Source organism: Marmota monax, unplaced genomic scaffold, assembly GCF_021218885.2.
Source record: "Marmota monax isolate L192 unplaced genomic scaffold, Marmota_monax_Labrador192_F-V1.1 WCK01_AAM20220418_F8-fsc00569, whole genome shotgun sequence".
Lineage (NCBI taxonomy): Eukaryota > Metazoa > Chordata > Mammalia > Rodentia > Sciuridae > Marmota > Marmota monax.
The window spans coordinates 1-140,310 of NW_026694722.1; the positions used below are offsets into that span (position 1 = coordinate 1).

The window sequence follows — 140,310 nt, forward strand, 5'->3', positions numbered from 1 at the left end:
TTAGGTCTTTTGGGTATAGTCCGAGAAGGAGAATAGCTGGGTCAAATGGTGGTTCCATTCCCAGCTTTCCAAGGAATCTCCATACTGCTTTCCAAATTGGCTGCACCAATTTGCAGTCCCACCAGCAATGTATGAGTGTACCTTACCCCCCCCCCCATCCTCCCCAGCACTTATTGTTGTTTGACTTCATAATGGCTGCCTCTCTGACTGGAGTGAGATGGTATCTTAGGGTGGTTTTGATTTGCATTTCTCTGATTGCTAGAGATGGTGAGCATTTTTTCATGTATTTGTTAATTGATGGTATGTCCTCTTCTGAGAAGTTTCTGTCCAAGTCCTTGGCCCATTTGTTGATTGGGTTATCTGCTTTTTTGTTGTTTAACTTTTTGAGTTCTTTGTACACTCTAGAGATTAGAGCTCTATCTGATGTTTGAGGGGTAAAAATTGGTTCCCAGGATGTAGGCTCCCTATTCACCTCGCATATTATTTCTCTTGCTGAGAAAAAACTTTTTCAGTTTGAATTCGTCCCATTTGTTGATTCTTGGTTTTAACTCTTGTGCTATAGGAGTCTTATTAAGGAATTTGGGGCCTGCCCCCACGAGATGAAGATGAGGACCAACTTTATCTTCTATTAGACGCAGAGTCTCTGGTCTGATTCCTCAGTCTGCCGTCTTGAAAGGTACCTAAACACGCTCCCCGAGGGAAGAAGCCCCTCATCCCTGGAGCCACCATCCCACCTGGGGTTTCTGACAGGAAGAAGCCCAGAGCCCCCACCTCTGCCAGCTGTCAGTAGTTTGGACACCTGGGATCTCCAGGTCCAGGGGTAGCTCCATTCCCACCATTGATAGCAGGCCCCCCAGCCTGGGCAGCCCAACCCACTCAGCCCTTGGTGCTGACAGACGTAGAAATCCCACCGTGGGGGCCCATGCCAGCACCCACACACATTCTGCTGGCAGCCAGGCTGCAAGTCCACTGGAGCAACTAGTCCATCAGCCTCTGCAGCTGCTACTCAGAGGCCAGGGACTGTGAACAGTGTTTGTCCCAAGAACAGGCAGCCCAGTCAGCATGGGACAACCAAGATTCATCCCCCTTAATGCTGCCAGTGTCAGTTGCCTCAATTGCAACTTGGAGGACAGATTTGTCCCCAGTTCTTCCATCTCCCATGGCAGAAATGGGCATCTGCTAAAAAAGTAGAGGGACCCCCCCAAACCAGAGAACACCATGGGGCAAGTTTGGGATAGAACAGCTCCAGGGCCTGCCCCTAGGCAGAGCACCACCATGAGGACCAAGGGAGAGAAGGCAAAATACAAACCAGGGTAAGCAACCACTGATGTTTGTGCAATTCATGCTGTCCCCCAAAGCCTGACCGTGCAGAACCCCTGAAGCTCTCCTGGGAGGAACCATCACCACCCTCAGAAAGGCCACCTTGACTTGTAAGTTTGTCCCCATGCAATCCAGGAACCTGGGAGCCCAAACTAGCTCCCGGATCTCATATCTGTCTTTGGGGTTCTGTTCATCTCCTCCCCAAGTGAAGGAAAGAGAAGCATGAGACAGCATTTACAGGGTAAATGGGGCTTCGACATATTCAGCGCCACTAACTAGACCATCCCTATAGTGGTCACTTTACAGGGGACAAAAACCAACTCTGTTCTTGGAGCCACGAGGGCCACTCCTTTAAGTGCCAAAAGGCGCCCCCTTACAGGAACCCTGAATTCCACCTCGGAGCATCAATACCTCCATGAACCAGGCTGCATATATTTACAGAGGGAATCATATCACCCATTTCCCTGGTGGTAAAGGTGAGGCTCTGGGAAAGGACATGAATTATGAGTTAGTCAAGGTCCTGCCTGGAAGAGCTGGGACTGGAATTCTGGAAATCTGGCTCCAGAGCCTCATGTGCAGAACCCTGCAGGGGAGGCCTGATGCCGGGAGCTTGGAAGGGGGGGACCCATCAAGTTGGGGTGGGGGGCTCAGAGAAGAATGAAGAGATGGGTGTGGCTGGGGAATTCGTCCAGAGGGGGAGACCAATAGGAGAGGGAGGGGATCGAGTGAGGGGACTGCATGAGCAAGGCCAGGCAGCGGGAGTGTGTGGGTCAGGCAGAGGAATGACCTGTGAGCAGCTGGGGGTGCAGGGACGGAGGGGGACAGGATTCAGAAGGAAAAGAAGGTTGGGCCACACCATGGAAAGAGCCAGGTCTGGCAGGGAGACACCACCCCTCCCTGCTCCATCCTCCAACTGTCTTTGAGTCTGTGCCTTGAACTTCCCCAAACCCTCCCTTCTCACCACCTCCACTGGCCCTATTCCACCCCTCCCAGCTCTCACCTCCTCCCTGCCTCGCCCATAACAAGACAAAAAGCTCAAAGCTGCTGGCCATTTCCATGTAGCTCTTTTCCCTGCACCTTGTCCCCACATCTGTCTTAACTTGAACTCCAGGTCGGCTCTGTAGGGGCAGTGGTGGGTGACACACAGGATCTCCCTGCTTTAGAGCTGGAGAAACTGAGGCCCAGAGAAGTAATTTCTACTTCTATTTCAGATCTTGAGCCATCACCCCCTTGAGGAAGCCCTCCCTGCACTCTCTACTACCCTGTCAGGCCTGGTTTTTGGTTATTTGTTCTCAGAGGACCAAGGATTTTTGCTGTAGAGAACTGGCCTCAGGTTGTCACTGTCTATTCATTCACATGGATTAGTTTATGTCTTTCTATGTCACTTGGCATGCAGGGGACACTGGAGAAACACTGAGCGACTGAATGACAGTTTGGGTTCTTGTGACAAGTAACAAGAAGAGGTGTTAGTAGAACATGGATGGGGCACCACATGGTCCCCACTTGGGGTATAAAAAGTCTAGGAAGCTTCTATAAGGGGGTGATGACCTGGTTGGAGCTTGAAACCTGAGTTGCTGGTAGCAGCTGGAACATGCAGGATGGTACCTGGCAGGAGGTGAGCCCCTGGCTCCTGTCACCTTCAGGAATCTGGGTTCAAGGTCCAGTGGTCTAGGTAGCTGGGAATGTGGGCCTGTGAAGGCCTCTGCCCCAGCTCCATACCCCAGGTGACCTTGAGGCAGGCAGGGTGGCACACCCTTCCTCTGCTCACTCCCCTTTGTCCAGTGGTAGCCAAGGGGCATCTGACTCACCTCCTCTTTGCCCCACTTCCCCACAGTGAGATTTATTTTAAAGTTACCTGAAAATCCCTCCAGCCTTCCTGATTCAGCCACCCTGTCCTCTGTGATTCTCTTGTGAAGGTCAACTGAGGGTCCCTGAAGGACTGCAGCCCATGCACCTCACTGGCTCAGCTCACCCACCCCACCCTGTGGCTCTCCACTCTCCCCCACCAGGTGGCAGAGGCTTCTGGAGGTCTTCCCACCAGGAGTCTAGAACAGGCTTATTTATGTAGAATAAAAAAATTACGTATTTCATCCCATTTTCCTGGTCTTTGACAAAACAATTCTATTTGCATAAGACTAATAATTCAGTGACCTCCTTAAAGGCCATTTTTCTCTTGATTCTGGCCCATACAGAGGCCATGCTCTGTTAGAGTGGGAAAATAATTTTTTCTTGGTCACAGATTTATAGCTATAAGCAGAGCACTCTGTGAAAATTCTTTCTAGTGAGTAGTCTGGGCTTAATATTTCCTATACTTACATATTATGAAGGAGACCTTCCAAACATTGTGGTTCCTCTGTGCACCTCATATCCCTTCTCATTATCTGGACCACAAGCCAATTTCAAATTTCCCCATCCAAGCAAATGGCCTAAGGACAGAGAACTCCCAGATGCTCAAACAACAAGGAAACCAGAGAGCCAGGACAGGGCCTCTGTAGTAGTGAGGAGCCTGACCAGAGAGCCAAGTAAAATGAAAGGCTCCTGCTACCCAACTCTGAGGGCAAAGCTGCCAGGAAGTGAGAGGGAAGGGGACATCATGTCTCTGAGCCTCCACTTTGCCCCAGGATCACAGAGGTCAGGGTGAGACCTGTGCTATGCATCTAAGCAGTCTGCCACCAGGTCCCATGTGGGAGAAGGTGGATGTCATCTTAGCAAAAGAGTTTTCTCTTGGACCCCACAGGAGTGGGTCCTGACCTGGAAGAGGATGGTCTGGTGGCTGGTCCAGCTGAGCTGCCAGGTTGAGAGGCCAGCACAGATGTGCACCTAGATGCAGCCTTGCTCATGGTGGTGCTGGTGCCCCGAGGCAAACTTGGGCATTTCTGCTTGGGCGGGCCCTTTGGGGATGGCACTGAAAGGAGGGGCCTAGGTGGCTCCAAGATCATGGTTGCTGTTTGTCCTGTGTAACTTGGTCACCATGGAAATACTCTGGTGGTGGGGGCCACAGAGAGTCAGGCCCAAGCTTGCCTCATAGGTCTGTCTGGTGCTCGAGGGTCCCTCCTCTTAGAAAGGAGATGCTCATTACCCACAGGCTGCTCCCAGGTTCTCTGCTCTCAGGTTCCACTGAGGACACTGCCAAGGGCATAGTCATGCAAGTTGGTCTTTCTGGGGTGGTGCTGGCCCCTCGATTTCTGCTTGGGTGGCCTTTGTGTCAAGCATTAAATGGAGGGGCATTGGTGACTCCCTGCTCATGTTTGCTGCTTGTCTTTTGTCCCTTGGTCACTGGAGGTATTCTGGTTAGAGGTGCTGCAGGTTTTCATGCTCCAGGCTTGCTGTCTGGGCTTGGAGTTTCTCTTCTTTTGGAGCAGATGCTCAGTGCTCCAAAGGCCAGTATCACATCTGGAGGGAGGTCTGTAGTCGTAGAAGCCAGTGATTCCACAGCATGGACTTTCAAGTGCAGGTGGCCTTTCTGGAAATGGTGTTGGTCCCCTGCATTGATCGTAGGGGTTTCTGCTTCGGATGACTTTGGAGATGGCAGTAAAATTAGAAGCACCCATAGCTAGGGTGTCTTAGCAGGTCCTAAGCTGGACCCATGGTGCCCAAGTCCTGGAAAGTCCCACAAAGGAGAATAAGCCAGGGCAGTCCCTGCCAGAACCTGGACTCTCCAGCCTTTGAACCCAAAGGTGCAGGATGCCAGCCTTGCCTGCCTTGAGTGTAGTAGTTGTCAAGTGCTTCACAGTCGTTGCCCAGGAGCATTGCTGGCACAGTCAGGCATTTCATTGAGATGAATCCAAACCAGGGGAACAGGTTTTTGAGCAGTATTGGATGTGGGAATATATAATGTGATTGGCTTTCTAGAAGGTAACCTCATCGCCATGGTTCCTGATGGGCACTGCTGAAAATACAGAACCATCCGGAGGACTGAAAATTTGATGAGTCATTCATTTATTTATTTTTATACCAGATATTGAACCTGGGTTTCTTAACCACTAAGACACATCCTCAGACTTTTTTTTTAAAATATGTTTATTTAGAGACAGAGTCTAGCTAAGTTGCTTCAGACCTCTCTAGCTTGCTGAGGCTAGTTTTGAACTCCATATTTTCCTGTCCCATCTTCCCCAATGCTTGGACTACGGGTGTGTGCCTCCAAGCCCTGCTGGGCCTTTCATTTTGGCCAGATCTGAGCCTCTTAGTACTTTTGTTAGGAAATGGCCAGGAGGAGGGAGAGTGGATCTTAAATGGATGGTTTGTTATTGTAAAGGGCTGGGGTAATTAATCTAACAGTCTTCTTAATATTGTCCTGAGCATTGAATTTACCCATATTGACCCTACCTCTCCCCCTGCCCAATGCCACTGTGGATCACTGAGGGTTCTCTATGGTCCGAGTTCAGCCACAACCCTTTTCTTGGTTACTTCTCATAATGACACACCCATGAACTGCATATCTTGACTGGTAACTAAAGCTTTCGTTGGTGGTGCTTTCAAATATGAAACTATAAATTTGTTATCAAGTGACTTGTCTAGAAATCATTTTCTTCCAAATTGTTCCAAAGAGGTCAGACTGGAAGAGGACCTAGTCACTTGCCAGGCTGACCTTCTTCAGGTGTTCCAGACCCTCAGTGATTTCCATCAGTTCCCCCTCTTTGTAAAATCATGCAACAGACTTGTGTTTGGGGAAGCAGCAGGCTTAGGATTGAAGCAGGAGTTCAATAGAGGTTTTCAGCAGGAGGCTATGATAGGAGTCCTCAGTGCTTCCCCAGTGAGCTTGCCTTTTAATAGCAGGTAACCCTGAGAATGGGACAGCTATCAACAACTAATAGATATCAGTACTCACATGAAACAGCTGATGTGCTGTGTTCACCAGCCTATTCTTTTTTTTTTTTTTTTTTGATATTGTTTTTTAGTTGTCAATGGACCTTTATTTTATTTATTTATATGTGGTGCTGACAATTGAGCCCAGTGCCTCACACATGCTAGGCAAGCACTCTACCACTGACCCAAACCCCAGCACCATCAGCCTATTCTTTAAGAAGAAAGGATGTTCATAACCTGTTAGTGTCAAGAAAGCCAAAGGAGCACATGTACTAGTCTCTGGGGAGTAGTAGCCTTCTAGGGCAGGCTCCCTGACTGTGTGTTAATTAAGTGTCCTGGTCCATGTGGGCAAGATGAAAGTCAACCTCAGTGTGAACTGGGAAGCGCAGAGCTGATGACCAAAGAGAGCTGTTCTTTGACATTGCATTTCCTTCATCTATCGTGTTTAGCATGAGGAAGATTTTTTTTTTCCTTGTGGAAATTGAGTTAATAGGTGGTAAATAAATATCTTAGTTGCTTCTGATGTGGCTGAGGAGCACTTTCAAGTGTTTAAAAAACTGGTTTCTGTATACCATTCTATAGCTAATTGCAATTCTTATGAAACCTTCTCATAGGCTGTTTCTGGTTTTATTGGGATTTTTTTCAGCTGCATTGTGAATTGGATGAAGGACATTTTCCCTTCTTATAAATGGTTTTGTGGAATTTTGAGATTTGGGTTTTTATTCACATTTGAAGGGAATAAATCAACCAGCCTTAAGAACATGACATCTTTCTGATGGATAGAAGCAATTCAAGGAAGAATAAGGATGATGTCTTTTAGAAATGCTATAGGAATATTTGTTTGGGGGTCAATAAATAACATGCTTAGAGTTTAATAAATATTTTGTTATGTCATCGTAGTTTCTACATTTTTGTATTCTAGTAGAATTTTATCTAGTTTTAATATTTGTTTTTGAGCAGACATCTTTATCTTGAGAGATATCATTTAGTGTTACTTTTCAAAATTTGCAGCTGTGTAAATCCAGATGCTTGGTGAAGCTGCTCTAGTGTGAGGAAAGCCTCTCCTGTTAGGCCAGGAGCCTGTAAGGCACCATCAGCACATATGAAACCTGCTATGTATTATAAGCAACAGGAAATAGCACAGAAGCTGCAAGTGCATTTAGGTCATTTGGAAGTTGAATTCTTGTCATATCTTTACTTTGCTTAACATATCTTCTCCCCTTTAGTTCTTTCTTATAGTAATTTGAAGCTGATGAATTTACTGGTATTTTCAGGAGAGCATATACAATTAAAATATTTTTCAATTCAGTATCAGTTCAAAGAACTTAGCATCACCTGCCTCTCACCTTTGGTGGGAAGGTAATGAGCAGCCACTTAGCTCTGTGTGCACAAGGATGATGGTCCTGAGTCTCCTGGGATGGCTAGCTAAATCTGGAAGTTCCTTAGGAGATGGAAAGACATCAGCTCCTCATGTTCCATTCAACAGTGAGCACAGGGCGCTCAGTGAACAAGCATTAGGTTTGTGAGTGTCCCCTGCAGGGACTGGTCTCCTATTCCCTTTCCAGACCTCAAAGCTGAATTGTCTGTCCTTCTCTCTGCTCCAGTAGCCTCAGCTATTGAGTACTATTGCCTCTGAGATGCTTCTTTGTTCATACTACTGGGATCTTGCCTCCAAAGTTTAGTTGGAAGAATAGGAGGAAACTGCTGCTTTAAACTGCACACAAAACAAAAGGAAGTGGCTTTGCCTTTCCCTAAAGACATGGAGATAGAGAAGTCCGTTTCCGTGGTCATGGCCATGCTATGGAACAAATTCTTGGCCATTCCACACCATCCTTGCTTCTTATATGTTTTGTGTATCAGTGAATTTTTTAGCCCTAGCATTTTCACCTATGGGAGGCGTGTAGAAATGGAGGCACAGAAATGCCACCTCCTTGCCATTTCATGGGGTCCTCAGGTCTCTGCCTGCTGCCCCACCAACTTTCCCCACAAACCTCTGGAATTTCAGCAGTGCCCTCTGCTGTGGGCCTGTGGAGCCAGACTAAGTTAGACTTCCCGTGACTCAAACTTGGAAGTGATATCCCATGAGGCTTGTTGATTTCTGTTTCTTAGAAACCAGATGCTGATGTGGATCCACTGAGAGAGGAGGGAGCTACAGGCTTTGGGCACAGGATGCTGTGGTGTTTGAAATCCCCTGTAGTGTACCCCATCATACGATCAGAAGAGACATTGGGGCAATTTGATTTCGCACAGGAATTAGAATTCTATGGCAAAGGGGAGGCTATCTCTGAAAATAACCCTCCAGTGGTGCAGAGTGGGGACCATGGCCAAGAGAGGAGCTGACTTTCCCTCTGTCACTGTGGGACTCAGGTCATGGTAAAGTTGGATGTCATCCTTTGTCCCTTAACTTCCTATGTCATGTTATCTGTATATTTGTGCATTAGAGACACATGACTCCTGGATTAGGGTTTCTCAGGGAGTCCATGTATGTGTGGGCACATGTCCCTGATGACAACCTCTAAAGCAGATGCTAGAATGACCCCTGGGAACATGTTGAGAAGCTATGGAGGCCCTGCAAGGCACAATGACTTCCTCAGGGCCACACACATACCCACAAGAAGGGGAAGGGTCTCAACCAAGCTCTGTCTCCCCAAACCAAGGGAGCTGGCTACACCCGGGCCTGTCTGAGGGCCTGATCCAGGGTGTGTTGGTGTAACTGGGTCCACCTGTGCCTATGTCATGGGAAGACTGCAGCCCAGTGGGCCATTGGAACCATCTTGTGTAAGAAAGGGACTCAGCAAAGGACTTCCTGAGACAGTGACCTCACTTCCTTGGCCATGGAACTCACAGAACTTGGAACCCTGGTAGCTAGGCACTCACAGTCCACAAACAGTCCCAGTCTGCTCACTGGTGTTGAGACAGCAAGCCCAGAGCCATGAGTTCTTGTTGTCTACAGATCTGTGGGTGCTTAAGCCTCAGGGCTTTTCCTGAGTGTGGAGGTGCTGGGTCAGCGCTGTGTCCCAACGACTCTGGCAATTTTTCCCAAGGAGACCAGAAGTGAGACAGGACAGGGCACCACAGGTGTCCATAGTTTAACCCACATTCAGATTCCCCTTTCAAAAGTGCCAGATCTCACCAGGTTAGTGTGTGTGTGTGTGTGTGTGTGTGTGTGTGTGTGTGTGTGTGATGTCTCCTGAGAATATGGAGGGAAAATATTTTGATTTCCCCTGACGTATGGCAGTGATTCCTTTTGCAAATGGCTACCGTTTTCCTGTTGAAATGTCCCTCTTTGATTGCCCATCCTAGGGAGAAGATGACCAAGGCTCATCAGTGGATGTGTCCTGTCTTGTGGAAACCCTCACATACTTCTCTGGGAGCTCGAGGATGGCCTGGTGCCTGCCCTGCAGCAGGGTAACACCCCCTATGTCCATGGGGTTTTGTATTTGTACCAGGATTTGGCCAGTACCCAGAAGGCTCTGGAGCTGCTGGGTAAAAGGTGTGTATGACCTCCAAGCCCTGGCCCATGGCCATCTCCTGGCCTGGTGTTGGGAATGCCGGGCATCACTCTGAACCTCCATCAGCTCTGAGGAAAGTAGGGTTTTTCAGAGGAGAACTCTGCCTGGGTGTTTAGAAATCCAAGTAGGATGAGCCCTAGGAGTGTTTGCCTCAGAGTGGTCCTGGGACACAGGCTGGCGATGGCTCTGGCCTTTCCCTGGGGGCCTGTCCCCTCCCTGAGAGGAAGTTCTCTGCCTCAGACCTCACTCTTCTGAGGCCTCAGGAAAAGCAGTTTCCACATTTGGGAAGGAGTCTGTGGGTTGCATCTGGGAGGGTTCCAACCTGCCTGTAGACAGAACAGGGACCCCTGGGGTCAACTGAGAGGGTCCTGGCCCTGAGGTAGCCAGGCAGCAGGTGGTTGGGTTCATTCATGGCTCAAATATATATGAAGCACCTACCTTTGGCAGGCACTTGGCCTGTCATTTAGGAATCAGTGCAGACAAACTCTCCCAGCCCTCCTGAGCTCCCATTATTGTCAGTAAGTTAGTCAAGTCCACCAGGCATCTCGACAGATGAGGGACACAGGATATTAGAGGTCACAGCCTCCTGGTATTCTCTAGGTATGGACGCCTCCAGCCATATGTTGAGGAGGAGTACCTTCAAGACAAGAAGTGAGTGGTCTTTGGGCCAAGAGGGAGGGCTGCTGTCTCGAGAGTGGTCACTTGGGGGGCTGTTGTAGAGGATGGCTGGGCAGACCTCAGGGTCTACCCTGTTGTTTCCCAGCAGAGGACAGAGGTCTGGGGCTTACTCTATAGAAGGAACAAAGCAAGCTGTGGTGGGATTCTGGGTACCCAAGGAAGAGAGGCGTGGCTGGAGCCTCAGAGCCAGGCCCTGTGAGGATCCCTCTCCAGCACAGCCAATCCCAGCCTGGATTGCCCATGCTTTTTTGTATAGAGACTGGACAGAAAGTGAGGGGAGAATCCTACCCACACATGTGCCTCACAGTTTTGCCCCCTTAGCTCTGCTGCATGTGACCTGCTTGGACACTCTCTGGGAAGCTCCCCATGCAGGGGGCCTTGGGAGGTTCCAGCTGAAGGAGAGGCCCTTTACATCATTATCTTCCAGTTGGTACAGGTGGTGACCCAAGCTGCCATCCCATTCTTTCAAAGTCAGCCATCTTCCCTGGCAGCTACATAAAATTCACACACACACAAATGCCAGAGGCAGGGGGTCAAGAAACGATTAGACCAGAAGCCTCCACTTCTCCTAGAATGTTTTCTCGCTGCCCTAGTTCTAAAGTCCTTGAGGGCACCTCCCGCGTGTGAGCACCTGCGCATTGTGCCAGATGCCCCACCACAGCTATCCGCCTCCTCCCACTAAAACTGTCTATTTTATTTTTTGTGATGGTGGTTTTTTTTAAATGTCTGGGATGGCATTGTAAGTATTTTAGTAGCAAACATTTATGTTGACACAATAGTGCTCAATCCATTCACCAGGCTGTGCCACCCCCAGCACTGAGTAGCTGAAGATGGAGCCCCCTTAGAGCACAGGGGTCCTGTGGGGCCCCTGTGCATGGAGCCGAGATGACTGCCTAAAGGGTGGTGAGGATTTCAGGGCATTTTATCCCCTACTGTGTTCTGTGACGTTAACTAGGTTAGATGTCATGTGACACTACAAACCCTGTTCATATAAGACAGCAAACTTAATATGTGTCTTCTTATTGCTCCACAGATCATGACTCACCTTCTTCTCATTCCCTAAGAAACAATTGCCGCAGTCTGGCTGGACACAATCAGGAGCCACTTGTCAAAAGAAACTAACTTTATTTTTAGAACCACACAGGCCAAACAAAACAGCCTCTCAGGAAAAACCCTCAGAGCCTCAACTGCCACCACCGGCTTTCCACAAGCCTCTCTCTCCCACACAAGCTTCTCTCCACCTCCCACAATCCTCCTGCTCTTGAGGCCGATTGGCTGGGTCACGTGGGCGGAGCCAAAAAAGTCCCCCAATGAGCAGCTCCGTGGTCTGAAAGGGCAGGGAAACAGTCCAATGAGCATCACCGCAGAGGAGCCAATCAGCTAGATGTTGCTGGGGCCGAGGAGCCAATCAGCTAGATGTTGCTGGGGCCGCTGTGAGCCAACCATCAGCCAGCAGCTGGAAGTTTGCTGGCAGCTGGAAGTTTGCTGGGGCCCCTTCGGCTGTGGCTCTCAACAAACAATATTGAAGTTAGACCAGTTAATTACTCTGTAATGGACTGAACAGTTGGAATAAAAGGAAGAGTTCCATGTTTTGCATTCCAAATAGAAAGCTGTGCCTTGGGCTGGGCTGTAGCTCAGTGGCAGAGTGCTTGCCTAGAATGTATGAGGCACTGAGTTCAATCCTTAGCACTACAAAAAAAAAAAAAAAAAAAAAAAAAAAAACTAAACAAAGAAAGGCATGCTGTTGATCTAAAACTATTAAAAAAAGAAAGAAAGAAAGAAGGAAAGAAAGGATAGAAAAAAAAAGCTGTGCCTCTTGAATAGTTAGTCCCAATGAGAATGCAAGGGAAATGTTCATAAAGAAAATTAAAGTGCTGCTCCAGGGCATATGTGAATGATAAGAAAGCAAAACAGCTGATAGGGATAAAGTTTTCATAGTCTGGAGAACAGATGAAACAAGCCACGTTCCCTTAAGCCAAAACCGCATCCAGATAAGGCCAAAACATTAGATTTTTCTGATGCCAAGAGAAGGGAGAAAGCTCCAGAAGAAGTCTGAAGGTGGCAGAATTTGGTTCATGATGTTGGAGGCAAGAGGCCCATCTCCATATAAGACAAGTGCAGGGTGAAGCAGCAAGTGCTGATGTAGAAGCTACAGCAAGTCATGAAGAAGATCTTGCTAAGCTATCTGATGAAGACGCGATATGGTTGAGTTTCTCGGTGTCCCCTAAAAGCTCATGGGTGAGACAATGCAAGAAGGTTTAGAGGGGAAATGATCCTGTTATGAGAGCCTAAAGCCAATTAGTGAATTAATCCCCTGGCAGGATGAACAGGTGGCACAGATAAAATGGGGTGCCCACACCCTCCCCAAGCCTGGAGGTGTAGGCGCCACCTGTGGAGGAGTCCAGTTGCAGGGTGGAAGCGAACAGCAGCCATCCTCAACGTTCCACATTAGGGTTCCACATTGGAGGTTCCCAGCAACCAGCGGCATCCCTCTGCGGGCAGGACATTCATCAGCGAGCCTAGGTGCCCTAAGGCCCTTTGGGGGGAGTCCAGTTGAATCGGTGGCTGCATGGAAATAGGTGTCCAAATAGGAGCATCCTCATCCATTGGCGGTGGCGGGAGTCTGCTTCCAGTGCAGTGGAGGTGTTGGCAGCATTACTGGTGGCCAGGTCGGGACTCCAGTGGCCACAGTGTGGAGCGCTGGCTGTGGCGACAGCGACAGCGTAGGGCAGCGGGCCTCAGAGTCAGAGGGCGACCAGAGGATGGGGTGCCCTGTGCTGTGGCTACCCCAGGCCACTTGTCTTGCTCCTGGCAGGGCCTGCCTGCTCAGGAAGCAGGACACGGCAGGCGGCGGTACCCACACAGCCTCTGAGGACCTTATGCTGCCCACGCAGGTGGCGCCTGGCACCGGCCCTGAGCCCCCCGGGTGGCAGCTCGCCCCACCCCGGGTTCGCCCTGCCCCTCCCTGGGTTGCGGCCTCTGCGGGAGGAGTAGGCCCGCTACCAGCCGGGGCAGCCTTTGGAGAGGACACCCACCCTCCCCAGCGACATCTCTCCTGGGCTGTGGCCACTGAGAGCAGAGGCAGTGGGGGGTGGGGCTACAAATCCTCCCCCTCAAAGCGCATCCCTGGGGCGGGACAAGGGTGGAGGGCATAGATGGCAGAGGGAACCCCAAGACCTGCCGTCCTTGGTCTTGGTCTTCTGCCACCCTTAGACAAAGAAATGTACTTAAAAAAAATTAATTAGCTCTAATTAGTTGTACATAACAGCAGAATTCACTTTGGTTCTTTGTACAGAAATGGAGCACAGCTTTTCATTTCTCTGGTAGAACACGATGTAGAGTTGCACCATATGTGCAGTCCTGCATGTACCTAGGGTAATGATATCCGTCTCATTCCACCCTCTTTCCTACCCCATGCCCGTCCCTCCTATCCTTCCCCTTTGCCCCAAGTTCCTCCATTCTTCCCTTGCCCCCCTCATTATGGATCAGCATCCACTTATCAGGGAGAACATTCAGCCTGTTGTTTTTGAGGATTAGCTTTTTTCACTTACATAATATTCTCCAACTCCATCCACTTACCTGCAAGTGTCATAATTTTATTCTCTTTTAAAGCTGATTCCATTGTGCACATATACCACATTTTCTTTATCGATTTAGCTCTTGAAGGACTTCTAGGTTGGTTCCACAGTTTACCTACTGTGACTTGAGCTGCTATAAACATTGATGTGGCTGCATCACTCTAGTATGCTGATGTTAAGTCTTTTGGGTATAGATTGAGGAGTGGAATTTCTGGGTCAAATGGAGGTTCCATTCCATGTTTTTTGAGGAAGCTCCATACTGCTTTCCAGAGTGGTTGCACCAATTTGCAATGCCACTAGCAATGTATGAGTATACCTTCCCCCCCCCCCCACATCCTCACCAACACTTATTGTTGCTTGTATTCTTGTTAACTGCCATTCTGGCTGGAGTAAGATGGTCTTAGAGTAGTTTTGATTTGCATTTCTCTAATTTCTGGTGAAGTTGAACATATTTTCATACATTTGTTGATCGACTGTGTATCTTCTTCTGTGAAGTGTCTGTCCATTTCCTTAGCCCATTTATTTATTGGGTTATTTATTCTTTGGGTGTTGAAGTTTTTGAGTTTTTAATATATCCTGGAAATTAGTGTTTTATCTAATGTGCGTGCAGTAAAGATGTTCTCCCACTCTGTGAGCTCTCTCTTCATATTATTGTTTCCTTTGCTGAGAAGAAGCTTTTAAGTTTGAATCCATCCCATTATTAATTCTTGATTTTATTTCTTAAGTACAGGGTCTCTGGTCTAATTCCTAGGTCCTTAATCTACTTTGAGTGTTTGTGCAAGGTGAGAGATCGTGGTTTAATTTCAGTCTGCTACATATGGATTTACAGTTTCCCCAGCACCATTGTTGAAGAGGCTATCGTTTAGCTAATGTATGTTTTCGGCACCTTTGTCAAGAATGAGATAACTACATTTATGTGGGTTTTTCTCTGTATCTTCTATTTTGGACCATTGGTCTACATGTGTATTTTGGTGCCAATAGCATGCCGTTTTTGTTACTACAGATCTGTAGTAGTTTAAGTTTTGATATTGTGATGTCTCCTACTTCACTCTTTTTGCTAAGGATTGCTTTGTCAATAAGGATTTCTCTGTGTCTATTTTTCCAAATGAATTTCATGATTACTTTTTCTATTTCTATGAGGAATGTTATTGGGATTTTAATTGGAATCACATTAAATCTGTATAAGGTTTATGATAGTGTGGCCATGAGGGAGGAATTGGAATCAGGTACCTGCTCAAAAGGGTAGGGATCCGATAGCCACGCCCACCTCAAAATGGCAAGGAATGCTTTCCAAGATGTAGTCGGTGTGATGTCAGGGGAACCGATGGCCTTGTGCTGTGGGGAGGTAGCAGCTGAGTGACCTGCGTGGGAGTGGAGCGAGTCTCAGCGGTCTGCAGATGTGTTGGTAGGTGGTTCTGCTAAGGCGCTGGCCAAGTCTTAAGTGAACTGCAACTTTGGCTTTGGGTCCTGCTCGGACACTGAGGCCCTGAGTCCTGCGTGAGGTCACAGCGCTGGTCATTTCTGTAGAGAGAAGCTGTACAGGGGCCTCTAACACTCTCAAGAGATGCAGAATTCCTACTAGGAGAGATCTGGATCACAGAGCAACACAGATGCTGCTTCCCTCTGGTCCACCATCTTTGAAAGTCTTTTCAATTTCTTTCTTTAGTTTTCATTGTATAGGTCTTTCATCTCTTTTGTTAAATTTATACCCAAATATTTCATTTTTGAGGCTATTGTGAATGGGATAGTTTTCCTAATTTCTCTTTCAGAGGGTTCATCACTAATAGATAGAAATGCATTTGATTTATGAATATTGATTTCATATCCTGTGACATTGCTGAATTTGTTAATATTAGAAGTTTTCTGGTGGAGTTTTTTTGGATCCTCTATGTGTAGAATCATGTCATCAGCAAATAGGGATAGTATGAGTTCTTCTTCCCCTATTCCTATCCCTTTAATTTCTTTCATCTACAGCTCTGTCATGTAGTCTAAGCTGTACTGGAGTTTAAACAGCAGTATAGTTTAAACTCTGGCTAGAGTATCAGGGACTATGTAGAGTAGAAGGTGAGAGAGGGCATCCTTGTCCTGTTCCAGTTCTGAGAGGAAATGCTTCCAATCAGAAATGCACTTTGAGGATGAAGAGGTCCTAGTTCCTCTGCTCCCTCCCCCCACAGCCCAGGTGGGATGTCTCTTAGGAAGGTGAGGGTCCTCTCCCAAGGCTGCCCCACCTGGCAGATGGCCTAGTTCCCCCGCAGAGGCCACATCGGGGATGGGGCGAGCAGCCACCCGGCGGGCTCATGGCCAGTGCCAGGCGAGGCAGGTGTGGGCAGCCTAAGGTCCTCAGCAGCTGCCTGGGTATTGCCACCCCCCTCGTGCTGCTTCCTGAACAGGCCGCTCAGCCAGGACCAAGACCCAGGGCCTGGAACAGCCACTGCAGAGGCCATTCCAGCCTCTCGTCGCCCTTCCACTCTGAGGCTCACTGCCCTGCGCCCTCGCTGCCGCCACCAGCCTGGAGCTCTTCACTGTAGCCACGGGACTCCCCACATGGTCGCCAGATGCCACTGCAGCAGTATTCCTGTTACCCCAGCAGGATGAAGATGCTCACCACTGGACGCCTCTGTGTCCTCAGCCCCGTTTCCAGACTCTACTGGTGCTGCCGCCACCGTGCAGCAACCAAACTCCCAAACCCCAGCTGGACTATGATGCTGCCCACCAAGGGCCCAACGTCAATGCCCTTCACCCCCCACCATGATGCCTGACTCCAGTGCCCCATGCCGGCTCCCGGATGAAGCTGCATGTTGCTGCTGCCACCACCAGACTCCATCATGGACGCAAGACAGCGATACTCAGCACTGGATGCCCACTTCACCCACTGCAGCCAGACTCCTGTGGCACTGCAGGACAGAAATGATCATGGCAACATCCCTCTGTTGTCACCACAGCAGCTTCTGGACTCTTCTGCTGCCACCGCCACAGTGAGTATGCAGCAAGGGATCTCCCAAACTGCAGCTGGATGCCAACACCTCAGCTGTTGCCACCCCCATGCCAACTCTCAACTCCGGACCTCCCTCGCCTGATGCCCTATGCCTGAAGCAGCTACATGTTGCTGCTGCTGCCACCAGATGCTACCACTCCATGAGGCCTCTTCAGTGATTCCATCCCAAAGATGCTGCTGTGCTGCCCAAGACCACAGAAGCTGGGAAGTTGGGCAGTCTCCATCCCAGTCGCCTCATCAGAGCCCACCGCTTGCCGCCTGCCTTTCCTCCCCCAGGACCACCCACCAGTCCTTCTGGGCCCTTGAGCAGGAGTTGTGCTGACTCAGGGAACTCATCCAAGGAAAACAAGTGAGTACTTTAAACAAAGGTTGCAGTCCTCACAGCAGGCAGTGGGCAGGGCTAGGTGGGTCCAGCCTGCTGGTGAGGGGGCAGAGGTGGAGCTACTGGCCTCCTCTGGACCTTGACCCTGTGGGGCAAGCTGGAGAGGGATCTCTGGCTGCTCTGGGAGTCCAGCCTGGAAGCAGCTTCCTAACTCACCCTCACACTCCTCTCTGAAGGGGACTCTGGATTCCAGAGAAAGCCATCTGGGCTCTTGGGCTCTGGGCAGTGGTATGAGCCAGACTGGACAGACTCCACCCACCTGGACTTGGGGAAAAGCCCCCTCTTGGGAAAATACCCTCCTAGAACTACCAAACTTAGTCTGACATTGGCTTCTTCCATGAGATTATCAAGAAAGGAAAAATATGTTACCTAGTTTTGTCTTGCAAAGGGTAGTGTGGGGAGAGGCAAAGGCATCAGAGTTGGTAGAGCTGAATTCACATCCCTTTTAACTAGGTGACCTTGTCCAGGGTCCAGAACTAGGTACAACCTTGGTTTTGCATCTGGTAAAACAAAGATGGTGAGGATGATAAGCTATCACCATCTGTCATAGCTGGAGACCTAATGCGTGGTTCATAAATCTGACTATTCCAATAACTTAAGAAAATGACAAAGAAGGCACACAACCACACAGAAGTACCTTTTCAATAATCCGGGGATGGCTCTGTGAACCTAAGGGCCCATGGAAAGACATAGAGCCACTGGAATTCTTTATTGTTACATAGGAGACACACACAAGGGGAGTTTCCATAGAACATTTTATCCCAAAAAGGGCAAAGGGGTCGGAATACAAGGGAACAGATGAGTGTAACTCAACCCCAGTGGGTGATGCCTACACCTGGAGCCATGCCTTGTTATCTGAGCTGGGGTGACGCCCACATTACTGCAACCTGGCACTGCCCTGCCAGACTGAATGCAATAATTGTTCAGAACCCGGTGCATCAGGGCTTAAAGGCGTCTGCATCCAAGGCAGCTCCCGACAATAAGCCATGGGCAAATCAAGTTGTTCTGCACTACCTCACCTTGGGAGCCAGGTAGGCATTCAGCAATATTTCCATGCAGAAATATATTCTCAGACTAAAGGTGACACACCTAGAAGTGCACCTTTGGATGACAACTGACCTGTGAGGTAGGGAGTTGAAATTTACATCATGTTTTTAGAGGAAATAATAATATATGGAAGGTCATAAACCAAAGCATGAAATGTTGGGTCAGGCTCATGGAATTAAAAGCTGTTTTCAAATTTGTTTAAAGTTACATTGAGATAAATCTATGTAGTTCAAACCTTCCAGGATATCCCCCACCTCTGCCGCACACACAGGGAGCAGTGTCCACAACTTTTTTACTCCTCTTTACAGTATCACCAAATGTATGTGTGTGTGTGTACACACACACACACACACACACACACACACATATATATACTCACACACATATACATAGTGTATTATGTAATATTTTGTTCTTTTTGGTTTGTTTTTAGACTGTCTGTAATAGAATCTCATGTACATTCTTTTGCTCCCCTTCAGCTGACCATCAGGAAGAAGGAAACACCAGAGAAGCTTGAGGATCAGAAGGACACTAGCCCTGCTCTGGTCACCCTGGAAGCTAGCTAGCCTGCACACACCAAAGCTTGAGGAAACAGCAGCCCTGCTTCAGCCACTTGAGGGCTGGCTGATCAATGCAAGGAGGAAAATAAACTAGGCAACAGGACAAATGGACTGTTTCATCCTGTAAGAGGGCTCTCATACTGTGGTGCATTGCCACCCCTTACTTCTGTCATATGCACAGTCCTTTCCTTGGTCTTTACTACAGGACTGACAACAACCAAACACACAGCTAACCCATAATGGGGGGCGGGGCAAGGGAAGATGGGAGGGACTTTGGATTGGGCAGAGGGGAGTGTGGGAGGGGAGGGGATATGGGAGTGGGAAGGATGGTGGAATGAGGTGGATTGTATTAATCTATGTACATGTATGATTGCAGGAATGGGGTGACTGTGCACTGTGTCTAACCAGAGAAATGAAAAGTTGCCTCCATTTGTGTTTAATAGTCAAAATGCATTCTGCTGTTATATATAACTAATTGAAAAAAATTCATAAAGGACTAAGGCTTAAAAGGAAGTCTGGACACTTTAATGGTCATAAAAATATGTATACTTTTCTTATATAAAATTTAAACTTATTAATTAAATTGAAAAAAAAAAACAACAACAACTAGCACATGTACTAGTTCAAACCTGAAAGGGCATTAAGGCTTGGGAACCAAGCTCACTCTTTGGAGGATGGTTTTTCTATTCTTGGTGGATTCAAAAGTTTAATTGACATAGAATGGATTATGCTATTGTTTATTGCTTTCATGTTTGTCTCCCTTTTACAATGAAACATTGGGTCAACTACAGAAGCAGCTATTGGGGTGGGGAGGGAGTAACAGAGAGAGAAATTAAGATTACGGCATTATATAAAATGTTAAGCCTAGAAGATAATGATGTTTTTTGACTTAAAGGGTTAAATAATGAGCATAGAGGGGGTAACGATGTACCACAAATACTCCAAATGATGTAGTGTCCAAAAGATCCCCACCTTAATTGTAATATATAAGCCTTTCTCCTAGTAAACAAGATATTTTTAAAAAGTCAACAGGATTTCTAGAGAGCTCATTGTGGTTTAGCTCCTCTTTATTGTAAAGGTCATGTTTCTCTTTCTGCAGGGCTGGGGTTGTGGCTCAGTGGTAGAACACTTACCTAGCAGGTGTGAGGCACTGGGTTTGATTCTTACACCACATAAAAATAAAATAAGGTATTGTGCCCATCTACAACTTAAAAAAAAAAAAAAAGTTATGTCTGCAATCAAGCTTGTTGATGTACAAAAGTTACTCTTTCTCTTTTTTTGGTAAAATCACAGTCACAACTTCACATCCTTAGTTTTGTTCTCTTTCATCTTGGACTTTAGCATAAGAATATTACTTTACCAAAATACTTTCTCATCCAGAAACATTAATTTTCCGTATATTTTCATACCTGTAACTTTCTTTTATCTTTTCCAGTTTTTGATCCTTATTTAAATTCATATTCTGAAACAGTTCTTGAGAATGTTATCTGTATGTTTAATTTACACAACAAATTTCATCCCAGAAGAGAATTGGACAAAACAGCATATACAAAAACTATGCCTTAGTCTTTCTTTCTCCCCAGTTGCATTCAAGGGGTTGGAGCACAGGCTATTTTTGAGGCTGACCTGTCTGCCTTATCATTATCATGATGCCATCGACTTTAAGTGAGTTCCCGACTGTCAGTAGTACCCAGAGGCTATTTGGGGCTCTTTTTCTAATACTAAGCATCCCTTTGCAGAGGCTGCCTTCAAAACACAGGTTGGCCTTTTCTTTTTTCGATGTAGTTATTTATTCTACCAGTTTCCCCAGGCATCTAGTTTGATGGGATACTATTACAGCAAGAATTGCTCTGCCCCAGTGAGGAATATCCCCTGGCCAAATGGGATGTCCTGTCAGATCTTTAAGTAGAGACTATTCCTGTCCCTAGGTCATATACTGACAATGCTGGAACCTACTGCCACATTCTTTGTGGCCAGAAGACTCCATCCCCACCCCCACCCCCGCCACACACACACACACACACACACATACAGGGCACAAGGGGCTGGAAGGCAGGGCAGAGTCCAGGTTCTCTTTGGCCATTTTTCTATAGCCCAGAAGCTTTTCTGGGATCCCCACCCCCAGTTTAGGGCTTGTGTCTTTGACCTCAGTGAGATGATCTGTGGCTGTCTGGGGCCAGGCTGAGAAACAGTGCCAGGAATGCCAGCACTGGGTTTAAAGTATTTAAATCTTTTTTAACCCTTTCTTCTCATGTTCTGCTATCCTTGCACACCAAAGGCAGTGACTTTTGGCACCTTCAAGTTAGTTCCTGATGATTCAAATTCCTTATCACGCAACTGCATAAATGCCTGAACATACAGAATCTCTTTCATATGTTTTACCCCTCACAGACCAACTCCAACTACAAGATTGTATAATAATCCAGAAAGCTATTCAAAAGCCAGATTATTACAGTAAAACATTATGTTAGACAGGCTTATACCTATATTGGTGGTCTTTTCTTCAACTCATTTCACCTTTGGCAGACCAACTGCAATTGCAAGACTGTACAAAAAAGAAGCACTCAGAGACAAGCAGAGAGGAGCCCCGAAACCATGGCCAAAACTAACAACCAAAGGGAATTCCTAAGTCTAAGGCCAATGAACAGATGGAACCTAGAACAAATCAAAAGGGAGTTCATATCCTTAGGCTCTTTTTAGGGAAGGGGGAGGGTATCAGGGATTGAACTCAGGGCACTCAACCACTGAGCCAGATCCCCAGCCCTATTTTGTATTTTATTTAGAGACAGGGTCTCATGGAGTTGTTTAGCACCTTGCTTTTGCTGAGGCTGGCTTTGAACTCATGATCCTCCTGCCTCAGCCTCCCGAGCTGCTGGGATTACAGGCATGCGCCACAGCACCCAGCCCTAGGTTGGTTCTTGAGTCCCACTTAACCATGACTCCTACACCAGTGGCACCACGGATGTCTGCAGAAAGAGAAACCAGATGTTCTCCAAAAAAGGAACCAGATGTGTGGAATCAAGGGTCTTGGTGTTCACACCAGGGGACTTACAAATGGTCATGAGTGTTGCGACTTTCCTGAGTTCAGTTTCCTTCTTCTCAAAGTGGACCATGATGGAGCAACCTGTACTGTTCAGGGAGAGAAGGCAAGGGTTCCCTGAAGCAAAAGAGCTTCGGCAGCTGCTGGGATCATCCCTCAGTTCCTCCCTTTACTCACAGGAACAGCTCCTCCGGTTTAACACAAGGCAACTCTCCTAACTCTTCAGCAGTTGGCTCTCAGCAGTTCACCTTACATCCTCAGCATGGAAGTGGGGTTCCTTAGAAAGCCAGGACTACCCCCAGGTGGAGAGCTTTCTTGGCCAAATTTTCTGCCAAAAGCTCCATCTGTTGCCAAAAGCTTGGTGCTTATCCCCGATGCCAATCCAGTAACAAGGATATGGTTTTGGGGGGAAAAAAAGAAAAGAAAAAGAAGGTTTATTGCTTTACTAGCAAAGAAGAAACACAAGGGACTCCTGTTCCAAAAGCTGTGATTCTGCCCATCCACAGGAGGTAGGTGGGGCTTTAAAGAGGTAATTCAGAGAAAATTAGATTAGAGAGATCAGAAAGGAGAAGTTTATGGAAAATATTAGAAAAAAAATTTTTTTTAAATGTAAGTTTCAAAGCCACAAGTGATATAGTCAAAGCATCAAGTGAACCCATTACAGGTCCTTGTCCCCAATGTCAATCCAATAATGAGGACATGGTTTTGAGAAAAAAGGAAAAAGAAGGTTTACTGCTTTGCTAGCAAAGAAGAAACACAGGGGACTCCTGTCCCAAAGGTTATGATTCTGTCCATCAGCAGGAACAGGAAGCTTTTAAAGAGATGATTCAAAGGCTACATTCCATTGTCTGGAGTTGTAACTCACTTGTTAATTTGGGAGTCATTTCTGAAATCTTCTGGTACCATCCCCAAGTCAGGATGACTTCATTCCTATGGTGGATGCTATTCAGAAAAGATAAATCCACCTGAAATAGAGAAGAAAAGTAATCCTGTTTCCCCTGACATTAGGGAGGGGGAGACATTAGGGAGAGAGGAAGAGAAAGAAACATGTCCATTTAAAAAATAAGTTGCAGTAGCAGAACAGCAAGGGCTATATTCAAAGCATAAAGTGAACCATTATTGTAACTGGGCACGGTGGCGTACACCCATAATCCCAACAGCTCAGGAAGCTGAGGCAGGAGGATCAAATGTTCAAGGCCAGCCTCAGCAACTAAGCAGGACCCTGTCTCAAAATTAAAAAAAAAAAAAAAAAAACAGGGCTGTGGATGTGGCTCAGTGGTTAAGTCCCTCTGGGTTCAATCCCTGATACTATTAATTAACTAATTAATTAAGCTGAAAGATAAAATACAATAAAAGCAAAAAGTGAAATAAAATAATCAGTTTAAAATAATTCTGTACCAAAAAGGCAGATTTGGGAATAGCATATTCTATTCTCCTACAGTATAAACGAATAATAACAGGAAAAAAAGTTTTGATGTTTCTAACTCAATATACCAATTAGGAGTCCTAAAACCCAGCAAACACTTTGTTTTACCTAATATTGAGATGGATCTCAGCTATACAAATTTGGGAGTAGAGATGGAGTGGAGCTGAATTGATTGGAAAAATCTGAAGGATGAAAGTTAAAGATATGGTATGGGCGTAGTGGTTCATGCCTGATATCCCAGATGCTTTGCTTGGGAGGCTGAGGCAGGAGGATCGTGAGTTCAAAGCCAGCCTCAGCAAATTAGCAAGGTACTAAGCAACACAACTCAGTGAGACCCTGCCTCTAAATAAAATACAAAATAGGGCTGTGGATGTGGCTCAGTGGTCGAGTGCCCCCAAGTTCAATCCCTGTACCCAAAGAAAAAGTTAAAGTTCTGGGGCTGGGATTGTGGCTCAGCACTAGAACGCTTTTCTAGCAAGGTTTATCCTCTGGGAGTTTGATCCTCAGCCCTGGGTTTGATCCTCAGCATCACATAAAAATTAAAAAAAATAAATAAAATAAAGGTATTGTGTCCAACTACTTCTAAAAAATAAATGTTTAAAAAAAGTTAAAATTCTGGAATTGGAAGGAGCTGAAAGAGGAAAGTCAAAATTGGTGATGATTTTAACCTCGAAAATTATAATTCTTTATAATTTTAAGGCTTAGGTGTTTGAAAGACTTTGTTTTTAATGGCAGTTTCCCATCCCCCCCAATTTTTAAGAACCTCAAATTTGTGTCTGAGAATATATACTGCATAGGGCACTATTTTATCAATAAAAGTGAGTGCTTAAAATTGGAAAAAAAAAGTTATAATTCTTAGCTGAGCATGGTGGTGCAAGCCTATAATCCCAGCATTCAGGAGGCTAAGGCACAAGGATCCCAAGTTCAAAGTCAGCCTTAGCCATTTAGCAAGGCCCTAAGAAATTTAGCAAGACCCTGCCTCAAAACAAAAAAAAAATAAAATAAAAAGGGCTGGGGATGTGGCTCAGTGGTTAAACACTCCTGGCTTCAATACCCTGTACCAAAATTATAACTCCTGCAAGACCAGCATTTTGTTTGTTCTTAACCAAATAACAAGTCAAGTGAAATAGTTTCTGAATTATTTTATAAGGCACACAAAAATTGAACGAGGGCTGGGGATATAGCTCAGTTGGTAGAGTGTTTGCCTTGCATGTACAAGGCCCTGGGTTCAATCCAATTCCCAACACCACAAGAACAAGAAAAAAAATGAGCAAAAAATAAGCAAAAAGAATATAAAAAAATAGACAGAAATGAGTAAAAGGTCATTTATTGAGCACAAAATATAAGCAATGAACCAAATATCATGTGTAAACAGAAGTTGTCCAAATGGTCCAGGAGACCCACCCCATCAGTGGGTTCAGAATGCTGTCAAGTTGAATTAAGCAAAGGAATTTTCACTTGGACAGAGTGTCTGGTGGCGGTTGCCATCTCAGAGTGAGTACTCACAGAATGCAGTCCCAGTGAGATGAATTTCAGGTGACAGTCTAAAGTCCCAGGTGTATTATCTCTGCATCCAGAAGTTACCCTTGGACACACGATGGTCAATGAGACTATCAGTCAGTCACTTGGCTCAGTTACAACTTGTGTTGTAAGAGAAAGCTCAAAATGGAGTTTGTGCTGTCAAAGCATAGTCACATTAATCATAATTAAAATATCAATTTACTTGGGTTCACAAGAATCTTGTTACCAGACCCAAGCTCATCTGCTCTCCCCTCAAAAGCCAATACTTGGACGATGAGAGTTGGTGGGAAGGACAGCAGGGTTATTAAAGGGCTGACCTTGAGAAGATGAAGGGGGCTATCATACAGCACCAACTTGGGGACTCAGGTACGTGAAATGGCTTTTATAGAGGTGAAAAAGCAGTACAGCAGGTCAGCGGATGGGTCTTGATCATTCAAGGTATATATCCTCCTCCCCCATCCAAAACATCAACATCAACCCTGATCTCCTGGGACTGCTTCCTAGGATTCTTTAGATGACTATATTACTTTTCTGCAAGTACACAGAAGTGTACAATAAGGAGGGGAAGGAATCAGAATGTATGACACCCAAAAAGACACATGGAGGTTCTGAGAGCATGGTGTACCCAAGAAGTCACCAGATATTCTGGGTACTATAAAGGAAAGATTATTTAGTAGTTAACATATTAATCATTTAGGTGCAGCTTTTCTTGAGAATTTAAAATTCTAAGCAAAATGAAGGGAAGTGAAAGTAACTCTACCAAGAATGACTCCCAAAGGAAAGGCCACTGCAAAATAACACAGCAAAACGTGTATCACAAGAGGTATGTTGATGGGGGAGGGGGGCGCTGTAAATGTCCTCCTTACCTCCTTCAGAGATCACTGAGTAAAACTGACATGTTCACTCACCATGTATGTTGGGTGAGTGGACTCTGGACTCTACCACTGAGCTCCACTCAAAGACTTGCTAAGCTGCCAAAACTGGCCTTGAACTTGTGAGTCTCCAGCTTCAGACTTCCTTAGTAACTAGGATTATGGGTGAGCACCATAGTACCTGGCTTCCACTTACCTTTTAATGAAACTGAATTCTCTGGGGAGAATTGAAGAGATACCTCATGGCACATACTGGTTGGCCCAGCACAAAGCAGAGGGAGAGCCAAAGAAGTTGACATCTTCATAAAACATCCACATAAACATACAGAAGCATATCAAAATGGTCCTGGTCCCCAGACACGGTGGCACATACCTATAATTCCAGGTGCTTGGGAGGCAGAGACAGGAGGATCCCAAGTTCAATGCCAGCCTCAGCAAAAAAAAAAAAAAAAAAAAAAGTGCTAAGCAACTTAGTGAGATCTGTCTCTAAATAAAATACAAATAGGGCTGGGGATGTGGCTCAGTGGTTGAGTGCCCCTGAGTTCAATTCCTGGGACCAAAAAAAAAGAATGGATGGATCCTGGTCACCTCTGGATGGTGACAGATTTAACAGGTGACACATTTGTTGTTCTTCTTACATTTGTACTTTTTAAATGTTTATGCAATAAGCATTGGGATACTGCAATATAATAGGAAAATGTATTTTATCTTCACTCCAGTTCCTGGCATAGATCTCCTAATGTAATACAATAAACATTTGGTTTTGCCAATTCCCAAAATAGCTTTGGAGCAATGAAGATAAAAGGAACATCTTTTGTTATTCCTAACAAGCCCTTTTGTTTGTTTGGGGGTTTTTTGTTTGTTTGTTTTCTTGGTTTTTTTTTTTTTGTTTGTTTGTTTGTTTTGTTTTGGTGCTGGGGATCAAACCCAGGGCCTTGTGTATGCAAGGCAAGCACTCTTCCAACTGAGCTATATCCCCAGCCCCCTCTTAACAAGCCCTTTGCAGCCACATCTGAATTTGTGTCAGTGAGGTGACTTTTAGAAAGTCCCAGAAGACTGGGAGAGGAGCCTGATTTCCAGGAAAGCCAATCATGTGATTTGAGGGTTGGAACCTTCTGATCTCTGGGAAGCACAGAGGTAGAGATTGAGTTCAATTACCAATGACCAATGATTTCATTAAATATGTCTACAAAATATCACCCTCATAAACATCGCAAAGGACACAATGGAGTCCTGAAAGGGTGATGTATCCAGAGAGGACACAGAAGATCCTCAGAACCCATCCAGCATTGCCCATGCACCTCTTCCATCTGGCTCTACTTGAGTTATATCCTTTTATAATAAACCAGTAATCTGCTAAGTAAATTGTATTTCCTGAGTTCTGTGAGCCATTCTAGCAAATTACCAAACCCAAGGAAAGGTCTGTAGAAACCCCTAATTAACAATTTGTTGGTCAGAGTGTGTGAGGCCTGTACTTGCAATTGGCATCTAAAGTGGGGGTGATTTCATGGGATTGTGGAGTCTGGTGCTGACTCCAGGAAGACTGTCAGAATTGAATTGAATTATAGTACACCCATTTGGCATCCAGATTGTTGGAGAACTGAAATTTGGGGCATGGGGGAAAAACATACACACATTTGATGTCATAAGAATGTACTGAGACTTTGGTTTGTGCAGAGAGGAGTGAGGGGAGGGGTGGGGCTGAGGGGATGGGAAGGATGGTAGAATGAGACAGACATTATTACCCTATATACATGTATGATTACACTACTGGAGTGACTCTGCACCATGTACAGCCAGAGGAATGAGAAGTTGTGCTCCATCTGTGTACAATATGTTAAAATGTATTCTACTGTAAAATAAGTAAATAAATAATGAAGTGCACCCAAAAAATAAATATTTTTTATACATTTTTTTGAGAGAGAGAGAGAGAATTTTTAAAGTATTTATTTTGAAAGAGAGAGAATTTTTTTAATATTTATTTTTTAGTTTTCGGCGGACACAACATCTTTGTTTGTATGTGGTGCTGAGGATCAAACCCGGGCCGCACGCATGCCAGGCGAGCGCGCTACCGCTTGAGCCACATCCCCAGCCCAATAATAAATATTTTTTTAAAGAATAATTTTAAAAAAGAGAGAATGTACTGAGAGAATAGATTATATTGAACAACAGTTTGTGCGTGCGGCCCAGGTTCGATCCTCAGCACCACATACAAACAAAAGATGTTGTGTCCGCGGGAAACTAAAAAATAAATAAATATTAAAATTCTCTCTCTCTCTCTCTCTCTCTCTCTCTAAAAAAAAAAGAAGTTGAACAACAGTTTGGTTTTTCTAAAACACATATTATTTTTATTTTTATAACAGGGTACATATAATTATAATGGGCTAAGCAGATAACAATAACTCTAAATAAAGCAATGATGCTGAAAGAATTGAGTTCACTTAAGGACCATGAGGCCACTGTGTCATCCTTGAAAAAAAGGAAAAGAGTAAAACACCATGTCCCTTAAACAGTCCTCTCTGTTCCCAAGAACCTAGCCACATTAAGAGAACAATGAGAGCAAGTCTGAACCAGAATGTCCAGATAAATATTATCTTGAAGGACACCGGCTTTCTCTCATGTATGTTGAGAATTAGGGCGAGTTAGTGCTATCTGTGGAAAGCTGCTCCTTGCATACCTGCCTTGGGGTGCTGGTCCTACAAAGGGAAGAAGCAAGCTAAGCTGAGATGTCACTGCTCCTGTAACCTGGTAACGGAACTGTAAAACCTCCCTCCCTGTGGTAACTGGTGCAGATCAGAACACCATGGAGAGGAAGTGCTCCTCCACCGCCACCTCTGATCAAAGTGTGATGGGGGTGGAGATGCTATTTCCTGGTGAAGCACCAGAGGCATGGTGAGAAACAGAGGTACACCTATCCGGTCCACCACTACCCGATCTTCCCTGTTAGCATTTTGCAATAAACATTATGTCTCACATCCCATTTCCAGGTGTCTTCTTTGGTCTCTCAGCAACCTATCCCACTCTCTGCCCTAGCACAGCTGGGCTCTGCATGATAGACAGACAAAGACAAAGATGCTGACCTTGGACTAGAGTTGTGTTTCTTGCCTAGTATGCATGAGGCTCTGGGTTCAATCCCCAATACCACAAAAAAGGAAAAAAAAAAAAAAAAACTCTCTCCATCATCCAATTCTAGTCAGGCTCCTCTACCTCCCCTTTCTGACTATGCCCCGACCTTGGGCTCTATCTCAGCTCACTTGCTCCAGTTTTAGCAAGAATTCTGCTGAGTTGCCAGATAGGGGTGCATGCCTGGGGTCCCAGCTACTCAGGAGGCCAAGGTGGTTGAACCACTTGAGCTCAACATAGAGAGATCCCATCTCGAGAAATAAATAAATAAAAAGAAAAAAGGAAGGAAAAAAGAAATCTGTTGATTCAGTCTAACAAAACCCCCATCTTATCACCCTGGTCTGCCTTTAGAAAGAATCCTGTTTGCAAAGAATCACCCTACTTCTTAGTAATTTTCCATCCACCAGTCCCTCGCCATGCTCCCTAGATACAAAGTTCTCCTTTTCCTTATCGTAGCCAGAGTCAAGCCTAAATCTCTCCCCTACCACAAAATCCCACTGCAGTTGCTCCCCGTGGAAAAGTCTTCCTTGCCATCTTTTTTTTTTTTTGAGGGGGGGGGGGCGGTGCTGGGGAATGAACCCAGGGCCTTGTGCATGTGAGGCAAGCACTTTACCAACTGAGCTATATCCCCAGCCCCTTTCCATCTTGAACAAGAGTCATGAACACACTCACGCAGAGCTTAACACCGAGGACATATTCAGAGAAAGGCATCTTTAGGCAAGACTGTCATTATGCACACACTATAAAGGACACTTACACAACAAAGACACCTCCAGTATCACCAGGTGAGATAATCTTATGGGATCACAGTCATGTACGTGGCCCATCATTATGTAGCACAGTAATTTTTTTCTTTAATACCACATTGCCCTGGGCAGGGAATCTAGTGCCTTCCTGGAGCTCTAGGCAGTGAAATCATCTATGACTGCTGGGGTGAGTGCATGGGGTGCTGGGCCAGGGAAAGAGCCCTTTTGAAATTAAGGGCACAGGCTCTGGGTTAGAATTCCAGCCCTGCAACTTTCTTGCTGTGATCTTGTGAAAATAATCCCATCTCTCTGTGATATGGTGTCCTCATCTGTAAAATAACAATTCCTTCCTCATGAGGTGTCGGGAGGAGTCAACAAGATTGATAAATACAATGCGTGCAATAGTGCCTGGCACTTGAGAAGCACATAATAAATAACTCTACAATGAGCCACAAACACCCTATAAGCAAACCAAGGTATCACCAGGCCCCCTGGAGCAGCCTCTGTTTCTACTCCAGGCCAATCTTGAAGCAGAACTCAAAACTTCACCCTGTACCCAAAAGAAAATTCTCCCTCCCACAAAACTACTGACAAATCAATATTTTATTAATGATTGCACAGAAGCATGCAGATGGGGCAGAGATAATACTGTGGACAGGACTTTCCTCCCCGAAGCCATGGAGAGCTATTGCTTCTCCCAGCCTCTCTCCATCTGTCCAGAGAGTGGGATTCACCTTCACCTCTCAATGTCTTCCCTGAGGTCTCCATCCTCTGCTAAGCATCCTAGCTCTATCCAGGCTCCTCTCTTGGCCAACTAAGACCACTCCAGGCACCTTGAGCCACTCTCCTTATAAATAGTAAATCCAGGGATTTTTCCCCCGGCTCACACAGGGAAAGACAGCGAGGCTCAGAAGATTGCTCAAGGGGCTGGGGTTGTGGCTCAGTGGTAGAGTGCTTGCCTAGCATGCATGAGGCACTGGGTTCGATACTCAGCACCACATAAAAATAAAATAAAGATATTGTGTCCATCTACAACTAAAAAAACAATAAATATTAAAAAAAAGATTGCTTGAATTGTCTGAGGGTGTTCAGCAAACAAGTAGCAGGACAGCATCTCAAACAGGTCTCATACCTCAAAGCCCCATTCACACCAGTAGGGCCTCCTTGTGGGCTCTTATGGAGACGGGGATCATTCCCCCTGCCTGGGCTAAAGAGCAGGAAGCTCTCAGATGCCCAGAAGCATCTGGGAAGGAAGAAAGGAGTGCACACACATGCCTATGTTCACACTCACTCAGACATGCAGATGCACATGTTCACAACACACACCAGGGCCCTGTCTCTGGTCCCTCCAGGCCTACCGGTCTCCCCTGCGCAGGCCACTCTGATCATGCCTACACTCAGTCCATCTCCCTGATAGTATCTGAGCTGATAGTATCTCCCTGATAGTATCTCCCTGATAGTACCTGTTTATCACAGCACCTGCCAGTGGGCCTCAGTCATTGTTTGTTTGAATAAACAAATCGGAAGTCAAATTTTTTTCCAAATCCTATGCTTTGGATTGCAATGGCTTCCCTGTCTACAGCAACACTGGCTCCCAGACTCACTCTTCAGATGTCTGTCCCACACCCCAGCTCTGGAGAGAACAGGGCACAGTCCCAAACACTGGCCCCCACTGAGATAGTGATGAGCCCTAGGGCGCTCAGTGGCAGAGTGTTTGCCTAGCATGAGCAAGGCCCTGGGTTCCATCCCCAGCACTGCAAACACACACCCACAAGAAAATGGAGGGCCCACCTGCAAAGGCAGAATCATCCTACAGCCTCCTCACTCTCAAAGGAACCTGGCCCTTTTTGGGTAGCAGGGAAGCCCAGCAGGAAGAGGCCCGTTGCTACCACAACCATGTTTCTTGTCTACAAAAAGACTATGACCTTCCAAAAGACAATGCAAAACTCTCAGCAGAGTACCTAGCACATCATGGTTAGCACAAGTTTTCAAAAATGAAAAAAAAAAAAAACATACTGTCTAGAATCCTTTCAGGAAGAGTCCTAATTATGGGTAGAGGATGCATTTGTTAAGTTTTGGAACACAGGATAAGATCATCACCCCCACCATCTCAATGCATGCTCAGATGGCAGTCTGTATCCACTGGCTGGCAAGAGGGTTGGATTGCAGGAGTGAAAAGCAGGAGAACATCACCTCTGGTTCAGGAAAGAACACGGTTTGGGTGGGTGATACTCATAAGCCACTGGAGAGAGAAAAGATCCTTCCACGCCCTGGCCAGCTTCTGTGCCATATGACCATCACTGGGAGCCAGAAGCGATCAGCTCAAAGGGCTTCATTTGTTGTTGGTGGTGTTGTTGTTAGATACACATGACCATAGATATTTTGACCTATTATCCATACATGGAGCACAACCCATTCCAATTAGGATCCCATTCGTGTCGTACATAACGTGGAGTCACACTGGTCATGTATTCATATATGAGCAAAGTTATGTCCAATTCATTCTACTGTCTTTCCTATTCCTATCCCCCATCCCTTCCCTTCATTCTAATTCAGTGAACTTCTATTCTTCCCCTCCCTAACCTCCCTTGTTGTGGGTTAGCTTCCACACGTCTAACAGAATATTCGGCCTTTGGTTTTTTGGAAGTGGCTTATTTCACTTAGCATGATATTCTCCAGTTCCATCCATTTCATCCATTTCAAATGCCATAATTTCATTCTTCTTTATGAAAATACTTCATTGTGAATAAATACCCCATTTTCTTTACCCATTTATCTATCAAAGGGCACGTAGGTTGGTTCCATAGCTTGGCTATTGTGAATTAAGCAAGCTGCTATATGCTATAAACATTTATGTGGTCCTGTCACTATAGTAGGGTGATTTTAAGTCCTTTGGGTATATACTGAGGAGTGGGATAAGTGGGTCAAATGGTGGTTTCATTCCAAGTTTTCTGAGGAATCTCCATACTGCTTACCAGAGTGGTTGTACCAATTTTCAGTCCCACCAGCATGAATGCATAATCCTTTCCCCCACATCCTCAAAGGGCTTAATTTTTTGTGGGGGGTGGGGGGGACTGAACTCAGGGGCACTCAACCACTGAGCCACATCCCCAGCCCTATTCTGCATTTTATTTAGAGACAGGATCTCACTGAGTTGCTTAGCACCTCATAGTTGCTGAGGCTGGCTTTGAACTTGCTATCCTCCTGCCTCAGCCTCCCAAGCCACTGGGATTACAGGTGTGCGCCCATTGGGCTTCACTTTTGCTTCAAGAAATATGTAAGCTCCTAGCAGAGCCAAACTACTTGGGAGGACAGAGGTTGGAGGAGGCAGCAGGAGATAAGGAACTGCAATGGTATTGGCCAAAGTGTAGGCTGGGGACAGCTCATATATGCCCATGATCAGGGTTTTGCCAGGCACTATGCCAAGGGACTCTCTAGTCTAGAATTGTCTTGAACAACATTGCCCCAGGAGAAATGTAATGCATGTCACATATGCAAGGCAGAATCTCCTAATGGTCACACTTTTTTAGAGTTAAAAGAAGGGCTGAGGATGAACCTTAATGATAGAGTACTTGCCTAGCATGTGCAAGGCCCTAGGTTCAAGCACCACCACCACTACCAAAAAGAAAAAAGAAAAAAAAAAGCTAAAGGTGGAAAAAAAAAGAAAGAAAGAAAGAAAAAGATGTGCTGGGCATGGTTGGAATTCTAGAGGCTGATGCAGGAGGATCACAAGTTCAGGCCAGCCTGGGCAACTTAGTGAGACCCTATCTCAAAAAAAAAATTTTTTTTTTAACTCAGGGGCACTTAACTCCTAAGCCACTTCCCTAGACCTTTTTCCTATTTTGAGACAGGGTCTCCTAAGTTGCTTAGGTCTTTCCTAAGTTTCTGAGGCTGGCCTTGAAGTTGCAATCTTCCTGTCTCAGCCTCCTGAGTTGCTGGGATTAAAGGCATGTGTCACTACACCCACCTATAATTTTGTTTATGTTTACTCTTCCAAACCCTGTATTTTAGACTTACAAAGCATCCCTGTTGAACTAGACCCATTTCTAGAGCTCAGTAGTACTGTCAGGACTCTGGCTGCCCCAGCCCTTTAGAAGGTGGATTTGAGGAAGACAGGTGAGTGCAGGAAGAATACAGGCAGCCCCCACAGTTAGGCTGACACAGGATTGAGAGCTGGGAGGCAGGTGCAAAGGTGTGGGTGTAGAGGGAACCAATCAGCAGCTGGATAGGAGTGGGGCGCCATCATGCAATGTCCACCCTGTTTCCTCCCTCCTCTCACAGCCAGCAGGAGCTCCTTCACAGTCAGGGGAAAGTGCTGAGAGCCACTGCCAAGTCTGTATGGCCCCTGGCATTTTGCCAACGGTATTGATTGACAGGCGAGGCATTACTATCCGCCTCTGCCACAACTTTTGAGTTCTCGCACTATTCTGGAGTTCTCATGGGGATTTCTGGGGATTCCCCGAGAGTTCCCATTGGTTGGGGAAGTGCAGGAGGAGGGATTTTCGGGAGAGATATTTCTGGCTGGGGGTTCCTGGACAAGCCGCGGGGGCGTTCAGGAGGATTCCCCGGGAGCTGTGTGAAGTGTTTTCCTGCAGTTCAAAAATAAAGTTTGTTCCTGCTTCAGTGGCTCCTGATTTGTGCCCAGCCACACTGCAGCAATTGGCGGCCCATGCGGGGAATGTCTGAAGCTTCTGGGTAAGTGAAATTGCTTGCCCCTAAGGGAAGGCGAGAGAATGGGTGACCATTTTAAAAAACAATGTGTTCTTGTTTTGATTTGTTTTGTGTTTGTTTCAAGCTGCCTATCCCTAGAATTTTCTCAGGCAGATTGGGAAAAATGGTTGGCTCAAGGTTTGAAGTTGTTCGCCCCTGAGGAAGAGATAGAAATAGACCACAAATGCACATGTCAAGAAAATAGGAAAATTGATACAACGATTTTTTGTTCCATTTTTGTTTCATTCTGTTTCGGTTTTGTTTTGTGTTATCTTATTGGGTTGCGTTATCTTTATAACAGATTAGAAATTAGTAAAAAACAAACTGAAAGAGTGTTAAGTAAATTGTTAGAGGTTCAGACCATGGAGAAAGACATTTTAGATCAAGCAAAAGAGAAGGTCTCTCAAGCTAGTCAGACAGAGGAAGAAAATTTAAAGGAAGAAAGCTTAGAGGAGAAACAGCTATTAGGGAAAAAGCTACAACAGGAGGCTGCTACTAACACCGTTCTATCACCAGAGGGCGTAATTCAACCAACAGCTCCACCTATGGAGATAGCTGAGTGGCCCTCAACCCCCGTAGTTGATAGATGGGATCCTGAGACAGGACCTCAAAGATTAGCATGCCCTGTACTTGAGCAGGCAGGAGGGCAGCGAATTCACCATGCTTTAGATTTCAAAACAGTGAAGCAGTTAAAGGAGGCTGTAACAACCTATGGTCCTCAAGCACCGTTCACTGTAAGCATAGTCGAATCCATTACCAACTTGGACATGACGCCAGCATATTGGGCTAGTATGTGTAAATCTGTGCCAAATGGAGGACAATATTTGTTATGGAAGGTTGCCAATGAGGAATTTTGCAGGGAGACAGCTAGGCAAAATGCAGCAGCCGGTTACCCTCAAAGAAATCTAGATATGTTGTTAGGAAAAGGACCTTATGAGGGTCAATGGCAACAAATTGAATATGATCCTGGCATATATGCACAAATTGCTGTAGATGCGGTTAGGACATGGAAAACTTTACAGGGGCATGGAGATTTACAAGGTCAATTATCTAAGGTAATACAAGGAGCTAATGAACCTTACGCTGAATTTGTAGATAGGCTTATTCAAGCAGCTTCCAGAATTTTTGGGGATACAGAACAAGCAATGCCATTTATAAAACAACTGGCTTATGACCAAGCAAATCGTTGCTGCAGAGAGGTCATTAGACCATGGAGACATGAAGATTTAAACACATATATTAAATTATGTAGAGACATTAATGAACAAGCAGCAGTACTTGGCAATGTACTTGGCAGCAGTACAACAGGCTTTAGATGCCAGGCCAAAAACATGCTACAATTGTGAACAAACAGGACATTTTAAAAGGAGTTGCCCCATAGGAGGAGGGTTTAACAAAGCTAAGTATCAAAAGAATAGAATACAGGGTATTTGTCCACAATGCCGTAGAGGGAGACATTGGGCTAGTGAATGCCGTTCTCAAACCACCATAGAGGGTACTCCGTTATCAAAAAATGGACAAGGACCAGGTGTTTACCCACGATATCATGGAGAAAGGCATCGGGCTCCATTGCCAAAAAACGGACAGGGGGGCCCAATGCTCCGGGGCCCACGACCACAAATGTACGGGGCACTGGAGGAACCCAGAAACACCATGGAGGAACCCAGCAACACCATCAGGGTAGTGCCCAGGACACATTATCCATCAGATCTCTCATCAGACGAACCAGAGGGAGCGCAGGGTTGGATATCTGCGCCTCCGCCAGAGCAGTACTAACTCCAGAGATGGGAGTTCAAATAATTCCCACAGGAGTAAAAGGACCTCTTCCCCAAGGAACAGTAGGCTTATTGTTAGGACACAGTTCTTCTACGCTAAAAGGACTTATGATAAGTCCCGGGGTAATTGATCCCGATTATGAAGGTGAAATAAAAATTATAGCCAGTTCTCCAAAGGGTATATCAGTAATTTCACCAGGAGATAGAATAGCACAGTTATTAATAATACCCAGCCTACATGATAAATTTTCTAGTAGTAGTATAGAAAGAGGTTCCAGGGGATTAGGCTCCACAGGTGTAGATTGGGCTATGCTGTCTTTGAATTTAGATGCTCGCCCAATGCTAAAACTAAATATTCAAGGACATGAATTTAATGGGCTACTGGATACAGGTGCAGACCTTAGCATCATATCTTGTCAAGAATGGCCAAAACATTGGCCATTACAACAAGCCACTCAAAAGCTTCGAGGCCTAGGAGTGGCAACTAATCCCCATAGAAGTGCACTGGTATTAGATTGGAAGGATCCTGAAGGATGTGAAGGAACTATACAGCCATATGTATTGGATCATCTTCCTATACATTTATGGGGACGAGATGTCCTAGATCAATTAGGTTTGACATTAACAAATAACATCAATCCAAATGCACCCACTATTAGGGCTAGACAAGGTTTCAGGAAAGAAAAAAGATTAGGAGAACAAGGCATAGCAGCACCAATTCAAATAGATCAAGGAATAAATAGACATGGACTGGGTTTTCAGAAGGGGTCACTGAGGCAATAAAAATTACTTGGAAATCAGGTAGACCAGTATGGGTTTCTCAGTGGCCCCTGACTAAAGAAAAGATACAAGCAGCCCATGACCTGGTCAAACAACAATTAGTGGAGGGACATATACAACCTTCCATATCTCCTTACAATACTCCCATTTTTGTCATTAAAAAGAAATCTGGTAAATGGAGATTATTGCAAGATTTAAGAGCCATTAATAATGAGATGGTTATTATGGGACCTGCTCAATCGGGGATTCCTCAATTGTCTGCTTTGCCAAAAACCTGGTATGTTTTAGCTATAGATATTAAAGATTGTTTTTTTTCAATTCCAATTCATCCTGAGGATAGTCCACATTTTGCATTTACTATCCCTGCACTGAATCATGAAGGTCCTGATCAAAGATATGAATGGAAAATACTCCCTCAAGGGATGGCTAACAGCCCAACTATGTGTCAAATTTATGTTAACAAAGCAATCCAGCCACTTAGAAATCAAAATCCTGAACTACAAATATTTCACTATATAGATGATGTATTGTTAGCACACAAAGATAAAAACACATTGCTAGAATGTTATGCCACACTTACAAATTTATTAAAAAATTATAATCTAGAGATAGCAATAGATAAAGTACAATTAAATTTTCCAATTAATTATTTAGGAGTTCTATTATCCTCAACCGTGGTCCGTCCACCAAAAATTCAAATACGAGTAGATCAACTCAAATCACTTAATGACTTTCAAAAGTTATTAGGAGACATAAATTGGATAAGGCCTTATCTAGGCATACCAACAGGAGAGTTGGGACCTTTATTTGATATCCTAAAAGGTCCATCAGATCCAAATTCACCCCGCATGTTAACTCCTGAAGCAAGAAAGGCATTAAAAATTATTGAAACATATGGAAAATATGCATTTGGATAGAATTGATATAACTTTGCCTTTATTATTTATTGTAATACCAACAAAAAATATTCCTACAGGAATATTTTGGCAAGAAGGTCCATTATTGTGGATACATTTATCTTATTCTCCTAACACTATTCTTACTAGGTATCCTGAGGCTGTAGGACAATTAATACTCAAAGGAATAAAAGCAGCAAAGGGAGTGTTTGGAATTTCTCCCAATAAAATTATTACTCCATATACTATGGATCAAATTGATGAGTTAGCTAATGAGTTAAATACTTGGGCAATAATCATGTGTAAATCTAATGTTTCATTTGATAATCACTTACCATCTAATCCTTTGTTGTCTTTTTGGTCTTCGCATCCTGTAGTTTTTCCAAAAATGACAAGAAAAACCCCTATCATGAATGCTCCAAATGTATTCACTGATGGGTCAAATAATGGTACAGCAGCAGTAGTTACCCCTGATCAAACTTTTATATTTTTAGTACCCAAACAATCAGCTCAAAAGGTAGAGCTTAATGCAGTTTTACAAGCTTTTGTAATGTTTAAAGATTCTGTATTTAATTTATTTTCTGATAGTCAGTATATAGTTAATGCTATAGTATCCCTTGAAGATGCTGGTAGGATTTCCCCTTCCTCTACTGTTTTCTCTTTGTTTTCTGCTATACAAAGTGTAATCTGGGACAGAAAAGATCCATTCTTTATAGGACATATCAGAGCACATACAGGATTGCCTGGAGCCCTTAGTTTGGGCAACGATTTAGCAGATAAAACTACACATGACATACATATTTTCTCTACACTAGAAGAAGCTACACATTTTCATAAAAGGTTCCATGTCAATGCTAATACTTTACAAAAGCGTTTTAAAATAACTAAGGAAAGGCTAGACAAATAATAAAACAATGTTAAAATTGTGTGACCTTTTTACCACAAGTTAATCTTGGAGTCAATCCTAGAGGACTGATACCTAACCATATTTGGCAGATGGATGTCACACACTTGCCAGAATTTGGAAAATTAAAATATTTGCATGTTACAGTTGATACTTCTTCCAGATTTTTGATGGGCTCCCTTCATTCCAGAGAAAAAACTAAAGATGTTATAGCTCATTGCTTACAAAATTTTGCCACTGTGGGCGTTCCAAAACAGTTAAAAACAGATAATGGTCCTGGTTATACTTCTACCTCTTTTAAACAATTTTGCTCATCATTTGGCATTACTCACATAACAGGAATCCCATACAATCCTCAGGGACAAGGCATAGTTGAAAGAGCTCATCAAACTATTAAAATGTACTTATTAAAGCAAAAAGAGGGAATTGGAAAGGGGTATATATCACCCAAAGATAAACTTAAAATAACCCTTTTTACTCTAAACTTTTTAAATTTGGATTCATCAGGGCTTAGTGCTACAGAAAGGCATATGTGTCCAAAAAATGTACATAAGCCTAAGGTACTTTGGAAGGATATTCTAACAGGACAATGGAAAGGTCCTGACCCAGTGATTGTCTGGAGTCAGGGTTCTGTTTGTGTGTTTCCACAGGGAGAACAGCAGCTGATTTGGATTCCAGAGAGATTAACTAAGGTCCTGACCCAGTGATTGTCTGGAGTCGGGGTTCTGTTTGTGTGTTTCCACAGGGAGAACAACAGCCAATTTGGATTCCAGAGAAACTAACCAAAACGAATTCTACGGACCAAAAAAAAAAAGGTGATTTGACTCAAATCCATAACAGCTGATATCCAGAGCTCCAGTTTGGCTATTCTGACATCTGTGACAGTGATTAACCAGGATGCTTTTTTCAATATTTATTTTATTATTTGCCTTTTCCCACATCATAAAGTTCTATTTTATTTTTGAGCTCATACAGACCTAGGTTAATGTTTTTCTGATCAGTTTTATTTTTTGACTGTGGAGTTTTTAAACATTGCAATGGAGATTTCACCTAGGTAAAGCTACAAGGCCTTTACTATTGTCTTATGTGTTGTATGTTATGTGTGCACACTTCTGTTTTGTGATGTATGACTGTATGTGTGTATGTCCATATATCATATATGAGGAGCGCTCATGAATAAATGGATCCAAATTTTTTTTTATTCACGTGATTTTAATGGTTTCATTTAGATTGGGTAAACAGCTGCTGAAAATTGTTTTAATATGTGAACAAATAAGGAGGTTAACAGATCTGTTTGTTTACTTTCACCTTTCCTTTTCATTATATTTAATAATTCTGTTCAGGATAATGTAAATTGTTCAAAAAATTATTTTCTTATTGCCTGTTGGAATGTTACATAATTTTTTTCTTAGCATCATTGCCAGAATTCCTATCTTCATCCCAGTGCCGGTGAAGACAAAGATAAAACCAAACTACAGCTTCTTCGATAGTTATCACAACAAACTGTATAAACTGATGCATCAATGAATAATAACTCAACAAGTAATGCTCAATCAAGGACTCGATTTACTTTGGGAGGAAAAGGACATATTGACAGATTCCTCTGCTTTGAACTGCTTGCAGAACTTGCCTGGACTATGTATCACTTGTATGCATTGTGAACTATCTGTTGGTGCAGCAAATTGTGGTAGTGCTGGAGTATTTTTGCTGATGGTGTCACCGGTGGTACAATTTTTCAAAGGAGCCCTCAATTGGCTTAGTGTCATGGCATTTTGCATCCTCCTCCCTTCTACTAGTGATGGTCTAAAATTTGGGGGCCAACAGAGGTGAGGCAAAGAACCTCACCCTCCCACTGGTGCAAAGGCCTATCCACAAGTATGGCTGTATGCTGGACCGGTAGTCAGTGACGGGTATGATCCAATTGCAGTGGTACCAACCTAAGATAGGAGGCTGACGCCTAGAGGTCAGTTCATCCGATGACGGGTAAGGACCATATGTTGAATTGGACTACCTAACAGGCATGGTCCCTAAGCCACATTGCTTGTTGTTTAATTAAACAAAAAGGAGGAGATGCTGAGAGCCACTGCCAAGTCTGTATGGCCCCTGGCATTTTGCCAACGGTATTGATTGACAGGCGAGGCATTACTATCCGCCTCTGCCACAACTTTTGAGTTCTCGCACTATTCTGGAGTTCTCATGGGGATTTCTGGGGATTCCCCGAGAGTTCCCATTGGTTGGGGAAGTGCAGGAGGAGGGATTTTCGGGAGAGATATTTCTGGCTGGGGGTTCCTGGACAAGCCGCGGGGGCGTTCAGGAGGATTCCCCGGGAGCTGTGTGAAGTGTTTTCCTGCAGTTCAAAAATAAAGTTTGTTCCTGCTTCAGTGGCTCCCGATTTGTGCCCAGCCAGACTGCAGCAGGAAAGGACTCCAGGAGTTGCAATTGGGTAAACACAGTAGCCTTCCCTTAAGATGGCCCTTCCTTGAGTTCCAGTAGTTTTAAAAACCAAAAGTAAAATTTCAAGGCACCATGGTCTCAGTCCCAGGCAGAATGCTCCACCCAAACACTTCTGTGAGGCTCTTGTAGAAGGGGCACCAGTCTGATTTTTATAAAACCTGCCAGATGCTCTGCATTCCATCTGGAGTGTTCACCAGCCCTGGATGCAGGACTTTTTCCAATGCAGAACACCAGTGCCTGGTGCCTCCTCCTGGTGCTGGAGTAGCATCTGAACGCATGTAGGCTGCGGTCCAGATTGCAGGCCTGGCCACCTCCCCCAGCAAGCCCAGGCTGCACTTCCACCCTCAGCACCCAAGTCTGCAGTTTGGCCACCCAGGTGGCCCTCTCCAGGGAAAAGGAACCAAGAGCTCTGGCCTTTATTTCCCTTCCTAAGAGAGGCTCCCGGCCCCCATCCCATCCACAGGGGCTCCTGGAGGAGGAAGGAGAGGGGGAAGGCAGATGCTCTGTCGGCAAAGAGGCAAAGAGGAACTGAGCTGAGTTCCCAAGTGGGTGGACACAGTGAGTTATTGATAAGCGTGGAAAAGTGAGAACAAGAGGAGAGCCTGGCCGGGTTGCAGGGGGAGAGGGAGGGGAAGCAAAATATAAGAAACATACATAGGGAACACACTCAGCCTTAGGGTAGAGTTTGATGAGCTTTTACCACCTGGATCTAGAAGGAGATCATTTCTAGCACCCACTAAATTTCTTTCATGTCTTCCTAGAGTCTGTTTGAAGAGGTAATATACTGTCAGCAAAACCCCAGTGATGCCTGACATGCACCTTTCACAGTGACCCCATTTGGGTCTTGCTGATCTGGGTCAGAGCTACAGCAGGTGGGGATTTCCCTCCTTCTCTTTCCCTCCTTCTCCCTCCTGCCCCTTTTCCAAGTGGTAAGAACAGCAGCCTTCATTCACTGGGACCTTCTCTATCCATGGGGGGTAGCTATTTCAGTCATTTCCACATGTAGGTAGTAGGTCCCAAATAAGGAATGCAAGAAACATCACAATAATTGGATATTTTTTTAAGTCACGTAAAATCCTTGCTGATTAGCATGTCATCAGGCTGCTCAGAAACCCAATCTTGGATATGACAGGAGCCCCAGCCCTCCTCAGGATTCCTTCAGTCACAAGGTTTTCTATAGTACTGGAGGTTGGGGAGGTCCTTAGGACAATATCATCCATCTATCCTGGTTACTATGGAGACACTTATTTCCCCAGAGGATGCCATCCCTTCCTGGAAGGAGATTCTGCTGTTTCTGTGCCACATTTGGGGCCCTAGGAAATCTCATCCAGGCTGAGGGTTCCAGAGTGTCTCACACAGCCATGCCTTTGTCACATACCAAGGAGATCACCATGGAGCAAAGCCTACTTCTGCCCCATGCCATTCTGAGGAGGTCTCCCCTGTCCCCTGTTGTTCTCTCCACTGGAAAACTGGCAGAATCTACTTAGTGATTTTATAAGTCTACATTTTTTTTATCCCCATGCCTACATTCTCCTCCTTAAATCCCTTCAACTGCCTAAGGGAAGGGTGTTACTGTCCCTATAATGCAGAGGAAAAAATGAAGACTGAGAGAGGCACGTGGCCCAGGAAGGAAGAGGTGGAACGGATGCTGAGATTTGGATACTCCAGAGTCTGTGCTACATGCCCTGCCTTTGGCTTCCCAGGTGACACAACCTCAGAACTAAAAGCAGTCATTAAAAAGCAAGCATTAACAGCAGGCAAAGCAGTCACTTTCCGAACAATTAGTCTGGATCTATGAAGATACTATAGGCTCCCAGAGACAAGACAAGCTCCCAGCTGGAAGGTGAACTCTAATAGACCCTTCAAGGGAATGCTGCTGCCAAGCTGGGAGATGGGGCTGCAGACCTGGGAAGGAATCACCCAGTCCTTCTCTGGGGGATAGAACTGGAGCTCTGACAGGTGAACCACGTCATCAAGAACTGGGCCTCCTGCTTCCCCAGCCACTTGCCAAGCCTGCACTCTCACCTGCATCCCACCTGGGTCAAAGTGTGTGTGTGTGTGTTGTGGCAATAACTATTTACAGCGCACTGAGGTCAGGTCTGGCACCATGCACCAGGCATGCACGCCAGGTCAGGCTAAGTGCAGACAGGAGGGATTGGGCAAAGCTGCTTAGCTAGGGCACCTCCCCTGCCCTGTGCCAGGAGGCCAGGTCCAGTATCTCCCTTTGGAGCTCAGAATCAGACCTCTGAAAAGGGATTTGCCTCACTCCTCTGCTCCTCCTAAAGGGGGGCAGAGGTTACAGCCAGGGTTGGCCACTCTTGGTAGCTGATTATCTATAATGAATGCCCACATGTTCATCTGCCTCCCTTGGGAATAGAGCAGATAGGCATGTACCCTGTTCTTTAAGCTTACAGCCTAGCAGGGAAGACAAGTAAGGGAAGATGAAGGGCCAGATTCCAGGGCATGTGACCTGTGCAAGTCACATAACACCCCACAATTAGAGGACACTTGCCTTTAGGCTCTGCTATCACTGCCTTGAAATTTCTAACCATTTTGAAAAAAAAAAAAAAAAAAAGATCTCATGTGTTCATTTTAATACTGAGCCTAGGAAACTATGTAACTAGTCTAAGAAACATGAATGCAAAAAAGCAGCACAATAAATGTCAAAGTAGGGAACCTTGCATAGAGCAAGGCTCCCAGCCCAGTCTTCTCAGAAGAAGGGTGATGCCACCTGAGCCTGGAAGGATGGGTGGGCAATGTGGACAGAAGGACATACTCCAAGTAAGAGAGAAGCAGGCACAAACAGCCTGATCAGAGCTTGTCATGTTTCGTAGAGTTGCTGGAACACAGGGAACTAGGACCAAACAATAAATAGCCTAGAGCATTCTAAGGAAAAACAAGAATGGGGCACACATCCTATTGGACATCGAGACATTTCATAACCCTCCTGTAATGAGAGTATGGCTCAGGGATCAACAGATCAGGGGAAAAGAACCTACATGAACAGACACAATTATGACAGAGAAGACATGACCAGTTGGTGGGGAAAGGATACATCATTCAATAATCGTTGTTGGAATATCTGGTTATCCAGAGTGGGGAAATGAGACCCTGGTCTCTCACCATACACAAAAATACATGCCAGGTAGCTTAAAGACCTAGATGTGAAAAGCAAAGCTTTAAAACTTTCAAAATGCAGCAGGGGAAGTGGTGCACGCCTGCAATCCCAGAGCCTCTAGAGGCTTGAGGCAGAAGGATGATAAGCTCGACGCCAGGCTCTGCAACCTAATGAGACCCTGTCTCAAAATAAAAAAAAATAAGGACCAGGGAAATAGCTCAATGGCAAAAGTAACCCTGGGTTCAATCACCAAAAAGAAAAAAAGAAACTTTCAAAATACAAAATCTTGATAACTTGGGGGCAGAAAAAGATCTTCTTTAACGACATAAAAAGAATCTTTTCCACCACATGCAGTGTCATATGCCTATAATTCCAGTGACTTAGGTAGCTGAGGCAGGAGGATCAGAGTTCAAAGCCAGCCTCAGCAACTTATCGAGGTCCAAGCAACTCAGGGAGACCCTGTCTATAAATAAAATACTAAAAATGGCTGGGGATGTGGTAAAGCACCTCTAGGGTCAGTCCCTAGTACCAAAATAAAAGAAAATAAAATAAAAAAACAATCTTTTTCTAAATGGAAAAATTGATAAATTAGACCACTGTTTTATTCAGCTTATTCACTGCTGTGATCAAAAGACCTGCCAAGAACAATTTGACAGGAGAAAAAGGTTATTTGGCATTCAGTTTCAGAGGTCTCAGTCTGCAGATGGCCGGTTCCATGGACTCAAAGTGAGGTAGAACATCATGGCCGAAGGGTGTGAAGGAGGAAAGCAGCTCTGGAAAGAACAATCAGGAAGTAGAGAAAGCTGTTCCTCAACAGGGACAAAATATGTACCCCAAAGGCACACCCCCAGTGACCCACTTCCTCCAGCCACACCATACCTGCCCCCAGTTACCACCCAGTGAATCCCTATCAATGGACTGATGCACTGATTACATCTCTCATAACCCAGTCATTTCACCTCGTAATGTTCTAGTATTGTCTCATCCATGAGCTTTTGAGGGACACCTCATATTTAAACCATAACAACCACATCATGATTTTCAAATTTTACAATACAAAATATTATGTACACACTAGTAAGGACACCTGACTCATTCACAATCCCCCAAACCCTTTCCAGCAGAGCCATATCCCTGAGTGGAGAGGTCCCCAGGATGGCAGGCTGGGCCCTTGACTTTTCAAACCCAGATGACCATGTGATTGGGATGTCCATGATTTACAGCCATGGCTCTCCTTTCCAATGTCAAGGAAGCCATAGTATTAATCAAAAGATTATTAGTAAAATAGAATCAAAACAAATTGTCAAGTATAGCTAGTTTTTCCTCCCTCAAAGCTTTTGAGTCTGTGAGGGTTCCTTCTCTGCTCCACAGTGGACTCCTTCCCACCCTCAAAGTGCTGCCCAAAGCTCGGTCCTTGTCCCCAATGCCAATCTAATAACGAGGACAGGGTTTTGAGAAAAAGGAAAAAGAAGGTTTATTGCTTTGCTAGCAAAGGAGAAACAAAGGGGACTACTGTCCCAAAGGCTGTGATCCTGCCCATCAGCAGGAACAGGGGGGTTTTAAAGAGAAAATGAGATTTATTTATTTTTATTTTTTATTTTATTTTCTTTTAAAATGAGATTAGAAAGGATAAATCAGGAAGAATAAGATCAGGGAGGAGAAGGTTAGGGAAAAGAAGATCAGGGAGGAGAAGGTCAGGGAGAAGAAGGTTGGGAAAAAGAAAACATGTAATTTTCAAAGCCACAAGGGATATAGTCAAAGCATCAAGTGAACCCCTGGTACAAAAGTGCTAGTTCAGAGGTCTCCTCCTCACAGGACTTTCTCTGATCACGCCTTCTGAAGAAGAAACCTGGCCCTGTCACTCTGTCACATCACCCCATTTACCCTTTGGGGCACCTCTCACAATTTGTCACTATGTTTTTGTTTATTTTATCTCTCTCCCACTAACCTTCACCTCCAGGAGGGCAGTGACCCTGACAGGGGCAAAAACTGACTGTCCACAAGGCCAGCACACATTTGGGGAGGGGAAGGCAGGGTTGGCTTTCACTTTTTCCAAATATTCAACTTATTGTCAATATTTAAAAATTAAAGAGAGACTATACGGGTGTGGTGGTGCACACCTGTAATCCCAGTAGCTCAGGAGGCTGAGGCAGGAGGATTCAAGTTGAACGCCAGCCTCAGCAACCTAAGAAGAAGGACCTAAGCAACTTAGCAAGACTCTTGTCTCTAAATAAAATATAAAAAGGGCTGGGGATGTCGCTCAGTGGTTAAGCACCCCTGGGTTCAATCCCCAGTACCATTAAAAATAATAATAATTTTTTTTTAAAAAAATTTTTTAAAAATAAGTTCTTGGATTTCCAGATACTGCACTCCAGTTCTCACCCAGCCCCCACCTGCACCCCTTTACATAACCCTTGGCTTTGTCTTTCCTTTATCTGACCTGCCTCACTCCTGGAGTTCTCTGGGTCTAAAATCCCTGATCTTTTGACACCACTCACTCAACAACTGAGAGTGTTTCAATAAATAGAGCAAGAAAGGTTAACTGTTTTGAAGGAAACATTCCATCTAAGTTTTGGATAGACTGTACTCCAGACAGCTTGTATGACACAAGGGACACCCTCTGGTGCCTAACCTCTGGTGGGTGGGGAAGGGGGGGTGCTAGTGAAGAACCAGTTACGACCCCCTGAACTCACACTAGTGAGCTGGGCATACTGCTTAGGTAGATTAATCTAATCTGAATGAGAATTCTGGATGGTGTTAACCCATTTTTAGAATAGATTAATCAAATGATAATCTAAAGTTTCGATTATAGTATGTTATGTTGACTAAATAATCCAAGTGCTACCCTAATCTCTTTTTCGGTCATCTTTTTATGACCGAATGGGTAGACCGCTAAGTATATAGGTGAGTAACACATACCGTTGCATTTGGGAGGCTCAGTATCAAAAACCCCTCTAAGGAGAGCCAATCTCACCCCACGAAAACCCATCAGAGCAGGAAGGGCCGCAACTGGGTCAGGAAGGCGGAACGTGCCAATGCCATAGTGCGCAGGCGCGCTCGAATCCTCAGCCAGTTTCTCCGCAGCCCAGACAGACTTCCACCCGCACGGCGCAGGCGCCAAGGCAAACCAAGCTCTCTCTCTCCCTCCCACATCTCCCGGAGTCTTCGGGACGCCCTCCCGCAGCAAAGTTCCTGCGCAGGCGCCGTACCGCGTCCCCGCCCCCGGAAGGGAACGGGGAAGCAGTGGCTCCCGGACGCTTGGGAGCACGACGCCGTGGGTGGGGCCGGGACGTGAGAGCAGCGCGCTGGCGTCACAGGGGCGGCTATATAAGTGAATACAGGCACCGCCCCTCCGCCCCAGTCACTGAGCCGCCGCCGAGGACTCAGCAGCCTCCCCCTCGAGCCCCCTCGCTTCCCGACGCTCCGTCCCCCCCGCCCGCCTTCTCCCGCAGCCGCCTTCCGCAGGCCGTTTCCACCGAGGAAAAGGAATCGTATCGTATGTCCGCTATCCAGAACCTCCACTCTTTCGGTAAGCCAGGGGAAGGTCGCGGGGCGTTCCGGGCCCCGGAATCTGCTAAACGCTCTGGGCCTTCGTAACTCGGACGGGAGTAAGGTGTCCAGGCTCTTGGAGTAACAGGGCCGATGGTTTGGACTCTGGGATCGGACCCTGAATACGACCGGAAGGAGCGGGCAGGAGGTCAGCCCTTGGGCGGGCCCAGCGTTTCGGGTGGCGCATTTACTAATGGCTTCTGGTCCTCCTCGGGCCACACCCGCCCCCTCCCGCCACCCATGCGTCACGTCCGATACGTCATCGCCGTTGTCACGGAGCCGGGATGGAAAGGCGGTGCCAGCCCTAAGTGACAAACGTGCTCACCAATGGGGGTGGGAGGCTTGGCCCCGCCTCGGGAGCTCGGGTTCCGGCCAGTTGCATCAGCCGGGTGGGGCGCTGCCTGCCAGCCGGAGCTCCCCGGCACGTGATCTGCCGAGGCAGGGCGGGCCTAGGGCGAGAGGCCCAGGCTTTCTCTGGTTCCTGGGAGAGCCAGCCGTCCTGGACTGACCTGTTTGGGGAGGGCCAACAGAGGACGCATATCCAACCTGACCCAAGTTGCCCTAACGATTTCACTACCGGTTTCTCACGTGCAAAAGATAAGTGGGAAGGTGGCAGCTGAACCATCACAGCACTGAATAAGTTTAATCTTTTCTTCCCAGACCCCTTTGCTGATGCAAGTAAGGGTGATGACCTGCTTCCTGCTGGCACTGAGGATTATATCCATATAAGAATTCAACAGAGAAACGGCAGGAAGACCCTTACTACTGTCCAAGGGATCGCTGATGATTACGATAAAAAGAAACTAGTGAAGGCGTTTAAGAAGGTGGGTCTAAAAAGATAGTCCATTGAAGTTATCCACTAGGGCATACAAACTAGAAAGGCATTATTAAATGCGTTGGTGCAGTTGCTTGGCCTAATTTGTTTTGCTCCTTTTGTGCTTGCAGAAATTTGCCTGCAATGGTACTGTAATTGAGCATCCAGAATATGGAGAAGTAATTCAGCTACAGGGTGACCAGCGCAAGAACATATGCCAGTTCCTGGTAGAGGTGAGTTCAGGCATGTATTGATTCTATTTGTGCCTCTTTGTTGGCAAATATTAAGTCCTTCATGGTGGGCTCAATTTTTGTTGCAGACAGAAGGCTAAGGAAAGAAAGAGTTGAGTTTTTAAGTGCATGGATAAAACCCCATATTCTAAAGACTGAAGGGACTTGTCTACTTTCCTGATGCTTTTTTAAATTTCATACAAAGTCATGCTATATCATTTTTTGATGTAATGGTTGGTCCCCATCCTCACACTCTAGTTTCTTGAGGCAAGGATGTTCAAGAAGGTAGTTAAACTAAACACCCCCAGTTGAACCATTGTGCTTGGCAGAGATTGACATGTGCACACTGGCTGCTGGGTTCCTTTTGCCAGGTAAAGTAGCTGGAAGACCTATTATTGCCATCAGAAGTAAAGTTATTTTGTGGGTGTTTTTTGTTTTAGGATTTTAGCTCCCTTTCCGCCCTTAAAACTTTGCCCTTTTCTCTTTGCAGATTGGACTGGCTAAGGACGATCAGCTGAAGGTTCATGGGTTTTAAGTGCTTGTGGCTCACTGAAGCTTAAGTGAGGATTTCCTTGCAATGAGTAGAATTCCCCTTCTGTCCCTTGTCACAAGTTTAAAAACCTCACAGCTTGTATAATGTAACCATTTGGGGTCCGCTTTTAACTTGGACTAGTGTAACTCCTTCATGCAATAAACTGAAAAGAGCCATGCTGTCTAGTCTTGAAGTCCCTCATTTAAACAGAGGTCAAGCAGTAGGTGCCTGGCAGTGTCCACCCTGAAACAAAGCAATAACGTGATGTTTCAGCAAAGCCCAGAGCCCCAAGATCAGATGGCTGTGTCTGACCAGAAGCTTCTCAACTCTCCCTCAGCTGAGGCCCCTGCCCTGAGTGTCATGACCTGATCAGGAGGAAATGGGGTAAGGCAGCTGTACCACTAGAAGGGGGCCTTTGGTAGTTTTGGGGTTTTTTTTGTTTCATTTTGTTTTTTAAAAAGAATCCCTGGTGTCTAACGTGACCAGGTGGGCAGAACTCAGAGGCCATCTTCCTTCCAGTGAGGGGATGTGACATCTGGCTTGCCACCAAGGTCTTCTTTTTGACTAGACATATTCTAGCTAAGGCGTATCCAAAACAACAGAATGTGAGGCCAGCTTAATATCAGTTAAACTTTTGACAAGGGAACAAATTCCAAAGTGATGTTATCAGTCCCTGTAGCTAGCTGTAGAGCTTTGCAACTCACTAGCAACAGCTGCCCAGTGCCATGTGAAGTGATAAACTGGTTTTTGGTTTTCTTTTTCCCTTCCAGTTTTAATGTTATGTAATGTATTTAAACCCTTATTTAAATAAAACTTGTTTTCAGAAATAACTGACTTGTAGATTCTACTTTATCCATAGTCAATCTTGTGTATATGGATGAACCACAGAAATAGGCAGAGGAGGACATCACAGCTTAACAACTGAACTTGGCCTAGCAAGCCTTTTGCGAACTTGTTCCTTGTGGGTCAGCTGTTTTGCAATCATTTAGCTAGAGTTATGCTGTCCCATTAATCAGTGTCCTGGAAGAATGCTGCATGGCTGACAGGGTTAGCCAGCCTGAGTGATGCACTGGTCACTGGGCTGTCCCTCTTTCAGAGCTGTGGAGAGACTTGAATGGTTGGAAATTCTTGAAGTTCCTCAATGGTCTTCATTTAAGCCCTAACAAAAGGACAGTCATGATATAACCTTAATCAAAGATCCACTAACTAGAAAAAGTGTGCAGCATTGTACTAAGCAATGGGTGTGTAGTATTGAGAAGCTGGAATTTAATGTTGGGAGTTCACTCCTGAGAGGAAATGTCAAGGTCTGTCCTTGGGTCCATAAATTTGTCGATGGCTCATTTTGTAGGTAAAGGTCACTTGGGTGAGTAGGGATAGAGGCCAGATCGGGAAGATACTAGAACCAGGTAAAATATGGAGGGGGCTGGTAAAAAGTTGGAGTGACAACTGTCCTGAAATGTAAATAAATCCCCAAAGTAAGGGCTTGACTAGAACAAATTTCTTCCTGCAAAACTGATAATATTTAATATAAGTAGAACTTACCACCTGACTCCAAGGCTCCAAACATAGTAGCCCTTTACAAAGAATTTGAGACCTTTTTTAAAACCAGGTATGGTTTCACATCCATGTGATCCCAACACCTCAGGAGGTTGAGGCAGGAGGATCATGAGTTCAAAGCCAGCCTCAGCAACTTAACAAGACCTAGTCTCAAGATATAAAATGGGCTGGAGTGCAGCTCAGTGGTTAAGCACCCCTGGGTTCAATCCCCAGTACCAAAAAAAATTTTGACACGTGGTAGGATTTGATAGCAAAAGGGTTCTTACAGAAAACTTAGCAATCCTAGAGGTCAAACCTGTAGAAGATTACCATCAAATATGTGAGACAAGAGAATTCCTCCCTCTGCTATAGGTTGATGTGAAATAGCAGCTAGATTCTTTATTTGGATGTGGCTTTTTGTGGAAGGAGCTGTATTTCCCTAGGATAAAATTAAAAGAGTTCAGCTAGCAACAGTTATCTATGAAAGTGTTACTGTGAGGAAGTTTGTGAACACCCAAATCCAATTGTGACTTGGGTGAATCTCTGGACTAAAGTAAGGAAGCACAGTTCATTCAGTGGTTAAGAAAACTTCAGATGTGATAAGTTCCCAAGGTTAGTAAGTAGAAAAGCCTCTAGATCTCAGGACTTCCTGTGTACTGTTCTTTGTATATTCACAAATCAGAACCACAAGATCACAGGATTGAGAACTTCCTCACTCCTGTCCTCAGAGAATGGGGCCAGGAGAACTTCATGAAGGAGGTGCCACGTGAAGCAGGACATTCCAGGCAGAGCGAAGAAGTCGGGCACCTAGGGGCAATATAAGGATCCTGGCAGGACCAGTTTGTGTATACAGCAGGAATGATAACAGTACTGTCTCTCACTACTGCCAGGCCTGCATACATGGACATTTACCAGAAGCTCTAGGGAGGACATGATGAGGCAAGTAGGTAGGAAAAAGGGAATAGAGGAAGATGGGGGCTGGAAAGTCCATGTGAGCTGAGGAGCCAGGTGTTAATATGCAAAAGAACCATAGTAAAAGACTGATTATGATGAAGAATGTCTCCCAGTTCTCTACTTAGTCCTTGCCCTCCAACCCCAGACCCCAGACATCTTGCCCTCCATGGGTAAACAGCATGGAGGGATCTTCAAAGACAAAACATTTCTTAAAATGGTGAAGGGCTGGAGTTGTGGCTCAGTGGTAGCACAGTCATCTGGCATGTGTGAGGCACTAGGTTAAATCCTCAGCACCACATAAAAATAAAGTATTGTGTCTAAAAAAAAATAATAATGGTGTAATGAAAACAAAAACCAGTCAAGTAAAACCGTACAAGAATCTACAAAAACCCATCCAAAGTGCTGTAAATTCGTGAATAACTTGAAACACCATTTTTTCCGAGAGAATTGACCCCTTCCTTGTTTACCTACCTCAGTGGTACCCCCTTGTGGCATTAGTTGTAAACAGTGCTTTGCCCATTAAGAGCTTGGCTTTTTTTTTTTTTTTTTTTTTTTTTCTTTTCTTTTTCCATTTGGATTTCACTATGTTGCCCAAGCTGGCCTGGAACTTGTAAACTCAAGTGATCCTATTGCTTCAACCTAGAGTAGCTGTGTATACAGATACATGCTACCACACCCAGATTAATTTTTAACCTTGTAGGACATATACGTTATTTAAAACTTTAGCACTTAATGTGAGATTAGAATAATTTCTTTTAATTCCTCCCAGCTCAAAAATTCATGATGCACATTTTCTTAGGAGATCTTGTTAAAAAGATATTGAGATTGAGATTCTAGGCTCTGCTTAGGATGGTTTAACTCTGTTGGGTATTAGCTGAACAATGCCCAGGTCTCCCTGGCTTTTCAAGGACCTATGTCTATGAACTGAGCCAGGTATGGTGACTCATCCCTGTAATCCCAGAAACTTGGGAAGCTGAGGCAGGAGGATTGCAATTTGAGGCCAACTGGACAACTTAGCAGGACCCTGTCTCAAAAATAGTAAAAATGGGCCAAGCATGGTGGCACACGTTTGTAATCTCAGCAGCTGGGGAGGCTGAGGCAGGAGGATCAGGAATTCAAAGCCAGACTCAGCAACACTGAGGTGCTAAGCAATTCAGTGAGATCCTGTCTCTAAATAAAATGCAAAATAGGGCTGGGGTTGTGGCTCAGTGATTGAGTGCCCCTGAGTTCAATACCTAGTACCAAAAAAAAGTAAAAATGGGCTAGAGATATAGCTCAATGTAGAGCACCCCTGGGTTCCATCCTTACTACCCAAAATACGTAAGTAAATGAAAATAAAATGTCTAAGAACTGAAAGGAAGTTTTATTTCAAATTTGACCCCAAAATCACAAAATCAAAATAAATAAATGCTTAATGCTATAAAACATAACCTTGACAATAACTGCATATAAGTCTTATATGGCTGTATGTAAATCTAATAAAAGTTTTAGAGAAAATATTTTTTAAAGATGTTGATAAACCTTTATTTTATTCATTTATTTATATGCGTTTTCTGAGACTCAAACCCAGTGCCTCACACATGTTAAGAACTCTACCACTGAGCCACAACCCCAGCCCCAGGAAAAAATTTTTTGGGGGTACTGGGGACTGAACTCAGTAGCACTCAGCCTAGGATTATAGTCATGCGCCACCACACCCAGTGAGAAAATATTCTTAACAAAACTGAAGTTTGCAAAACTTATAAACATTTTTTTCAGTAAATTCTACAGATTCAGTCACCAATACCAGGGGGAAATTTTACAGACTATGTATGCTGCTTTGGCCTTTGGGTTCATTTTATTCATTTGATATGAGGCTCTGAAGGGCTAAAAGATCTAGGAAGTAGCCCTGCCTGTGTAACCCTCGTTCCTGATTCAGAAGCTCTTAACTGGGGCCCAGAAATCTGCATTTTATCCAACATTAACCAGTTCCTCAGGGGCAGCCCATGAATCACACTTGGGGAAGCTCTGCTTTGGATAAAGGGGAACTGTTGAGGAAACTTAGAGAGGAGGGGAATATCATCAGAGCTCAACTTGAAAAGTAATCAAGAATGTTATATTGAAGATGGTTTAGATAGAGTGGCCCAGATCTTTGTTGGGCTGGAGATGTAGCTCAGTAATAGAATACTTATCTAGGATGTGCAAGGCCCTGGGTTCAATCCCCCAGGTACCCCCAAAAGGGTAGGGGGACAACCCTTGAAATCTGCATGTAATGCACCTTGTGTATTTTGTGGGGAGACCACCTATAGCTTTTATTAGATTCTTAAAAGGACCCACAACCCAAAATACCTTCCATGTTTCCTATCCAGAAGTTTACCAGGTCCCAGATTAACAAAGGTTTTCAGGAATACCATTAAGTGTCTCCTTAAAACTGTGTGTTTTGCAAGAGGAGCATGCACAGTAGCCAACACTCCACAGTGCTCAGACACCTGGGCATTGACTTCTTATCTCCACAGCCACCGTCACCAGCCGTCACCAAGACACAGCAGCCCAGATCATTGCACAGTTTAAATTGTCATCTTTTAAGGTTATTTTATACCCACCATGGACAATTGGCTAAAAACAGGAAGCATGGAACACAGGTTGAAAAATAAGTTAACATGAAGCATAAACACAACAGTCCCTCTGTGGGTGTCAAGTCATTGATTGTCCATTTCTGTGAAACAGGAAGAGACGAGCACAAGGGGGAAATTAGGTGCAATGAGGTTATGATTTACGTAGGTTCCCTGGTCCATCGTAGAGACAGAACTAAAGACTTTTGCTGCTCAACATGACCTGGGAACTAGTTAGACGAGCAGGATTTCAAGTCCCTGCCAGATCTACTGCATCAATCTTCATCTTATCGACCTTCATTGAGTAGTTTGGGACACGCTGTTTAGACAATGAAATTAGCAGACCTCCTGTTGTGATCTGCAAACTGGTTAGAAAAAGACTAGCTGGGCATGGTGGTGCACGCCCATAATCCCAGCTACTTGGGAGACTGAGGTGGTAGGAACTCTGAGGCCCAGGAGTTTGGGGCCAACCTGGGCAACACAATGAGACTCCTGTCCCTTGGAGAAAAAAAAAAAAAAAAAGTTAACATTGTTTTCATAAGAGTAGATTTGCTGGAGTTTTAGATCTGCATTGAAACAAACAAACAAAAAAAATGGACATCTGAAAGTCAAGCAACAGGTATGAGCTGAATACAGATTATCCCTGCACTAAATGGGAGGTGTTGATACCTGACTGCCGGGAGCTCAGGCCAGAATCACTGGGAGTGGCGCAGGAGTGATAGTTGATCTACCCATACACCTCCATCAACCTGCAGGTCAACCAATTAAGAAGTCTCCCAGATGCCAAAAACAATGTTGACAAGCCAGGAGTGGTGACACATATGCCTATAATCCCCGAAACTCAGGAAACTGAGGCAAAAGGATGGCAAATCCAAGGCCATCCTCAGCAATTTAGCAAGACCTTGTCTGAAATTTTTTAAAAATTTGAAGTATTGGAGATGTGGCCCAGGTTTAAGGTACCCTGACTTCAATCCCCAGTACTACAATGTCAACAGAAAATTCAGTGATGGCTTATCTGATTTGGCTTTTCATTTATTGGGACCAAAGATAGACCACATCTCATTATTTGCAAACTGTTTACATGTGACTATCTTGAAACTCTCTTGCATGATGCTCTAGGAAAAAAAAAATACAAATGTTATATGTCAAAATTTTAGTATTATAGGCTGGGGATATAGCTCAGTTGGTAGAGTGCTTGCCTCACATGCACAAGGCCCTGGGTTCAATTCCCAGCACCACAAAAAAAGGAAGAAAAAAATAGTATTACAAATTTAAAGAGGTCCCAATGAATGTTAAAACATACACTCAATGAAACCTAAACCTGTATTAAATATGTATTTGTTCTTATAGACAAACTGATATATCACTTTTTAACTTGTTCAAAGTCATGCTTTTGCATTTAATTAAAATTACACAGAATTTTGTCTCTTTTTAAATGTAAAAGATCAAAATTGGTCTTCATTAAGATTACCACAGGTTATGTTTTAAGTTAATGAACCTATCATAATTTACCAATCCCAAATATCTTAAATTTAATGTTCAAAATTTCATAGCATATGCATGGCATATAATGAAAATATTTAAAATTTCTACATTGGTCCTTTAATTTTGAGTTTTGTTTGTTTGTATTGTTTTATTTTGTTTTGCTTTTGTTTGTTTGAGATGGACTCTTCCTGGGTTGCACAATCTGGCTCCAGACTCCTGAGATCAAATAATGCTCCTACCTCAACCTCTTGAGTGCTGAGACTCTAGTCCCATGCCCGTGCACCGAGGCAGAAAGACTTTTAAGTGCTTCTGGAATCAAGCTTCCTGGGTTCAAATATTACCTGTGTGTCTGATGAGCTCTGCGTCCTGGTCCAATCACTGGGTTGAGTTTTAGATTTGATTTTGTCCTGCTTGCAGTTAATAAGTTATCCTACTACTGTCCATCAATTCTGGCAGAAGATACAAGACTCCTGGATCAGAGGCAAGTCACTGTTACCCATCACACAGCCAGCAGCATGATTTGCCTTCCACATCCCTCAAGAGTGACACAACATGGACCCAGATGAATGCCATGCAGGCAGTAGTTGCCTCACAGCTGAGGAATACGGAGCTTGGGGATCTGTAGCTTTCACAGTAAGCAGTAAGCAAGCCTACTCTTTGTCCCTAAGGGAGACATTACTCATCCCTCAAGTTGCTCACTTTAAACACAACCGTAAGAAATGGCCCAGCTAGAGGCAGGAGTAGTGGTGCCTGTCTGGAATCCAGGGGCCTAGGAGGCTGAGGCAGGAGGATCACAAGTTCCAAGCCAGCCTCAGCAGCTTGGTGAGGCCCTAAGTAACTTAGGAAGATCCTGTCTCAAAATAAAACATAAAAAGGGCTGGGGATGTGGCTCAGTGGTTAAACACCCCTGGGTTCAATCCCGAGTCCCCAGTACTAAAATAAAAAGGGTCCAGCTGAAAAGCGGACCTGGCCTTGCAGCATATTCAGCAAGAACATGCGGAAGACTCGGGGGCCTTGGGTGGATGGCTTCTTTGCCTCCCTCAGCAATCACTAACCTCTCTGTGCCTCCGTTTCCTCAGCTATAAACTTGGGGCAATAATATTACCTCCCAGGAGATTGTGGTAAGGTTTAAAAGACATAATGCCTCTAAAGTGCTTAGTTAGCAAGCAAGCCTGGTCACCAAAGTGCTCCCTAAATTTTAGTCACTATTTTTGTGGGAAGAGGGAAGTGAAAATTCATTATAGTCATCAGAAGGCTTTCAGGGAAGAGCAAGTCCCCTCCAGGAAAAAAGGAACAAAGGAAAACTTGTTCAACATTGTGGGGGGGGGGGGGGGCGGGGCAGCCCAGCGCCTAGTAAAGATGGGCTCTTAGAAAATTTTCATTGACTAAATCGACAAATGGGTGAATGAACAAATGAAGGAAAAAGTGAAAGCATGTGGTCTCTAAGTGGGCAGGAGTGTCAGGATTGAGGGTCCTGGAGAATCAGTTGACCTTGAACCAGGTGAGTACTCTCCAGTGATGGAGGAAAGGAAACAAAGGACAGAAGTTGGATTCAGACAATTGTGTTCTTGGTGCTGAGATGGGGGGAAGGGGAGACCTGCGTCAAATGACCTTGGAAGTGAAGGAGAGATGATTCACCAGGGTTGCCAAGCAACAACCCAATTGCGGGATATTAATTTGCAATTGAATTCACTGGTTACTTTCGGGAAACATCCTCTCTGTTTTCTCTGAGAGAGGGAGTCAGAACTAAGGAAGGGATGGTGGTAGCCTCTGCCTGGAACTGGGGACCAACCTGCAGATTGTCCCCATATAATTGAAATGACAAACCTTGGTATCCAAGCTGGGGAAGGAGGAAAGTGAGACCAGGTGGGGTGAGGACCCCATGGGTGGAGGAGACAAAAGGTAAAATAAGCAGAAACTGGGCTCCTGCAGAGAGTGTGGGATGGGGGCTGTGGGCTGAGGGGAGGCAGCAGTGGAAGGAGCCCAAGAAGGTTCACGGCTCAGCTTCCGGCTCCCTGGCCCGGCTAGGCTCCCTGTGGGGACTAAACCTGGCTGAGCCTCTCTGCCTCATCTCTGAAATACACCTGAACAAGACTCCTCCAACACAGGAACCTTCAGAATTATTTTTCCCATTTAAAACCACTATTTTAAATTGCCAAACAAAATTTTTCTCAATATTTTATTTAAAAAAATGTTCAAATACACCCAGAATGATGGTGCACACCCATAATCCCAGCTACCCAGGAAGATGAGGCAGGAGGATTGCAAATTCGAGGCCAGGGTCAGCAACTTAGTCAAGCCCAGTCTCAAAATAAAATGGGACACATCTGCAGATCTAGCTCAACAATGGAGCACTTACCTAGCATGTGAAAGGTCCTGGGTACAATCCTTAGTACTGAAAAAAAATTTTTTTTAAATACACAGAAAAGTAAAAGAATTTTAATGTGAATACTTACACCCAGCACATTGATTCTGTCATTTATATTTTATTATTCTTTCTTTTTTATTTTTATTTTGTACCAGGGATTGAACCCAGGGGTGCTTAACCACTGAGTCACATCCCTAGCCCTTTTTAATATTTTATATAGAGACAGGGTCTCAATAAGTTACTTGGGGCCTCAATAAATTGCTAAGGCTGGCTTTCAGCTCATGATCCTCCTGTCTCAGCCTCCCAAGCTGCTGGGGTTAAAGGCATGCACCACCATGCCCATCTGTATTTTATTATTCTTGTGTATGTATGTGTGTGTGTGTGCTATCTGGGATTAAACTCAGAACTTCAGGCACAACGTGCAAGCATTCTGCCATTGAGCTACATTTCCAACCCTTATTAATTTTTGATTTTGAGACAGGGTCTTGCTAAATTGCCTAGGCTAACCTCAGACTTGCAGCCCTCCTGCCTCAGCATCCTGAGTGGCTGAGATTACATGTGTGCATCACCTAGTTCAGCATATATTTTATTATTGTTAATGACATATCTGTCCATCTTTTTACGAACTTTAAAATAAACTGAAGTGTGCACAGCACACTTCACTCTAAACTCTTCATTAACTAGAGTTCCTCAATTTTTTACAGTTTGTGTTTTGGATAAAATTTCTATTAATGGGATACATAAATCCTAAGTGTGCATTTAGTGGGTTTGGATTTTTGGCTCAGTGATCTGAACTCAAAGCCTGGGCTGAGAACCACCCCTTCAAAGACACAGATGGACATCAGATGAGGGGGTGGGGGTCAGGAGTGCTGACAGAGGGGTGTCCTGTTGTCTCTGGGCATTAGGCCTGGGTCCCTGAGATTGGGTGGGCCTCTCTAGCTCAGTCTGGGAGCAGCATCAGGCTGCCCTGGTAGCCCTGCCACCTTATCACACCGTAGAGCAGGTGAGGCCAGAAATCACGAACCCATTTCCCCCTGCCAATCCCCTGCCCCAGGAGGGACCATGTATGCCCATGTTGACACGAATACCTCCCAGGTGTCACTGTTTGTCCCCTGCACGTACCCTGACATCCTCCAGGCCCTTGTTGCCTGGTACAGGGTGACTGAGTCATCACCAATCTCTCCCTTTTCCACTATCAAGAACCACTTAGGGCTGGGCAGGGTGGTGCACCCTGTAATCCCAGCAACTAGGGAGGCTGAGGCAGGAGGATCACAAGTTCAAGGTCAGCCTCAGCAATTTAGCAAGACCCCATCTCAAAAAAAAAAAAAAAGTCCCTTTCCAACTAAAAAGTGCTGTGTCTCTAGATTCGTGGTAGAGGACTCTTGGAATCAGTTCCCATTAGTGCGTGCACACACACACACAAACACACACCCACACAAAGAACCAATTAGGAGGCCAGGGGTTGTGGATTTAGCTCAGTGGCAGAGCTCTTCCCTAGCTATGCCCAAGGCCCTGAGTTCAGTCCCTGAAAAAAAAAAAAAACAAGATAACAGGAAGCAGAGCAGCTGCCTCCCTGACAGCAATGTACAGCTAATCAAGGGCGATCTCGAAGCCGCATTGTGGGCAGAGCACACCTGGGTGTGCGGGGCTGTGGCCCTCCATAGGGTGTTCTTGGTATCTTGGTGATGTTTTTGTGCCCCTAGAATCTAAACCCCACCAAAGCAATAGTAGTGCCCACTGATATTCACCTCTTATCCCAGACAGGGCTCCTCTTGACTCTGGCTCCCAGCAGGTGCTCAGTAACTGAAACTCATTTGAAATATTTAAAAGATCAAAATACTTTAAAGAACATCTCCTTTGGGCTGGAGTTGTGGCTCAGCGGTAGAATGCTCGCCTAGCAGGTGCAAGGTGCTGGGTTCAACCCTCAGATAAAAATAAATAAATGAAATAAAGGTATTGTATCCAACTACAACTTAAAAAAAAAAAATCTCCTTTGGGCTGGAGATATAGCTCATTGGTAGAGTGCTTGCCTCACATGCACAAGACCCTGGGTTCAATCCCCAGCACCACACAAAAAAGAACGTCTCCTTTTGTCTGTCTTTGAAAAATCACATGCAAATTCCTGAAGGATTTGTTGTTACTGACAGAAGCCTTCAGAAGGCTGTAATTCTTGTATTCTTTTGGGGGTGTGGGGGCTGCAGTTACTGAGGATTGAACCTAGAGACAGTTTACCACTGAACAGCATCCCCAGCTCTTTTTATTTTTTATTTAGAGACAAGGTCTTACTAAGTTGCTGAGGGTGACCTTGAGCTTGCCTCCTGCCTTAACCTCCTGAGTTGCTGGGATTACAAGCATGCAACACCGCTTCATTTTCTATTGTTGCAAAAATAAATTACCATAACTCGGAAGTTTATAACCACACAGATTTATTCTCTTGCAGTTCTAGAGGCAGAAGTCCAGGTAAACTGTGGCTCCCTGGTTCTGACAAGGCCCAAATCAAGGGGTGGGGAAGATGGAGTCCTTTTGGAGGCGCCAGGGGTAAATCTATTTCCAAGCTCATCCAGATTGTTGGCCGAATTCAGTTCTTGGTGTTTGTGGGCCTGACTTTCCAGTTCCTTGCTGGCTGTCTGCAGAGGGCCTCTCTGAGCTCCCTAAGGCCACCTGAGTGTCCTGCCACTACGTTCTAATCAGCAACTGCACGGGAGTCCTTCTCATAACTTAAGATCTTTCTGATTGTCCTTCAGTGACATCAGTCATTTTATTGTTGTTTTTGGGGTGCTGGAGATTGAACCCATGACCTCACATGTGCTATGGCCACATCTCTTCCATCTGTAGCTGGGGAAATTTCTCTGCTTTTTATGACTGCATGATTAAATTGGGCCCAGTCAGATAATCCAGAATGATCTCTCTATTTTAAAACACGTAACCTTAATTATATCTGCAAAGTCCCTCTGCCATGGAATGTCACATATTCACAAGTTCCAGGAATTGGGATGTGGACATGGGAAGACCATCATTCTGCCTGGACACACCTCACACAGCCCTGGATTTCAGGCCCAGCTCTCCTTTTCGGTGTGTGAACTCAGAATGGGGATTGCTTCGCCTGTCTGACCCTCAGTTTCTTCGTCTGTAGAAAGGAGTCACACAAGCCCATATACCCCAGGACCATGGTGAAGAGGAACTGCATTCATTCATGCAGAGGGCTGGTCACTGACTCACATGCGACCTTGTCATTGTGATGACTGGGGCAGGTTGACAGGGAGGATGTGGGATTGGGGCCTAGGATTTGGCACCTGATCTTCAATTTAGAGAGAGAAAGTGGATTTTGTGAGTGGGTATCTCTGAGACCCCAACAGGGCAAGGGGTCTTGATGATGCCAAATGAATGAAATTCCCAAGATGTTCTGGACACTGAGTTGAGGGCTTTATGTACATCACAAGACCCATCCCAAATCATTCCCCTCATTTCCTGGAGGAGAAAACAGCTCAGCGGAGAGATTTATCCAAAGCTCAACAAGCTGGAAAAGGGAAGGACAAGGAGACCCTTTCCCTTCCATCAGACCAGGTGCCCCTGTGAGGAGAACACGCAGTTTCCATGACTGTGGGCTCCTGGGATGAGGGCCGTCTCTCACCTCTCTGAAGATGACCCCACTCCTGCAAGCCTGACAGTGCCCACGGTGACACCCGGCATGAATGGGTGCCGAATGGGAGACAGGCATCTCATCTATTCGGGGAACTTGCCGACCTCCTGTAAGTACCTGGGGAAGAACAACCCAGGGGGCCGTAACCCTGTCCACCAGCAGAAACCAGCCTGGACAACCTGGGCTGTACTGAACGCTGGTAATTTCCTGTTACCACGGCAACACCGTCTCCATCCCCTCAGGATATAAACAGAGCGGCTCCCGCTCTACCCTTTCCCCCAAACCCTCTCAAAGTACTTCCATCTCTGAGATTCTGTGATTCAATTAATTATCACGAATGCCTGTGCTGTTTTTTGTCATTTTTCATTTATTCCCTCTGCTGAGTCACCGTGTCCTGCTCTGAATTAGAGTGGTTATTCACTAGAACATTTGGCCACTGGTTGCCATGGACACCTCACAGCCTGCATCCTTCATTACCCATTAATTCTCAACAAGGCTGGCTGCGAGTGTGGGTACCACTGCCCTTATCCAAGACCCGAGGCACATCAGAACTCCCCCTCAGAAGTGGAGGGGGGGATGCTGATGACGCATGAACAAGAGCAAATGTCTGGTTCCAACTATGGAAAAATAAAATAATAGCCTAGAGCTCGCTACATCCATCCAAACCATGTCCAGGTAGCAACTGACCAAATAAGTCAACAAGTGTGCCATTTTGTGTTTTGGGACATCTTTGGCAAATGCCTTAGTCTGTTTGCTAATCTTTTTTTTGGGGGAGGGGGTACCAGGGATTAAACTCAGGGGCACTCAACCATTGAGCCACATCCCTAGTGCAATTTTGTATTTTATTAGAGACAGGATCTCACTGAGTTGCTTAGTGCCTCACTGTTGCTGAGGTTGGCTTTGAACTCCAATCCTCCTGTCTCGGCCTCCCAAGCAGTGTGCCACTGCACCTGGCCCTGTTTGCTAATCTTTTAAGATTTTTTTTTTTTTTGAAGGAGGGGTTCTGTAATTGAACCCAGGGATGCTTTACCACTGAGCCACATCCCCAGCCCTTTTTATTTTTTAAGTCAGGGTCTTCCTGAATTACTGAGGATCTCACTAAATTGCTGAGGCTGGCCTTGGGAGCCTTCTACCTCAGCCTCCTAAGTCACTGGGATTGCAGGCATGCCCCACTGGTCCAGTTTTGAGGTGTGTTTTTACATTGCAAAGCTGTGAATGCTTCATGCAGATTACTATCTCCCTGTAAAAGCAAAACCAGGGGGGCTTGAAATGAAGGACCCTCCTCGGACTCTGGGTAGAGGGTTTGCAAGAGGCTGGAGCTGGGGAGTGGTTCTAGGGAAGTAGATGGCGTAAGGGGAAGAGAGATGCTGGGTTTTCCCTGGTCAGGGGAGGATGAAAGGTTTCAGAGGCAACCAGGACGTAAGCCACTCTGCAGAAGGAGCGAGGCCATCAACCCACGGCCCATTGCTCCTGATAACTACAACACGTCCTGTTTGCAGAGGCTGGTGGAGGGGACAGGGATCGATATACCACTCCTCACTCACACACTCCCTGGCCATCAAACATCAGTATATGGAGAAATAGGCTTCCTCTGAACCTAAGGTCACAGGGTTCATTCCCCTTGCCTACCCCCACCCAAGGAATATAGTGTAAGAGAAGAGTACCAGGTCTCTGACCCCAAGGATATGGTGGGAGCCACCACTCCTGACCTGGGGAGCATGTCCCTGTCACTTGCCTGCCCCATGTGCCCAGCTAAAGAGCTTCCCCCCCTTCCGTTCCCCAAACCCCAGATGACTGACTAAGACTTCGTGACAGGGTGGGGCAGAGGTGGCAGGTTCCCCATGCCCATTTCTCTTGCTGTGGGGAGGCTGGCCTCATGCCAGAGGAGGGTTTGGGAGGGACTTTGAGGGCTTTATAAGGCAGGCCTGGAGCATCAAGAAGAGCAGAGAGCTGACCCGGCTACTGCACCACCCGCCTCCCAGCTCTGCAGGTGAGAAAACCCCGAGGGGAGGGGAGAGTGGGAGACAGTGTTGACAAGTCCCTCACCATCAAGGTACCAGGCCACTGGCCAGAGCCTGGGGCTCACACCTTGGTGTCTCCAGGATGGGACCCAACCCTTAGCCCAGAAAATAATTAGGTCTCAGCTCTAGGACAACCCTGGCATTCCCAGCCTTTGTCTTCCACCTGCCTTTGTGCTCCAGCCAGGACCCTGCTGGCCCTCTTTCCTGACACTCTTCCCAGCACAGGGAGGTGAGGAGGACAAGGGCTACTCTCCTGTCATTCAGATGAGGAAACCGAGGCCTGGGAGGGAAATCTGACTTGCTCAAAGTCCTTCAAATGATTAGGCAGGACTGGAACTGGAACTCCTCACTCCTGGATCCCATCTCTACCTCTCTCCTAGACCAGCACTGCCCCAAAGAACTTTCCATGATGATGGAAATGTTCTGCATCAGCACTGCTTTGGACTGCCATATTGATGGCAGCCATGAGCCACGTGTGCTCTTAACATGTGGCTAGTTTGAGGGAGGAATAGTTTTGTTTTTTTAGCCCGGCTGGTCTCAAACTCAGGGGCTCAAGCAGCCCTCCTAGCTCAGCCTCCTCAGTATCTGGGACTGCAGGCATGCTCCCACATACTCTGCTAAGGGAGGGATTTTTCTATAAAGTGCATTTAAATTTAATTATATTATTGTTATGTATTATTTTATTTTGTTATTATGTATTATTTTATTTTGTTATTATGTATTATTTTATTTTGTTAATTAATTGTGGCTAGCAGCTACCGATTGGTTAAATGTGCCGCTTCCATTGGACAGTGTAGCTCTAGGTCACCGATTCTTCAACTTCTCTTTCTGTAGCAGCCAATTCTTTTTTCTCCCAAAGGAAACCTAACCAGAGAACCTCATTATGAAAAAACATTGAAAGTAGCATTTTAGCCAGGCATGGGGGCACATGTTGATGATCTCAGTGACTCAGGAGGTTGAGGAAAGGCGGATTGCAAGTTCAAAACCAGCCTTAACAACATAGCAGGTCCCTAAGCAACTTAGCAAGATAACCAATCTCAAAAATAAATAAATAAATAAAAAACAGCTGGGGATGTAGCTTAGTAAATAAAGCACCCTGGGATCAATCCCCAGTAACAAAGAGGGGGAAAAGATGTATCTTATTAATACAATGGGGTTTTTTTAAAATATTTATTCTTAAATTTTTTAGGTAGATACAATATCTTTATTTTACATCTATGTGGTGCTGAGGATCAAACCCAGTGCCTCATGCATGCCGGGCGAGCGCTCTACCACTGAGCCACAACCCCAGCCCACAAAGGTTTTTCTTCACAGGAGAAAGTTTCTATCATTTACTTTGATAGAGCCAATCAGAATAACGGGGACGAAAGAACACAAAAATACTGAATGCAGAGAACTGATGAGCCTTTGGCTCTTGTGTTCGGGGCATCCCATTTAGTTCTGTATTAAGGTTTCCCCAAACTTGATCCGCCATGGAACTTAGTTGCAAGTGGTAACAGCTTAATTTTCCCCAAGCACTTTAGTACAGTCACAGGATATTCCTCAGCTAATCAAACAAGGTAGCAGGCCCCTTGCTCCAAGGGCCACACAAACACAGTGAGACCTGCCCACCATCCTGGTGATCTCCAAAGTGACTGCATGTGGTAAGACTCCTGAGTGTGTATGCTCCTTGGTATTACTATTTAAAAGTTTACTTTAAATTACAAAATTTAAACATCTACACAGCCATGAACAGGGCCTCGGATCCCACAGAGCAGTCTGGGAACCACTGCTCTAGGGCCTGAATTTCTCTGAGGGAAGCAGGTAAGGAGGAAAGGCCAGGCCTGGGGTGCTGGGCAGAGCTGGCAGGAACTGGAGAGAGGAACCCGAGATACAGCTGCAACCCACAGGGAGTCACAGGCCTGCGGCAGGTGGGAGCCCTAACCTGGAGCCCATGTGATCTGACTTCCTGTTGCTGGGCCTGAGAAGGGACACCCTGAAACCTGGACCTTCTCCCCTTTGCAGACAAGATGCAGCGACTGTGTGTATATGCGCTGGTTTTGGTGCTGGCTCTGGCTGCCTTCTCTGAAGCTTCTTGGAAGCCCCGCTCCCAGCTGCAGGATGCGCCCTTGGGTCCAGTGACCAATAAAGGCCTGGAGCCACAGTGGCTGGACCGAAGGCAGCTAGGGCCCCGGGGGCCCCCACACCTTGTGGCAGGTAAGAGCTGCCGACCAAAGTGACTGTAAGGTCCCCCCATACTAGCCCTGACCTCAGTTCCTGGAAGATAGGTGTCTTTCCCTCATTTTCACCTCCTATTGCTTCCTCAGACCTGTCCAAGAAGCAGGGGCCATGGATGGAGGAAGAAGAAGCAGCATATGGGTGGATGGACTTCGGCCGCCGCAGTGCTGAGGAAGGGGACCAGCGTCCCTAGAACCAAGCTTCAGAGCTCTGCCACCTCCCGCCCCACCATAGCCCCATCCTCTAAAAAGCAAATCAGAATAAACTAGCTTCAAATGGATACTGGATTGTGTCAAATGATGTGAGGCTGGGAAGGGGGACTCAGCTGGGGACAGCATTGAGGCATCAAGGAGAGTTAAGCTCTGCCTAGGAACAGGGACACCGAGCAACCCCTAGGACAATGGACCAAGGCTAACTCTTCTCCCAGAGCACAGCACTGAACAAGAATCTATCTGGGTGGCCGGGCTGGGCTTGTGGCTCAGTGGTAGAGCACTTACCTAGCCTGTGAGGCACTGGGTTCGATTCTAAGCACCACATAAAAATAAACAAAGTTTCATCCACAACTAAAAATATATATATATATATATTAAAAAAATAATAATAATAATCTATCTGGGTGGGTAAGAGAGTAAGTGGTGAGGTTTTCAGCCAGAGTAATGTTTTCAAGAGATAAATCAAATTCAGAAGCCTGAGGCAGAAAGTTTGCAAGTTCAAGTTCAGCCTGGGAAACTTAGTGAGATCCTGTCACAATATTCAAATTTTTTAAAAAGGGCTGGGGAGGTAGCTCAGTGGAAGAGTGCCCCTGGTTTCAATCCTCAGTACTGCAAAAAATAAAGATAAATCCAATTGTGTCACTCTCAGTTTTAATCTTCTAAGCCTGCCTTTGCACCTAGAATGGAATCTAAACTCTTTTTTTTAAATATTTTTTAGTTGTCAATAGACTTTTATTTTGTTTATTTATATGCGGTGCTGAGAATCAAACCCCATGCCTCACACATGCTAGGCAAACGCTCTCCACTGAGCCACAACCCCAGCCCTGAAACCTCAACTTTTGTTGAAGCTCTAAGAAATACTCCTACCACCCCGCTCCCCCTGCGGATGCCTGTGTCTTCCTCACCTTACTCAAACACACCATGCTCCTTCCTCTGACCTATGCTTGGAATGTTCTACCCCAGACACACATACAGCAGGTTCCCCTCTTCTCCTTGAATCCTTGGTTGAAATGCCTCTTCCTGAGAGACCTGCTCCTTCTGCTCCTCACCCTTTGTTACTCCATCACAACAGAACACTTTTTTTTTTTTTTGGTACTAGGGATTGAACCCAGGGGTGCTTAAACACTGAGCCACATCCACAGCCCTTTTTATTTTATTTTGAGGATAAATAAATAAGAAAAGTTCCCTGGCACCCCGCACCCTCCATCTGCCTAAAAGCAGGACATACACTCTCTTTGAGAGACAGTCTTGCTAAGTTACTTAGGGCCTTGCTAAATTGCTGAGGCTGACTTTGAATTTGCAATCCTCCTGCTTCATCCTCTTGAGCTTCTGGGATTACAGGTGTGTGCCACCATGCTCAGCTCACAACATAACATTTTCTTGAGACCATATGTCACAATCTGCAGTTGGTGTTTTATCAGTTTATCATCTGCCTCCTCAGCTAGGCAGAAAATTTGGAGAATGGCGACCACGTGTGTCTCTTCTTTGCTGTATTCCTAGTGCTGAAAATAGAGGAAGAGCAGGGTGTGATGATGCGTGCCTGTCATCACAGGGCAGCTGAGGCAGGAGGATCGATAGTTCAAGGCCAGCCTGGGACTCTTACTGAGACCCTGTCTCAAAATAAAAAAATAAAATGGGCTGGGGATATAGCTCAATGGTAGGGCACTCCTGGGTTCAATCCCCAGTGCCACACATACACACAAAAGGAAAAAGAACAAGGAAAGAAAAGAAAGGAAGGAAGAGATAAAAAGAGAAAGAAAGTAAGAAAAGAAGAAAAATTTTTAAATGAATAAAACCTAGGGGAACCAAATAAATATTTGCCAGATTGACAGGTGAGTGACTGGCACACCTGATCATCCCTCACCTGCTGTCTCCACTGTTCTAATGCTTATCAGCCGCATCCCACCACAGGCACAGCTACTCTCCTGAGGACTGGAGGGGAAGGAAACAAAGCCCTCTATCCACAATAGTCACGGCTGGACTCTAATTAAAAAAAATTACACAAGAAAAGAAAGCAAATTTATTGGGGCTGGGGTTATGGCTCAGTGGTAGAGTGCTTGCCTAGCATGTATGAGGCACTGGGTTCAATCCCCAGGACCACATGAAAATAAACAAATAAAATAAAGGTATTGTGTCCATCCACAACTAAAAAAAATTTTTTTAAAAAAAGAAAGAAAATTTACCAGCAGGTGTATTGCACACTTAACACATGGAGTATCCAGAGATGAGTAACTCAAAAACGTGGCTCAGAATTTGGGTCCGTATGACATCTTCAACAAAAAACATTCGGTCTGTCAAGAAATGCCAAGATAAAGGAAAGTGTTTGGGGGCTTCCAAGAGTAGCAAGCTGTGGAGGGAAAGCAAATAGATAGGAAACGAATGGTAGATAAAGGTTAGACAAGCTTGTTCTGCAGATCATTCTGGTGCCATCTCCAGGTTGAAAAGGGTCTAAATTGTCTCCAGCTATTAACTTTTGCCCTTCTTGGTAGAGTGGGAAGAAGAGACATCTTTGAAAGTTTATGTCCTGCTTTTAGGCAGATGGAGGGGGACGGGGTGCCAGCCGTGCCACTTTTCTTATAGCTGCTGCTTCTCAAATGCCTTGAACTTCTTGAACTTCTCAATTGCCTTCAGCTCAAAATAACCCTTATGCCGATGAGGCATATCTTGGGTGTATACTCCAGTTTCCTTCAGAGCTTACTCTCAGTCCAAGCGCAAGACAGGTTGAAAATGATGAGGAATTAAATTTTCCATGAACACTTCTCAGGTAATGTCAGATGAGAGTTATAGGGTGACTACTCCAGTTCCCCAAGTCCCTGGATGGGAAAAGTATATTCCACTCTGTCTCCCAGGGTTTCCCAACAAGATGAGCCCCAGTTACCCAGAGCAGTAACTTGTTCAGTGATATCCTTCATTGCCTTCCTTCCTTCCCTGTCTCGCATCATTGTGTTCCCACTGGTGTTCCCTGGAACGCACCCAAACAAATGGCATTCACTCGACTCCTTGTCTCCAAGTCTGCTTCTGGGGAAACTTGTCCTAAGACAGTTGGTACCAGAAGGGATTTTAGGAGTTGTAGGAGGTAGACCCTCATAATGGGACTGTGAAATTGATTCTTCAACTGCCAACCCCCATTGTTGGTATGAAATGAGGTGCTGATAATCCTTGGAATACTGGAATATCACTATTTGTATGTGCGGGTAATGTTGGGGATCTAACCCAGGGCTTCATGAATGCTAGGCAAGCACTTACCATTGAGCTATAACCCCTCATTAGGAACGGGATGCAGGTAGAAAGGGAAGCGCAAACATAGGTGATTTCTCCAGCAATTGAGAGATAGGAGCCGAGACCATTACAACCTAAACTCTGGAGCTGGTTGGCTATTGTTAACCATCAGAGAATCCCTTGAGGAAGAAACCATGTCAGCCACTATCAACTCAAGATATGTTGTGAAAGTCCAATGGTTTCCACGGTAGCAAAGAGAAGACAAGACTGAAAAACAAGCCCAAGATCTGATTGTAAGAATGCAAAGTAATAAATGAGGCTTAAATAAGAATCCCAGCAAGTCTCCTCTGCTAAAGAACAAAAGAAATGGGACCATGAGACCTTGGGTGGGATATTTTAGGAGATATCCTCCACAACCTTGAACTCCCAGATTTTTCTGAACCCTCAGGACTAGAAGAAAAGCCTGTACTTCACCAAGGGAGAACAGCTTCCCCTTCACTGGAGACCATGCAAAAGCCTCCCAGAAGTAGATACTTCATAAGATGATGCATCTCTTCAAGATCTGACCCTGTGACAGGTACAGTGAAGCATGCTTGTAATCTCAGAGGCTCCGGAGGCTAAGGCAGGAAGATCGAAAGTTCAAAACCAGCCTCAGCATTTTAGTGAAGCCCAAAGCAACTTAGCAGGACACTGCCTCAAAATAAAAAATATAAAAGGGCTGGGGATGTGGTTCAGTGGTTAAGCACCCCTGGGTTAAATCTCTGGTACAAGAAAAAAAAATCTGACCCTGCTTCTTTTGGAGCTTCTAAACCAAAAAATCTAGGGTCTTAGCATGTGCATAATGAGAAAAACATAAAGCATTAGAGAATATTAATTTGTCCTGTATTATTATTATTTTTTTTTTGCAGGGGGGAGTACTGTGGATTGAACTCAGGGGCACTCAACCACTCGATCACTGAGCCACATCCCAACCCTGTTTTGTATTTTATTTAGAGACAGGGTCTCACTGAGTTGCTTAGTGCCTTGCTTTTGCTGAGGCTGGCTTTTAATTCATGATCCTCCTGTCTCAGCCGCCTGAGTTGCTGGGATTATAGGCATGTGCCACTGTACCCGGCCATACTGTATTAATTTGCTAGAACTGTGCCATAAAAGACCACAAATTGTGTGGCTTAAAAACAAAACCTTGGGCTGGGAATGTAGCTCAGTGGCAGAGCACTTGCCTTTCATATGTATGGCCCTGGGTTCAATCACCAGTACCACAAAAAATAAGTGACTAAACCAGACACTTGGCTGGGCGCAGTGGTCCACACATGTAATCACAGCTACTCTGGAGGCTGAGACAAGAGAATCTCAAGTCCCAGGCTAGCTTCAGCAACTGAGCCAGACCCTGTTCCAAAATAAAAAAGGGCCGAGAATGTAACTCAGTGGTAGAGTGTCCCTGGGTTCAATTCCCAGTACCATAAGAAATAACATGCCTATAATCCTAGTGACTAAGGAGGCTGAGACAAGAGGATTAGGAGTTCACAGCCAGCCTCAGCAAAAAGCAAGGCACTGAGCAACTCATTGAGACCCTGTCTCTAAATAAAATACAAAATAGGTTGGGGATGTGGCTCAATGATTTAGTGCCCCTGAGTTTAATCCCTGGTACCAAAAAAAAAAAAAAAAAAGAATTGTGGCCACAGCAGCTGTGGCAATGGTGGCATCTCCACTAGAACAGATAAGCACAAACTTGATACATGGTATGACCTGATGAAAATCTATTTTCAATTCTTATTAGGAAGAAAGGAGCTCTCATTTAGTTGGAAGAGACAACAGTACATATTCAAGGTCTTGCCTGAATTCATGTTCACCTTCCTAACTCTCTGTCATAATATAGTCCCAAAGAACTTTGATCATCTAAACATCTGCAGAGTCTTACAGCAGTTCACAAATTGATGTCACCATGTTTATCATACCTAGTGAACAGGAAGTGGCAAGTACCCTGGTGACCCTGGTAAGACACATGTATACCAAAAGTAGGAGCATAAACTCTGTTACTATTCAGGAATCTTGGTGACGTTTCTATGGACTCAGTGGTCTAGGGCAAACTTGTAGCTTCTACTGCTAAGAAAGAGGCCTAGTACTGGGGATTGCACTCGGGGGCACTTGTCCACTGAGCCACATCCCCCGCCCTATTTTGTATTTTATTTAGAGACAGGGTCTAACTGAGTTGCTTAACACCTTACTTTTTCTGAGGCTGGCTTTGAACTTGTAATCCTCCTGTCTCAGACTCCCTAGCCACTGGGATTACAGGCGTATGCCACCGTGCCCGGCCAGGCACCATCTTAAAGAAGCAATGCCAGGCCACAGTAAAGTCCACATGGAGCTCAAGTTCACATAGTGATAAAAGAACTGGACTGTAGCAGACACTGTCAGTGCCCACACCCTGGCTGGGCACTCCCCATTGCAGCACACGCTGGCCAGGTCCTCCTACGCACCAGGCACTCCCTGCCAAGAGCTCTTCCCTCACGGCTGCAGGAGCACAGCCAGTGGCAATGCTAATGCCGCAGGGGCAGCCCTTGACCAGTGATGAGTGGGAGCTGAAGGAGGCATGTCCCCGTTATCCTCAGTGGGATAACAGATGGACTCTACATCTGTGTGTCCCAAATGCCAACAGCTAACAAGCACAGCCTTATTTATTTATTTATTTATTTAAGACAGGGTCTCACTAAATTGCTGAGAGCTTCAGTAAGTGGCCAAGTGCTGAGGCTGGCCTTGCAATCCTCTTTCGACTATTCCTGACAAGATTCTGCATTTGACATAAACTGGTTCACATGTCTCAATTTTGAATTGTGAAAGGTCATACTTCCTCCTCAAGTTCCAGGGAGTCCCGAATGTCGTTGCCTATATAACCCCCTTTCATTCGTTTCCTCCTATTCTCACTTCCCTGCTCCCCCAAAGAGTACTTCCTGGGATCATCTTCCAAATGAGCTACTTATTTGGTTCTCCAGGTCCGCTTCTGGGGGACCTCAGCCTAAAACAGAAAGTGACTCACCCACTTTACCTAGCCAGGGTACAAGGGCAAAGTCCCTGGATCAGAAAGGACCAGAGAAGGTGGTCAACCCCAGCACATCATCAGCTGTTTAGACCCTGGCTTGGGAGGTCACCGAACTTGCGTAGGCCTCAGTTTCACCAATTGACAAATGTTTATCACATCCCCCCATGCCACCTGGGTTGTTGGTATGTCATTGTATTTAATGAAAGTCCTGGGCATGTCACTCAGTGTTAGAGTTCATCCTCTCTCCACAATTTACTCCTTCAAATGGTGCACACGTGCTCGCGCGCACACACACAGATGCACACATACACACGCATACCACGCTCCCTGACAAAGAAGACAGGAGGCTGGTCAGGTAGCACACAGGTCCTTTATTTCCTGCACCGGCACGAACACAGGCTGACAAGCAACGAGACTGAGAAGCGCTGTGGGAGGCGGGGCAGGCACTCACAGGGGTCCTGAGCCCCAGACCCCAGCTGTTTACGAGCAAAGGGGTGGGAAAGGGCAGAACAACTAGAACGAAGAAACAAGGGGCACTGGGGGAGGACGGCAGGAGGGAGGCACTGGGCCTTGGGCAGGGAGTCTGGACACTCACAGGCTACACAGGTGGTGGCGGGGCAGGGGTGACACATCACTGGGTAGAGGGACCCCTCACCCACCCACACACAGGCACACTTCCGGTTACACACAGTAATAAAGACGGAGAAGAAAGGATGAAGAACAGGGGAAGAGAGCCAGGTCCCTAAAAGTCAATAAGAACTGGGGGCCACCTTTAATTCGGGGGTCAAAGGATTTAGAGCAACCTGTTAGGAGGGTGCTCTCACAACTGGGATCCGAGCCCCCCACTCCAACTCAGTCCCACCTATCTCAGAGCTGGGTCTGGCAGGGGGCCGGCCTCCCTCTGGTCTTCCTTCACCCCTGGGGCCACCATATGATCCAGGCCCAGCTTTTGTGGCTTTTGTACCAGCCACAGAACAAGGGCTGGGGTTCCTTCAGCCTGTCCCAGAACAAGGCTCCGTAGGCTGGTGACAGACATGGAATCCCATTTTGAAAGGGGAAGGAGGGCCTGGGGTGGGTGGGACTTGGCCAGGAAATGGAAGGAGGGGCCTCTGCAGGCTGCTGGGAAAGAGCAAAGCCTGGGAGAGAAGGGAGAGAATGTGACCCGAGGGCCTGACCCCCACCGGCCTGGCATGGGCAGCAGGTAGGGGCTGGCCGGCTGTATCAGAAGAAGACAGAAAGCCACCACAGATAGTTACACAGTCACAGAAGTCATGATTCAGTTTACAAGCTGCATGACTCTACACAGTGGCCCTGCTGAGGCCAATCCTATTCTGCCTACTGGTGACCAAAGGGCCATCAGAGGGGTGACAGACCAGATAGAAGGAAGTCTGCCAACAAGTTATAAACTGGGTTGACCCACCTGGCCAAGTGGGGCACCAGGACCTCCTCTATGGGGAGGGATGGACCAGGAATGATGCTGTATATAGTGAAGTTAGCTCAGATCCCCGATGCCCACAGTAGGGAGCAGGCTCAGATTGACTCCTAGCTGCATGACCTTGAACAAGTGACTTTAGTTCTCTGAACCTCAGTTTCCTCACCTAACAAATGAGAGGCAATAAGACCTGCCTACAGGGGTGTGAGGATTGAAGGAGCTAACGCAGGGTCCCATGTGCTGAGTGTCACATGCCACCTTTCATCTCTCTGAAAACTCCTTACAGGAGGGCCCAGAAGCCCCTCGCTCAGCAGGTCCAGCTCCCCAAATGTGGGGTTTCTAGCTGGGGAGAGGAGACCCTGACTCACCCACCACCCTGCAGGTAAACTAGTCCACCTCCAGACTCACCCAGGGGACTTCTCCAATTGTGGCCCTGGCTACTGAAGGCCTTCATATCAATGGCCTGCCTCAGTGGCCCCAAAGGCCCCTTTTCCTCCCAGCCCCTGGGAGGGTGGCTGGCCCTGTCCTCCTCCAGCCTCCAGTCCTGGGTGGGCAACCGGGGCTACTGCTGCAGGGTTGGGGAGCCCTGGGGACAAAGTGGGTAGGGCCGAGGGTTGGGGAGGGGTGGGCAGATAGGAAGCTGAGGAGCACTGGGGGACACAGTCCCAGCCCTGACCCCCAGTCCAGCCCGCAGGAGAAAAGTGGGTGGAAAGCTGGACTTCTAAGCAGATTCCACAAAACGAGCATCGGGACCACAGTTCCCCTTGAGGGGGACCTGAGGTACCTATGCAAATGATATGCAGAGTCCATGCAAATCAGCACGCTGGGTGGGGTCAGGATGGGGTAAGTGAGCACTTGGAGGCTCGCCTACCCTCCCCTCTCATCGGCTGGATGATCTGCAGCTGGTCCGGCTGGTCGGAGGGAGGCCGTCGCGGGAGAGCTCCTCTTTCTGGCGCATCTTCTGCCTCAGCTGCCGCCTGTAATGGGCATCTTGCCAGTTGGCTAGTTGCTGGAGGACATACTTCATGTCCAGGCGAGAAGGGCCCAGGCCACTGGCCTCCAGGGCTGAGGTCACCACATTCATCCGTGTGGCCTCATCCACCTCAGGCTCCACCTCCTCCCAGGCCTCAGTGTCCTCAGACACTAACTCAGCATCTTCTGACAGTCCTTCCTCAGCTGGTCCCACCTCCTCTGTGGCCCCCAGCTCCTCTTCAGGCACCAACTCCTCTGCAGGCTCAAAATCTTCAGGTGGCATGAGATTCTCCGCAGGCATCAAGCCCTGTTCAGCCTCGAATTCCTGCTCCTGCTTTCGCTCTTCCCTGTAGCGGGGGTCATATCTGGGCAGGGAGACAGTGACATAGTTCCATATGCCACTGGCCTCTCCTCCACTCCCCCCGGACTCTCCCACCGAAGGGGCCGAGGAGCAAAGTCCAACCAGCAGGACCACCCCGCTCCTCTACGAGCTCTCCTGACCCTGCCCTGGCCTGCACAGAAACTGAGGGTCCCTCCCAAGGTCTGTCCCAGCCAGAGAAGAGGGGAGCTGGGAACTAGCTTCAAGGATTCACACACCCAGCCCTTGCCCCAGAAGAAAAGCCGCCAACTCTGCATTGGTCCCAACTTCTCCTATATCCCCTATCCTGCTGCAAGGAAGTGACCAGCAGGGATATTCACAGCCCACCCCCCAGCTAGTTGCCATAGGAACAAATCCATTGTAGAAAGGCTCAGACAGGTCAAGTAACTTGCCCAAGGACTCATGGTAAAAAGACTGAGTCCCCAATGGTTCTATCCCAGGTCATTTGCCTCTCAGTTCCTGGTCAGATGAAGGGAAGGCCTTGGTCCCCACTTAGAGCAGCCTTAAGTAGCGCACACCTGTAATCTCAGGAAACTGAGGCAGGAGGATTGCAAGTTCAAGCCACCTAAGGGACAAGACTTGAAAGAAAAGGGAGCAACTCCTTCCCAGAACAACTCTCAGTCCAGTGGGCCCAGAGAACAGGGCCTTCCCTAGAGTCCTAGGGTCACAGAAGCAGCTGCATGTGGCTACCTGGCTGCTGACTGACAGGTAAGATGATGGGAGATGGCCAGCTTACCCCAGGTTGGACGTTTCCCGTGCTGGCATCCCATAATTCCTTAACAGAGAAAAGGACCTTCAGCATACTGAGGCAATGGAGCTGAAACTGCAAAGTCCCTGGGGCCCAATCACGCCAAAAAATCCCAGGGACAAATGATGCATCTCAGACTATGTCAACAGAGGAGGGGGCTGGGTGGCACAGGGAGGCAGGGGGCACCATGGGAAGTATGCCAGGGCAGAGCGTGCGGGCCAACCCCTCCCAATACAGGAAAGTTCACCCACTGGGTAAGCAGGATGAGCACGGCCAGGCCAGGGTCCAGGGTCCCAGCAACACACCTGCCCATAAAATACGCAGGGTCCGAAATGATCCTCCTTAGAGATGTTCTGAGCTCCTCAGCCAGGGTCTGTGGGAGATTTGGAATTGCCCCCTACAGTGGAGACAAGGTACATTGGCAGGAGACAACCCCCAGGGCCCCTATCCACACTCAGACACAGAAAGGGACTGAGAGCAGAGACACAGGGCACATGGAGGTAGTCGGATACAGAGTCGAGAAGGGTCCTCACCAGAGGCACAGTGTACGCATAGTGGGTGACAGAGCCAGGGGGTGCCACAGCATGTTGGCGGAGGGTCTTCACCTCCTCCGGGCGCTCAAACAGTACGCCCCCGCAGTCTGCATACTTCTCCCGCAGGTCCTGCAGTTGGGAGCCCAACCAGAGGCTGTGTTGGGACTCTAAGGCCAAGAGGCATGAGGCCTAGGTTCCAGACCCAAAAAGCAGCACACAGGGTGACCCTGGGCAGGTCCTTGCACCCTGCTCCACCCAGACCTCAAGTGACCTGCCAGTTGGGTCAGAAAGGAAGGGAGCAGAAAATGACAAGACCCGGTCCCTGTCTGAAAGCTGCTGGTCTTCTTAGGAGAGCCTGGCAGCTGCCAAGGGCTTCAGGTCTCTGCTTAAGGCCAGGGGCTCTCAAGGGTAGGCAAGAGAATGGGGCACCTCACCTCTTCCTGGGGGTGCACATGGACTCCCTTCTCTGAGGCCAGCTGATGCTGCAGCTTCTCAGTCTCAGCCCCATACTGCAAGAACCCAGAGCCTGTGAGCCCCACCAAGGTCTCCCCATGCCAGGCACATGCACCCCACCCCACTCTACCAGGCACATCAGGGAGGGTTTGGCAGCCCTTGACATATAAGGTAGGGGACTCATGCGGCCTGGGAGAGTCTCTGAGAGGGCCGTGATCCCCTCCTTGGACAGTGAGTGGGCATGATGAGCAGTTCTCTGGCATCTCCACCAACACCCACACAGAGATGTTGGGCCTGGTGGAGGCCATGAGGCGGGCGCAGGGAGAAGGAGGCTAGGGTCCCACGGCCTGGACAGGTTGGGGAGATCCCCACACTCCAACCCACCGACTGGCAGCGCTGCTGCAGCTTCGCAATCTGGGCCTGCAGCTGGGTAATCTCCTTCTGCTGCCGTTCATAGTTCTCCAGTCTGAGCACCAGCACCTCTGACAGCTCGGCCATCTGCTGGCTGGCCTCGGCTAGGGACGGGGTTCAGGTCAGCCCCAGCTCCCTTGTGCCTGTCTGTCCCCGCCCCTCAACCCCCCTGGAGGGCCAAAGGGTCCTACAGGGCTTGGTGTTCCTCACTCAGGTCTTGTCAATAAATGTTTATGACAGTGACAGGGACACCAGGGTACATGGTCGACAAGATCTGGTCCCAGCCCACACTGAGCTCAAGTCTATTGGGGAGACAGTTGGGGAAAAGAACTCATAATAATGCATAATAGGGGCTACAACAGAGGCAATGTCAAGGGCACATGGGAGAGGGCTTAGCTGTGCACCCCACCGAGCCTTGCAAGGTCTGGGAAAGGTTCTGGGAAGAAAGAACCACTCTTAGACCACAGGGCAGGTAGGGCTCCACCAGGAAAAGAAAAGAAGAAACAAGTCCAAGTGGAAAGTGGAAAGGCTCAGAACCAATCATCAGACAGTGGAGGGGTGTGTTCAGGGCAGTGGGGCTATCCTTTGTCCAGTAGGAAGCTTTTTGGGGGTTTTAGGCAGAGGGCTGATGTGGTCAGATTTTAGAAAACTCATTTGGGCCAGCTCAGGAAACTGAGGCAGGAGGACTGCAAGTTCAAAGCCAACCTCAGCAGTTGAGCGAGGCCCTAAGCAACTTAGCAAGACCCTGTCTCAAAATAATAATAATAATAATAATAATAATAGTAGTAGTAGTAGTAGTAATAGGCCTCATTGGTTAAGCACCCCTGGGTTCAATCCCTGAAACTCAAGAAAACTCATTTGGACTGTATGCAGAAGGGCCTAGAAGGGCACGAGTGTCCTGGGATAGCTATAACCAGAATCTCAGGGAGGAAAGAGACTTGAGATTCATAGGGAGGTAAAAGCAACAAAACTTGGGGACCCAAGGGGCTACTCGGGAAGTTGTGAAACCCTGAGAGAAGGAAGGCCAGGCTTGGGGTGAGAGGACAGCATGAGCTCAGGTATTGTCTTTATATCTCAGGGACCAGACTTGAGCTCCTCGGGAACAAACACTGGGCCTGCTCATCTGCATAAATATAGTACATAGAATGACACCAGCATGCCACCCACCCACCCACCCACCCACACATGACTCTGAACTAGCTCAGCCCTGGGTGCCTGGCCTCTGGCAGCTCCTGGCTCCCTCCCTGCTCCCCTAAATAACAAAGGAAACAGGCTTCAAGTAGCCGTGTAGCTTTGGTACACTCTACAATTTGCACAAAGCACATCCTCAGGTGTTGCTTTCTTGATTTTCATAAACCCTGGGGAGATCAGCCTGGGCAGTGGGATGGAATCATTAATCCCCATTCTAAAGATGAAGGTTCTGAGAGATCAAGGAACTTGTCCAAGCTTACACAGCTACGAAGTCCCAGAACTAGGATTTGAACTCAGGTCTCCACACTCCAAATCCCAGCTTCTTCCCTCCACTCCTTAAGACAGCCCCCTACCGGAGTTACAAAATCACGTACAAAACTGCTCCACACATTCCAGGATGAGCATCTGCTCCTCATCCTCCAGGGTGTCCAGTTGAGAGGCCTGGAGGGAGGGAGAGAGGAAGGGGCAGGGCCATCATCACCCACTGCCCAGGGCCTGCCCTCCTCCCAGGTCTTCACCTCCTCTCTCAGCTGGTCGTTCTCCTCCTCCAGCATCCTCAGCTTCTTCTGCAGGGCTTCTAGCTGTGGGCAGTGGTGCCGGGACTCCTCCTGAGGGGTCCTGGGAGGAGAGCAATGGGAGTCAGGACACAAAGGAGTGGAGTTCCCAGTTTCCATCTCATCCAGGGCTTTACACACCAGGGCTAAGAATGTGGTCTCAGTAATCCCAGCAACCCCGCTAGCAGATACGCTGCCTGTGATCCCCTTTACCAAGGAACCAAGAGGCTCAGAAAAGGGAAGGAACGCCCAGGTGCAAGGGCGAGATGCTCACGGCTTGCGGGCATCATAGGGATGATCATGCTTTCGCTCTTCCTCTCCTTCATGTTCCTCTTCTTCATTCTCTTCTTCCTCCTCCTCTTCTTCATCCTCATCCTCATCCTCAGAGTCTGAATAGAGCTGAAGGAGGTCATCCCGCAAGTTCACCTGGTGTCTGAGGTGTAAAATCTGGCAGGAGGACAGGAGCCAAGGGTCAGGGAATAGAAAGGCACACACAGAAGCAGGTGCTGACATGAGAAGGGTGTAGAACAACCCCCACTCCCTCCTCCCCTGCCAGTTACCTCCTCCCTGGCTGAGCCCAGCATGGCTTCCAGCTTGCTGTTCTCCTCCATCAAAACACTGTTCTGTTTCACCAGAGACTGGCCAATGCGAGCTGCCGTATTCAGGTCCCGCTCTCTCTGCAGAGGGACCACCACCCATAGGGTATACCTTCCCAGTTTCTGGGCCCTCCCAGAAGACAGTTGGAAGAAGTTAGGGGTACAAAGGGATCAGCAGGAGGCTAGGCCACTAGGAGAAACCATCCCCATCCCCTAGTTCTCCAGGTACCAAACCAGAGAGTACCGTTAATCTCCTGTGGGGCCTCAGTTTTTCCTTATGAAAAAAAGAGGCCCAAGCTACATGCCTTCCAGGAGAGGGACCTTCAGCTTGACCGTCCCCCAAGGGTGGGCAGGCAGGAAACAGACAAGACCCAGAACCATACCACACACAGGGTAAAATTAAAATGGGCACCAGGCTAAGGTCTGGAGCTGGCTTTGGGTGGGGAAAGTGGTACCCACCTCCTCCAGCAAATATAACATCACTTTGATATCTTCTTGGGTGATCTTCTTGACTGGAGGTAGGTTAGGACAGAGCGCTGCAAAAGGTGGGGATGGGGCGAGAAAGCCCCACCATGTCAGGAATGTAGCATATGCTACCCACAGCTCACTGCTCCCCTCAACACCCAGGGTCATGGAGTGAGAAGATGGAGCTCCCTTCCTGCCCCCAAAAGACTGATTCATCACCCCTTACCCAGCAGGCAGCTTAGCCAGCTCACCAGAGCCTCCTGGGTCATAAAAATACTCAGTCACCCACCCCACACCTGTTGCGTGTGCAGAAGAGAGGATGAGGAGACTTCTCCAGCACCGATTCAGAGGCACCTAAGCCTCTAGAACCAATGCAGACGGCTGCCCTAGCCCAGAAAAAGGTGGGAGAAAGAGGAGGAGCAGAAGCCCAAGGCCCCGCCCACTCCCCCCGGCGGAGGAAGGCGCAACCAGGACCCTGGCAGCCTAGAAGTGGCCGAAGCTCCAGCTCCGCTCCGCCCGCCCACCTCTCCACCCCCGGAGAGCCCCGCGGGCCAGCGCAAGCTCAGAGCGCGCCCGGCAGCGCCCTCCCGCAGCCCCCGCCCCTCTGCTGGCACTGCGGTAGACGCGGAGGGGGCACTGAGAGTGCGCAGATCTGCCGCAGCAACAGGCGCGAAGAGGGGGCGGGGAAGAGCGCTGGCCCTGGACCTGACGCACTGACAAAAACCAGAGACCCACAGAGATGGGAGATGGCGAAGGGGCGACCAGACAGGCATCGAAGAAAGTGACATCGCGGGGATGATGGAGGGATGAGACAGTACCAGAGAGGTACCGACAGAACCCCCTCCTCCCTGGAGCTGTCCTAGTCCCACCCGCTCCGGGATCTCAGGGACCCAGGTTACCTTCTTCCAGTTCTCGAATGAATGCGGCGCGCGCAGGGCCGGACACCCCAGGACGCCTGCCAATGTAGGCGGCAGGTGTCTTCCAGATGCTCGCCGCCTTTCCAGTCCCCAGGCCAGTGGCCTTGGGACCATAGGGCCCTTGGAATATAAAGCGGGTCCACGGCGCATCCGAGTTGTCAGGCACGGACTGGCCAGATGGGCGCTGGGCTCCCGTCTTGGCTCCAGCCTGGGAGGCCGGGCGAGATCCGGATTGGGATCCTGAGGCTGCTCGGGAACCTGTCCCCTGTCCAGTCGCCGGTGCCTGCGTGGGGGCGGGCTCGGGCTCTGGAGTAGGACTGGCTACCGGCGGGGGAGCCGGGGTAACTGTTGCTGGGTCCCCGGAACCGGACCCCGGCCCATCCCCGGCGCATCCCTGTCCCTGCTCTTTGGGGCGCATCTTGAGTCCGCAGTCCGCTGCCGCAGCCGAGCCTTTATAACCTGTGCCCGGAGCGGGCGCCCCCGGGCTGTACCACGATTGGAGGAGGGGGTAGCCAAGGAGCAACTAGTGGTGCCCGGGACTCCGAACCGCGCAGGAAACAAACAAGTGGTGGAGAAATAGAGGGATTGCGTAAAGAAAGAGAGAGGGAAAGAGTTGGGTGTGTTTCCCTCGGGTTCCGCTGGTTTGGGTTCATAGTGAAGGATTTCTCCTCCCCTTTCCATCTCCGGAGAATGGTTCCGCCCAAAGCCGCCGCTTCGCAGAGACTAGGGTACCCGGACTTGCGGGTCCCTGTTACGAGCACCCCCTCCCCTCGCCTTCATCACCGGAGGAGCTTCCGGCTGCCTTCCCTGGTGTCGCACCAGCTAACCCAACGTTGTAAATACGGGCCAGGGTGACCTGTGCGTTAGCGCAGTAGGTATCACATCTTCCCGGGTTGACCGGGCTATAAATTCGAACTCCAGTACCAATTTCAACGTGCTACCCGACCTGGCGCGTCACACACTGATCCTGTCGCTCACACCCCCTTGTTTGCACTCGGCATCTTCCATCTTATTGCGCTTCCTCTTTCTTTACCTCCAACCCTTATTCTCTTTGCCCACCCCTCGCCATCCTGACAAACACCTGTTCTTCTCGGGAGAACCCGCTAAAATGACTTGCTGTGACAGCTCCTCCAACCCCCTCCACCCCCATCCCAGAGCATCCCTTATCCGGTGGCCTGTACTGATTGATGTTTGTCTTCAAGACCAGACCATGTGCCTGTGAGCACAGCGCAGAACCTAAGGTCGCCGGAAGTCGGTAATGAACTTGGGGGTGTGGTGGTAAGGAACGCAGTGGCTATTCCTGCAGGAACCTACAAGATAAAAAGAAATGGCTACTGCAGATTCTTTTCAAGTCTTGAAATCATCCTTGGGGGCCCCATTTCCTTCTCAATGCCAAATCAATCGCCGGGCTCTGTTGAATTTATCTTTTTAATTATTTCTCAAATGTTGGTCTCCTAAAAGGTCTGCCCTTTTCCCAGATGAGGATTTATTCTCTTTTCTCAGATTATCTTAGTACCTGCACTCACACGCCCACCTTGCCCTAGATCCAGATGTGTTGTTCCAACCTTGGCCCATCCCTCACACCTATACTCCTATCTAAGCTAGGGAATGCCAGGTGCCCCCTCCCAGTAGCTACCAGTCTGAGCCTGAGCCTCAAACAAGGACTGTTGCTAAAGGTCTACACTTAAGACAGAGGCTTCTAGTGTCTTTAGGGCCAGGTTTCCTGGACACAGCCTGTGTTTTAGTCACCTTTTTCGCTGCTGTGACTAAAAGATCTGACCAGAGCAATTGTAGGGGAGGAAAAGTTTATTTGGGGGCTCACAGTTTCAGAAGTATCAGTCCATAGAAGACCAGCTCCATTCCTTGGGGCTCCAAGTGAGGCAGAACATCATGGTAGAAGAGTGTGGTGGAGGGAAGTAGCTCATATGATGATCAGGAAGCAGAGAGACTCAACTCACTAGATACAAAATATATATACCCCCCAATCCACACCCCCACTGCCACCTCCTCCAGCCACACTCTACCCATCTTCAGTTTCCACTCAGTTAATCCCTATCAGGGGGCTAATTCATTGACTGTCTTAAGGCTTTCATAACCCAATCATTTGTCCTCTGAACCTTCTTGCATTGTCTCACATGTAATTTTTTGAGGGACACCTCACATCCAAATCATAACAACCCGGAAAAAGAAAGACAGGAAGAAAAGAAACCCAGGAAGGATCAGAGTTCCATACCCACCAGCCTCCAACAAGTAACATTAGCATCAAAATGTTTCCTTCTTGCTGGATTATATGGCACATGCCTGTAATCCCAGCAGCTCAGGAGGCTGAGACAGGAGGATCCAGAGTTCACAGCCAGCCTCAGCAATAATGAGGCACTAAGTAACTCAGTGAGACCCTGTCTCTAAATAAAATACAAAATAGGGCTGGGGATGTGGCTCAGTGGTTGAGTGCCCCTGAGTTCAATCCCCAGCACTCCCCCTCCTCCAAAAAAAGTTTCCTTCTATCTGGGTTCATTCATTTGACAAACATGTATTGAATGCCCACTACATATGTCAGCCACTGTGCTAGACTGGCTAGAGCAGGGACTGAGAGAAACCAGATCTTTGCTCTCCTGGAGTTTAGAGTCTGATAAACAAGAAAAGAAAAAGATAATTACATATTTCAGTACATTCTCTGAACCATACAAACAGGGAGCTATGACTGAGAAAACCAGAAAGTACCTACTCTGACAGGTTGGAGAAAATCATTAACCACATAATCCTTTTCATCTCAGCCCACATCTGGGATGTCAGTCTACACAGCCTACTCAGATGCCCCTCCCTCTGACACAATAGCCTCCCTCCAGAGGAGCCAGCGTTTCTCGTTCCTGGTTGGTAGCTGAATCTTGGGCAATTCACCTCTTTATCCCCACATCCCTCACACGCAGGGATTCATCTGCCCACTTATCAAAGTGCAGTCCTATCTAATTTTGTTGGCTATGAATCCAGCCCCTACATTAGCAGGGGAATAATAAAGAACTGGTACCCCAGCCAAACTTGGACCCCTGCTAACCCCTGACCACATGGTGTCCACTCCATCTTCCCCTCCTTTCCCTGGGACACTTCTGCCACATTGTTGAAAATATCTTGTGAGCCCAGAGTCCTTGGAGAAAATAATGGGGCACTTGAGATCACATTGTATTTTATTAGGGGTAGAATCTTTAGTAACTTTTGTTGGTTTTGTGTCTTCTTTAGTCTCGTTTCTTTTTATCCTCCTAAATCATTATTCATTCCTCCAACATACGTTTATCAAACACCTGATGCCAGACATTGTGTCTGGATTTGACACACATCAGGAAGGGACAGCTACCAGCAATAAACAAAGAAATAATGAAAGAGAAGCCAAGTGTGTGTGTGTGGGGGGAGGGGTGTTGCACGTTGAAAAGAAGCTGTCAGCAAAGGAGAAGGAGACAGTTGAGTCCTGAGCTGGGGGCAGGAGAGAGCATGGCAGGCTATTCTTGAAAAGAGATAAGAGGCTACAGCAAATGAAGACCTGAGCCCAAGTGGCTGCATTGGAATGAGCAAAGGGGATTGCAGGATGGGTCAGGAAGGGAGCAGCAGGGCCATGGATGGGACCTGCCCAAGGCAGTGGAGAGCTATTCATCCCAGGGTGACATGATCTGTCTTAAGTTTCAATAGGAAGGCTCTGTCTGAACGTTGTCAGTGAGAGACAAAGGTAGAAGTCGTGTGGCTATTAAAAGGGCTACAACCTGTATATACAGTTGTCCTTGCTATCTTTGGGGATTCCAGCACCCACCACACACACCAAAAGCCTCAGATATTCAAACCCTTCTATAAAAGGGCATAGGTAGTGCCGGGCACAGTGGTGCACACCTGTAATCCCAGTGGCTAGGGTGCTGAGGCAGGAGGATTGCAAGTTCAAAGCCAGTGTCAGCAACTTAGCAAGGCCCTAAGCAACTTAACAAGACCTTGTCTCAAAAAGAGTTTGGGAGCTGGGGTTGTAGCTCAGTGGTAGAGTGCTTGCCTAGCATGTGTGAGGCACTGGGTTTGAGTCTCAGCACTGCATGTAAATAAAATAGACATCCATCGACAACTAAAAAAATAATGGTGGATGATTCAGCGGTTAAGTGCCCCTGGTTTCAATCCCTGGTACAAAAAAAAAAAAAGGTGGGGGCATAGGCAATATTTGCAAATAACTTTTGAGCATCCTCCTACAGGATTTAAGTCATCTCTAGATTACCTAATATAGCCAGATGTGGTGTTGCACACCTGTAATCCCATTGATTTAGGAGGCTGAGGCAGAATAATCACAAATTTAAGGCCAGCCTCAGATATTTAGTGAGATTTTAAGCAACTGGAGACCCTGTCTCAAAGTAAAAAAGTCTGGAGAATAACTCAGTGGTAAAACATCCCTGGGTTCAACCCCCAGTACCTAAATAAATGAATAATAGAACCTAATACAATGTAAATGCTGTATAAATAGCTGTTCGTTGTATTCTTTAAGAAATAATGACAGCAGAGCATGGTGGCACACACCTGCAATCCCAGCATCTCGGAAAGCTGAGGCAGGAGGATCACAAGTTCAAAGCCAGCCTCAGCAACTTAGCAAAGTACTAAGCAACTCAGTGAGACCCTGTCTCTAAATAAAATACAAAGTAGGGCTGGTGATGTGGCTCAGTGGGTGAGTGAGTGAGTGCCCCCGAATTCAATCCCTGGTATCCCCCCCAACAAAGTAATAAGGGCAAGGAAAAAAGTCTAATGTTCAGTACAAACATGATTTTTTTTCTAATATTTTCAATCTACAGTTGGTCGAATCCATGGACACAAAATAGATGGAGGCCTCTGTGAATGATTTTGCATTGGAATCACCTCTGTGCATATTTTAGACATTTTGCATAAACTTACCTTATCTATACATGCCCTCGTATGTAGATATCAAAATCCTTGTTATTTTTTAAATCAAGGTAAAATTTACATGCAGGGAGTCAGGCATGGTGGTACACTCCTGTAATCCCACTCAGGAGGCTGAGGCTGGAGGATCGCAAATTCAAAAACAGCCTCAGCAACTTAGAGAGACGCTGTCTCAAAAACATGTTTATAAAAGGGCTGGGAATATAGCTCAGTGATAAAGTGCCCTTAGGATCGATTCCTAGCACCAGAAAAGAAAAAAAAAAAAGAAAAGGAAGAATGGAAGGAGAGAAGAAGGGAAGGAAGGAAGGGAGGGAGGGAAGGAGGGAGGGGCAAACAGGCTGGGGATGTAGCTCAATGGTAAAGCACCCAGGGTTCAATTCCCAGAATCAAAACAAAAACAAAAATTTACATGCAGTGAAATGCTCAGACCTTAAAGGAAACATTGAAGCTGTAATCAGTTTTGACTGAATGTGAATCAAAAACACAAATTATTTCCATCAACCTTCTTAACTCTTTCCCAGTCAATCCCTATCCCAAGAATCTAGGACTCATCTGGTTTCTTACCTACCTATTCAACATGAAATAAATGAAATCATACAGTATGATTTTTTGTGTGTCGGGCTCACTCAATATCATATTAACCCTTTTGAATGCATCAGAAGGCCGTTCCTTCATATCACTAACTATTCCTTGAGCACAGTCAGTGCATTCTCCTATCCATGGGTACCCGGGTTGTCTCCAGGTGAACTATTACAAATAAAGCCACTATGAATGTTCTTATGGAAGCCTTTTAATGTACATACCTCTTGACTTTTCTTTAATGAATACCTAGGAGTGAAATTGCTGGGTCACAGAATAGACATATATTTAATTCTCTCAAAAACGGACCACATGGTGGCCCACACCTGTAATCCCAGCAGTTAGGGAGGCTGAAGCAGGAGGATTACAAATTCAAAGCCAGCCTCAGCAACTTAGTGAGGCCCTAGGCAGAGCAGTGAGACCCTGGCTCTAAATCAAATATATATATATATATATATATATATATATATAAAAAAGAGTTGGAGATATGGCTCAGAGGGTAACTGCCCCTGGGTTCAATCTCCAGTACAAAAAAAAAAAAAAAAAAAAAACCCTGCCAGATGATTTTCCCAGCAACATATGAGAGTTCTACTTGCTTTCATCCTCACCAAAATTCAGTGTCAACAATTTTATTTATTTATTTATTTATTTATTTGTGGTGCTGGGGATGGAGCCCCAAGCTTCACACATACTGCGCAAGTGCTCTACCTCTGAGCTGCATCCTAGCCCCAATAAACGTATTAATGTTATCCAATCTAGTGGTTAGGTAGTGGTGTCTCTTTGTGGGCTTATTTTACACTTCCTTGATACTTAGTGATATTGGAATTTGTGAACATCCCTTGGTAGAAGTGTTTGTTCAAGTTTTTAGTCCATTTGGGGGAAAGGGGAAGTTGATGGTCTTGTTCTTATCAAGTTTCAAGAGTTCTTCATGTATTTTTTTTTTATTTGTACTGGGGATTGAACTCAGGGGCACTCAACCACTGAGCCACATCCCCAGCCCTATTTTGTATTTGATTAAGAGACAGGGTCTCACTGAGTTGCTTAGCCCCTCACTTTTGCTGTGGCTGGCTTTGAACTTGTGATCCTCCTGCCTCAGCCTTCCGAGTTCCTGGGATTACAGGTGTGCGCCACCATGCCCCACTTCTTTAGGTATTTTCAACACATGTGCTAGTATTTTCTCCTAAGTACTGTGGCAGCCAGCCTCCAAGATATCCCATAGTGCTTCTATCTCATGCTTGTATGGCCTCTCTCAACTAAAGGCAGGACTGACCTGTGGGAGCAATAGAAGGCGACAGGAGTGACTTTTTTTTTTTTTTTTGTGCCAGGGATCAAAACCAGGATTGCTTAACCACTGAGCCACATCCCTAGCCCTTTTTTATATTTTATTTAGAGACAGGGTCTCACTGAGTTGCTTGGGGACTCACTAAGTTGCTGAGGCTGGCTTTGAACTTGCGATCCTCCCATCTTGGTCTCCTGAGCTGCTGGGATTACAGGCTGCTCCCAGCTAGGAGTGACTTCTGAAATGAAGAAGCCATGTCAAGAGAAACCAAAACACCAGCTCTGTGAGGAAGCCACCTGGAGATGGTCCTCCAGCCCAGTCAAACCTTCAGAGGGCCACAGCTGACCACAGCCAATAGCCGACCACATCCTCAGGAGACACCCTAAGCCAGAACAAGCCACCCCCAAATTTCTGACCTACAGAAGCCATGAGAGATAACAACTAGTGCTCTTTTTAAAAAAAAAAAAAACACATTTTTAAAATTTTTAGTTGTAGATGGACAATACCTTTATTTTACTTATTTATGTGGTGCTGAGGATTGAACCCAGTGCCCTACGTGTGCAAGGCAAGCGCTCTACCACAGAGCCTCAACCCCAGCCCACTAGTGTTCTTTTTAAACTGGTAAGTTTTAGGATGATCTCTAAAATGATTACACCATGGCTTGCCCGTTTATTTTCTTGATGACATTTTTTTTTGATAACCAGAAGTTTTTAATTTTGATGATGACCGATTTATGAGGTTCTTCTCCCTCCCCTCCCCCCCCCTCTTTTTCATTTTGAATGTTCCCTTTTCTGACCAGTAGCACTAATATGTTGCCATGGAAAGGCCAATATTTGAGGACCCACATAGGTCTAGATTGAATACTGCCCTGACCTCCTAATAGGCTTGGCCTCGGCTTGCACATCTATAAGATGAGCCTAATAATTCAGTTTGCCAAGTGCAATGCCCGGCCCAGAGTTAGTGCTAAACAAACACGAGCCTCCTACAAGAATCCAAGTGCTAAAGCTCATGGTGGGCATGTCCAGCAGCTCAGGCAGCCATCACAAGGTACCACAGACTGGGTGGTTTCAATGACAGAGATTTATTTTCTCTCAGTTCTGGAGGTCAGAAGTCCAAGATCAAGGTGCCTTGCTGGCACCTTTCTTTTTTTGGGGGTGCTGGGGATTGAATCCAGGGCCTTGTGCATGTGAGGAAAGCACTCCACCAGCTGAGCTGTATCCCCAGTCCACTGGCACCTTTCTGATAAGGCTTCTCTCCTCAGTTTGCCAACGTCCCTGTTTCTATGGTTTTTTTGTCAGCAAAAAAATCTGAAGGAGACACCACGCCAGGGTTTGCTGTGGACAGTGAGGTTGAAGGACATGAGGAAATTCTGTATGGGGCACCAGCCCTGCCCAGACTTCTCGAGGCTGCTGCTCTGCAGGCTCTGCCCTGTGGCTCCCCCAGCGGCCTCTGGACAGTCTCTGTGCACCCTGGGCATCTCTGCAGCCCAACACCAAGCACTGAATAGGGCATACAGTAAGAGCTCATTAAATAGACATTTAATGAATAGACATTTGCTGAGATGTTTCTGGTTCATAAAGAAGCAGCCCTGAGGCCCCTGGGAAGTCTAGGATGAAGAAGAAGGAAGTGGAGCCAGGAGCTGTGGTAATCCCAGTGACTAGGGAGGCTGAGGCAGGAGGGCCGCAAGTTTGAGTCCACACTTGGTGAGTTACAGAGACCCTGTCTCAAAATTAAAAATAAAAAGGCTGGAGATGTATCTCAGTGGCTACAGTAGGTTCAATCTCCAGTACTCCCTCCCCTCCCCCCAAAAAAAAGGAAAAAGAAGAAGGGGGCAGAGAGAGGAGGTGAAACGCTGATGGAGTTGGAATCCCTGCAGACTATTGGAGCTCGGCAACTCTGGATGAAGACACCAGAGGGCAGTGTAGGCCCACATACCACCCCTCCAACTTCCTCACCCCAGGAGGCTAAGAGGGGACGGTGACTTCATTTTACAGATGGAAAAACCAGGCTCAGACCTCCCTAAGTAATGTTGCCCGGCTGATTAATATCTGCCTCTCCACGGACTAGGGCTACCCAGGAGACCCAGGGGGCGGGGAGAGGGGCCTCTGAGCGGAGCCTCTGAGCGGTGTCCTGTCTGCTGAGCCCTCCCTTTCCTTGGGCTGCTCTGGTGGAAGACGTCTTCAGAGCAAAGACCCTAGGCCTCCGGGATCAGGGAGGGAAGACTGGCCAGGCCGTAAAGCCGGGCACCTAATTAATATCCCTCTCATAAACTTGGGGCACAGTCGCTCTGATGCCCAGCCCTGGGCAGCGCACAACTGGCTCAGGCCCCCCTCCCCGGACTCCTCCCCTGGCTTGACCCTGGAAGGAGTCACTCGGGACAAGATGACCCATAGAAAGAGCCCCCGAGGGTCCATGCCAGCGATCTGAGCAGAGCCACGCCTAAGGATTACTTTCCACAATTCTGAAGGGTGTCTGAGACTTGGAATGGGGACCCGTCTTTCCCACCACCCTCCTCCCTCTGCGGGGCCTCTCCTCCACCAGAACCAGGCAGCGGCCACCAGAGTTCCCACCGCTTCCTCAGATCAGGGAGGGAAGACTCCACCCTTCAGGGAGCCCCTTTCCTTCACCCCTCCTCCCAGAACCGGGTCGAACTCCTGGGGCCTGAGCCCTCCGCCTGCGGTCTCTCGGGTCCAGGGCCCCCTGCTGGCCAGAGAAGGGAAGGACGCCTAGAGACAGAAGGGGGCGGAGAGCAAGCGCTGGGTCTGGAGAGCGGCCAGCTCCCACGGGGTGACCAGGGTCCCAGGCAGTAGTCTCCTCCGCTCCCGCTCCCTGCCCTTCGCCCCCTGGGGCTGTCGTGCTCCGGACCGCAGGCTCGTCCTGCTCCGGCTCTGGGTCCCGCTCTTCCGCTGGGAAGCCCTCCCTGCTCCCTGCACCCGACTCCCTCTTGCGACTTCCTCTCCTGCCTGTCCCTATTCACAGTGCAACATGATGTTATTTCCGAGATGATCTGTTTGAGTAACCATGAGGGCAGTATCTCTTCTGTATTCTTTGGACTCTAATTAGGCGCTCAATAAATATTTGTGGAATGAACACATGGGTGAGCTCTGGGTGTGGGTGTGTCCACTGGGGGCTGGAACTCATCCTGTGATCCCCAAAAGGCTCAGAGAGGACTGATTTGCCAGTCAGGGTGAGAGCCCGACTCCAAATATTCCAGCACAGGGACACAACCCAGATGAGCCCCACCAGGAAACCTCCAAGGAGCACCTGTTGAGAGAGGGGGAGCCTGGCCAGGACAGAGTCACGGCCCCTCCAGGGAGTCCGGCAGGCTGACGGGTCCCCCACCTGAAGGACTGTGTGTGAAACAGCTGGTGAGGGCACGAGGTATAGCACCCACTGTGAGGAAAGGCAGGGCCATCTGCCACGCCAGCCTGCTATGCCTGAGAGCCAGCCTGGGCGGACATTCAATGGCCCTTCAGGCTCTCTGAGCTTGCTCCAGGTTCAAGGACAAGGCCCTTCACTGCTTCGCCCCTGTCCCCAGACTCCACAGCTCCCTCTGATCCTTGTGCCCATATTCCAGGGACACTTGGTGAATTTAGGGACAAGGATATATTTGCTGAGCCCCAACTAGGTGCCATTCATTGTGTGTGTTGTTTTATTTTATCATCACTAGAAAGAAAAAGAAATGACTATTTTAGCTGGCTGCAGGAGGGTACAGCTGTAGTCCCAGCTACATGGGAGGCTGAGGTAGGAGGCCTCTTTTTTTTTTTTTTTTTTAATATTTATTTATTTATTTATTTTAGTTCTCGGCAGACACAACATCTTTGTTTGTATGTGGTGCTGAGGATCGAACCCGGGCCGCACGCATGCCAGGCGAGCGTGCTACCGCTTGAGCCACATCCCCAGCCCCCGGTAGGAGGCCTCTTGAACCCAGAAGTTCCAGACCAACCTGGGCAACATAGTCCAAAATAAAATAAAAGGAACTAGGAAGAGAGTACTGTGGCAGAGCTCTTGCTCAGCATGTGTGAGGCCGTGGGTTCAATCCCTCGTCCTGGGAGGGGGGGGGGGCGGGGGGATGGGTTAGATGAGAAACTGAAGGCCAAAAGCCAAGCAACTTATCCAAGGCCACACAGCCAGGAAGTGTCAGAGAGGTAGGATCACAAAATTTTGTCATACAGTACTGAGCGTCCATGTGCTGTCCACTGCCCATGCGGGAGGCTGAGGCAGGAAGATCATAAGTTTGAGATCGGCCTGGACAACTTAGCAAGACAAAATGAAAAGGGCTGGGAATGTGGTTGAGTGATAAAGGGCCCCTGGATTCCATTCCCCATACCACAACACACACATACACACACACACACACACACACACCATTCACATATTATTATGTCACCCATGTTAAAATACTTTAAATGGACTTCCTTTAGTCTTTGTGTGTGTGTGTGTGTGTGTGTGCGCGCACATGTGCACGCTGAGAATTGAACCTAAGGCCTCACACATGCTGGGTAAGTGCTCTACAACTGAGTTACACCGAGGCCCTTTTTAGTATTTTATTCTGAGATAGGGTCTCACTAGGTTGCTAACTTGCAATCCTCCTGCCTAGGCCTTTCAAGGAACTGGGATCATGGGTGTGCACCACTGCATCCCACTCCATTCAACCTTATATGCTTCATCTTAGGCATTTAAACATTCTAGGGAGGGGTCCATGGGCTTCACCAAACAACCCAAGGAATCCGTGGCACAAAAATGGTTAAGCACCCTTCAACTAGAAAAATGTAAGGACATATTTGTAAGTAAAATGATAGGACATCGGAAGTTGGCTTAAAGAGCCTCAATTAAGCACACAGAGGGGTAGGGTACACCTGTAATCCCCGGAATTTGGGAGGCTGAGGAAGGCAATTGCAAGTTCAAGGCCAGCCTCAGCAACTTGACAAGGCCCTAAGGACTTAGTGAGACCCTGTCTTAACATATAAAATAAAAAGTGGGTTGGGGATGTGGCTCAGCAGTCAGACCCCTCCTGGGTCCCTGGTACCAAAAAAATCTTAAAAGCTTCAATTAAATGAAATTAAATAAGTGTCATAGACAAAACAAGAAGAGCAGAACATTAGTAACCATTGAAAGTGAGGGCCACACGAGGAAATTCGTTCTTCTATTCTCTATTCTTTTATGTGTTTTGAACCTTAGTGTATGACAAATGGCGTGGACATGGTTTGAGCACGTCCCCTGAGGATTCATATGGTGAAATTTAATCCCCATCATGAGATGTTAAGAGGGTAAAAGCTTAAGCCAACTGTGGTATGTAAAGATGAAGCCTCTGTGAGATAATTAGGTTGAATGTTTGAATCCTGGAGGCTATTTAAGAAAAGAAGGTGTCCAGTGGACAGAGACACACAAGCATATTTCCTGTACCTTGCTATGTGATGTCCCACACCGCTTCAGACTTCTGCCAAGGAGGCCATCACCTCCAGAACTATGAGCTAAATAATCTCTCTCTCTCTCTCTCTCTCTCTCTCTCTCTCTCTCTCAATAATGTGACTTGGCCTCAGGCATTTCATTATATTAATACAAAATGGACTAATACAATAAGATCATATTTTTTAAATACAGATGAGCAAAAAATTTTTAATTACCTATATTTCTATGGTTACCCAGAGTAACCACTACTGACGTTGTGGTGTATATTCCAACATATACTATAAATTTGGGTTTTTTGTTTTTTTTTTTCCTTTCTTTCTTTCTTTTAGTGGTGCTGGGTGTTGAAGCCAGGGCCTCACACAGGCTTGGTAGGCGCTCTACCACTGAGCTAACGCCCTTGTTCTTTTGAGGCAGCATCTCACTAAGTTGCCCAGGCTGGTCTCATATTTGTGATTCTGCGTCAGCTCTGCAGTCTCTGGGATTACAAACGCACACGGCCACACCTGGCTATGCTTTAAGTGTTGCTTTGTCTGTCAATGTGTCAGTGTGTCAGTCTTTCCATGAGGCTAAATGAGGTGCTTTATTCTCACCTCAGGGCTTCCTGTTTGTAGGTAAATAAACAGCTCCTCAGCTGCCTCCCTAACATCCAGATCCCGCAGAAAGGGGTCCAATCCCGGAGATGTCCCCGCTCCAGGTAAGACCAAGAGTTCATCAGGAGTGTCCTTGTAAGTTTCAGCTCTCCCAGCTACACTCACCTACACCCTGACAGCTTGGCGGACCCCCCCCCCTTCATCTTCTGAAGATGGGCCCACCCACCAGCGGAAGAGTCCTGCTGGAGATGAAGAGGGCCAAACACCCTGCGCACCTTCATGGACCCAGAACCTGCACCCTCTCTCCCTTCTTCAAGCCTCAGCTCAAGTGTCTCCTCTTCGGGGGAGCCTCCCTGGCCTGCCCTGGCCGTCTGACACACTGGTGACAACCAGAATGGCCTCTGTGCTGGCTCGCAGCGTCTCTGAGCCCAGTGTGAACCACGGTCATGGTCAAACACTTGAGCCTGGCAAACCAGAAAGGGTCTCCCACTCAGACTGGTTCTGGTCTTCAAAATAATACAGCCTGTGTTTTCCCATAATCCTGGACTCTCTCCCCAAAACAAGTCTATTCCTGCAGCCCCGGCAAGACCTCCATGAACGCAGTGTGTGGAACAGTTGCAGTTGCAACACCAGATTGGTTACCCTGAGGGTTTCCTCTCAACCCTTGCGGGGTTTGGACTTGAGAGATGGTCCTCTGTACCTCCTAGCACCCTTCACACGTAAACCATCTTTTCTCTTTTTTGTTTGTTTGTTGTTTGTTTGTTTTGTTTTGATACTGGGGCACTCTACAGCTGAGCTCCATCCCCAGCCCTATTCATTCTTTATTTTGAGACAGTCTCTCTAAATTGCTGAGGCTGGCCTTGAACTTGAGATCCTCCTGCCTCAACCTCCTGAGTCACTGGGATTACAGGTGTGTGCCACCACACCTGGCTTATCTTTCTGTCTCGAGTCTTTCTTTGACACGGGCTCTAAACATACCTTCATACCTGTGGGCCCCACTCCAGGCAAGAGTTCAGCAAATTCATATTCATCTGTGTAGCCCAGATCCCAGCACAGCTGGTGCACTTAAATGCTCAATAAACAGACTAGTGGACCCTGACCTTCCTCAAAGTCAGCTGTCCCCAGTCTTCCTCCAGGAAGCCCAGAGAATCCTTTGTCCTCTCTAGCTGTGTTCACAAACACTAGAGTATAGGAGGGTCTCGGGGTCCCCCTTAGGTGGTTGTTTAATTTTTCCTGTGTGTACAGGTCGCAGACTGGCCAGAAGCTGCAGCACTAAGAGCAGACACAGGGCCACACTTGCTGTGGTCACCCCACCCTAGCACCTTGTACCTATCAGGGCTTCACCAACGTGCCTGATTCCTAAGTCCTGCTCGATGGGCTGTCAGGGTGCATGGAGGGGCCTGGTGGCAAGGGAGCCCTGCAGGACCTGGCTGTCCCATGCAGCCCTGTCGATGGCTTCACAGGTGGGGGGTGTCCTGCCCTGAGCTCTCAGCTCCCACTCAGTAAAGGGCATCCTAGCCAGCCTTGCAGAGAGCTTGCTGAGATCTCTCTTGACCTCAGTTTCTCACATTTGTAAAATGGGATGAATGAACTGCAGGTCCTGTTTAGAAGAGACTTCACGATAGCTGGACACAGAGGTGAAGGAGAGTGTCCGCAGGTGCTCCACCAGGCTGAGAGGTCATCCCTTAAGGGCCCACAGCCAGATGGCTCTGGGGAAGTAAAGGGGACAGGATGCTCACATCTTCTCCCTGATATGGAGGAAATAGAACAGCAAGTGGGGTACAGGGGACTGAGTGGGCAGGAGCCAGAAATCCTTGCCAACCTGGGGCATCCCAGGGTGAGGCTAGGGAGTCAGGAGAAGGGGCGCTGGGGAGCAGGCATTCTCCCCAACCTCCAGGGCCCAGGCTCCCTGATGACAAAGGAGAGTTGGGTGAAATGGAAAGATAGGGGACCATCCAGGGTGGAACCCCAGCTTGCCACTTAGGGCTCACTAGCTTTCACCCTGTCCTGCTGCACTGGGTCCCAGGTGTGAGTGGGGCACCTCCAGGACTGACTTGAGCACCAGCGAGACCAGGGTGTCAAGCTGCTGCAGGTGCTGGTACTGGTGAGGACAGATGCAAGCCACGCACCCAGCACCGGCTCTGCGCCGTGCGGGGACCCTGCTGGCCCAGGAGGCAGGAGAGGGCTGGAGCTGGACCCTGAAGGCTGTTAGCTCCGCTGAGCACTGTGGGAGCATTCCAGGCATTCCGGCCATTCCAGGCAGAGCAAGAGTCCTCAGGGCCCCTTGTCACCAGTGTCCCATTGGCTGCACCTTGTCACCAGAGGTCAGAGGGCCAATGACTTCTGGAAAGGCTTGAGTGACTTCATTCAGGCCCCTCCGCGGGCCCTTTCACTAGGTGCTGCAGAATCCCTCCTGGAACCTTCCTACCAGGCTGCCCTTGGCCTTTGCCTGACGACCTCAGGTGACAGGGAGCCCAGCTCTGTGGTCAGCCTCACCAGAAGTCCCCATCCACACTGCTGTTCACAGCAAGTCTCCTCTTTGCAATTTTCACCTCCACCCTCATTCCCTGGTTTCTGGTTTTGCCCTGGAGGGGTCCCAGGAGGTGGCTGCACACTCTCCTTCAGGGATGGCCGGGGACATGGCAGGAATGCGCTCTTCTTCAGGTCTCACCTTCCACCTCCATGAGCTCCCTCCCTCCTGACCTCAGCCAGGTGTGCCAGGTGCACCAAAGGTCACCTGTGGGGCTGTAGCTTCCATGGAGACCTAGGCCCGGGTCCTGACCATGGGGGGTGGGGACAGGGAAGGGGCTGGGGAGTGAGTTAGGCAACTGGGACTCAGTAGCTGGGCCACCTCAGGCACATTTCCTACCTCTCTGAGTCTCAGAGACCAAATCGGTCTTTGTTTTTGTGTTTGCTTCTTCTTCTTCTTCTCCCCCACCCTCCTGGGAATAGAACCCAGGGTGCTTCACCCCTAAGTTACATCTCAGCTTCTCACTCCCCCCCCCTTTTTTTTTTTGAGGCCATCCTTGGCGACTTCGTGGGACCGTGTCTCAAAAAATGAAAAAGGCTGGGGATGTAACTCAGTAGTGAGTGCTTACCTAGCATCGCAAGGCCCTGGGTTCAGTCCCCAGTAAAATTAACATCCCCAACCTCACAAATGGGTCTTGTGGCCTCAAACCAGTAATCCTCCTGCCTCCCTCCCAAGCCTCTGGGATTACAGTTATATGCCACCATGCCCAGTATATATATATATATATATATATATATATATATATATATATATATATATATATATATACACACACACAAAATCCTATAGGTCCTGCTTCTCTGGAAACCCTGGAATCATATAATAGGACTACATTTTGAGTTCTTTGCCAGAGCTTTGCTGTATTAGTAATTTATTGTGAACTTGAATGTCAATTTGATTTGTCAAATCCTTCCCCCATGTCCTGGGTACAGCAGAATTTCATAGTTTCTATATGAGCATAGATATTCTCAGGTCAAAGAATAGGATTCAGGACTCCGTCTAATTATTTTCTACCTACTTTTCCCTGTCATCTGTGAAGTTACGTACTTCCTGGGATGAGGTCACATAGATGTGCTTTTACATTTTTTAAAACCTAAGACTCCAATAGCTTGTTTATTTTTTTTATAACCTTTTCAAATCAACAGAACTATTTCTAAGAGTAGTTTTAGCTTCATGGCTGATAACAATTTTAAGACATTTTTTAATAACTTATTTTGGAAACCTGCCTTGTTGGATACTGCACCTTGTTCTGGCTCATCGCCACTTCCGGGGACTTTGGTCCTGCCATTTGGCCCACTATCCTCCCCTGCCATTTTGGTAGGTGTCTGTGTCTCCATTGATATCACCGATTCCAATGTAGGAATGTCAACTGGGCAGGTGACAGACCTCCCTCAGGACTGACTGAGCCAGGTTTCCTACTCCTTGGCTGTGGCTGCTCCAACGTCTGTCTGCCACGTGACCCAGACGCTTCCCCTTCTGGTCTTGAAGAAGCACAATCAGCTCTCCCCTCCTCCCTGACCAAGCTGCCCACAAAGGAAGTGTGGTTAGTGTGGGGAGATCATTTCCTGGTTGTGGCAGACCAGACCCCAGGGTCTTCCACGATCCCTTTCTTACTGCCAGACCCTGGTTTTTTCAAGGGACCCCTGTGTACAGCTAGAATGCTCCATTTCCCAGCCTCCTTTGCAGCAAAGGTTGGTCATATGTGCCAGCAAATGCCAGATTGTTCCTGAGGTGGATGTCCTGGGAAAACCTCTCTGGGAAGCAGATTTTGCCCTTTTCCCTTCTTCCTGCAGGGAAAATCCCCTAATTTCTCACTTTGGGCTCACACTCGGTAGGCAGAGCAGGCCTTATCCCGTGTGTGTGTGCATGTGTGTGAGCAAGCATGTGTGCTTTGGGGATCGAACCCAGGGCCTTGCATATGCTAAGCACATGCTCTGCCACTAAGCTATGCCCCCAGCCCTATCTCCATTCTATAGATGAGGAAATTGAGGTTCTGAGAAGTGAATTGACTTTCTCAGGACTGCAGTACTCCAACAGTTCTTGACAATTCAAGTGGCCAACTCATGCCATTGGAAATTAACTTGCCTTGTTTTTGTTTGTTTTTTTTTTTTTTTGTTGTTGTTGTTTTTAAATGAGTAACTTTTCTTTTTAATATTTATTTTCTAGGTGTAGATGGACACAACACAATGCCGTTATTTGTATGTGGTGATGAGGATCAAATCCGGATCCCACCCTTGCTAGGCGAGCGCTCTATCGCTGAGCCACAATCCCAGCCCTGTTTTTTTTTTTTTTAATCTTACTTTTTTTTTTTTTTGGTTGTCAATGGACCTTTATTTATTTATATGCGGTGCTCAGAATCGAACCCAGTGCCCCACACATGTCAGGCAAGCACTCTTAACACTGAGCTACAACCCCAGACCCCTTGTTTCCTTTTTGACCAGGCTGCCAGGAAGCTCAGAGCCTCGTGTGAAGCTTGATGGTGGGTAGAATCAACCTTCGACATGAAGCTGCTTCCTGCCCCCTCCTTTCCCTTGCCCCCATTTTCTGTTAGGAGGCTTAATCCTTTCTCAACAGCCTCTTTTGAGAAGATGGGGTGGTAGTTGGCTGGGTATCTTTTTTGGTCTCTCCAGCTCTTCTCCACTCTGCGCTGGGCTTTCTGGTTTCTGCCTGAGCTTGGCCAACAGCAATCACCAGCAGGAGGGATTGAGGTCACAGCTTCCTGTCAGGAGCCTCATCCTCAGGGTCCTGCTCCCAGTACACATTCCCCACTTCCTGCCTCAGGCTCCAGCCTGGTGAGGCCACGGTAACTAGCCCAGGGTATGTCCTCTTCCTGGCTCTATACTATACCACCCACATATTTGTAAATTGTCCCTCTATCAAGTTTGCAAATTTCCCAATTCAGGTGTTTTCTGCCGAAGTCCTGAACATGGAGAACAGATAATGAGCACTGTTAATTTCTTCCTTGTGGCCCCTGAACACTATGTCCCCTCTCCCCTCCAAAGGTTCTTGTCAGCAGAGCTCAGTTCAGTGTGTCATCCCCTGTGCTTGGAGTATCCTGCCACCTCCTAATCAGGCTGCCTGCCTCTGGTCCAACACCCCATCCCACTGAGGCTCCATGGCCCAGCCAGCCCTGACTGACTCCAGCCATCCTGGTCTCAGGTGTGCCGGGTGCATTGGGACCAGCCCACTTCAGAAAGAACCCAGCACTGTGGGTAGGGAACTGTCAACATAAAGCTCACAGAACAACGTGACGGGTGAAATGACAGTCTGTACCACCAGGGAGCATGGAAGAAAAGGTGCACAGCTCAGTCTGGGGTTGTTCCTAGGGTCAGATGCTACTGGATGAGCAGGGGAAGGCAGGCCAGGCAGAGGTGGGGATTGCACAAGCAAAGTCCAGGTAGCAGGAGACAGCACAGAAGATACCGGCTGGCACCACATGGCTGAGTGCAGAGTCGGCAGCAGGGGACACCTCGGGGAGTAGGCGGGAGCTGGGGAGGGCCCACCGCAGACCAGAGGGGCAGAGAACCAAGCAGGAGGCCACAGGGAGCACAATATCTGCACACAAAGCAGGACTGGAGGCAGAGGCCAGAAAGGAGCTTGCCCATTAGAGAGGAACAAGGCCTGGCGTCCCTGAGGGCGGGACTCACCCTTGTCATGTCTTGCCCTGTCCTAGCCTCCTCTGAAGGTTCCAAGCTACAGCCCTGCAGCTGTGTGGGGATTAAACTGACTCCTCCAACACTCCCTTCTCTCCCACGGTTCCTGCCCTGTCTTCCCCACACCTCAGGCAGCCACGAGGACACAAGGTTCCAGCCAAGGAGGAAAACGGGGGAGGTCCCTCATCTTCCCATACCCCACCCCTAAGTGGTTTCCACCGGATCTGTGTGTTATTTTTATTTTCTTTGCTTTGGTCTATACAAAAACAACCAATAACCAAAAACATAAAGCGATAATAATACACTCTCGGCTGGGACCCCTGCCACCCTCCCATACCCATGTGCAAGGGATGGTAGGGGAGTCTGAAACAGGAAGGGAAGAGAAAGCCCCTCACCGCACACCAGAGGGGTCAGCAAGAGCACTTCTGGGGGTCAGCTGGGGCAGTGGGGGGGGGTCAGGGTGGGAGATGTCCCCAGAGCTTCTCCAGGAGGGGCAGAAGTCAATTTAGGATCCTAGAGAGATTGGTGGACGTCCGTTAGAGTAGGGGAGTCACTTTCTGCATCTCCGTCCTGTCTCCCTGGAAGGTCCCTGAATTTTTCAAAAGAAGCTTTGGATTTCAGGGGTTTGGGCCCTGAGCCTGGGTCCTGGAGATCCTGGGGCCTCAGAGCAGTTGGTCAGGGGAGTTTGGTGAGAAAACCTGACCCAGAGAAGGGTCCAGGCAACTGGGGACAAACAGGTCAGGAGGGCTGCTGGGGGACACAGGGTGGGCGGCTGAATCTAAAGCTTTAGCGGCCACGGCCACAGAAGTGGGGCAGGGAGGTCAGGCGGGCCCTGAACCCACAGCCCAGGGCAGAACACCATCCCAAGAAACCCTGGGAGGACTTCGGAAGGCGTGGAGTCCAGCAGGAAGTCACAGCCCGGGCTCCCACGGCTCAGGCACTTTTCTGTCTCACCCCATCACCTGCACAAGAGCCTCTCAGGCGAGGAACCGCATCTGCCAGGGGCACAGACCCAGGGACCAGGGACTTGGTGTCCCCCAGAAAGCTCAGGCCACTCCCATGACACTCGCCCACCACCCCAGAAGGGCCAGTTGTCTTTCCTTAGAAAGAAGAGGCTGGAAGGAGCAGGACTCCAGCCCCAAGCAAAGGTACAAGGAGGAGGCAGCCAGAGCATGCCTTACTTTGGGAAGCTCAGCGGCAAGGGGCTCCCATACTCCTTCCCCCCCCCCCCCGAAACAGAAGCCAAGGTTTCAGCAGAGAAAATGGAGGGCTCCCATCAGAAGGAGGTTCATGAGAGGGAGAAACAGGCACCTCAGCAGCCTGTGAGCAGGCGCAGGGTGCCGTACTGGGTGGGGCCCAGCTAGGCCAGCATGTGGTCCGCAGTGGGGTAGGGGGGCCTGAGGCCATCGCTGTAGGTGTCAATGGGGTAGTCCCCATCCATGTCCATGTGCATCTCCAGGGGGTCAAGCGGGACATCGCTGGAGTACATGGGGCGGTAGGTGGCATCCATGTCTAGGGACAAGAAGGGAATTTGTCTAGAGGTCTGCAGTCCACGCCACAGGAGTTGGTCTAGGTAGCCCTCAGCCAACTCCTCTACCCCTGCCCACCACCAAGGGCCCTACCTCCTTCCCAAACTCCCACACCAGGGGATCTAGACTGGAGTCCAGGTGGAGACCACAGAGTGGCCGCCATGATGTGTCCTCCCGTCCCTCTCACTTGCCAGAGTCTAGGTTCTCTGGAATCCTGAAGACTTCTGGTCACTTACCATCGGCATAGGGTTCATTGATGGGGATCATGCTCTGGGCCTGGGGAGGGAGAGAAAGCAGGAGGTCTGCAAAGGCACGCTCTAGGCTGGCTCTCGGCTGGGGACAGGGAGGGACTCCTGAAAAAGGGTCTAAGGCAAAGTGGAGATCTCTTGGCGGAAGAGGATGATGAACTCATGACCTTGGGCACCTCCTCAGGGTGTGGGTCTTGTGCTTGGGGGCTCCCACGGAACCAGATCTGGGGGGGTTGGCAGGAAGAGAACTAAAGAATGAATACGGGGCATTGCCCCAGCCAGGCCCAGGACACTGCTAGCATCTTTGCACAAATTAAAAAAGGGAACCTGGGCTGGGGGTAGAGCTCAGTGGCAGAGTGCCTGCTCGGAATGCACAAGGCCCAAGGTTCAGTCCCCACCTCTGCAAAGAGAAGAAAAAGGTGCCCTTCCTCAAACCTTTTATATCCATTTGGGCAAAATGAAATTGCTACTATTTTAGGTCAAAAACAGATACGAGGTGAGGCTGGGAAGGTGGCTCAGTGGTAACAGGCTTGTCTGACATGTGCGAGGACCTGGGCTCAATCCCCAGCACCGTGGGGGCGGGGGGCAAATACATGGTTCCATCTACTGACTCCATCTGCTAGGAAAATCAAAAATGATCCAAAAACAATATAAAAATCTGTGAAGCCAAGGATGCAGGTGAAGGTTCCCCAGAGATTCCAGTTCAACCACGGATACTCACAGCCTCCCAGGCAGCGGGGTCATGCTTGAAGAGGGAGTTGGTGAGCTCCACGGACACGCGCTTGCGGTAATCTGGGTTCTTGTCCTCAGAGATTCGGAACAGGACAGCGGCAGCATAGGTGGCTGAGCAGAGAGGGAAGTTACAGCCAAGTCCATGCTACCTCGGCCACTGCTGGGGAAGCAAGGCCGGCCTCCCCTCCCTGGCCCACAGCCCAGCCCCTCACCAGTGCCCTCGTTGCGAGAGTGCAGAAGCTCCATGAGAGGGGCAGAGGCCCCCTCGGCATCAATGGCATCAGCTGCCTCCTTGTCCTGGGCCAGCTCACAGAGGACCCCGGCGGCCACACGTTGGATGTTCTCTACTGACGAGTACAGGAGCTGGAGGACAGGGAGTAGTGCAGGGCACGAGGATGAGGCCCGCCAGGCAGCACGGCCCACAGCCCTGCCCACCCCTTTCTGGGTTTAACCTAAGCTTATGCCACAAAATGCGAAAAGCCCAAGAAGGCATAAAGAGGCGGAAAGGAACAAGCCAGCCATAATTCCCCCGGTGGACAGGCAGCTGCTAACACATTGCCATATTCCTGCTGCATTTTTATCACAGGCCAATTATTGTCCACTGTATATAATTCTGATGATTCCTGCCTTTTTCACTTGCTATAGTGGAATAAAGCATTTTCCTATGTATTATGTTTAAACTTTTCCTAAACATGTATGCATTCATATTGAGAGAAAGACTAAATGCTGAAGACTAAATGCAGTGCTATGAGACTGAACAATAGGTCGCTATGGAAGGAAGCCATGGCACTAACCCTTTACTCTGCTAATTCAATTAATAAGAAAATTTTTAAAAGCAAAAAATTCTTTTTTTTGTACCAAGAATTGAACCCAAGGGTGCTTAACCACTCAGTCACATACCCAGCCCCCCCACACACTTTTTTTTTTTTTTTTTGAGACAGGGTCTCACTAAGTTGTTTAGGGTCTTGCTAAGTTGCTGAGGCTGGCTTTGAACTTGCGACCTTCCTGCCTCAGAGTCCCAAGCCTCTGGGATTGCTGTTTGTTTTTAAATACTGTAAGTAACATTGTAATTGTTATCTCTGTGTATACATTTTTGTCCTTATTTGTTTAAAATTTGTTTTTAGTTGTAGATGGACACAATGCCTTTATTTATTTTTATGTGGTGCTGAGGATCAAACCCAGTGCCTCACACATGGTACGTAAGCGCTTTTCTAATGAGCCACCACCACAGCCCCAATTTTTGTCCATATTCTAAGTGACATTAAATTATTTCATAGTCTTGGATTTGAATTCGTTGGTTGAAAGATAGGAATATGAATATTTCCAAAGCTCCCTATAAATGCTGCAAGGCTGCTTTCCAGACTGCTCCCCACCAGCAGGGTATGAGCCTATTTCATCAAACTGTCCCCTGCGCAGGGCACACTCAATTATTTTCCTTTGCCAATTTGATAGTAGAAAATGGGCTCTTGCTGGGGGACAAGTTTCATTTCTCTAAACTCCTGGGGCTGAGCATTGTTTGTGTATGAGCCTCCTGGGAATTACCTGTGGCCTCTGCCTGCATCTAACTCCTGGGACTTGGTATTAATGAGCTTTTAACACGAGGGCTATTGAACCCCTGCCTGTTGTGGTACTTGAACATATTTTCCCAGTTTGCTGTTTACTTTTTAGGTTGTCTCTGACATACAGATGGCTCTAATGTTCCTGTGGTTGAATCGAAGATTTTTGTTTCTTCGTTTGTCATCTCTTCCTTTACTTCTGAGCTTAGAAAGCCATCGCATCTGTGAGTTGCCTGGGTACTCACTCCTGGTGTGGCCACTCCCTTCCAGAGACCTCTCAACGCCTGGCCTGGGCCTCCCAAACCCATGACTCCCAATCTTGCCCTCTTGGCAGTGGCTGAGGGGAGCTCCCCTGCCCACCTGCCCCAGACTCACCTGCACAAACAGGGGGATGGTGTTGAGCCGGAAGATCTCCATGCGGTTCATGGGATCCCGGGCGAGGATATGCAGGGCTCCAGTGCAGCCCTCCACAATCTCCTCCATCCTGACACCATCCTGCACGAGAGGAGGCATGCGGAATAAGGTCAGGTGGCCCTTGAACAAGCTCACCACTCCTCCCCACAATGACAGACTGACAGATTTCACTGGTCCTTGGAATCAACATCCAATGCAGCCCACCTCCTCCTTTACATATACACTTAACATTGAGGACGCCCTGACACCCAAGGAGGGCTGTCACAGGTACCACCAAGTTCACTTACGGTGTAGGGCTGCTGTGTGCCTGCAGCCACATGGCGCTGAGCATCCTGGTGGGCCTTGACCAGCAGCTGGACAAGGCGGGGAATGACGGCCGCCTCCTGCAGGGGGGCATGGTTGGCCGGGCACAGGGCCAGATTCCTGATAAGGCCGATGGTTGCCTTGTGGGAAAAGGGCAGAGATCAGGGGTACTTCCTGGGCATCTAGAGGACCCCAGTTTCCCAGTTTCAGTATTTCCTTCCTCTGCCGTCACCTCTTCTGCCCTGCAGGCCAGACACACACACTGGGAGATCTCCAGAGGACGAGATCACTCCCTGCCTTATTGGTCCCTTATTGTGGAGGACCCGTGAGTCCTCTCGTCTAAATTTTCTGTTCTTTTCTTGTAGTACTAGGGACTGAACCCAGGTGCTCTACTAATGAGCTACACCCCCAATGCTTATTATTTTTTTATTTTGAGACAGTTGTCCAGGTTGGCCTGAAACTTGTGGTCCTCCTGCCTCAGCCTCCTGAGAAGCTGGGATTACAGGCATATGCCACTGCACCCAGCTCGCTTGCTTTTCTAATTCCCAAACCCTGATTATCAGGAAATCTTTGCCACGGTTGACCCCAAAGTCTCCTGCTTGGTGACACTCATACTGCAATCAATTTCCAACAGGGCAGCTCCAGGACGAGTTCCCCTCCCTAGGGACCTTGACTCACAGCCACCACTCTGACCTCCTAGAGCCCCTCAGGATCTGGCAAAGCAATTTGTCACATCACTGGATGCTCAAAACAAGAAACTGGTAGGGCAGGGATGAAAGTCATGTGAGAGATGAGGATGGGAACACAGGGTGTCACTCGTCACTTAGCTGCTGGGTCAGGATGTAAATACTATCAGCACCTTGGCTTGTAGCAAGGACCAAGCAACAAGGAGGGGATCACACTCGCCACCATTTTTTTCTCATTATAGATCTTTTTTCAAAAATATTTTTAAATTGTTGATGGACCTTTATTTTATTTATTTATATACAGTGCTGAGAATTAAACCCAGTGCCTCCCACATACTAGGCAAGTGCTGTACCTCTGAGCCACAACCCAGCCCCTATAGATCTATTTTTTAAATTCAGTGTGCATAATCGCTGAGCGTCATTCTCATCTGCACCGCTCAACTGTCTAATATTTAGCGAGTGGCACACCCCCAGGGTAGTGGAGTTCCCGTGGCACTCACGAAACCCTCGTCAATGGTAGTTTTCTCACTCCCTAGCACCAGATGTCACCTTGCCTTGGGCTCTTTTCCTTGTTCCTACAAACACACACCCCATCTGCCATAACTCTGTCCCCTGCCTGGCTGCCCCTGGCCTGCCATCACTCCCCCACTGGTTATGAGAAAGGATACACATCCCTCCTCTATCAGGAAGCCCCTGAGCAAGAGGCCCCACCCCCCCATTCCCACCTCCCCAGGGCAGGGACTGAGCACCCACCCCCAGAGCGGTCCCTTTCTTTTTCATTTTGGCACTGTCCTAGTTTAGCAGGACATGTAGCCATGTGGCTGGTGGTGACTCTTCCTAACTTCCTTACATCTCGATGAGGCCCAGTAACCACGTTCTGGGGCGGGAGCCAGAGTGGGTCCATGTTCTGCTGGCCCCAGGCCTCACTCCTTCCCCATGGTGGGGGCACACAATCCAACCATCCGCGTGGGAGCAACGCTGTCATCTAACCTTCTGTATAAGGAACGTGCTCTCTGGACCAGCAGTATCCCCGGGAAGCCTGTTAGCAACACAGTCTCCCAGGCCCAGCCAGGGGCACTGAATCAGCTCCTGCAGAGGAATGAGACCCCCTCCCCAACCTAGGCCACACGTGTGCACGTTGAACTTTGAGAAGCTCTGCTCTAGGGGTGGCAGAGGCACAGGACAGAAATCATCTGCGTCTGGGGCAAAGCTGATGACAATTGGGTTTAAACTGCTCCATGAGAGAGAAATGAACTTTGGCCTATCTGAGCCACTGTATCTGGGGCCGCTTTACCAATGCAGCGCCTGGCCTGCACAGGGAGCTGCCTCCCCTCGCTGACCCCCAGGCAGGGGAGTTGTACCTTGACCAGTGGCCACTGGTTTGGCTGGTTGAGCAACTTGACAATGGCTGGGATGCCATAATTGAGGCGCACAGAGTTCTGAGCCATCTCGGCCTCAGGATGGCGGCTGGTGAGGTGGCGCAGGGCACAGACAGCAGGCTCTGTGATGTCATCCTTGTCGCCAGCGCGCAGGATGGCATGGATGAGCGCCTCCACGCCACTGTTCTGTGTCACCAGAGTCTTATTCTTGCTGTTGTTGCAGGTCAGGTTGGAGAGGGTGCCCGTGGCACAGGTGAGGACGTTGACATCGTCCACACTCAGCTGGTTCACCAGGATCTTCAGCACACTCTCCAGGCCCTCCTGGGGGTAGGGAGAAGGGCATGGAGAGTGAGGGGGTGCCAGCTACAGGAAGCCTTTCCAAGTATGTCCAAGTGGAGCTGATGGCCTAAAGGGGTAGGCCTGCCTGCACATGCCTGGGAACTTTCATCCCCATGACCTGCTGATACCCTGGGAAAGGGTGTTACTAATCCCTAGAGCAAGCAAGGCCAAGAGGCTCAGAGAGGTGGCGGGGTTTGCCCAGATACACAGCTATGGTCCGAACCCAGGCCTGTTACTAAGCTCCACACTCTTTCCTCTATCCTACCCACCTGGCCCTGGGCCCTCAAATGAGGCAGAGCCCTGCCCTGGCCAAGGGCATCTTGGCCAATGGAGGCCTCTGGCCTAGAGGAGATTGTCAAGGAGGTCACATGCTTCTGTGACCAGGCAACCCACTGTCACACACTTCCCACTTTTCTGGCCTCCCCTGCTGCCCTCTCCTCTCCAGAGGTCTCTAAGCCAAACCTACTTTCAGGAAAAATCCCTAGTTTGGAAGCTTCACTTCTCCAGGGAGAGCCATGAGGGCCTGTGATAGGACAGAAAGACCCTGGGCTTTGGGGACACACAATCCGGGGCTGGAACGCCAGCTGCCATTACTACCTATGACCATAGGACATTACTTAAGTCCCTGAGCCTCGGTTTCGTCATCTAACCAGGGCCGTATACTCCATCTCCAGGTTGCTGAAAGGGTTAAACAAGCTCAGGTCCACAAGAACCCTAGCCCAGTGTGGAGGGTGGGGGCAGGCTGCTGGCAATGGTGGCCAAGGTGGAAGGAGGGACTGAGCTGCACCTTCCCTCAGCTGTTTTCAGCCACTGGGGCCCCACAGCCATCTTCTGGTACGCTGCTGCTCCTGGCCAGGGTCCAGCCAAAACTGTGCCTCTGCTGCCACCTGAACCTTTGCTGCTTAAAGATGTCAGGTCCTTCCTCTCCCCTTCCCAGATCCCTATTAGGATTAGAATCCCTGTCCACATGGATGAGGGCCTCCAGGGCCTTTCCAGCCTCTGCTAAGAGGGTGGAGGATTCAGAGGCTCCAGTCCTCCCCAGCACCTGAGGTTGGACACCCAAACAGGAAGCTGCAGAAGCTGGCCCTAGCCCTGGTCACCTCCCTCACCTGCTTGGTGGCCACATCCGAGAGGTTACGCAGAGTCCAGAGGCAGTTCTGCACCAGGCGGGGGCTGTTGCTGGTCAGGTGCTTGCCCAGGGCCTGCATGCCACCTGGGGCAGGGAAAGGGGTCTTGTCAGCCATAGGGGAGCACAGCTGACCCAGCCCGGCTACAGGGCAGGACCCCCACCCTGACCCTTCCAACCACACAGGTCACCCTTGAAGCCATCATACTCACCAGCCTCCACAATGGCAGGCTTATTGCTGGGACACACGGACAGCACCTTGAGCACGCGGCTGGTAGTCCAGAGAAGCTTCTCATAGCTATAGTTCCGCATGATCTGCACAAGTGCCTGGGGTCCTCCATTGGCCAGGATGATCAGCTGGGGGGAAAGGGGGAGAACGGGTATAAGGCAGGGAATATGGCAGGGGAGGAGGGAAATATAGGATAAAGCGGTCATTACTGAGCTTCTGCTCAAACTTGAATAGCTTTTGTGATGATCACGTAAGCCAGAATTTTAAGAAAAGGATAATACCCAGTGCTGACGAGGACGTGGCAAAATTGTACTCACAGCCACTGCTACTGACGACAACGGAAATTAGACCATCTGGGTAAAAGCCCAGAGCCCTGCTGATGAAAATTTTTTCTATTCCGGGAAAAGTCATGTGCCCAGAGATGTTCATAACAGATAAAGAGGGAAAACTGGTAGCAATCTGAGTGTTCTACCCAGCAGGGCGCAGCAGTGCACATCTGCAATCCCAGTGACTTAGGAGGTTAAGGCAGGAGGATCACAAGCTAGAAAACAGCCTCAGCACTTAGTGAGACCCCCCCGTCTCAAAATTTTTAAAAAAATGGGGATGTAGCTCAATGGTAGAGCATCCCTAGGTTCAGTTTCCAGTTAAAAAAAAAAGAAAGAAAGAAAAAGGGGAAGAAAAAAGAAAACAGATGCAAATCCACACACTGCTATGACTACAACCAGATGTATGTATTTATAAATAAGCCCCTAGAAGAGCACTGAGGAAAAACATCAAAATAACAGCAGTGGCCAGGCACAGCGGCACACGCCTGTAATTCCCGTGACTCAGCAGGCTAAGGCAGAAGGATCACAAGTTCAAGATCAGCCTCTGCAACTGAGGGAGACCCCGTCTCAAAATAAAAATAAAAAGGACTTCAATTACTAGCACTGCACCAAGAAAAAAAAAAAGATAACAATAGCTATGAGAAAGATAAGGGTATTTTTCTTTATCTGATCCTCAAAATCATTCTCAGAATTCAGAAACAGGGTAAAACATGTTTATCTGTTTAGCCATATACATCATCTAGAAGCACAAGGGGTCACAGGCCTAAAGCCGGCAGGGTGGGAGGTTATGCAAGCACAGGCTGCAGGCCTGGGGTGGGGGCGCCCACCTTGCTCTCCTGGTTGCCGTAGGCCAGGAGCTGCAGGCAGTCGGTGGTGATGGCCAGGAACTTTGGGTTGTTCTTGTTGAGCAGGGGCACCATCTTCTGCAGCCCATCTGCCAGGCGCACTGCCATCTTGGCACCCTCCTGGTACAGTAGCAGGTTGTGCAGGGTGGTGATGGCGTAGAACAGGACTGACTCCACAGGAGAGCTAGGGGTGCAGAGGAGTCAGGTCCCTGCCTCTGGTATTCTCACCTTCTGCAGGAAGCCCACCTCATACCAACACCCCCATGGGAATAGCTCTTTCTTAAAACGTTATGTCTCTGGCATGCACAAGGTCCTGGATCCAAATTCCAGTACCACACACAAAAAATGTATCAATCAAATCAAATCCCATCATCCCTTGAACCCAGTCCCACTCTTATACACCAAGCACTTAGACATGACCGCTTCTGCTTCTGAGCTCCCCTCTGGTGCCGAGCACGTGGTAGGTCCCCTCAATACCTTTCCCTGTGGGGTAACAACCACGTGGAAGGGTAAGTGCCAGAGAGGCCCTGCAAAGGGTGCAGCTGGGAGGGAAATCAATAACTCTACCCTCAGGGAGCTCCCAGCCTGGATGAGCAATGAGGCCACTCAACATCAGCACAAGACAGGAAAGACAAGGTCACAGGGGCCTCACCTATGCTACTCCCTCCACCTGGAACCATCGCCCTCATCTACACTAACCAAACTCCACCCATCCATCAACCCTGCCGCAGGAACAAGTCTACCTGCGGGCAATCTCGGGCATCTTCGGCCACAGCCTACCTGTACCCTGATAACTGACCTGCTGCTTACACACCTGTGCCCCCTGCGAGGCTGTGTGCCACTGAGCACCAGGAGAGATGTGCTTCTGCACCTGGCACACAGCAGGTGCTCAGTGTGTTTAGGGAAGCTCAAAGAAGGGAAGGGGAAGCCCTGGTGAGGGCAGCCCTAGGCTCCCGCAGTGGGAAGGGATGAGCACCTGAGCATGCGGACCAGGGCAGGGATGCCGCCTGACTTGAAGATGGCGAGCAGCCCCTCGCGGTGGTGGGAGAGGTTGTGCAGGATGCTGGTGGTGCAGCGGGCCGTGTCCAGGTCGCTGGTGTTCTGCATGGTGCGCACCACGGCCGCCACCAGCTGGGGGGAGCCCATCAGGGCCCGGCGGGATGCCTCCTTCTTTGACAGCTGGTTCACAATCATGGCCGCCTTGGTCACCACCACCTGGAGGTTGGGAAAGAATGGGGGGACGTGAGCAGCTGGGCCAGGACCCACTGCTGAGGAAAGGAAGAGGCAGGACCCCTTTCCTCTCAGAGAAACTCAAGTCAGCCGCCTCAGGCCCAGGGGAGTCTGGACAGGACCTCCCTCCCGACTCCCCCTCCAGGCCCTCACGGACCGGGTCCTCATCGTTGAGCAGTTTGGTGAGCTCGGGAAGGGCCCGGGTGGCCAGCTCAGCATCGTCCTGGTAGTTGATGAGATGCACGATGGCCGACTTGAGCAGCTGGGATGGCTCAGCCAGTCTCTGCAGGTTGGTGGTCTGTCCCTCCACCTGGGTGGCCAACAGCAATGAGCTGTCCTCGCCTGTCACACCTGGACACATGGCCTCCCGCACCCGCTTGGCTCTGGCCGTCGTGGATATCTGGTACTCAAGATCACCTGAGAGCCAACAGAATGGGAACAGAGCTGCAGGAGGAGGATGGGGAGGACCCCGGGGGGCAGGGCAGGAGGTGTAGACAGCCCACCTGAGTCCCCTGGGCAGCCTTCCACCTTGACCAAACTCCCAGAGCACCATTCATAGTTCTGCCCCTAACCATGGCACTGGGGGATCATCAATGCCTCAAGATTCCTCATCTGTAAAATGGGGTCCCACCTGTTAAATCCAGCACAGGGAATTCCTATGACAATTAAATGAGATCATAGTTGAGAACTGCTCTGGAAAGTAAGGTCTCTTGTGTCTGGCACCTCTCACTACAGAAATGTTAGTGGTAATTATTAATAAAATTAAGTAATATTTTAAGTACTTATTATTCACCTGGCCATGAATTCATTCCTTTTCTTTTATTTTCTTGTCTAATCTTACAACTACCTATAAGTCAAGTATATTACTATTTCCACTTTACTGGACACAGAGGTCACAGACAGACTCAGGAGCCCAAAGCCCTACTCTTAGAGTCCCCAGGGGAGACTTCAGATCCCCCCTCCAGGTTCCAGCCCCTGGGGAGCCCCATGAGTCCCACAAGTAGGAGCCCAGGCACCCCCACCTTGATGACTGTCCCAATGCCCCAAGGGAGAGGCAGGCAGAAAGTTTACTCTAATTGCTGGGCAAGGAGACACCACCTACGTGGCTTCCCACCTGGATGCTATACTTTGAGCTCCCAGCACAGTGCCGGGCTCTGCCCAGCTGAGGCTTCTGCCTGTGGCCAGGGAAGAGACCCAGGGTGCAGAGGCTGAGCCCTGCAGAGCCCCAGCCAGGCTCAGTCCACCTTGCACTCTTCCAGGTCCCAGAGCTCATCCTCTCCAAGGCCTTGAAGGCACCTGGGGACAACAGTCCTAGGGTCCAGATGTTTCTCTCCTCCAGAAGGGAAGAGACACCTGAATTGGCAAGGCGCCCTTCCCCCTCCCCCTACCATGAGACTAAGCCCCAGAACTGAGTCAGCCACTCCACCCTGCACTTGGCCCATCTCTATCAGCCCACGCTGGCCTAGTCTGGGCTTGAGCTCAGCACCTCCTCCACCAGGCTGGGGGCTCCCTGGGGCTGGAGAACTGTTTTTGCCATCAGACATAAGGCTCCTAGAGCAAAAAGGACATCTTCCACAATCCCCAGGTCCCCTGAGGGCAGGAATCATGCCTCGCCATCATATTCCCATGCGCGCAGAAGGCAAAAACTGCGCCTCTTCTTCAGATTGGTGGCCCCCACTCCACACTAAGGGTTCATGGAAGAAGAGTCTGCATCCATCCCACACGGGAGACCCTGATAGCTAAGCCTCCTCCCTCAGATTGGGCGGGCTCCCGTGAGCATGAGCTGCCTCCTCATTCAGACTTCACAGGTCCCTAAGAGTAGGAAGTATGCCTCCTCCTCAAACCAAGGGCGCCTCCTAAAGTCTGCCTTCCTTTGCTCTGATGTTCTTCCAGGGGTCTTCTGGGTTTTTCTACCCCATGGAAAAGCCCCCAAAGGTGCTGACCTTGGTTCTGGGGCACCCCCTGGGTGTAGGTGGTGGTCTTCTTGAGCGTGTACTGGCGCCCACAGGCTTCGTCCTCCTCCATGATACCCTTGCTGCTGACGGAGGGCACACAGGTGTTGGCACCTGAGTGGATGCCTGAGTCGTAGGTGTACGTCTGCTGCCACTCAGTCACCTTGATGGGTTGTTCAATCAGGTTCATTACCTCCATGGTGGCTGTGTGAGTGCACAAGAGAGCCAGGAAGTCAGCTGGCCCAGTGGCCTTGCCCTAGCTTCATCCTAGCCCCATCCCCACCCCAGCCTCCTCCATTCCTAGACCCCACCATCTCCCCTGATCCCACCATAGCCCCAAGGATCCTAGGTGGCTGTATATGGAAGGGTACCAGGCCCAGGGGGAGCAGTGGTGTGTGACTCGGGGCTGGCGTCTCTGACCTCGGGCCCACTATGAGGGAGAAGGCACTTGGGGCCTCCAGCAGCCTCTGGGAACCCAGGGACCCACTCTTACTTCACTGGGCCCCTGGGAAAGCTGTGGAGGCGGGGCGGTGAGGTGGTGGCACTCTAGACATTGGCCAGGAACTGGGTGGGGCAGGGAAGCTGTCAGACAGGTTTTTCTGGGGCACCAGAGGCTCCCTCAGAGATTCCTGGATCTCACTTTCTTGTGGGTCAAGCAGGATCACAAAGGGCCCCAAAGGCTTCCTCTCTCCCAGCTCCCTGGCTCCTCAAAGCTTTCCCGGTGCTGAGAACACCACAGACCCCTCAGATCTCAGCTACCACTCCTGGCAAATTCGCATCTCTGTTGAGCCTCAGTATCCTCATCTGTAAAACCCACCTACACCTCCCCGGGGGCTGTTGTGAGGACAGACAGGAACGCAGGATGGTATTAGCACTGACAAACGGCAGGCGTTCAGCGTTGGAGGCCATGGCTGTCACTGTGGGCACCGCCTTACCCCCGGAAGTACTTTCTCACCTTGAACCCAGGCTTAGGGCTATGGAGTGGGGCAGGCTTCTGGGGTGGTCACTGTCCCTCAAGAACCCCTGACCCTCTCTGCAGAGACTTGGGGGTGCTTGGAGGTTGACTAATACTTTGAAGCAGGTGTGTGAACCACCCATATGGTCTGCCTGCCTCCTCTGTCTTGGGGACTGACCTGCAGAGGTGGGTGACTGGAGGAGAGACAGGAAGCTACGAGGGCCGGTTCTGTGCCAGACCTCTCACCGATTCTGTCATCCTCGTAGGCGCCATTTCAAAGCACACACTCTGTTCCCACATGGACAGATACGGAGCCTGGACCAGGCACAGGCATGAATGGCACCCATGTCTGCTGCCTTTGCGTGTCCCAGGTGGCCTCAGAGAGCAAGCCAACCCCAGGCTGGTCTACCCATGAAGAGGGCTGGCACCCTGCCCCTCAAGCTGGTTGTCCCATGGGGATGAGGGACTGATGGGAATGAGGGTGGGGAACCAGAGCAACCTGGCCCCACCCCAGGAACAAGAGCACCAGGGCCTTCTTCCCAATGACAGCCCAGAGCCACCCTGGAGGAGGATGACAAAGGATTCCTCAGGTCTTGTTCCCTTTTATGGCAGTGCACAGACCCTCCCCTGTCCTGAGCGCACCTAGTACACACAGGCAGAGGCAGAGCCAGACCAGCTCGCAGCCACCTCCTTCCTCTGCTCCTGCCACACTGAGTGACTCAGAGTTTCGGGCCGATAAACAGAAGCAGGCCCAGGACACCAGACGGCAGGCTCTGTGCCACCAGATGTGCACAGCTGCTCCCAGGCATTCGCCAAGTATGGCTATTTCGGGAGGCAACCCCAGCCCCCGCCCTTCCCATGCACCCTGTCCCGGGCAGCAGACAAGGGTCAACGGCAGGAAACCAGGGGCTTGGAAGAGACAGACTCAGGAAAATCCTGCCTGGCGCTCCGCCTGCCTCCCCCATCCCACCCGCTGCCCCAATGGCAGGTCCCAAGAGAGAACCAAGGAGCTTGGGAGGGGCCATCTGGGCAAAGAAGCTGCCCCTGGGGGGAGGAAGAAAACTGGACATCCGAGCACTTGAGATGAAGGTGAAGCACAGTTATAATAACCCCCCAAAACGCCCCATTCTGACCAAGAAAGGCCCTTTCTCTGCCTAACCCTAGGGTCATTCCAGAGGGGTGGGGTCCTCACCCCAAGTCACAGGGACCAGCCTCTAATTAGAAAGCACCACCAAGGTCCAGGCCATGGGGAGTTTCTTCGAAGGCCCCTCATGACCCCCAGCAGCCTGGGCCTGGAGCCAAGAAAAGCTAAGGGCCAGACAGCTGCCCAGGGCAGGACAGAGGGACAATGATGGGGACAGGGGGTACAGGCACCCAGTTGCCTTTAATATCAAATGGATCTCTTTCTTGCCGTCAGGCATTTTTTTATACCCAACTTCTAGGAAGGGAAATGGGCTGGGCATGATGGTGCACGCCTGAAATCCTAGCACTTTGGGAGACTGAAGCAAGAGGATCCCAAGTTCAAGGTCAGCCTCAGCAACTGACTTAGACTCTGTCTCTAAATCAAAAATAAATAAAAAGAACTGGAGATGCAGTTCAGTGGGAGGCTACCCCTGAGCTCAATATCTAATACCAAAAAAGTGGGGTGGGTAGGGTGGTTGAGGCTCCCCGTGGAGAAGATGGTGGTGTTCTGCTCCTATCCAGGTTTGTCTCACAGTAGGAACAGCACGTGGTCCACCAGGCAAGACTGATGGAGCTGAGCCCTCTTGCCAAGGGAGGAGGGGGCTGACGTGGCCGAGGGTACTCACAGGTGAAAGAACACCCCGCTGCACATCAATCATCTCAGGTTCCAGACCCAGTTCCACAAAGTGCTGGGAGTCCCTGGGCAATTACTTTCCATCTCTGGGCTTCCTCTACAGAAAGGGTGGCTCGGGTCATCTCAAAGGAATGCTGATGTCTAAGATCCTAGTAATAAGTGACCAGGATTCCCATGCAGATGAGAGAAGTCTGAGGATGAGGTCAGAGTTGGACAGAGGTTCAGGGAGTGGACAGGCACTAGAACTCTTCCCAAGGAGAGGACGCACTGACAGATATTCTTGCAACAGGAAAGCAGGACTATCAACCTGCCCCACCTTTCTCCCTCCCTTCTTCTGAGAAAGACCTGGGAAATTCTCCCACAAGAAACAAAAGTGCAGATTTGGCTCTTCACAGGGGTGGAGGGCCGCACCCAGTTTGGTCTCATTACATTCCACCCTGGCCCTGGAGTCAGACCTCTCCGGATTGCCTTGGACAGAGACAGGGTGGAAGCAGGAGACGCCGAGGGCCCTGCCCATGAGCCAGGCCGGAGAAGGCACAGACAGACAGACCAGGGCGGGTTTCTGGGCCGAATGGGGAGAGCCTTTGTTTAGAGCATGTTCTACTGTTGGCAATAGGGGAGGGTGAAGCCAGCTGAGAGATCACAGGGAGCAGTGGGGGACAGCTCAAGGACAGGAGGAGAGAAGACACAGGGCCCTGACAGGGTTGGGAAGGATCCTTTCCCCGTCCAGTCCAGATGGAGTAGGAGGAGCCTGCAAGGAAGAAACGAGCGGCTGCGGGTGTACCCTGGAGTGCACCTCGTCCTTCGATGCACCCCTCTGTGCAGACAGCCTTCTGCCCCAGTTAGCACCCACTGAGGACGGTCAGCAAAGGGCACAGCTGGGCTGGCTGCAGGAGGCCACGGGTCAATAAGACAACCAGAAGCGAGGACAGGCTGCCTGAGAGGCTATGCTGGACCAAGGCTCGGAAATACGGCATCTGGGGACTAGAAGGCAGGGAGTTATAGGGCTGGGACCCCAGGGTTCCTTGAGCCAGAGGCCAGCACCCTGTGCAGATCCACATCCAAGGCTCAGATAGTGACGGGAGGGAGCAGCAGGCAGGAGAGCAGGGCATTCTGAGGCAAGCAGGGCTCCATGAGGTTCCACCCCTCACTGGCTGTGCACAATTGGGCAAGTTACTCCATTTCCTTAGACTCATTTTCCTTGTCTATAAACAGAGCCAATCAAGCTACTCCTTTCTTCAGTCAGCTGCGTGAACAGAACAGCTGTGACTCTGGAAGCGGTCTGTGGACAGGAGAGGTGAGCATTCTCCTCGCATTAGAGAAACAGACACCAGACAGGAGGCGGCAGAGATGGGGGGGGGGGGCAGGGCAAGGTGGATGGCAGCCTGCCTGCCTTTTCAAGGCCCAGACTGCCTTTCTCTGACTCCTTGGATGAAGGCTAGGAGAGGAACTGCCTCCCAGGTCTAGGCCAGAGGCCCCTGAGGAAGCAGGGGGTGCATGGCTGGAGAGAAGCTATGTCCAGTCCTGGGCGGGCAGAGCAACTTGGCCCAGGCCAGGTGGAGACACTCAACTCCCCCTCAGCAGTTAGATGCCGCTTCCTGCAGCAAGGGACAGCAAGGACAGTTAGGGAAGGGTTTTTCCCATACAGCAGCCTGGGGAGCCGGGTTCAACAGGGTCCTGGCCCATAACCTCCCCCACTGCTCCAGCTGAGATGGGGCCAGCAGTCCCAAGCACAGGTACAAACAGAGAGCCAGACATCACTGCTTCCCTTGGGAGCCTTATCTCCCTCTTCAGGCTGGGGCTTCCCAAAGGGCCTCTCCCCCAGGCTGGCAGATTCAGGCTCCTTCACCCCCACCCTCACCAACAAGTGCTGCAGACTAGAGGGTCCTGGGCAGACACCGGGGTCTGCATCAGCAGAATGGTCACCTCAAGAGGGCAGACACTAGTGGAGCCAGGGCTGGCCAAGCAGGGGACGAGAGAAGACAGGGAAGCTTCCGGAGGAAAACCCTCACTTCCATTCTGGAGGACAGCCCAGGCTGTGGCCTGAGCACAAGCTGGGAGTTGGGGCGACTCAGGCGGCGACCCAGCTGCTATTTGTTTTCCTCCTTCTGGGCTCCCGCCCAAAGCAAACAAACCCGAGTGGGAAAATGAAGGGGATCTGGAGGAGAGGGAAATGCCCCGGCCAAGTGGCGTGACCTCAGGAACCTCTGGGCTCCCCTGGATTGGGCTCCAGCTGGACCTTCCATTCCCTCCTGGGGACCCTCTGTGGGCACAATCCCAAGCCGGCAGATGAGCCCAAACTAGGACTCCTGCGAATGGAAAATCACTTCAGCCACAGCAGGAACAACAGCGAAGGGCTACTTGTGTTGGTAATTCCACATAGCAACACCCTCATGGCACTACCCCTAGCCACCGCCGGTGGGGCCTGGACAGCCTGGTCCCTGGTCAGCCCACTCCTCAACTGGACCCCGGCTGATGTCCGTTCCTTAGTGTGTGATTCTGCAGGAAGGTGACCTGACCCTCTCCTGGGAGAGTCAAGGAGGTCTGGCTGCGTCGCCCCCACACGGGGCACCCTAGAGAAAAGCTAGGCTTTGGAAGAGGCTCGGTGACAACTCATGGTGTCCAGAGCATGAGCTCCCCAGCATGGAGGCTAAAGACCAAAAGGGCGCCAAGGAAAGAGAAGGGGAAGAAATGGGCATTCTGAGTAGTTGGCTCACAAAATTGGACAGATGGGGGAAGACGGAGATAGAGAAGAATCCACTGTCTCCAGTCGCTAAAGACCGAAAGCTGATCTTCCAGCCCGGAGGGTCCTCAAGGCTGAGCTCAGGGGAGGAGTTAGAAAGATTTCTCACCAAGCTGGGCTGAGGATAGCTAGAAAATAGGGCAATCCACCTCCCCAGATCTCCACCAACCTCAACCAGGTCCCAGGAGAGGCCTCAGGATGTCAACTGCAGTAACACAAACCCCAACAACCTTTTCACAGATGCCTGTCCCCCTCACTGCCATCTGGCTCTTAACCCAAAAGATACAAGACAGCTCTGCTGGGTTTTTGGTACTGTTCATTTCTTCTGCATGAAATATTTCACTGAGTATGTTCTGTCCCAGGGACCCCAGCAGGCCTCAGACTCTCACCCAGAGGGAGCTGTCCCTCCCAGACAGCACGACCCCTCCTCAGGAGAGTCGACTCGGAGCCTCCACTCCTCCATCGCTCTCCTTCAAGGCAAGATCTCATCTGTGAGTCGCATACAGGGGCGCATGCCTTCAGGAGGCTGAAACAGGAGGACCACAAGTTTGAGGACAACCTCAGAGACTTAGCAAGACCCTCAGGAACATGTGAGGCTCTGTCTCAAAATAAAACATAAACTAAAGGATTGGGAAGCTGGGCATGGTGGCACGCGTCTGTACTCCCAGAGGCTCAGGAGACTGAGGCAGGAAGATCTCAAGTTCAAAGCCAGCCTCAGCAATTTAGGGAGGCCCTAAGCAACTTACCAAGACCCTGTTTCAAAAAAAAAAAAAAAAAAAATACAAAGGGCTGGGGATGTGGCTCAGTGGTTAAATATCCCTGGGTTCAATCCCTGGTACCAAAAAAAAAAAAAAAAAAAGACGACTCATTTATAATGTGCAGAAGTCCTTCCTCCTGTCTAGCCTCTATTCCTTCCATTAGGGAATCAATCCCATTTCTTGCTTTTGTGTCCTCAGTGATAGAAAATCACAAGCCAGGGCTGGTGATATAGCTCAGTTGGTAGAACACTTGCGTAGCATGTGGGAAGCCCTAGTTTCAATCCCCAGGACCACCAAAAACCAAAACAAACAAAAACCACCACATGTCCATCACCCTCTGGAGAGCCAGAATGAGTTCCTTCTCTTTCCTTCTCTCTTATACCAAGGCCCTTAGTCTTCTCTTCACAAGGATCCATAATCCCTGTGTCCGAGATCCCCTCTTGCCCTCAAGGGATGTGACAGTCTGGTGGCGAGAGGCTCAGTAATCAGACTGCACCATCACACATGGAGAACCCATTTCTATTTTGTTTTCCCCGGGTATTGGGGTTTGAACCCAGGGCCTCATTCAGAGAACCCATTTCTAAGACGGTTTGCAGGCTTATTCTGGTATCAGGTGCCCAGCTGGCAGAGGTGCCAGATCCAGATCCAGGCTGGTCTGACAGGACAACCTGATACTAGTTCCTTCCTCAAAGCCCAAAGCTCTGGCTGATAGCACCCAAGACTCTCACCCCATCACTAGAAAGGTCACCCACCCAGCAGCAGCCTACTACAGCCCCCAGGCCTCCCAGCCTCCAAAGCACAGCCAATTCCCCTCCACAAAGGCCTGGAAGCGCAGGCCAACACTGTTCAGCAAGACACCAGGCCTAAGTAGGACTCTCATTTCTCTCCACTCCCCAGGGAGCAGCCCCTCTTTATCTTGGCACAGCCCCAGCCCCAGCCAAGCAGGCAATGCCACTTCCTGTGCAGGGACATGCCCAGAAAGCCAGGGTTCTTACCTAGCACAAGCTGGGGGACAGCATGGCTTTAACCTATGCCCCTCTTCCCTCCTGACATCCCCTAACACTCACCAGAGCCCTTGGCCTTGGGGAGCTACCCCTCCATCAAGCCACTGGAGAAGTTCTCAGAGTGCTGGCAGCTAGGACATGAGTCACCCCACCTGACAAACCTGTCCCCACCTTTACCACCCACACAGCTTGCTGGGCCCTTCTGAATTCTCTTCTTCCCAATCTAGCAGAAGCTGTCAAAAAGAGGCAGCAGAAAAATTCTTTCCAGGGCTGGGGGTGTGGCTCAGTGGTAGAGTGCCTGCCTAGCACATGTGAGATCCTGGGTTCCATCCCTAGCGCTGAAAAAAAAAAAAAAAATCCTTTCACAGCTGCAGAAGAACCATACGGCAGAATGGGCTCTGGGCTTGGAGCCAGAGAACCCAAATGCCAATTCTGGCTCTGCTTGAGTCCCGCTGTGCAACCTTGGGCAAGTTACTTGACTTCCCTGAGTTTTAATTTCCTCATCTAGAGGATGGAATTGATGACACCTGCTTCTTTAAGGGTAGCCAAAATGAGTACATGAGATCAGTGAGGAAAGTGCTTGGTATCCACAGTCTCTTCTTAATTTCAAGTTACCATTCATCAAGTTCTTACTTAGTGGGTAGGATTTATTATTCCTATTTTGCCAAAGAGGTGATTGAGGCTTCAAGAGAACTTTGACCAAGGCTACACCAGTAACGAGACACTGGGCTGGGACTGAAGTCCAGCTCTGTCCAAGTCCAAATCCCTGAACTCAGAACTTCCCCCTATCTGGAGAGGTGTCCCCTACTCCTCTCCAGATAATGAGTCCTTCTGCAGACTAGTCAACTGTGCCATGTCATTCTAAGGTAGCGCTTGGTGGGGAGAGCACCCCCTCTCATCGGCACCCACCCCATGGGCCTCCAAAGGGGAGAAGCTGCCAGCCCTCACCTCACCTCCTTGGTTCCCACATGCTGCATTCTCCAAGCCTCAGCCCTGGCAGCCCAAACAGCGGTTCCAGAGGGAATGGGGTGGAGCTAGGGTGCGGGGGAGGGCTCCTGTCACCCAAGCTGGGGCTTGATCTGGCAAGAAACGACTAATTGGATCCTATTTCTTTCCCCCTCCCTCCTGTTCAGTCAACAGCCAGTTTTCACCAGGCACCTCCTGGCAATACTTCCTCAGTATTATCTTTTCATCTCAGTCACAAACTAGATTAGCTCAACTGATCATTTAGTCAACGTAATTCCAATGCCTTCTCCTCCCCCACTTTGGCAAGAGAGGAGGGAAAACAGGTTGTTTAGGCACAAACTCCATGTCCTTGGAGCTACCTAGGGGTGTACATATATACCCCTCCATTCCTAGGGCTGAGTTAGAGCCTCACCAGGACACTCCAGAAAAGTGGGTCTGACCCCTGGTGCCCACTTTCCCATCTACAGTTAAGAAAGAGGCAATAGGTTCTTTCCACGGGAATCAGGACAAGCAGCCCTGATAATCCCCACCCAAATCTTCCCCCTGCCCCAAGACTGAGGGAGAGCCCCAGCCCTTACATTCCTGATTTGTCCCCCAAGGAGGCTGGGCTCCAACTACCTGCAAAAAGACCACACTTGATTTTTAAAAACCAGTATAGCAAGCCTGGTGGAAATCAGCCAGGGGATGGGTTCCCAGGGCACTGGGGGAAGAGGAGGCTAAAGCAGCTCTGCCCCAGGGTGCCTGCATGGAGGAAACCTTCCTCAAAAGACCTTCCTCCTGTCCCACTTTCCCCACCAAAGGCTCTCAGGAAACCGGGGGATACAGAAAGGGCTGCAAAGCCTCCAGAAAGAATGCACCTTCATAATTCACAAATCAAATGGAAAGCAAGCCCCGGTGCACCCAGCTCTTCTGCCTCAATTACCAGCCAGCTAAGGAATATTGGGGGATGGGGTGCAGGAAAAAAAAAAAAAAGACAAGAACAATCACACCTCCAGCCCTCCTCAGCTTGGCACCCACCCCATTCCTGGGGAGGGGGCAGAGCCTGGAAGAGCCAGCCACTCGCGCAGGCCTCATCCAAGGGGGTGTGGTGGTCCCCGGAGGCAGGAAGAGACGGAAGAAGCCAAGCCGCTTCCCCTCTCGCCCCCCCAACCCCGGGCCCCACCTCGGGCCCCAGGGGCCCAGCAAACAGGATGGAGGTGGGGGCAGGGAGGACGGGGTCAGAGCGCAGGCACTGGCCCACGTTCAGCCTGGAGCCGGCTGCGGGAAGGCACTTTGCTCCAAAAGGACCCCCTGAGCCTGTAGGAAGCTCTGGGCAAGGAAACAGGAAAACCCCCAGAAAAAGGCGCCGCGGTTACTTCCTCCTGGAAAGTTTGTTTAGGGTGATTTTTCAACAATATGAGATTAGAGAAAAAGGGTATTGCTGTTCCCATATCAACACTGGAAGCGCAGCTACTGGAAACTGAGCGAAGTGACCCTGAATTCTCTCTACCCGTGCAGACCCCTCCCCCGCACGCCCCAGGCCAAGCCGAGAGTGCCAGACACCAGAACAGCACTGAGCCCGGCACCAGCGCCCTCGTCACCCCATCCCACTTCCCGTGGAGGAGCCATAGCCCGGCACCCACCCGGGAGGAGGGAGGCGTCGCAAGTACGGTTCGCAACAAGCTGGAGGGGAGGCCCCCGTACTCCTGCGCTCACCTGCTCAGCAGGTGGGGCCAGCGTCGCTGGGAAAATGTGAGCTCGGCCCCCACAGTTGGGCAAGCTGGGCGCAGACAATAGGGCCCCACCCAGGCCTGGGGGAGTAGGGAGGGAGGGAAAGCGAGGATGACGCGTGGGGTGGGGTGAGGGTGGCCCCGTAGAGACCAGCGGCAGCAAGTTTCCCAGACGGTCAATTCCCGACTGCCGAGTGAGCTCCGGAACGCAGGCAGAGCAGGTCAAAGTCTTCCCCGCCAGCGCGGGGCGGGAGCCAGGGACGCGGCGTCGGGCAAGCTCCCCGGGCTCCGCGGGAGGCGCGACCCAGGAGGCACCTGCTTTGATCCCTCCCCGCCCTTCTCGGATCCCGGGCTCACGAAGCCCCGAGGCACTCTCCTCCCGAACCGCGTACCCCCGAGACGCCGCGCACAGGACCCTAGCGCGCCCCCTGCCGCCGGTGCAAGGGGCGCTCCCTAGCACCCACCCTCACCTGCCCTAAAACGGGTGGGACCCCCTTCTCGGTCGCTCGTCATCCCTTCTCTCTCCCCAGCTCTACCTGCCCTGATTGTCCGCACCTGCGTGTGTGAGCCGGGCCGGATCGTGGTTGGGCCGGGTGGGAGCCGGCGCGGGCAGCGAACTGAGCTCGGCGCACTCGGGCGGCGGCTGCTCCGGACTCTGGCCAAGGCAGCAACTCAGTAACCGAACAAAAGGCGAAGGGACCTGACAGCCAAGCCACACCTCTCGCCCCCTGGAAGCTCCGCCCCTAAGGAAGACGCCCACCCACAGAAGCGAACTCACTGGCTGCTTCGCTTGAGTGTCCCACCGAGGGGCGGAGCCTCGCGCCCAGTCCCCTTCCACGGCCGCTTCTGTTTATGCGCTCCCCATTGGCCCCAGGGACTGCCTGTCGACTCTGGGGATGGACTCCAACTTCAGGTCCCATCCTCACTCTGCACCTATTGGCAGATAGAAAGTTACTTCCTCCTGATTGGGCAAGGGTCTGTCAGTAAGACTAAGGGAAGAACCAATGAAAGGGGTGGGGTGTGTCTTGCCCCACCCTAGCTCTGAGCAGGTAAGACTCATTACTCTCCCCTTCCCCCCTACCTGTCCAACAGGTGAGTCAGGGGGCGCCGTGGGAAAGGACCAACGCCTTCACTGGTCACCCAACTCAGCGTCAGGCACAATGCTTCTTTGGGCTTATTCATCCTTCGCCCCAAAGTAGTAATAACATATTTGTAAAGCATTTCATAGGCTTTATACTGGGTTGGGATTTCTTTTTCCCCAAATATGGAACACTCCTTGAACTTAAAATTAGAAGGCTTATGTTTGGGTTTTGCCACTTAATAGCTCTATGATCTTAAGCAAGTTAGTTCACCTTTCACCCTGTTTTCTTCATCTGTAAATTGGGTATATTCACTTTATTTTTCTCAGTGTCGGGTGGTGAAACGAACTAAGCTTTGTGAAAGCACTTGGATAGTTGCAAAATGTTAGGATTTGAACTAATGGCATTTTTTTAAAGTTTTCATGACTGTTCTGAAAAACTATTAGGGCAAGAAAATAATCATCATTCTAAAGATGAAGAAACTGGGCTGGGGAGGTAGCTCAGAGGTAGAAACTAGCATACTCAATGCCCTGGGTTTGATCCCTAGCACCACAAAAAATAAAGATGAAGAAACTGAGGCTCACGCCAGGTGGGGTGGCTCACTCCTGTAATCCCAGCAGCTCCAGAGGCTGATTCAGGAAGATCTGGAGTTCAAAGCCAGCCTCAGCAACTAAGGGAGGCCCTAAACAATTTAGAAAGACCCTATCTCTAAATAAAAGATTTTTTAGAAAGGGCTGGGGCTGGGGCTGGGGCTGGGGTTGAGGCTCAGTGGTAAAGCACTCACCTAGCATAAGTGAGGTACTGGGTTTGATCCTCAGCACCACATAAAAGTAAATTAAGTAAAGTAAAAGTGTCAGGTCCACCTACAACTAAAAATGTTTTTTTTTTAAAGGGGGGATGGGGATGTGGCTGAGTGGTTACATGCCCCTGGATTCAATTCCCAATATCAAAAAAAAAAAATGAGGCTCAGAGAGGTCACAAAACTAGAAAGTGGCATACTCCAAGCTAAAACCCCTTTCTCCTAATTCAAATCTCACCAAACTCCATGTTCCTCCTCCTCAAGGAATAGTTTGGACATAAATTGTCAATGTATTCAGGGGGGAAGCCAGAAAACTAACACTCTAAGGAGAGACAGAAGAGCCATTATTTGGTCCAAGCCATTATTTGGTATAAAGAGGCTTTGGTCAGTATGGAAAAAAAAAATCAGGCAATAGATCTAAAGAAAACCAAGCACTGGCATAAAAGAAATGGGGCAGCAAGCTCCTCCATAGTAGAAGAGCCTGGGTTAGATATCAAAAAGAACTTCCCAGCAGGCAGCTTAAGAAGACAGGGATTTTCTTTCTGCGGTTGATTCATCATTAATGCTGCTGGTAGCTGCACAGTGTGCCAAGAGTCCTACAGGCATTCATTCAACACTTAAGTATTGAGCACCAATTGTATGCTAGGCATGGGGTTAGACCCTGGTAAAATAAATAAAACTGATCCCAACCCTCAGACAGCTCAAAGAGGGATAAATGTAAATAGTCTGTAGGAGGGAAGGAGTGTTGGAGGACTCATTGCTTAGAAAAGGATCCCTCTTCATCCCAGCAGGTCGGGAGGCTAAGGCAGGAGGATCTCAAGTTTAAAGCCAGCCTCAGCAAAAGTGAGGCACTAAGCAATTCGGTGAGATCCTGTCTCTAAGTAAAATACAAAAAAATAGGGATGGGGATGCGGCTCAGTGGTAAAGTGCCCTTGGTTCAATCCCTGGTACCCCACCAAAAGAAAAAAAAAAGGATCCTCCTTCAAAAAATGCTGTATAGTCCCATGTAAGCACAGAACTGAGGGTATAGCTCAGTTGGTAGAGCACTTGCCTCATATGCCCAAAGCCCTGGGTTCAATTCCAAGCACAAAAACAAACAAACAAACAAACAAACAAAAAAAACTGACATGTCCAATGTGAGCAGGGAGGATTGGATTAGGTGCAGCAAGCTTGGAAGGAATGATGGCTTATGCTCTCTTCTGAGGTTGTGCTATCCAAGAGGCCTTCCTGGAAGAGGCCAGGAGATGTCCACATCCTGGATCCAGTAGCTATCTCACACACCAGTGCCACTGCCCTCCTCCAGCTTACCTCGGTGTCTCTATCCCTGCCTTACCCTGGTCCTAACCACCTGCTTGCCATCCTGCTACACAGTACAGTGGCCAGGTCCACGGCTCAGAGGGAAAGAGGTCACCATCCTAAACTCCTGCTGCTGTCCGGGTCCCACACACCTCCCATCTTCCCAGCCCACCCCTACCCAGAAGCAATAGTAACTTCCCAGCCCCAAGCTAGCTTCACACCCTCCTCTTTCCCCTGACTTCAACAAACAGGTGGGGGGGAGGGGGGGCTGGGTGACTGTAGAGAGGGGTAGAGGAGCCCAGCTGGAATGGGCCGATGGAAATGAGGCTTTGGGGATTTTTGCTTTTTTTTTTTTTTTTTTTTGGTAATGGGGATTGAACCAGGGGTGCTTTGCCACTGAGCAACATCCTGGGCCCTTTTTATCTTTTATTTTGAGATAGGATCTCACTAAATTGCTGAGGATCTCTCTAAATTGCCCAGCCTGGCCTTGAATTTGATATCCTCCTGCCTCAGCCTCCTCAGCCTCCTGTGATTACAAGCGAGCACCACCACTCTTGGCAGATGAGGTTTTGGAATAAAGCCTGTGTGTGTGTGTGTCCCCAGAATCCCCCGGTGCCTGCTTAGCATGGAGCATGTCACAGTACAGTAACCTAAAAGCTAAACTCACAGGCTAGGACTGAGTAGACTCTACCACAGCAGCAGTAAAGATAGATTAAAGTTGTCTCCTCCCAGATCAATTTCCTATTCATTTCCTAAACTCCTACTATGTGCCTACCAGGCACTAAGGACTCATCCATATCTGAGAATACAGAGAATGGTCTTTCTTAGGATCAGCTGTCTGACTGCCGGGCACAGCAGCAGTCAGGGTCTCAGGAGGCTGAGGCAGGGTCTCAAATTCTAAGCCAACCTCACCAATTTAGCAAGATCCTCAGCACCTTAGAGAGACCCTGTCTCAAAATAAAAAGCAAAAAGAATTAGTCTGCTCAGTGGGAAGGTGCCCCTGGATTACATTCTCAATACAAGAAAAGAAAACAAAACAAAAAGAAGGGGATTTGATCTAATGGGGAGAGGAGGTACCCAGAGATAAAGTGTTGCTACCACAGTTTCTCTTGTAGCTTGAACTTGAAGGAAAGACTACAAGGCCATCTTACCCAATCCCCTGCCTCCAAGCATTTAAAAGCACGGATTTCTTGCTGGGCACCATTTTGTAATCCCAGTGGCTCAGGAGGCTGAGGCAGAAGGATCACCTCAGCAATTTAGCAGGGCCCTAAGCAATTCAGTGAGACCCTGTCTCTAAATAAAATATAAAAAAAAGGCTGAGGGTGTGGCTCAATGGTTGAGCACCCCTGGGTTCAATTCCCAGGAAAATTGGGGAGAAGCAGGGATTTCTCTGACAGATCTCCAGAAGAAGAGATTCTCCAACCTCCCTAGTCTCCTTATTCTAACAAGGCTAAGTTCCTTCTGATGTCTAGCTGATGTCTAGCCTTGATTCATATTTCTTCAGTTTAACCTTATTTCTCTTGACTGGCAATCAGTAGGAGCACAGTCCTCAGGCCACCAAGAACACATGTGGCTATACTCAAATCTGTGGCTTTCTGGGGCCTTAGAGTCAAGAGGAAAAGAACTCCTGGTGCCAGCCTAAGCTGTGGGAGATACCCAAGTAACTGGTAACAAAGTGTCCAAGGAGGGCTGTTGGCTGGGGAAGCACTTTTCTTTTTTGGTGCCAGGGATTAACCCAGGGGTGCTTAACCACTGAGCCACATCCCGAACCCTTTTTTTTTTTTGACACAGGGTCTCACTAAGTTGCTTAGGGTGTCTCACTACATTGCTGAGACTGGCTTTGAACTTGTGATCCTCCTGCCTCAGGTTCCAGAATCACTGGGATTACAGGTGAATAGAACTTTTCCAGAGTAAGCTAAACATCAATCAGCCTGTGTCCAGGACAGCGAGGCCACTTCCTCTGCTTATGTCACTTCCCCTCATTCTCTACCAAGCCTCTGGGCCATATAAGGAGATGGAAGAGTTTCTGTTCTTTATTTGAACGTAATCTTTATGCTGTAAGGCCCCTTCCCCAAACAGAGACAGGCAGAGATTTGGACCTACAGAAGGCACTTAAGCATGCGCGCGTGCACACACACATACGCACAAACTCTTCCCTCCTCTTTGGCCACAGGTGGCCTAAGAGATGGGAACTTCTAGAAAGGAAGACAGGGTGAAGAGCTGGCTTGCCAAACTGCAGGATAATGACGGTGACTTTTATTTACCCAGGGGCCTCTCCCCTGGCTTTGCAGCAGCATCAAGGAGAACTGATAGCGGGCAGTTCTTCCTGGGGTGAGGGCAGACCTGAATTAAAGGCAATACAAAGCTTTAGAGACCATTTGGCATGGCCAGCTCTCACCCCAGGGACAGAAGCATCCTGAGTCCTGACCTTTGAAAAGACCCCACCCTGGCCCTCTCAGTGTTGTGACCCTCCACACAAGGACAAAGCAAGAAGCCTACACAGAATTCAGGTCCCTTCTAAACCACATACTTCTAAACTGCTACCAGGTACTAGGAACCCTTGACTTCTTGCCCTGCCCTGCTTCTAGGCCCACAAGGTCCCTCACCTTGGTCCTTCCTCTCAGAAGCACTTTGATGCACAGGTGATATGTGCACACTTACGACAAAGGAGTGACAAGGACTATTATGGCAGAGGTAGAAGGAAGGACACAGCCTGGACAAGCCAGCAGGAGTATCAATGCATGTGCCTTGGGGCTGGGGAGCATTCTCCCTGAAGCTACCATGGTTTGACAAAGATTGTAAGAATTCTAAGTCCCCCCTGGCCTTTCCCTCATTGTGGAGTTGTACTTGCCGCTGGGATGGCTTATTTAACGGTTGGGTAGCTTGCTTTGGAACTCCTATAGATCTATGGTGTGTGGACTTCCAACTTCCTCCTGCCCCTGCCCACTGACTTGCTTAGGATGAGCTCTTCAGGTCTGGGGAGCTCGATACCTGCTCCAAAGTCAGCTGCTGGAAGGGACCCCATATTGCCTAGAGCTGAGCCAGAGGAGGAAAGCTGGGTAGCTTCTGCCTCTTTTGCTACCATTTGTCCAGGGGAGGAGCCTTGAGGTCCCAGGCTGCCCACAGCCAGTCCTGTGGGCTATGCCCAGCCATGGACGGCTGCTAATTACAGAGGTAGCTCCAGCAACACTTCTCTGGCAAGGCGTGTGGGCCTGGATGGAATGCCAAAAGGAAAACAGGGAGACAAGAAAACAGATAGGACAGGCCAGAAATAGTACAGAACAGAGCTCAGTACCAGTGGTGGGGGAGGACGAGGTGAGAGGGGTCAAGACCTCTCCAGGCAACGTCTGTCCCCAGGGTGGCCCCTTACCGGCCCTAAACCACCACCACCACTCTGCCAGCATGCAATTCCAGGACTTACTGGCCCTCTGTGCCCCTCCCCCAACTGTGATTTTTTTTTTGGGGGGGAGGGGTGAGCGAGACATTGCCACCTGAGTCACCCTGCTTCCTGCTCCTGGCCTGAGAGACTCCTTACACAGGCTGACACAGCTGGGGCCCCACCCGCCCTGCCAGCCTGCTTGCCCCTCCCTCCCTGCCACAAGCCAGGAGAGATACCTGCCCTGACAAGGCGCCCTTTCCACCAAGGGGAGAGGCTGCCCCTCCCTGGGGCACACGCACACGCGCGTGCACACGCATACACACACACACACACACACACACACCACATGCAAGTTTCTCTCCCACCTGTGAAGAGTTTATGAGCAGAGAAGAAAGGGGTGGTCTAAGTGGAGCCCCTTTCCCCTGCACACATGAGGAAACTGAGGCTGGAGCCCAGAGAGAGACTTCTCAAAGTCCACAGGAGCAGATTCCTGGCAGGGCCAGGACTTTAACCTTTGCCTCTGTCCCACTCCCACCCGCCTCTGTTTAGGTCTCTTTCCATGGCAGTGAAGGTGGGGCTCTGTGGGGGAGGAGACCAGCGCTAACTCTTCTCCAGGCTTGATCTTGTCAGCTGAGGCCCGAAGATCTTGGGCTCACTGGCTGACAGACCAAAGGGAGGGTGGCTCCTGGGGGCCAACTTGCCCTCCGCAGGATCCAAAGCGGTATCCTAGTCCTCATTTCCTCTAAGCCACTACCAATGGCACCACCTGGAGCCAGAGCAATCAATTAAGCAAAAAGACCCTTCCCCACCCCACCCTCTCAGCCACTGACTCCACTTTAGTGGGAACTGGGGCAGGACTTGGGGGCCCGCCCATCCCACAGTGCCCAGGGAATTGAGAGCCTTAAATATTTCATCAGTACTTCAGCCTCCAGTTGAAGCAGCAGCCAACTTACAGCTCATGGGTAATTTATGGCACCAACAGAGAACCTGGAAGTGGTGGGTGGAGGGGCAGCAAGTATGGGGGATGGGGAGGCCCAGACCAGGCTGTTGATAAGTGTGTTAGAAGCCAGCTGGACCCCAGTATGTGTGAGGTCAGGGGACAGGGCTCAAGACCAGTGACGTTTCCATTTTTGAAGATACTGATGTATTTAAATAATTAAATAAGTAAATAAACAAAATAAGGTTATCAAAATAACTGTGCTAAAGGTTAAGGTCATGTGACCATAGGACAAGCCATTTCTGACTTCAGTCCTGCCCCCATCTCTTGACTGGGTGAATAACCTCATTCAGAGATAACAAAAAAATTTCATGGGAGGTCATCTAGGGCTGTGGGGCCCATAAGTGACCCCTACTCCCCACACCTCCCAGGACCTGGGAGAAAAGCCAGACTCCCCACTTAGACTTGGGTGAACCTCCCCCTTCCAGCCTCTTCCTCCAGGGAGGTCAGGAATGTTTAGCCAAGTGGATAAGGGCACAGGAGATCAGCTTTGGCCATCTCTTATTTTACCCCAGGGATATAACATTGTGCTTTTTTTTCTGAAAAGAAAATGAAAAAGTTGACCCAAAATGGAAAATGTCAAGCTCTCTCCACCTGGGCCTCTTCTTTGCTTAAGACTGTCCTAGTGAGTTCTTCCAGGGTGTGTATGTGGGGCGGGGGGTAAGCAAGCATCCTCTTCCCCCTTCCTTCAGTTTCCCCACCTGAGTCATGGGCTAGAGAGGTGCTCCCATCCCAAGGGCTGTTTGAGGGGACAGAAGAGATGCTATCCAGGTACCCCGGCGCCCGCTGGGGCCCAGGCAGGTGGTGATTATGGGGTGATGTGTCCATAGGTTGGGCCTGAGATTCAGGCCAGGGCTGGCTCCATTGGTCTGCCCAGATCCCTAGCACACTTCCATCTAATCCCCAAGTCACCTTGGAACTTGATTATGAAGGGGGTCAGGCAGGGCTTATCCAGCCTAAAATAGAAGGAGCCCCAGGCAGGAGATTCAACTAGACTCTGAACCTCAGTTTCCCCATCCATTAAATCAGGACCATCCGCCAAGGGCTGCCCTTAAAGAGAGGTGGCAAAAGAAGGCCTGGAGAAAGTCCCCAGAGTGGGAAACTGCGGAGGGTGTGGGTCCTGTGGCCATGAGGACCTCCCCACTCAGCTTAAACTATTGGCCCTAGCACCAACCAGACACAGACTTCTGACAAAAGGGGCCCCTTGTTGCCCACAGGGGAAATCCTCTTCTCCCACAGACGGGGAGCACTAGGGTGAGGCTTCAAGGATTATGTTTTCAGGGGCTGGGGTTGTGGCTCAGTGGTAGAGCACTCACCTAGCAAGTGGGAGGCCCTGGTTTGATCTTCAGCACCACCTATACATAAATAAATAAATAAACAAACAAATAAATAAATAAAATAAAGGTGTTGTGTCCAACTACAACTAAAAAATATTTTTTAAAAAAAGAATTATGTTTTCAAATCTAAGAAGGGAATTTCTTCCATTGGAATTTACTGGAATTTTGAGAGAGCCCGTGGGACTCTCTCCTCCCCCACCTTCACTCTGAGGATTCAGGAAGTTCCTATCCTTAGTGATCCCAGCAACTCTGTCCTCAGGCCCCCTAACATCAGGCCCACACCCCATAAAGCTGACCATAAGGGTGGAAGGAGCTTCCCCTCAGCCTCCCTCCCTCCCTTCTCCTTCCTCCTTCCTTTTTCCCCTCCTCCTGCCCTTTTCAGACTCCTCACCTCCCTCAGTGAGATGCACACTGGGGGGCTTAGTCCCCACACCTGCAGTCCTCTCCCTGGCCCCAGCAGACAGCCTAAGGGGAGGAGACCAATACCAAGAGCCAGGCCTTCTCTCCATTTAGGGAGAAAAGACCCAAACCCAGCTCAGCCAACCACTTCAGGAACTTTGACAAGTTGCTTCTAGTTCCTCCCCTGGAGAAAGGGGAATTGATACAAGACAGCTTTGAGGCCTGGCACACAGTAGGGGACTCAATACATTGCAGTAGCTATGCTTTCCTTAGGATGGGGTCTTTCTGGGTCAGGGACAACTCTGGGGCGTCTGAGTTGGGCTCTGTTGTGTGAGGTCAGCATCCCAGTGCCCTTTGGCCATCTCTAACCTATTATGGATTCTAGGACTACAGAAGTGCTGGATTGGGTGTCAGGAGGGAGGGGGAGGAGAGAGACAGACTTGGAGGAGGCCAGGAGTCTGGACTGGGTGGGGTTGGGAGGATGGGCTGGAGGGCCCAAGCTGACACTGGCTGGCTCAGTCTCACCGGTTTGGGGAGATGGCTGGCTGGGGGGTGATGGAGAGACGCTGGCATCAGGGAGGGGTGGGAGGGGCCGGTGGCTGCCTAGGAAAGGGCAGCTGACTAAGGCACATGGGACTAGCTGAAGGCCTGGATGTGAGGTGCCTAGGAAGGGACCAGCCTTCTTCTCCCAGGGGATATCCCCTAACATTATCCACACACACACTGAATTACCACCACACACTCAGATGCACACTCGAACATGCTGATCAGCACAAGCTGCAGTCGCAGTCCCTAAGACTCTGGAGCCCTTTCCTGGCTCTACTTTCCCATCTCAGGTACCTGAGGTAATAACACTGTTCACTGCTTTTTTTTTTTTTTTTTTTTTTTGGTGGTGGTGGTGCTGGGGATTGAACCCATGACCTTGTGCGTGCAAGGCAAGCACTCTACCAACCAAGCTATATCCCCAGCCCCACTGCCTGTTTTTCACTGAAACATAATTCTGACCAGACAGAGAGTGTGACCTGCTTTGTCCAGGGTTGTTTGCCCAGCACCTGCAGCACCTACATAGTAAGTGTCTAATAAATGGGTATTAAATAAATAAATCCCGCAAAACACACACACACACACACACACTCATGCACATGCACACTCAAATACCCTGTGTGGAGACACACTCAGTCATCCATGGGATTACCAGGGACGTCCTCAGACATATGCACACCTGAGCCAGACCCCCACATCCATGCATGTACAAACCCAGAGGCCTTCACGCTCTGGCTACAGGCACTTTCAGACCCACGCCCAGCCATCCAGATTCCAAAGCTCCTGCTCACAGCAGCACGCAGCTGCACAGACACGCTGAAACACATCACACAGCCGGCTCCCTGCTCACTTTGGTGCCAGCCCTGGAGGGCAGTCCCTCCCAGAAGCAGAGGCGGGTCCTCACTGGACGCTGACAACGCAGCAGCTTGGAAGGGGTGGGGTGGGCAGGGCCACCCTGCCACCTGGGAGTTGTCGGGAAATGATCCCACAGCAGACTCACCTATAGCAGGGAGAAGAGAGGAAAAGGGAGGAGGGAGGTGACCAAGCCCTTCACCGGGACCCAGCCCTTGCTCCAGAGACAGAGACTCTGGCCTTCCCACACCCAAGTGGACTAAGGCCTAGGGGAGGGGTTCGGATGAGATAGTCCTCTTGGGCAGAGGCGGGCAGGACCAGGGCCATGTCACCTGGCCCATCGGAGGAGAGAGCGAGAGTATGGCAGCAAGAACTCAGCTTCCCAGGGCTGCCTCCACCCTCAGTAGCAATAGGCGTCTGCCACCCTGCCTTCTGGAAATCCAGCAATGTGGAGTCACCTAGCTGGCCTTGGCCTTTTGTCCTCCTGGAGGGGCCCCTACTGTCCTGCTGTGAAGTGGTGATGGGGGAGGGAAGTGACAGTGCTACTGGGTACCCCACACCTCTGGACTCCTGCTCCGCAGAGCCAGTGCAGAGGGCTGTGGTCATCAAGCCATCTTCCTAAGGCTCCTCTGGGAGCTGAGCTGGGGCCTCTACCATCTGGAGAATGATCAGAGGGCAGGGAAGGGCATGCTGGCTCTGACTCTAGGGAACCTCTGCTGTAAAAATTTAAGGTAAATGTCCTTGGGCCCCCTCCCCACATTGTCCTGTGCCCCAGTAGTGATGCCTAATTAGGAAAACACATCCCTTCTTGGACTGCTGAGAGCATCTTCCCAAGGCTTCAGGGAAGCCTGTGTCCTTGCGCCCCCTGGTGGCATATCTAAGATCACGCGCTGCCACTCACAGAGCCCTGCTGTGCAGAGGACCAGCCAGGGCCACACTGTACCCATCATGTGGATGAGGGGAGATGGGCACACATGGAAGAGAGCTCACAACTCAGCCCCGGGGAGACTGGACCTCAAGGCACTGTGATTCATTTAACAATAAAACATTTATTGAGCACCAGCTGTCATGTCACAGAATTCCCAGGACTCCTGGTCCAGTGCTCTTCACAACCCCACTGTCCCTCTGCACCTCGGGCTGAGACTCCAGTCAGAGCCGGCACTTCTCCGGGAGACTGTCCAGGTTGGGGGAGCAGTGGGGAGGAAGAGGGACCTCTGCTGGCCCACCTGCCCACCTGCAGCACCAGCACCATCTGTGGTCCACAGACAGAAAAGGCAGGATGGAGTCTGCGGACCGTCACTCACAGGTGGGGCAGGATGGGGGCCTAGTCGGCTGCGTCCATTTTAAGTTTTTAATAAATAGTTCTTGCTGCTGTCCAGGCTCCCTAAACTCTTGAGGGGTGCGGGGTGACCCCCTTCTCATGCCAGTTCAGGCTCTGGCTCTGAAAAGGAAGAGAAAAATTGGGGTTAGCCCTGCCCACTTCCAGCGGGTGCCAGGTACCATCCTTAGGAGCCTTAGCCACCCAGGTAGGACTGAGCCACCCCAGGAACAGGTCTCAGCTTGTCCCCACTCTAGGACAGGGGTTGCCAATAGGCTGGAAGCCCCTGAGGCAGGTGTATCCTGGTACCCACACATTCCATTGGCTCCGTAATGCAGTGGATAGGTACATGTGCCCCCCATCTCCACCCTAAACTGTATCCCCCACCCTGTATTCCCAAACTGTATCCCCACCCTCTCCACTAGGACCCAGCACTGACCAGCCTCAGCCTCATCACCCTTGGCATCTGGCTCCTGCCACCAGTCAGCATAGAGGCCCTCCTCGTAGTCACCTTCCCCCTCAAACTCAGCGTCAGATGGGGGTTCCTTGGGTTCCGGGGTCACTTCTGTCTCCTCCAATTCCATCTAGAGAAACCCAGGGTTAGGAGAGGAGCTGGTTCACAGCAGGCCCAAGCCCAGATGGACTCCCGGTCTCTGGGAACCTCCCTCCCCATCTCTCCATGAGCCTCCATCCCCCAGTGTCAAGATCTAACACAAGGGGCTGGGGCTGGGGTTCAGCGGTAGAGCGCTCGCCTAGCACGTATGAGGCCTGGGTTCCATCCTCAGCACCACATAAAATAAATAAAATAAAGGTATTGTGTCCAACTACAACTAAAAAATAATTAAAAAAAAAAAAAAAAAGACCTAACACAAGAAGGATGTAAGGGTCCTTCCACGTGAGTCCAATTCCCAATCTGCCCTTCCTTGAGCATATGCACAGGGCCTCACCCACAGAGAATCAGTGTCCATCAGCATCCCCCTCATCTCAACTCCTCCTTTAACCAGAGCCACCCTGGCAAGTTTGTTGCAGTCCACACAGAGTGTTTGCTTGTGCTGTTGTCCTGCCAGGAACACCTTTGCTGTCCTGGCCTGGGTAGCTGCTCTAAAACCAGACATCAGCTCCAGGTGAAGCCCTGGTTGATGACCCTGACTGGACTGGGAGCCTCCTCTGGTGCCCCATGCAGATCTCTCCAACAGCAGTTTGTGCTCCCCCAAGAGATCACTTGGAGAAGGGATTGTGCCTTTCATCAACTTACCCCAGCCCCAAGCCTAATGTCTAGCAAACAGCAGGTCACAAGTGATCCAAGTGGCTACCATTCATGAGCACTTACTATGTGCAGGCTCTGTATTAAGAGTTTTACAGACTTGATCTCATTTAATTTCACAACAAAATGTAAAGGGTATTGTTCTCCCCATTCAATGGATGAAGAAAGAGAAGTATGAAGGTTACCTAAGACCTGCTGGAGGCCACCCAACTAGGAAGCAGTGGAACCAGGTCTGACTAGCACCTAAGACAGTGTAGACCAAGCCCTGAACCCACTGCAGGCACGTATATGAAGGAGAGATGAATAAACTAGCACTGGAGCAAGACCTCAGAGAAGGTCAGGCTGCCAGACCGTCATTCTGAATCAATGTAATGCACTGTGGCTCCTCCTTCCTGGCATCCAGCATTCACTGGGTCATTCAGACTCAGTCACTGAACACCAGCCCCGGGCCAGGCACAGTGGCAGAGTCAGGAATAATAATCTGGTCCCCTGTCCTGGCGCACACTCCTCAGGAGACTGGCTGGAGGAGGGAGCCAAGGAGGAGATGAACCAGGGCTGTAAATAACTCCAGATCCAGGCCATGTGACCAGGAAGGTCAGAGTAGGTAGTGCAGGCCCAGAAGAGAGCCAGGACATGCAACAAGGGCTTCCAGGCTGGGATAGGTGTAGAAGGGACAATAGGAACACAGAGGTGGGGAGAAAAAAGAGTACAGAGAAGAGACAAGCTAACTTCTCCTGCTTTGTGACAGCAGGGACTGAGCTCTGTCACATACAGTGGCTCCAGGAAAAGGCCCAGGGTGTACCTGTCACGGCCCAGCTGGAGGGGAGGAGCCACTCACCTCATCATCTGACTGCAGGTACATGCGTGTGAACTCCAGCAGCTCCCGCAGCTCGGCCGTCTGGTTGTGGTATAGTATGGCCTCCTGGAAAAAGGAAGGGGCAAAGGGGGACTTGGAGGCATGGAGACAGGCCTCCCAGGATCTGGGCCCACTGGCCTTTTTCTAGCTCAAGGATCAGGGAACATAACCTAATTTGGAGTGCTGGGTTGAGAAGGATTCTGAGGCTCCCAGAGGAAGCGTGCCTAAAGCCCATGAGCAGTGTCTGCCACTGGCGAAGAAAGCAGGAGTGGCACCACATGCCCCACGTTTGCCAGCCTTGCCCTAGATTACAGGGTTTTCTCAGTTGGCTCAGGCAAGGGGTCCCTGAGGAGGAAGGCCAAAGGTCTCCAGTGAGGGCGACAAAGATGGAAGAGAGCAAGCAGCTATGGTCACGTGATTTCACCCCTCCCACATCCTGGGCATGGTACCACCCTCCAGTTTGCAGGGGAGGCAGCAGATTTAGAAAGGGTCAGTGATATTCCGAGGACCACCCGGCCACAGTCCATCACACTGCAAAACTGCATGTGCGCACGGGGAGTGCTTCGGGAAAGCGGTGCCCACCTCCCGGGGCTGGAAGTCCTCCTCTTCCAGGCCCCAGCGTGCCCGGTGGAAGCGGTAATACACCAGGTTCTGCTGCATGACACTGTCCTTGGGGTCAAAGAGCATGTAGCTGGCGGCGCTTCGGGCAGCCTGGCGCACATCATTCACTGCAGGCAGAACAGTAAGGAGTGGCCAGCCCACCTAGGCCACCCCACACCCTCTCCCAATTCATCTGCTCCACAGATGCCCGCCACAGTGCCTGTTGGGCTCCTCACCCCACCTAATGATAATGCAAACTAGCATGTACTGGGTGCTTCCTGAGTGCCAGGTCCCACGGGACTCATATAAGCCTCATTCCCATTTTACACACAAGAAGTCTGAGGCACAAAGGAGCTGAATGATGACACTGGGAACTAGAGGCCCTCAACCTTTCTTCTGTCTGCCCACAGGAAAGCTCTCCAGGCACCTTGGTCCCGAGCCCCTCTGTTCTGCCCCATCTCTGAAGCTTGTCATCTCCATGTTGCAGGAACCCAGGGCTGTCCATATAGCCCCAGGTGATGGCGGGATTTCTCTCCAGAGAGAAGAGCCACCAAGTCCTGGTACTGTTTTCTATTAGTTATGAATCTAATAGCCCCATGCTTTCTATGAGCTTCCATTTCTTCATCTGAAAAGTGGGTTTAGTAATGCCAACTGCACGGGATTGGTGAGAGGATCAAGTGCAATGAGGGCTTTACCAAGTGCCCAGTGCTTAGTATTGTTTGGCTACCTAGTCAAGATCCTAAGGGCTCTCTAATTGTTCCCTATGGCTGCCTTCTATTCCCACTTAAAACCTCACCTACCCTAGACCCTCAGGTTCTTTCCCCAACTCTCACCACCCCCAGCCTTTCCTCCTTATCATCCAGGTTTCTTCCCCCGCCCCCCCCCTCTTTGGTACCAGAGATTGAACTCTGGGGTACTCAACTGCTGAGCCACATCCCCAGCCCTATTTTGTATTTTATTTAGAGACAGGGTCTCAATGAGTTGCTTAGTGCCTTGCTTTTGCTGAGGTTGGCTTTGAAATCACGATCCTCCTGCCTTAGCCTCCCGAGCTGCTGGAATTACAGGTGTGTGACACCTCACCCGGCTCCTCAACCAGGTTTTCAATTGCTGGGTAGCTCCCCACGACTCCAGGAGGCCCCCCAATGCTATCTACACCCCTTCCTCCCCTGCCCAGCCCACCCAGCAGGCTCACATTTGTAGTAGGCAAACTGCAGGTAGTGATACATGGTGGCCACGAACTTTTCCACGAAGTAGCCGCCCACGTTGGGGGTCAAATTGGTTTCACAATCCACCTTGCACTGCAGGGACTCTGCAAAGAGATCTGGGGGTGGAGGCAGCAGTGAGGAACTAGGGTAAGCAGCTACATCCCACTGGTGGGGAAGACTCCAGACCCCAGCTCTGCCTACTGAGCCTGTTTCTCTCTCCAAAGAATGCCCTGTTGCTGCAATCACATGAAATAATGAACTGGTGAAATGCCTGGCGTACAGCAGGAGTCCAGACTGGAGACTACTTACTACTCTCACCTCAAATCCCACCCCAAGCCAGAGGGAGTTCTGGGAGAATGGCAGGTGAGGTTGGAGACAGGACTGAAGCCCACACACAGAAGCTAACAACAATCTTATCCTCCTGTTTGAGGGAACTCAGGGTTAGGGATCCAGAAACTAGGTGTGATTTCTCACCACAATTGCTTTTTGCACACACCTGCTGGGCATCTACTGAGCATCTTCCAGTTTGCATTGCCCTCTCCTTGGAAGGCCTGTGTACCCAACCTTCCCAGACCCTTCTGGGATGTCACTGCATCTCTGTACCCATACCTAGCACCTTGGACACACCTGGATAAGCCCTCTGCACCCAGCATCTCTCTCAGCAGATTGAAAGCTTCTGAGGGCTGAGCAAATGTCTTATTCTAGTTCAGCCCATGAGCCTTTTCTTTATTTTTTTCCTTCTTTTTTTTTTTTTTTTTTTTTTTAACCACAAAGCTACATCCCTACCCCCGGCTGGGTGTTTAATCACTGAGCCACATCCCCAGCCCTTTTTATTTTTTATTTGACAGGGTCGTCCTAAAATGCTTAGAGCCTCCCCAAGTTGCTGAGGCTGGTCTCGAACTTACAATCTTCCTGCCTAGGCCTCCTAGCAATGGCATTACAGGTGTGTGGCCATCACATCCAGCTACCCTGAGCACTTTAATAGCTGCTCCAAAAATGTGCATCTAATGCTCATTGGTGTTAAGGGATCTTAGGCTTCTGGAAAGCAGCGCACGTGGTGCCAGGGATGCCCACAGCCATCTGGGTGGGGGATACCTGCTATGGCTGGGTAGAAGTCTTTGAAGTCCACCTGCTCCTGGGCTCCCTCACAGCCAGCCAGACACCGGGCAAAGACGGCCAGGTATTCGGCCAAGGCCCGCTCCATGTCCTCGGTGCTGCTGCGGAAGTCCCCGCTGTTGTAGAGCTTCACAGCCCGGAGGAACACCGCCTGGGGGGAGAGTGCCAGGGG

At 48.9% G+C, this 140,310-nt stretch overlaps 5 protein-coding genes and 2 long non-coding RNA genes across 13 annotated transcripts in view; 3 read left to right on the plus strand and 4 right to left on the minus strand.

Annotated features, from left to right (window-relative positions):
- The first annotated feature begins 48 nt into the window (after positions 1 to 48).
- Positions 49 to 19,907, plus strand: LOC124078890 (uncharacterized). 3 transcript variants are annotated; one of them, XR_009224866.1, is made up of 7 exons: positions 49 to 676; positions 1,359 to 1,430; positions 1,613 to 1,796; positions 9,430 to 9,619; positions 10,239 to 10,289; positions 11,350 to 17,238; positions 18,798 to 19,907. It is a non-coding gene; the product is annotated as an uncharacterized LOC124078890 (long non-coding RNA). The 3 variants fall into 3 exon arrangements; XR_006847093.2 differs by lacking the exon at positions 1,613 to 1,796 and having other exon boundaries at positions 50 to 676; XR_006847092.2 differs by lacking the exons at positions 1,613 to 1,796; positions 10,239 to 10,289 and having other exon boundaries at positions 51 to 676.
- On the minus strand, positions 14,212 to 47,427 carry LOC131423385 (uncharacterized). Its single transcript, XR_009224867.1, has 3 exons — positions 47,163 to 47,427; positions 26,111 to 26,167; positions 14,212 to 22,883 (listed from the first exon to the last, which is right to left on the minus strand). It is a non-coding gene; the product is annotated as an uncharacterized LOC131423385 (long non-coding RNA).
- Positions 47,428 to 47,583: 156 nt separating this feature from the next.
- Positions 47,584 to 50,198, plus strand: Eif1 (eukaryotic translation initiation factor 1). 2 transcript variants are annotated; one of them, XM_046423980.2, is made up of 4 exons: positions 47,584 to 47,772; positions 48,453 to 48,616; positions 48,738 to 48,849; positions 49,327 to 50,198. In XM_046423980.2, exons 1-4 carry the CDS (start codon positions 47,742 to 47,744, stop codon positions 49,338 to 49,340), a joined length of 321 nt encoding a protein of 106 aa, XP_046279936.1. In that variant the 5' UTR covers positions 47,584 to 47,741; the 3' UTR covers positions 49,341 to 50,198. The 2 variants fall into 2 exon arrangements, with proteins under 2 accessions (XP_046279936.1, XP_046279935.1); XM_046423979.2 differs by having other exon boundaries at positions 47,589 to 47,772; positions 48,738 to 48,839.
- A 15,774-nt stretch (positions 50,199 to 65,972) lies between these two features.
- Gast (gastrin) lies at positions 65,973 to 66,426 on the plus strand. Its single transcript, XM_046423965.2, has 2 exons — positions 65,973 to 66,159; positions 66,270 to 66,426. Exons 1-2 carry the CDS (start codon positions 65,973 to 65,975, stop codon positions 66,371 to 66,373), a joined length of 291 nt encoding a protein of 96 aa, XP_046279921.1. The 3' UTR covers positions 66,374 to 66,426.
- A 6,573-nt stretch (positions 66,427 to 72,999) lies between these two features.
- Hap1 (huntingtin associated protein 1) lies at positions 73,000 to 81,767 on the minus strand. Of its 3 annotated transcripts, XM_046423986.2 has the most exons (13): positions 81,282 to 81,767; positions 80,377 to 80,453; positions 79,882 to 79,998; positions 79,596 to 79,768; positions 79,286 to 79,385; positions 79,142 to 79,208; positions 77,550 to 77,680; positions 77,147 to 77,221; positions 76,713 to 76,841; positions 76,485 to 76,576; positions 76,168 to 76,206; positions 75,267 to 75,417; positions 73,000 to 75,057 (listed from the first exon to the last, which is right to left on the minus strand). In XM_046423986.2, exons 1-13 carry the CDS (start codon positions 81,715 to 81,717, stop codon positions 74,914 to 74,916), a joined length of 1,731 nt encoding a protein of 576 aa, XP_046279942.1. In that variant the 5' UTR covers positions 81,718 to 81,767; the 3' UTR covers positions 73,000 to 74,913. The 3 variants fall into 3 exon arrangements, with proteins under 3 accessions (XP_046279942.1, XP_046279940.1, XP_046279941.1); XM_046423984.2 differs by having other exon boundaries at positions 73,000 to 75,417; positions 81,282 to 81,764; XM_046423985.2 differs by lacking the exon at positions 76,168 to 76,206 and having other exon boundaries at positions 73,000 to 75,417; positions 81,282 to 81,766.
- An 18,709-nt stretch (positions 81,768 to 100,476) lies between these two features.
- Positions 100,477 to 123,806, minus strand: Jup (junction plakoglobin). Of its 2 annotated transcripts, none has more exons than XM_046423972.2 (14): positions 123,654 to 123,806; positions 113,139 to 113,351; positions 111,353 to 111,612; positions 110,942 to 111,180; positions 109,948 to 110,149; positions 108,778 to 108,922; positions 108,549 to 108,652; positions 107,083 to 107,421; positions 105,020 to 105,175; positions 104,694 to 104,813; positions 102,975 to 103,125; positions 102,752 to 102,873; positions 102,019 to 102,058; positions 100,477 to 101,765 (listed from the first exon to the last, which is right to left on the minus strand). In XM_046423972.2, exons 2-14 carry the CDS (start codon positions 113,344 to 113,346, stop codon positions 101,614 to 101,616), a joined length of 2,238 nt encoding a protein of 745 aa, XP_046279928.1. In that variant the 5' UTR covers positions 113,347 to 113,351; positions 123,654 to 123,806; the 3' UTR covers positions 100,477 to 101,613. The 2 variants fall into 2 exon arrangements, with proteins under 2 accessions (XP_046279928.1, XP_046279929.1); XM_046423973.2 differs by lacking the exon at positions 123,654 to 123,806 and adding an exon at positions 123,085 to 123,317.
- An 11,002-nt stretch (positions 123,807 to 134,808) lies between these two features.
- P3h4 (prolyl 3-hydroxylase family member 4 (inactive)) overlaps positions 134,809 to 140,310 on the minus strand; it is a 6,594-nt gene continuing 1,092 nt past the window's right edge. Inside the window, exons 3-8 of the mRNA XM_046423987.2 lie at positions 140,118 to 140,289; positions 139,010 to 139,138; positions 137,800 to 137,945; positions 137,200 to 137,283; positions 135,537 to 135,681; positions 134,809 to 135,220 (exon numbers count right to left, since the gene is read on the minus strand). Of these exons, the coding sequence (XP_046279943.1) occupies positions 135,198 to 135,220; positions 135,537 to 135,681; positions 137,200 to 137,283; positions 137,800 to 137,945; positions 139,010 to 139,138; positions 140,118 to 140,289 (699 nt within the window). The 3' untranslated portion in view covers positions 134,809 to 135,197. The remainder of the gene's footprint in view (positions 135,221 to 135,536; positions 135,682 to 137,199; positions 137,284 to 137,799; positions 137,946 to 139,009; positions 139,139 to 140,117; positions 140,290 to 140,310) is intronic.

Bases quoted from the DNA above. Each gene is read 5' to 3' on its own strand.
- Eif1 (XM_046423979.2), top strand. From the start codon at position 47,742: ATGTCCGCTATCCAGAACCTCCACTCTTTCG. The intron at 47,773-48,452 runs GTAAGCCAGGGG...TTTTCTTCCCAG, and splicing joins CCAGAACCTCCACTCTTTCG to ACCCCTTTGCTGATGCAAGT. The intron at 48,617-48,737 runs GTGGGTCTAAAA...TTGTGCTTGCAG, and splicing joins TAGTGAAGGCGTTTAAGAAG to AAATTTGCCTGCAATGGTAC.
- Gast (XM_046423965.2), top strand. From the start codon at position 65,973: ATGCAGCGACTGTGTGTATATGCGCTGGTTTTGGTGCTGGCTCTGGCT. The intron at 66,160-66,269 runs GTAAGAGCTGCC...TTGCTTCCTCAG, and splicing joins GCCCCCACACCTTGTGGCAG to ACCTGTCCAAGAAGCAGGGG.
- Hap1 (XM_046423984.2), bottom strand. From the start codon at position 81,717: ATGCGCCCCAAAGAGCAGGGACAGGGATGCGCCGGGGATGGGCCGGGG. The intron at 80,454-81,281 runs GTAACCTGGGTC...CACCTTTTGCAG, and splicing joins CATTCGAGAACTGGAAGAAG to CGCTCTGTCCTAACCTACCT. The intron at 77,222-77,549 runs GTGGGTTGGAGT...GGGTTCTTGCAG, and splicing joins TGCAGCAGCGCTGCCAGTCG to TATGGGGCTGAGACTGAGAA.
- Jup (XM_046423972.2), bottom strand. From the start codon at position 113,346: ATGGAGGTAATGAACCTGATTGAACAACCCATCAAGGTGACTGAGTGG. The intron at 103,126-104,693 runs GTGAGTCTGGGG...CCTGTCCTCCAG, and splicing joins CCATCCCCCTGTTTGTGCAG to CTCCTGTACTCGTCAGTAGA. The intron at 102,874-102,974 runs GTGAGGGGCTGG...CTCTCTGCTCAG, and splicing joins CTCTCGCAACGAGGGCACTG to CCACCTATGCTGCCGCTGTC.